The 128,551-nt window shown below is 35.7% G+C and overlaps 14 protein-coding genes and 2 long non-coding RNA genes across 28 annotated transcripts; 10 read left to right on the plus strand and 6 right to left on the minus strand.

The window, feature by feature from the left end:
* Window positions 1-5,016: 5,016 nt before the first annotated feature.
* LOC140806068 (LEAF RUST 10 DISEASE-RESISTANCE LOCUS RECEPTOR-LIKE PROTEIN KINASE-like 2.4) lies at window positions 5,017-15,086 on the minus strand. Of its 3 annotated transcripts, none has more exons than XR_012112438.1 (6): window positions 14,218-15,086; window positions 13,400-14,079; window positions 13,193-13,279; window positions 13,012-13,050; window positions 11,695-12,929; window positions 5,017-5,124 (listed from the first exon to the last, which is right to left on the minus strand). XR_012112438.1 is itself a non-coding variant. In XM_073162522.1 (5 exons), the coding sequence occupies exons 1-5, from the start codon at window positions 14,925-14,927 to the stop codon at window positions 11,779-11,781; spliced, it is 2,667 nt and encodes an 888-aa protein (XP_073018623.1). In that variant the 5' UTR covers window positions 14,928-15,086; the 3' UTR covers window positions 11,550-11,778. The 3 variants fall into 3 exon arrangements, 1 of the variants encoding a protein (XP_073018623.1); XR_012112439.1 differs by having other exon boundaries at window positions 5,112-5,128; window positions 11,698-12,929; XM_073162522.1 differs by lacking the exon at window positions 5,017-5,124 and having other exon boundaries at window positions 11,550-12,929.
* Window positions 5,062-8,375, minus strand: LOC140804443 (LEAF RUST 10 DISEASE-RESISTANCE LOCUS RECEPTOR-LIKE PROTEIN KINASE-like 2.4). The gene is given in 7 exon segments (XM_073160473.1): window positions 5,062-5,529; window positions 5,531-6,354; window positions 6,436-6,474; window positions 6,616-6,702; window positions 6,823-7,465; window positions 7,468-7,504; window positions 7,666-8,375. Coding segments are annotated over 7 exon segments (2,673 nt in total). The 3' UTR covers window positions 5,062-5,196.
* Window positions 15,087-32,337: 17,251 nt separating the features above from the next.
* LOC140806069 (LEAF RUST 10 DISEASE-RESISTANCE LOCUS RECEPTOR-LIKE PROTEIN KINASE-like 1.2) lies at window positions 32,338-35,177 on the minus strand. Of its 3 annotated transcripts, none has more exons than XM_073162525.1 (4): window positions 34,149-35,177; window positions 33,886-33,920; window positions 33,469-33,804; window positions 32,338-33,389 (listed from the first exon to the last, which is right to left on the minus strand). In XM_073162525.1, the coding sequence occupies exons 1-4, from the start codon at window positions 34,955-34,957 to the stop codon at window positions 32,506-32,508; spliced, it is 2,064 nt and encodes a 687-aa protein (XP_073018626.1). In that variant the 5' UTR covers window positions 34,958-35,177; the 3' UTR covers window positions 32,338-32,505. The 3 variants fall into 3 exon arrangements, with proteins under 3 accessions (XP_073018626.1, XP_073018625.1, XP_073018624.1); XM_073162524.1 differs by having other exon boundaries at window positions 34,143-35,177; XM_073162523.1 differs by having other exon boundaries at window positions 33,886-33,918; window positions 34,135-35,176.
* Window positions 35,178-35,640: 463 nt separating this feature from the next.
* On the minus strand, window positions 35,641-38,282 carry LOC140806071 (putative glutamine amidotransferase GAT1_2.1). The gene is made up of 5 exons (XM_073162530.1): window positions 38,064-38,282; window positions 37,021-37,751; window positions 36,713-36,919; window positions 36,344-36,575; window positions 35,641-36,047 (listed from the first exon to the last, which is right to left on the minus strand). Exons 1-5 carry the CDS (start codon window positions 38,149-38,151, stop codon window positions 35,869-35,871), a joined length of 1,437 nt encoding a protein of 478 aa, XP_073018631.1. The 5' UTR covers window positions 38,152-38,282; the 3' UTR covers window positions 35,641-35,868.
* A 5,118-nt stretch (window positions 38,283-43,400) lies between these two features.
* LOC140804992 (non-specific lipid-transfer protein 2-like) lies at window positions 43,401-43,974 on the plus strand. Its single transcript, XM_073161170.1, has one exon. The coding sequence runs from the start codon at window positions 43,457-43,459 to the stop codon at window positions 43,745-43,747; it is 291 nt and encodes a 96-aa protein (XP_073017271.1). The 5' UTR covers window positions 43,401-43,456; the 3' UTR covers window positions 43,748-43,974.
* Window positions 43,975-44,264: 290 nt separating this feature from the next.
* Window positions 44,265-49,956, plus strand: LOC140806072 (lipid phosphate phosphatase 2-like). The gene is made up of 9 exons (XM_073162531.1): window positions 44,265-44,599; window positions 45,683-45,760; window positions 47,604-47,825; window positions 47,929-48,016; window positions 48,131-48,240; window positions 48,344-48,434; window positions 48,557-48,745; window positions 49,144-49,203; window positions 49,626-49,956. The coding sequence occupies exons 1-9, from the start codon at window positions 44,534-44,536 to the stop codon at window positions 49,763-49,765; spliced, it is 1,044 nt and encodes a 347-aa protein (XP_073018632.1). The 5' UTR covers window positions 44,265-44,533; the 3' UTR covers window positions 49,766-49,956.
* A 2,548-nt stretch (window positions 49,957-52,504) lies between these two features.
* On the plus strand, window positions 52,505-52,900 carry LOC140805626 (uncharacterized). The gene has a single exon (XM_073161885.1). It carries the CDS (start codon window positions 52,505-52,507, stop codon window positions 52,898-52,900), a length of 396 nt encoding a protein of 131 aa, XP_073017986.1.
* Window positions 52,901-54,255: 1,355 nt separating this feature from the next.
* Window positions 54,256-57,573, plus strand: LOC140804641 (zinc finger CCCH domain-containing protein 14-like). 2 transcript variants are annotated; one of them, XM_073160716.1, is made up of 3 exons: window positions 54,256-55,050; window positions 55,390-55,627; window positions 57,457-57,573. In XM_073160716.1, the coding sequence occupies exons 1-3, from the start codon at window positions 54,394-54,396 to the stop codon at window positions 57,468-57,470; spliced, it is 909 nt and encodes a 302-aa protein (XP_073016817.1). In that variant the 5' UTR covers window positions 54,256-54,393; the 3' UTR covers window positions 57,471-57,573. The 2 variants fall into 2 exon arrangements, with proteins under 2 accessions (XP_073016817.1, XP_073016816.1); XM_073160715.1 differs by lacking the exon at window positions 57,457-57,573 and having other exon boundaries at window positions 54,257-55,050; window positions 55,390-55,931.
* A 2,310-nt stretch (window positions 57,574-59,883) lies between these two features.
* On the plus strand, window positions 59,884-67,279 carry LOC140806073 (uncharacterized). Of its 2 annotated transcripts, none has more exons than XR_012112441.1 (2): window positions 59,884-60,081; window positions 66,664-67,279. It is a non-coding gene; the product is annotated as an uncharacterized lncRNA (long non-coding RNA). The 2 variants fall into 2 exon arrangements; XR_012112440.1 differs by lacking the exon at window positions 59,884-60,081 and adding an exon at window positions 65,281-65,964.
* Window positions 67,280-71,013: 3,734 nt separating this feature from the next.
* Window positions 71,014-74,805, minus strand: LOC140806074 (2-hydroxyacyl-CoA lyase-like). Of its 2 annotated transcripts, XM_073162533.1 has the most exons (3): window positions 73,343-74,805; window positions 71,709-72,042; window positions 71,014-71,105 (listed from the first exon to the last, which is right to left on the minus strand). In XM_073162533.1, the coding sequence occupies exons 1-2, from the start codon at window positions 74,753-74,755 to the stop codon at window positions 71,728-71,730; spliced, it is 1,728 nt and encodes a 575-aa protein (XP_073018634.1). In that variant the 5' UTR covers window positions 74,756-74,805; the 3' UTR covers window positions 71,014-71,105; window positions 71,709-71,727. The 2 variants fall into 2 exon arrangements, with proteins under 2 accessions (XP_073018634.1, XP_073018633.1); XM_073162532.1 differs by lacking the exon at window positions 71,014-71,105 and having other exon boundaries at window positions 71,368-72,042.
* Window positions 74,806-77,205: 2,400 nt separating this feature from the next.
* LOC140806075 (uncharacterized) lies at window positions 77,206-80,696 on the plus strand. 5 transcript variants are annotated; one of them, XM_073162535.1, is made up of 7 exons: window positions 77,206-77,327; window positions 77,823-78,013; window positions 78,252-78,302; window positions 79,445-79,686; window positions 80,008-80,130; window positions 80,215-80,277; window positions 80,369-80,693. In XM_073162535.1, exons 2-7 carry the CDS (start codon window positions 77,839-77,841, stop codon window positions 80,438-80,440), a joined length of 726 nt encoding a protein of 241 aa, XP_073018636.1. In that variant the 5' UTR covers window positions 77,206-77,327; window positions 77,823-77,838; the 3' UTR covers window positions 80,441-80,693. The 5 variants fall into 5 exon arrangements, with proteins under 5 accessions (XP_073018636.1, XP_073018638.1, XP_073018637.1 ...); XM_073162537.1 differs by lacking the exon at window positions 77,206-77,327 and adding an exon at window positions 77,334-77,687 and having other exon boundaries at window positions 80,369-80,694; XM_073162536.1 differs by lacking the exon at window positions 77,206-77,327 and adding an exon at window positions 77,334-77,737.
* Window positions 80,697-85,260: 4,564 nt separating this feature from the next.
* On the plus strand, window positions 85,261-85,815 carry LOC140805628 (uncharacterized). The gene has a single exon (XM_073161886.1). It carries the CDS (start codon window positions 85,261-85,263, stop codon window positions 85,813-85,815), a length of 555 nt encoding a protein of 184 aa, XP_073017987.1.
* Window positions 85,816-87,920: 2,105 nt separating this feature from the next.
* Window positions 87,921-89,441, plus strand: LOC140806078 (uncharacterized). The gene is made up of 2 exons (XR_012112442.1): window positions 87,921-88,284; window positions 88,536-89,441. It is a non-coding gene; the product is annotated as an uncharacterized lncRNA (long non-coding RNA).
* LOC140806077 (ribonuclease MRP protein subunit POP4-like) lies at window positions 89,073-96,748 on the minus strand. The gene is given in 11 exon segments (XM_073162540.1): window positions 89,073-89,982; window positions 90,212-90,308; window positions 90,921-91,022; window positions 91,259-91,317; window positions 91,411-91,479; window positions 92,132-92,213; window positions 92,216-92,375; window positions 92,503-92,579; window positions 92,659-92,709; window positions 93,209-93,414; window positions 96,728-96,748. Coding segments are annotated over 10 exon segments (900 nt in total). The 5' UTR covers window positions 93,405-93,414; window positions 96,728-96,748; the 3' UTR covers window positions 89,073-89,975.
* Window positions 93,608-94,545, plus strand: LOC140805245 (ribonuclease MRP protein subunit POP4-like). The gene is made up of 3 exons (XM_073161491.1): window positions 93,608-93,937; window positions 94,032-94,108; window positions 94,238-94,545. The coding sequence occupies exons 1-3, from the start codon at window positions 93,892-93,894 to the stop codon at window positions 94,502-94,504; spliced, it is 390 nt and encodes a 129-aa protein (XP_073017592.1). The 5' UTR covers window positions 93,608-93,891; the 3' UTR covers window positions 94,505-94,545.
* Window positions 96,749-112,514: 15,766 nt separating the features above from the next.
* On the plus strand, window positions 112,515-116,658 carry LOC140804852 (uncharacterized). 2 transcript variants are annotated; one of them, XM_073161003.1, is made up of 3 exons: window positions 112,515-112,649; window positions 115,812-115,887; window positions 116,035-116,658. In XM_073161003.1, the coding sequence occupies exons 1-3, from the start codon at window positions 112,599-112,601 to the stop codon at window positions 116,562-116,564; spliced, it is 657 nt and encodes a 218-aa protein (XP_073017104.1). In that variant the 5' UTR covers window positions 112,515-112,598; the 3' UTR covers window positions 116,565-116,658. The 2 variants fall into 2 exon arrangements, with proteins under 2 accessions (XP_073017104.1, XP_073017105.1); XM_073161004.1 differs by lacking the exon at window positions 112,515-112,649 and adding an exon at window positions 115,374-115,656.
* The last annotated feature ends 11,893 nt before the right edge of the window (window positions 116,659-128,551 follow it).

Here is a 128,551-nt window from a genome sequence, read left to right on the forward strand (position 1 = left end):
AAGTAAAAAAAAAAATAGTGACGTTGTTAGTTCCTAGCATCTAGTTCATTTGTTATCTCTTTCTTCTGAATCCTGATTGCTTCCGATGCGAAAAAAAAAATGATGTTTTCTTTGCGTGCAAATGTTTTTGCATTCTCACGTTTGCATTATAAATAAGTTGCTCTTGATGATAGTTAGAGATGACAAGTGTGTGGGATTTAACACAATTGCTATATTTTTTCTTTGGTGAGCTTTGAGCCTATGAGCAATCATGATATCATGCTCCAATTTATTTGATTGTGTGTTGTCATTGCATTGTTAATTTTTCTAGAACTTGCATTGTTATACATGTCTTTGTCAACACTTTGTGGTGGATTAGGTGCATAGACAAAATGATAAGGGTATTAGGTTTGAACCATTTTCTTTCGCATCATCTGAGCCGTTCTTTGAGCCTACCCTGATTCATAGACCCCTAGTGAACCAAGTTTGAGCCTCAGCCTTTTTCTTTGAATAAAAATAACCACATTACAAGCCGTGATAAATCTTTTTTGTTGGTTATCTCCCGTTTTGAACCTTGAATTTGAGAATAATATAAACTTTTCACAAATATCATCACTCAATCCAAAATAGTGTGAATTGTTGGAATTTAGTCAATCTCGAGTCCTTATAGTCACTGTCTAAAAACAAAAAAAACAAAAAAAAAGGGGGGGGGGGAGAGCAAGAAGAGAAGTAGACGAAGTGAGAAAGAAAAAAAAGGAGCCAAAAAAAAAATGCTCTTGATTGTTATAATGAGATATAAGAGTTTTTGGATACATTTTATTTTTGTGAGAAAAGTTTGTTATGGTTTCTCCAATTTCATAGCTCATTGTTTCCTTTTATCCTACCTTACCTCCTAGCCACGTTACAACCCATTTATAGCCCTTTTTGTTTGTGTATTTTAATTCATTCTTTTAGTGGAAGGATGTGATATATTTGCAAGCATATGGTAAAAATTTTCAATGCATTTGACATGAGAGTTTGTTGATATATATCCTAGACACCAATAAGCGGAATGAGCGAATCTTGTGAGGAGTTGTTAAATCTCATGCATTTTAATTTCTACACATTCTGATTGCAGTGATTGTTCGTGATGTTATTTTGTGAGATGCTCTGAAATTAAAATGTATTGTTGCATGAAAAATGTTTTGGATAAGTAGCGGAAGCGGAAGGAGGACGAAAAATTGAGATAATGAGTTGATCTATTTTATGCTTGAGGACAATCATCGTTTAGGTGTGGGAGATTTTGATAGGCTCGTAATAATTAATATTTTATTTTCATATTTCCCGTTATTTTAACCTCCGATATGTTTAATTGACACATTTTTGTGTAATTTTATTGTAGGAGGAACTTTTACGGTCTTGGAGCAAATTTGAGTAAAAAAGGTGATGTTTATCACATTTGAAGTTTCCAAGATAGAGTTTGAAATAGAATGAGGTCTAAGAACAAGGCGTGGTCACGCCTTGTGATGATATTTCAGCTGCCAAAAATTACAAGGAGAAAAATCTAGATAAAATATTATCTATTATATTATATTTTAAGAATTAATTAGGATTACTTAAGAGTTAGTGGACTTTTAGCTTAAGATTTTAGATCCAACCATTTTATCTCCATTCTTACGTAAAGAAAAAAGAGGCGGCCGATTTTTGATACAAGAAAAAAGAATTCTCCAATCCAATCACCACAACTCATGAAGAGAGAAGAAGAAAAAGGCTCAAGAATTTCTCACCTCCTCTCCACACTTTTAGGCTAAGTTTTATTTTTGATTCAAGGGATATTTTTACTATTTCGATTTATCACTGTGAGGCTTTTTGTGCTTTAATTTAATATTCGTGTTTGTTCAAGTATTTGTTGATTTATGATTTATTTATATGAAAGTTGTATGTTGATTAATCTGACAATTTAATTCGATATATAATTTTCTACTGCTATCCATGAATTCAGTGATCTGTAATTGTCATGAACGATTGGTACATGAGTAGCGATAGATTAAGTGTGTTGTGCTATCATAGCATATTTAATCTAAATAAATCAACGAAACTATATTTATCAATTGCAGCTATCTCACTTGTTAGATTTCAGGATTAACCATTTTCAAGAAACTAAAATGATATCTTTAATTAATATGGAACGCTATCGTGCCCAGTTGATTATTGGTAAGTTTTGACTGGATGCTGGGTTTGGTCAATTAATTTAGGAAAACACAAGAATTTTAGCGGCTATCCCTATTATTCTAAGGTTAATTGTTTGGAATAACATGAATAAATGATTGATTAACCGATGAACAGTGAGATAATTAAATAGTATAATCCCCTTGAATCAGTATTTTTCTCGTATTAATTTCTTCAATTTATTCTCGTCGATTAATTTTCAATTCTAGATTCATTATTCTTTCTTGCTTGGTAATTTCAGTTTAGATTATTTTATTTAGTAATTATCAAAACAAATCCCCTCATTTTTATTTTTATTATCAACAGAAATATATCTACTGTTCCCTGTGGATTCGACCCTACTCACCATTACACTCGTTTTTATTTAAAAGGGTAGAAATTAATTTGGTGGTCAAGGACAGCACACCAAGATGCTCTGTAAGTCAACTGTTGGCTGGAAAATTTATTGACTCAAGTGTAATAAACAATCTTTATTTTAATATAATTAATTTTTTAATGATTTTGTTATACTTTATCTGTATACCCATGCAAACAGCATAGATGAAGTCCTTGATTATGCTTTAACACAAATGAATCGTAATTCGATGTTGAAACTCATTAGTAAACAATGCATATTCTAAATTCGTTCTTAGTCGATTCAGCCGCCTAAAACAGGGATAAAGGTCGCTTGAGCTCGAGACTAGCATCTGTGTTGTTGTGTACTGCGTTTTTTGGTAAGAGCATAGAGATGTCCAAACATGCAGATGGGTAGTCATATGATGATTATACCGAACAACCCTCCCTCAGACTTTCCAAGTGGTTATCATTCATCGAGAGGATAAGTCCGTGATTATGATTGTACACCATTAGTCCTTACGACCCGGGACAACACTGAGGCTCTATATGCTAGGGCTGTGCTTTGACTCGTTTACCGGCTCCAGGAGAGTCATCAGGTGGCGATGTTGGGTACAGTCGCGACACATATAGGAGCCAGTGCATTGTAGTCGGGAATTCACCGCTCACCTACGGGTGTGGATATCCTATGTGATCTGATGTAATAATAGTGCATGAAATATCTGGCCAGATTATGATATGTACGTTGGAGAATGAGTTCTCCAATAGTACACGCAATGCCACTATTATTTGTATCACATAGTTATCGAATTAATATGCAACCCTCGATGAACCCATGGTTGCAGATTCGATCGGGATATATGAGATGAAGGGACCGTACTGTACGTTAATCATAATCGACTAGTTCTTGCAGGCACTATCAGTGATATCTAGGAGATCATGGGACGATGCTACTAGACGCTATTACCATGATCTGATGGGTGCAATCAGAAATGAGTTCTGACATTCTTGATCAAGGTGTTGATGAAAAAAATGGGACTAACTATGGTAAGCCCGAACAAGAATAAATGTTATTCTGAATCACAAAGAGTTGCGAACTCACGGCTAGCTGTACCCCACAAACAAATAAGATTAGGTCTCTTGTGAGATGGAGTCACGAATCTTTATCTGTGAGATGGGTCAACCCAACCGATATTCACAATAAAAGTAATACTCTTAGTATAAAAGGTAATATTTTTTTATGGATAACCCAAATAAGATATATGTCTCACAAAATACGACATGTGAGACCGTCTCACAAAAGTTTTTGTCTATATTATATAATATTATTGATTTTATTGATTAAATCTAGTATTAGCAATAACTTACAATTTTAAATGATAAATAGTATTATGTTTAGTTTTATATCTTAAGACTGGCGGTGTGTGTATATATATATATATAATTCACATGAATAAGGGGTTGATGATACATAAAATGGGATATATATAATTCAAATAAATGATAATTTTTTTTAAGATACATAATAAGTTCACATTTATGTCATATTGGGTGAACCGCATTTTATAGGGGTATAAAAAATTGTTTGATTGATAATGTACAGTTTCTTAGATATTTTATATGGGATTCTTCTGAAAACAGTGTTTATATGTGGGAAAACTAAAATAAAAGTCAATGGGTGTGTTCCTTATTTATTGTAGAAAAATTATTCGCGGGATGCTTGAAAAGAAAAAGGGTAAAGTCGATCCTGGGTGTGGGGGCAGTGCCCCACACCCAATCAAGGGTCAAGATTCAATCATGGGGGGTGGAATTTTTTTAAAAAATAAAATAAAATGGGCCAGAAATTTTCTGGCCCTTGGATCTGCCCGTGCAGGCACTGCATCGAATTTTCCAAGAAGGAGGAAGCAACCGGTGGTGCTGCAAGGAAAACTGGCTTTTCCTTCCCAAAAATGGACAATCTCACTTTTCCCATGAATATTCAAACATTCTTAGTCAGTCACTGTCAGTGGACAGTGGGAGCGTTTGTTTAGCTACTTGCTTGATCTTACTCTCAACTCAAAGGTTTTGTTTTTTGTTTTTGTTTTACAAAGTTTCCACTCAAAGTTTTCGTGTGTGTGTATATATATATATATGTATGTATATAATTGTATATTTATTTAATAAATATATTATACTATAAAGTTATATTTACTATTCACACATTATAGATACAATGAATTTTTCTCCAAATAAAGATACATAAATTATCCCGTGAAAAAAATTGACAAAAACTTGTGTGAGACGGTCTCATCGGTCGTATTTGTGGGACAGATATCTTATTTGGATCATCCATGAAAAAATATTATTTTTTATGGTAAGAGTTTTTTTATTTTTTATTGTGAATATGGGTAAGATTGTGAGACGATCTCACAAATTAAAATTCGTGAGACAGTCGCACATGATATTCACTCAAGATATTTAAACAATTAAGAAAATTCAATATTTTATTTTAACGACTCCATGAAATTTATTGAGCTATAAACAATAAAACATAAAGTAAAATTATAAAATATGAAAATTGTCTTGATTTCAACCTGGAGATTTGGATAGACTTCTAAAACACCACTCTCTTGCTCAGATACAATGAATATGAAATTCCCAGTTTTTTGCTAAGAATATCAATTGGCACAGGCAACACTAGCTAATTGTAATGCTCTCCTCAATAGAACTTTCTATCTCTGCATTTCCAGACACAGATGGGGATAATTCTTGCCCTAGTGACGCCGGAGTAAATAGATATGGCTTCGGTGGAATCTGTATGGAGTCAAGACTACCTTCTAACATTTCCACAACCTTAGACATCGATGGCCTGTCTGACGGGATGGTTTGAATGCACCAAAATCCCACCAAAAACATTTTCCTTGTGGCTTCTTCTTTTTCACTTGCATCTGCTTCCACGTTTTCAGTTTCATGTAATATTACTTGCTCATAGATTTTATCTGGAAAATAATTTTCGCTGGATTGGCATTGATCCAAGGCCGACAATGTTTCTTGCTCCAGCCATTTCAAGAATCATCATCCCATAGCTGTAGACGTCCGACTTGTGAGAAACTCCTCCAAAATTCCTGGAGAATACTTCAGGAGCAATGTATCCGATAGTCCCTCTTGTCCCAGCCATAGATAAAATACTCTGCTTCTTTTTGCATAGTTTAGCAAGCCCAAAATCAGAGATTTTGGGACAAAAATCTTCATCCAATAGAATATTTTGAGGCTTGATGTCGAAATGAACAATCCTCGTGTTGCAACCTTTGTGAAGGTATTCTAAACCTCGAGCAATACCAACTGCGATCTTAGACAAAGTTTCCCAATCCAGGCTGCAATTCGTACTGAGTGATTCATTGGTGCTGATGAATTTGTCTAATGATTTGTTGGGCATAAATTCATAGACTAAAGCTCTTCTGTTCTTTTCGTAGCAAAATCCCAACAGATTCACAATATTCACATGGGAAGTTCTGCTGATGCTCGCAACTTCATTAATGAAATCTTCTCCATTGCTTTTTGTCTCTGTCAAAAGCTTGACAGCAACAAATTGCCCATTAGGTAGCGTCCCTTTGTACACGCTTCCATATCCTCCATGCCCGAGCTCCTCACTAAATGATTTTGTTATTTTCTTGATTTGAGAATATTTATATTTTTTTGGAGCCAGATATTCATGTTTGAATAGAAAATTTTCAACATTTGGATTAGTTTCTTGGTTCAAAACAAGTTGTGATCTTTTGAAACGACGTTTTCTTCTGATGTAACTTATGACAAAGGCAGCAACAACTGCAACAACTGCAACAGTTACGGCCATTCCTAAAAATAAAAAAGACAGGATATCAATATATTAAAGAGATTTAGAACCGATTAATTTACTAAAGGCAGCACAAGATTTACCAATTAGAACCTTCTTCACCCTAGATAGCCCGGATTCACCTAGTAGAAACCTTCACATTAGACAATCAACATTTTGGTTTCGAGAATTTGTCACTACTTAACGTAAGGATGTATTTTTGGCTTATCAAGAGATGAAAAATGGACTGAAATGGGCAGATGGAAGCGATAAGCTGAACATACCATATCCAGGGTCGGTATGATAAAATTGATCTCCATCATTAGTATTATGAAATGGAGAAGGTCCGGGACTAAGTGCCGGAGCCGAACCTAGTATAAAGAAAACGAATCACGTTAAGCCAGTAAAAAATGAATGTAAATTTGTACTATTGTGGTGAAATCAATTCACTACTACATAAAAACTATGTGTAGGATGAAACTTGCAAATACCTTTTGTAGGAGCTACCGCCAGCACATTATTTGCAATGTCACAGCTAAGCAATGCTGAATCCAGGTGATACCCGCAAACACCGCCTGATCGAACACAACCCTGGCAGCTGGCAATGGTATTTAACCATTGGATTGAAAATCCTTTGGCAAGAGCATCCTTCAAATCATTAGGTAAAGCCGAATGATTGGACAAAGCCTTTGCAGCAGACGGATTTACTGGAACAGAAATACTATTGCTGCATGTGAGATTGGATCCTATCTCGGATGCCTCTTCTCCCACGAAGTAATTTAGAGTTTTGATGCCATCTGTATAGCAGGTAAACTGGTTGTTATCAACTGGCACACTGATGCAATCGTAGTACAGGGTGACTTTCTTGTAAATATAGTTTTGAGGAAAGCTGAAAAGGTTTGGATCTAAAGTTGTGTTGTAGAGAACACTCGGACATGTATTGTCCCATAAGTCCTGTCTTGCTACTTGTAGAGTTTGTGACGAGTGATCGATTCCCAGGACTCGATAAGCTCTTGAAGCAATGGTGAGAAGTGGGACATTGCTCTCGCAGTTGGTTAGCTGGAAACCTGGAAAGCCGCAATTTCTGGGACGATTCGCTCCCCAGAAGGGATAGCTGATGTTGGTGATGCTGCCGCGCACTGAAATGGCTGGCTGCACGTCTCATTTTGCATGCTGCAGGTGTATGGAATGATTGATAAAATCAAATAAGTTTGCAAGTCTCCATGGTCAACAAAATCGTAACAGGTTGCTAATAAAATTATGTATCGAGAGATTCTTGATTTAGCTTTAGTTATCCCAGCGGAACACGGTCAATACTCAATAAATCGTGGTACCTTAGTTCGGAGGGACAGAAAGTGATGACATAATCCCCGGCGGTGCAAGTGAATACTGCATTGGCATCATCGGTCGGGAAGATGAAAGCCATGGGACACGTATTTTTGAACAACTGCAAATAATTTGTCAGCCCGCACACCGATGAACCTTGTGTACCGGTCGCCTTGCACTTGTTCTGGCACGCATCGCCACTTTTAGTTCTCAGGTCCGCTGGGCACAGCCGGTTTATGTCCTCTGTGCAGCCTGTGGATTGGCAGTGTTGTCCTGATCTGCCTATGGCATCTATAATCATGGGTAAGTTGAAGCCATTGACGAGACTGATGTCGTAAAAGTCCATGGAATTGAGAGAATCGATGGAGAGCTCCGCTAAAGTTGCAGTGGAGTCACCGAAATTGGTGCCGTTGCACTCTATTTGTCCGGAACCGCAGTCGCCAGTACTGCAGGAGCCTTTGCCATTGGCATCGAAAACGCACCCTGTTCTGCCCCAGAGCCGACCCACCCACCCGTTCGGAACTTGCAACACTCTGTTGCCACCCTTGGGGAGCTCGAATCCTGTTGAATTAAGTGATGGATTGCCCGAAATCACAGGCCAAATGGTTTGAGTACAGTTGTTCACGACCGTAAATGTCGCACCATTAACAAGGGCCAGTGCTAGAATCCACGATGTGCAAGTAAACGTGTGGAGCAGAACAATGGCGGAAGAAGACATGGCGGCATCGACTGCACCAGAAGAACTTGGTGGATGAAGAGACCCGGAATCATGAATCAGTCAACTAAGGAAACAAAATGGTCCTAATCAAGTTTATCTTTCCAGGAACTTGCTCTTAGACCCCAACGTTCTAGGTTAGAGGCCTCTGGGACCCAAGAAATATCATGTTCAATAATTTTGTTGACTTTGTAGTCTGGTGCACTAAATTGAATGCGAATAAAAAAAAAAAATCATATAGAATAATTTTATTGAAAAAAAATCTATGTATCAAAGTCCAATGGAAAATACTTCAATTATATTCATAAATAAATATGTCAAAAAATGAGAAATCGAATATTTTTTGTGCTTTGAGAAGATTGATTTGAAATTCATCAATGGATTTTTATTATAGTTTTATATTATAATAAAACAGTATATCAAATCTGAAATACATATCTTACTTATTTACAAAATAGTAATACAAACTAGAATGAATTTTAAATAACATAGTTATTTACATGAAGTTAAAATATTTCGTAATTAACATGAAATACTGTATAAACACGTAAAGTGTGAATTTGAAGTTTATGATATTATTTTTTTTTAACAAGAACAATACATTTGAAATTCATCAATTCAAACACAGCATTAGGTTGCAGTTGAATGAAATGATTTGAAGCTATTGATTTCATATCTATTAATTTTAGATTCATTTGATTGTTTGGATTAATTTATGTTGGTGAATTACATTCATCACTTACTCATTCATATACATAGATAAAAATGATTATTATAATTGATTTGAAATACGCTAAGATATTTCGCAACTTAAATTCTCTCGTCCAAACTCAACTTTAATATTTTATGTCCATTCACAAAAACAAGAATTAAAATGGTTACTGATGTATCTCATTGAATAAAACTAAGATGATTATGTTAAAGAGTGTAATCTGCCAAAAAACTTTTTTCCCCTCAAAAACTAATGTATAAATCTCATGGGTAGGGATGTAAACGATCCAAACCAAGCCGAACAGTATCAGGCTTGAGCTTGGCTCGTTTAAGATTAATTCAAACTCGAGCTCGAGCTCGAGCTTGATTCGAGCTTTTATCATCTGGCTTGAGTTTGGCTCGTTTAAGATTGATAGAGCTCGAGCTCAAACTCGAGCTTTATTCGAGCTTTTATCATCAGGCTAGAATTCGACTTGTCTTGAAATTACTAAACTTGTGAAAAGCTCGAGTTCGACTCGTTAAAAACTCGTTTATCATGTTAATCAAGCCGAGATCGAGCTTGGTTTATTAATAGCTCGTTTATCATATTTAACAAGCGTCACTTGAGCTCGGCTCGTTTTCGAGCTCGTAAAACATACAATTGAGCTCGAATTTGAGCTTGATTCGAGCTTGTTAAAATTAAATATATCTATGAACTAATTTTATATTAGACATACAAGTTTAACTTTTATTAGTACTAATAATTTTATTTGTCAATTCAACAAATGAGTCAAGCTCGAGCTTACGAGCCACCTAAACGAGCCGAGTTCGAGCTTGCGAACCTATTAACAAACATGTTTGCGAGCTCTCGAGCCGAATATGCTTAGGCTTAAGCTTGGTTTGATTAAGTTGTCGAGCTCAAAATCGAGCTTGAGCTTGGTTTGATATGATTAACAAACGAACTCAAACAAGCTTTTTATCGAGCCGAGCTCCGAATAGCTCGCGAACGGTTTGGTTTGTTTACATCCCTACTCATGGGCTTGCAAAATTAAAGCAAATTTAAGGCAAAAGTATATTTATTCCCATAACTACCTAGTTTATCCACAATTAATTTATGAGGTATTTTAAAATTATCTATGATTCATACAAACAACCAAATAGATTTATACCATTGAAGCAACTCCAGTTACATCCTGGTGCACCGTGCATCCACTTCTCTATCTCCTCTGTAGCACCCAACACAAACCATCATTTCAATATACTCATTTTTCTTGTGAGATTATCTTACGAGTCTATATTCATGAGACGAGTCGACTCGATCCATAAATATCATGAAAAATAGTACATTTGTCATTTTTTTTCATGATTTGGATCGTGTTGGAGATCTATCTCATAAAATTGATATGTGATATGCTCTCATGATAATTTTGTGTAGTTAAATTATGGTCTACCGAAGTTCAAATCTTCCATTTACATTGATTCATACGGCACCGTGTATTGCTAATTCTCGTGTTTTGACCGAAACAATCACTTCATCCAATTTAATTCACACGGCTTCTTGTGCCTCTCCTTGGTTGCCTCGTCGGTTGATCGAAACTTCTTCTATATATTCTCGAAGCCAACCAACCAGTTGGAATCTTGTCTTGAGTCGTGCTTCACTAATGCTTTGCTTGATATAACCAACCAGCACGATTCCATACATAGAGACAAAAATGGTGTATCGATCTGTTTTTGGATCTTCCAATTTTGCCCTTGTGTGATATCAATATTATAATTTTGTTTTTATTTTATTTTTTATTTCAACGAACACTTTTATTTTTATTTTTGTTTAATTAAAATAATTCAAATAGTACTTTAGTCCCTCGATAATTTGTCAAATTTCATTTTAGTCTCTCGATAATTTTAAAAAAATTGTACACACGCACCGCATGTGCAAAATAGCTAGTGTATTATTAACATTCGTCTTTAGATAATTATTGAGAGTAACTCAGCTCACTAACCCTTCTATAAATTAAGTTCTACTTTGTCTTGTGCGTAGAAGATTAGACTTTACCTATAAACATATTTCGATCTATGACAACTTATGAGAAAATGTTTTATTTCAATTTCTGATATTGTCGATATAATTTAATTTTTTAAGCGATTTTTTTATGCAGATCCTTGAAATATAATATATATTTATGGGTTTTGCTCAAATCTGTTCAAGCACAAAAAAATATATTATTTTTTATGGTAAGAGTTTTTTTATTTTTTATTGTGAATATGAGTAGGATTGTGAGACGATCTCACAGATTAAGATTCGTGAGACAGTCGCACATGAGATTCACTCAAGATATTTAAACAATTAAGAAAATTCAATATTTTATTTTAACGACTCCATGAAATTTATTGAGCTATAAATAATAAAACATAAAGTAAAATTATAAATATGAAAATTGTCTTGATTTCGACCTAGAGATTTGGACAGACTTCTAAAACACCACTCTTTCTTCTTCTTTTTTTTAATAAAGTAATTCTATGAAAATAGTTACAAATACAAGTACACTCGACATCTTCAGGAGATACACATAAAATCGAAACACTGCAATCTATCTACGTCAAACTAGAAAACAAATTAGAAGAAGGTAAACACCACTCTCTTACTATACAATGAATATGTTCTACATGAAATTCCCAGTCTTTTGCTTAGAATATCAATTGGCACAGGCAACACTAGCTAATTGTAATGCTCTCCCTCAAGAGAACTTTCTATCTCTGCATTTCCAGACGCAGATGGGGATAATTCTTGCCCTAGTGACGCCGGAGTAAATAGATATGGCTTCGGTGGAATCGGTATGGAATCAAGACTACCTTCTAACATTTCCACAACCTTAGACATCGATGGCCTGTCTGACGGGATGGTTTGAATGCACCAAAATCCCACCAAAAACATCTTCCTTGTGGCTTCTTCTTTTTCACTTGCATCTGCTTCCACGTTTTCAGTTTCATGTAATATTACTTGCTCATAGATTTTATCTGGAAAATAATTTTCGCTGGATTGCATTGATCCAAGGCCGACAATGTTTCTTGCTCCAGCCATTTCAAGAATCATCATCCCATAGCTGTAGACGTCCGACTTGTGAGAAACTCCTCCAAAATTCCTGGAGAATACTTCAGGAGCAATGTATCCGATAGTCCCTCTTGTCCCAGCCATAGATAAAATACTCTGCTTCTTTTTGCATAGTTTAGCAAGCCCAAAATCAGAGATTTTGGGACAAAAATCTTCATCCAATAGAATATTTTGAGGCTTGATGTCGAAATGAACAATCCTCGTGTTGCAACCTTTGTGAAGGTATTCTAAACCTCGAGCAATACCAACCGCGATCTTAGACAAAGTTTCCCAATCCAGGCTGCAATTCTTATTGAGTGATTCATTGGTGCTGATGAATTTGTCTAATGATTTGTTGGGCATAAATTCATAGACCAAAGCTCTTCTGTTCTTTTCGTAGCAAAATCCCAACAGATTCACAATATTCACATGGGAAGTTCTGCTGATGCTCGCAACTTCATTAATGAAATCTTCTCCATTGCTCTTTGTCTCTGTCAAAAGCTTGACAGCAACAAATTGCCCATCAGGTAGCGTCCCTTTGTACACGCTTCCATATCCTCCTTGCCCGAGCTCCTCACTAAATGATTTTGTTATTTTCTTGATTTGAGAATATTTATATTTTTTTGGAGCCCGATATTCATGATTGAGTAGAAAACTTTCAACATTTGAATTAGCTTCTTGGTTCAAAACAAGTTGTAATCTTTTGAAGCGACGTTTTCTTCTGATGCAAACTATGATAAAGGCTGCAACAACTGCAACAGTCACAGTTATGGCCATTCCTAAAAATAAAAAAAGACAGGATATCAATATATTAAAGAGATTTAAAACCGATTAATGGACTGAAGGCAGCACAAGATTTACCAATTAGAACCTTCTTCCCTATAGATAGCCCGGATTCACCTAGTAGAAACCTTCACATTAGACAATCAACTTCTTGGTTTCGAGAATTTGTCACTACTTAGCGTAATGATATATTTTTTTCCTTATCAAGAGATGAAAAATGGACTGAAATGGGCAGATGGAAGCTATAAGCTGAACATACCATATCCAGGGTCGGTATGATAAAATTGATCTCCATCATTAGTATTATGAAATGGAGAAGGTCCGGGACCAAGTGCCGGAGCCAAACCTAGTATAAAGAAAACAAATCACGTTAAGCCAGTCAAAAGTGAATGTAAATTTGTACTATTATGGTGAAATCTATTCACTACTACATAAAAACTATGTGTAGGATGAAACTTGCGAATACCTTTTGTAGGAGCCACCATCAGCGCATTCTGTGCAATGTCACAGCTAAGCAATGCTGAATCCGGGTCATACCCGCAAACACCGCCTGATCGAACACAACCCTGGCAGCTGGCAATGGTATTTAACCATTGGATTGAAAATCCTTTGGCAAGAGCACCCTTCAAATCATTAGGAAAAACCGAACGATTGGACAAAGCCTCTGCAGCAGACGGATTTACTGGAACAGAAATACTATTGCTGCATGTGAGAGTGGATACTATCTCGGATGCCTCTCCTACCACGAAGTAATTTAGAGTTTGGATGCCATCTGTATAGCAGGTAAACTGTTTGTTATCAACTGGCACACTGTTGCAATGGTAGTACAGGGTGACGTTCTTGTAAATATAGTTTTGAGGAAAGCCAAAAAGGTTTGGATCTAAAGTTGTGTTGTAGAGAACACTCGGACATGTATTGTCCCATAAGTCCTGTCTTGCTACTTGTAGAGTTTGTGACGAGTGATTGATTCCCAGGACTCGATAAGCTCTTGAAGCAATGGTGAGAAGTGGGACATCGCTCTCGCAGTTGGTTAACTGGAAACCTGGAAAGCCGCAATTTCTGGGACGATTCGCTCCCCAGAAGGGATAGCTGATGTTGGTGATGCTGCCGCACTGAAATGGCCGGCTGCACGTCTCATTTTGCAGGCTGCAGTGTTTGAAATGATTGATAAAATCAAATAAGTTTGCAAGTCTCCATGGTCAACAAAATCGTAACAGGTTGCTACCAAAATCAAATAAATGGATGCTATTGCCAGTTGGCCAATTGTTGGTTAAATCGTGGTACCTTAGTTCGGAATCGGAGGGACAGAAAGTGATGACATAATCCCCGGCGGTGCAAGCGACTACCGCAACATCGGTCGGGGAGATGAGAGCCATGGGACACGCATTCTTGAACAACTGCAAATAATTTGTCAGCCCGCACACCGATGAACGTTGTGTACCGGTCGCCTTGCACTTGTTCTGGCACGCATCGCCACTTTTAGTTCTCAGGTCCGCTGGGCACAGCCGGTTCATGTCCTCTGTGCAGCCTGTGGATTGGCAGTGTTGTCCTGATCTGCCTCTGGCATCTATCATCATGGGTAAGTTGAAGCCATTGATGAGGCTGATATCGTAAAAGTCCATGGAATTGAAAGAACCGATGGAGAACTCCGCTAAAGTTGCAGTGGAGTCACCGAAAGTGGCGCCTTTGCACTCTATTTGTCCGGAACCGCAGTCGCCAGTACTGCAGGAGCCTTTGCCATTGGCATCGAAAATGCACCCTGTTCTGCCCCAGAACCGACCCCCCCACCCTTTCGGAACTTGCAACACTCGGTTGCCACCCTTGGGGAGCTCGAATCCAGTTGAATTAAGTGATGGGGTGCCCGAAATCGCAGGCCAAATGGTTTGAGTACACTTGTTCACGACCGTAAATGTCGCACCATCAACAAGGACCAGTGCTAGAATCCACGATGTGCAAGTAAACGTGTGGAGCAGAACAATGGTGGAAGAAGACATGGCGGCATCGACTGCACCAGAAGAACTCGGTGGATGAAGAGACCGGAATCATGAATCAGTCAACTAAGGAAACAAAATGGTCCTAATCAAGTTTTTCTTTTTTCCAGGAACTTACTCTTAGGCCCCCAACATTCTCGATTAGAGGCCTCTGGGACCTATGGAAATATCATGTTCGATAATTTTATTGATTTTGTGGTCGGGTGCACTAAACTGAATGCGAATAAAAAAAAATCGTATAGAATACTTTATTGATAAAAAATCTATGTATCAAAATCCAGTGAAAAATACATCAATTATATTCATTAATAAATATGTCAAAAAATGAAAAATCGAATATTTTTTGTGCTTTGAGAAGATTGATTTGAAATTCATATATGGATTTTTATTATAGTTTTTTTTTTTACAATAAAACAATATATCAAATCTGAAATATATTTCTTGCTTATTTACAAAATAGTAATACGAACTAGAATGAATTTCAAATAACATATTTATTACATGAAGTTAAAATATTTCATAATTAACATGAAATACTATATAAACACGTAAAATATGAATTTAAAGTTTATGATATTAATTTTTTTAACAACAAAAATACATTTGAAATGCATCAATCCAAACGCAATATTAAGTTGCTGGTGGATGAAATGATTTGAAGTTATGGATTTCATATCTATTAATTTTAGATTCATTTGATTGTTTGGATTAATTCATGTTGGTGAATTACATTCATCACTTACTCATCCATGTACATAGATAAAAATGATGATTATAATTGATTTGAAATACGCTAAGATATTTCGCAACTTAAATTCTCTCGTCCAAACGCAACTTTAATATTTTATGTCCATTCACAAAAACAAGAATTAAAATGGTTACTGATGTATCTCATTGAATAAAACTAAGATTATTATGTTAAAGAGTGTAACTTTTGACCCCCAAAAACTAATGTATAAATCTCATGGGCTTGCAAAATTAAAGCAAATTTAAGGCAAAAGCATATTTATTCCCATGAGTACCTAGTTTATCCACAATTAATTTATGAGGTATTTTAAAATTATCTATGATTCATACAAACAACCAAATAGATTTATACGTACCATTGAAGCAACTCCAGTTGCATCCTGGTGCACCGTGCATCCACTTCTCTTTCTCTTCTGTAGCACCCAACACAAACCATCATTTCAATATACTCATTTCTCTCGTGATATTATCTCACGGGTCTATATTCATGAAACGAGTCGACCGATCCATAAATATCATGAAAAATAATACATATGTCATTTAAAAAAAACAAGAATTTTTTTTCATGATTTGGATCGTGTTGGACATCTGTCTCATAAAATTGACATGTGATATGCTCTCAGGATGATTTTTGTGTAGTTCAATTATGGTCTACCGAAGTTCAACTCTTCCATTTACATTGATCCATACGGCACCGTGCATTGCTAATTCTCGTGTTTTGATCGAAACAATCACTTCATCCAATTTAATTCACACGGCTTCTTGTGCCTCTCCTTGGTTCCATGCCTCGTCTGTTGATCGAAACTTCTTCTTATATAAAAGATATTATATTATTAGATGCTAAAAATTTAAACTCTCGATTAATCGATTAAATCATTCACTTTATACGAGAGATTCTGATTTCTCCTTGTTTAAAAATATAGAATAGATATAACAAAACCTCGGAATTCTTGCACAAAGATTACTGAATTTTAAAATATTGCACAAAAGATATAGTGAACCTCATATGTATTATAAAATATTCGTCTTTAGATACGTGGTTCTTGAAACTTTTGTACTAACACAAATTTGGTGCCTCGATCACAACCACATTGTATGCAGGGATGGAGCCACCCCGAAGGTTGAGATGAGATCAGTCCAGTCTCAATTTTTTTTTTGTTAGTATGTATAGTGTATAGGTAATTTTAGTTCATCAAAATATTTGGTTCAGCCTATAAAATAATTATCGAGAGTAACTCAGCTCACTAACCCTTTCCACAAATTAAGTTCTACTTTGTCTTGTGCATAGAAGATCAAACTTTACCTATAAACATGTTCCGATCTATGACAACTTATGAGAAAATGTTTTATTTCAATTTCTGATATTGTCGATATAATTTAATTTTTAAAGCGATTTTTTTATCTTTGAAATATAATATATATTTATGGGTTTTGCTCAAATATGTTCAAGCACAAGAAAATGAGAAGTCAATTCAGTATTTCTTCGTCACTGCAATTAGCTTTTATTATTTTGTTGATTAATTATTTTGGCTCGTTTTTACAGTCAGTTATTTTTTTGTCGATTTCTTGAAAAATATAATGTTACGTATTTATAGAATATCGATATTCAACTTATAATATAGATTTGATTAAATATATTGTTGCTTTTATTTATAAAAAAAAATTCATCCATAAATGATAATTTTTTCACTTTTTATTTTTTTCACATTGTCCACTCGAACTACCTTTCGAACATTCGAATTATTATAAGATCGTGTTGTAATAATTTCTGGTATTTTAGTGAAAGAATAAAACAAAGAGATTTCCTTGTAAAAATACAAAAACTATCAGGTATCATATAGTGCCCTTGCAACCCTATATTTTCGCTGTTAGTCCAAGCTCGAGTATATATTCAATTCAAAGACAAATTATTTCAAACTGAAAATATTATCTATGTTAATTAATTATTAATTCATAAAAATCAATAAAAATAACAAGTTGTAACTAAATAAAAAATATCCGAAAAAAATTTGTAAAAATCTTGCAGAATGAACGTCTACGTGAGTCCATAGAATTTTGTTTTTAAATACGTGCGTTTCTATTGAATTCAATAAAAATCTATCAAATTTATAAAAATATGTCATATGAAAAAGTCATTTAATTTCTAATTTGAATACATATTACTTAGTAAAACTAATTCATTTATATCTTCTTACAAGGATTTACATACCTTGTTTTGTTATCAGGTTGAGATATGCCTCGTACATTCGTGTTTGAGTTACAAATTAACTGAGACCAAGTATGACATGTCGATGAGTTAATATAATATATTTATTGAGTTATTAATCATTACATATGTAAATTATTTAATTTGTAAAATAATATGTTTTTTTGAAGAAAAAAAAATAGACCCGTGGATCATATTTATATTTACGAATCATAAAAATTATTATATTTGTCTTATAAAAATTTTCGTTTTTGTAAAATTACCAAATCGTTTGTGTAAATCATCAAGAAAAAGTGTAGATTAAGATTAGTGTGAGTTTTAACTTTGAATCAAACAATTTAACACAATTTTCCGATCCGGCGAGCTTATATCCCCCCGCTGCACCCGCCTTCTCCCGCTGCTTCCTCCACCGCGGCCGAGCAGCATTGGAAGAGTCTTTCTCCGCGGATGTGGATCACCGCGCTCGCAGCTGGGCTCCTCTTCGGGCTCCCCGCAACCGCACCCTGGGTCGCTAACAGCTTAAACTTCTGCAGAGTCGACATCCCGTTTCACAGATTTCCTCCTCTAGCTCCGAGTAGAATCAAACTGTGATATCCTTGTCCTACATCTGAAAAAATTAAAAAATTAAAATAGGTTTGTAATGGCTTACAATGGACTTCTATAGCAACTTGGGTTAATCATTTTCGTAAAACGAGGACGGACACGAAGTAGTTGCTATAAGGGCTCATTATGCAGTCACGCAGCCACGGGCCGAGACTCGGGGCGTGACACAATTACAAACAACCCCACGATTAACAAAACAAAAAATGAAACAGAAATTTAATTTGACATATTCAAGGGATAAAGCTGAAGGGACAGTAAAAGCAAGATCTGGGTATATTGTGAAGAAGACTCAGCGATGGTATAATCCATGCAGAAAATTGAAATAATTATGAACTCTTTTTGTACTCAATTGTAGGATTCTGAGAAAAAGTTCTTAAACTTGAAATATTTTTTTATATCGAACCCACGTAATCTAATAATATTAAAATTAAAAAAAGACAAAAACTTCTGTGAGCCGGTCTCACTGGTCGTATTTGTGAGACGGATCTCTTATTTGGTTATCCATGAAAAAGTATCACTTTTTATGCTAAGAATATTACTTTTTATTGTAAATATGGGTAGGGTTGACCCGTCTCACAGATTAAGATCCGTGATACGGTCTCTCATGAGACTTACTCTTAAAAAAAACAATCTTTATATATCTAATTATCCAAATTATCGAAAATTAAAAAACAAGTAATGGATTAACCTCTACTTCATCTTCATCATAAATATTCATAATTCACACCTATGATTGTAAAATTTAAATTTCAAATATGTTATATGGTGCTGCTTTTATTGCGAGTGGATCAGCGTGGGGGTGAACAAAATGAAAGTAATCGATTTAATATATTTTTTTTAATGGTAAGACTTTTATAAAATCGATAGGTTCTATATCTTTTTACCAATTTTTCCGTGAAAATAGCATTAATTTTTACCTATTCTTCCTTTATATAATTGGTATGGGTAAAAAGTCGCATTTGACTCCAATTTCATTTTTTTCTTTACAAATGGGATATTGCATGTAGTGTTTCTGTTGGAATTATGATGTTGTTTGATGATGATACCCCAATATGTCCCGGGCAGTTGATCCCGGGAATGCTAGGGTCATGGGTCAGGCCCATGAGCGATGCCCGGGTCAGGACAGCCCATCTCTCGAGTGGTTGATTCAGGACATAGCACCAGAGTTCTGGTATGACTTCTCTTCTGACATCTCGAAGCGAGGGAGGCATTTAATGATGTTGAAATACACGCGGCCGACCTATTAACATTAATGAGTGACTGGACAGATGGGATATGACCAATACATGATTTGACACGTCAGAACAATAGGGTGTAATCAGCCGCCCTAGTATATTTAATGCGCACGTCCCAAAAAACGAGGTCATCATTATTTCCTCTACTATAAATACCAGGTTTTGCATTTATTCCTTCATTCAGATATTAATGAACATTTAACACTCATTTATTGCACACCAATATCACAGCCATCACTTGGCTACATTGGTTTCTTGCTTGAGTACCCTGCTGACTTAAGCATCGGAGTGGCCACGCCGGGGACCCCCTCCGGCGCCCATTCACGTGGTTGTTTTTCTTATTGGCAGATCTTTCAAAGGTCAACGAAGAATCTTCTTCCCAGTCCGCCGTCTTAGCTCATATTTCTTCCTGTATTCTTGATAGCTTACCTGGTAGAGTTACCGACCCGACTCCACTGTTCGACCCGGGTGGCATCATTGGCGCCGTCTGTGGGAAATCTGAGTCCTAAGACGTGGATATGGCTCCTACTAGGAGAGCAAACCAAGACGCCTCTCGAGCCCCAGAGGAAAACAATACACGTCTCTCTGGCGCAGGTGGTCCCCCCCCTAATGATCCTCAACCCACCATTCATTTGACTCCCGAAGAATTGAAGAAAATCATAACCGATGCTGTCAACATGGCTAACGCCAAAAAGGCTGCTTCTCACCAGGCCAGTCAGCATGAACAGCAGCGTAAGCAAGCACAAGAGGAAGAGAGAAGGGAAGAAGAAAGGGAAAGCGCAGGTTCTAAATCCCCCACTATCGCTGGAGAATTGGAAGAATTAAGAAAAAAAGTGAAAGCATTGGAAGGGCAGGCTGTCTCCAAGGGCGGTATTTTCGTAATCAAAGGCTGCCCATTCTCTGACATCATCGTCCGGGAACCACTTCCCGGGCATTTCAAGTCGGCAAAAATCAAAGATTATGATGGAAGCTCTGACCCTGAGGAACACCTGGCGCGTTTCGAAAATATGGCCATGTTGCACTGCTATGAGGACCCAATCAAATGTAAAGTATTTCTTACCACTCTGGTCGATTCTGCACAGAGATGGTTTGAAGGGTTGGCGCCACAAAGCATCTGTTGCTTTGAAGATTTTCAAAAAGTGTTCTTGCATCAATTTAGCAGCAGTAAAAAGTACAAAAAGACCGCCTTCAGTTTATTCGAAGTAAAGCAAAGGCAAGATGAAACCCTGAGGGCTTATCTCAAAAGATTCAATCGGGTGGCCCTTGATGTGCCGACCTGTGCACCGGAGACAAAAATCCACCGCATTTATGCAAGGGTTATGGGAAGGGGATTTCTTCCGATCCTTAACCAAAAAACTGCCTGAAAATTTTGAGGATCTCCTGTCACGAGCGGAGAAATACATCAATATGGAAGAAGCGCAAAACCAGAAAAGAGAGGCCTTGAAAAGAGCAAGAGGAGATCGGACTTACAAAACTGAAGAAAGAGCTCCTAAGAAAAGTGGTGGGGGTCATTTTCCCCATGTGCCTTTAAAGATGGCTCGGGACAGAGAGATTCAAGAGTGCAGGTCAAATGAAGTCCTTCCTCCCCGTTCAGAGGTCAGAATCTCCAAGCCAGAACAAAAAAGGTACTGTACCCTTCATAAAAATTGTGCTCACGACACTAATCAGTGCCGAGTCCTAGGAAGAAATGCTAATAGACGTCCCGTGTCCGCGCCTCACCCACCACGAGAACGATCTAAACAACCACCCTGGTTGTCCAGACGTTCATCGCTGAATATTCCCCAAAGAACGATGAGCACTTCAAGTGGAAGACGAGGAGGAGAAACGAGTACCCGGGAAGAGAGAATCAAGCCAGTGGGAGGAGAGGATCCTTCTCCGAGTCGAGGAGTAATCAAAATGATTTCAGGGGGAGCTACTGATGGCGACTCTAATCGGGCAAGGAAGGCAAGGGGTAGGAGGGAGTGTCTAGAAGTTGATAATAAAAGAAGAAACGAGCCGATTATAAGCTTTGGACCAGAAGATCTCCAAGGAGTGAGTTTACCTCACAATGATGCGCTGGTCATTCAGGCCCGCATCGCCAATTATGACGTGTTAAGAATTTTCGTGGATAATGGGAGCTCTGTCAATGTTATTTTCAAAGATGCCCTCATCCAAATGGATCTGCATGAATACCAGCTGGAAACTGTGGAAACCGCCCTGTTCGGGTTCGCTGGGCACGCCGTGTATCCAGAAGGGGAAATTGCTCTACCCCTGACTCTGGGCACTGGAGACTTGAGAAAAACTGTCATAACTACTTTCACAGTGGTGGACGCCCCATCTTCATATAATGTCATCATAGGGAGACCAGCCATGAATGAAATGAGAGCAGTGGCCTCGACGTACCACCAAAAGATCAAATTCCCAGTGAAAGGACAGGTCGGAGAAGTCAAGGGCGACCAGCCCTCTTCTCGAAGATGTTATGGAGAAACAGTCCGAATTGATCAGAAGAAGGCAAGAAGGGAAGGGAAGGGGAAAGAACACCAGGAAGAAGCCCGGGAAGGGGAAGTACACTTTGTGACGGAAGAAGAGCAAGAATCGGTGGAGATCGAGTCGGGAAAGACTATCCGGATAGCTCGGGACATCTGCGCCACCACCCGGGTAAAACTCTTGCAATGTTTAAAAACTAATGCCGATATCTTTGCTTGGTCTCAGCAGGAACTGACCGGGATCTCGCCCCAAGTGGCCGAGCATAGACTAAATATCCTCCCAGGGTCCCGGCCAATTAAGCAAAAAAAGCGACATTTCGGCCCGGAGAAAGATAAAATAATTGAAAAACAGGTCGAAGCATTGCTGAGGGCTGGACAAATTAGGGAAGTCCATTTCCCTTCTTGGCTATCGAATGTAGTTCTCGTCCCAAAGTCTGCTGGGAAATGGAGAATGTGTGTAGATTTCAGAGATCTGAATAAAGCTTGCCCGAAGGATTGTTACCCACTCCCTCGGATTGATCAGCTAGTCGATTCCACTTCTGGGTGTGAAATCTTGAGTTTTTTGGATGCATATCAGGGATATCATCAGATCCCTTTAGCTACAGAAGATCAAGACAAAGCTAGTTTCGTCACGTCTGGGGGAACTTTCTGCTATGTTGTAATGCCTTTTGGACTAAAAAATGCAGGGGCTACATATCAACGACTGATGAATCTTGTCTTTCAAAAACAGATAGGCCGAAATATTGAAGTATATGTGGATGACATTTTGATTAAAACCCGAGAAGTCACCCATTTCATCGATGATCTGATCGAAACCTTCGCCACTTTGAAGCAGTATAGGATAAAACTTAACCCGGCCAAATGTGTGTTTGGGGTTAAGAGTGGCAAATTCTTGGGGTTCATGGTCACGGATCGAGGAATCGAAGTCAACCCAGAAAAAATCAGGGCCATCATGGATATGCCCTCTCCTCAGTCGGTTCGAGATGTGCAAAAACTGACAGGGAAAATTGCAGCCTTATCACGCTTCATTTCCCGATCTGCACACCGTAGCTATCCTTTCTTTCAAGTTCTGAGGAAAGCACAGAAATTCGGCTGGGATGATAACTGCGAGCAGGCCTTTCAAAATTTGAAAAAACACTTGGCTGAATTGCCTGTCTTAGCAAAACCCGAGCCCGGAGAAAAATTGTGGGTCTATCTCTCAGCCACCGAAATTGCTGTTAGTTCCGTGCTCGTCAAGGAAGAAGGGACCGATCAGAAGCCTGTCTACTATGTCAGTCACGCCCTTCGCGGAGCCGAAATGAGATACAGTGAATTAGAAAAGATTGCTCTAGCTTTGGTAATGACTGCTCGAAAGTTGAGACCGTATTTCCTATCACATCCCATTGTGGTCCTCACTAATTCTCCTCTCGGCAGAATTATGACTCATGCAGAGGTCTCGGGGAGGATGATCAAATGGACTGTAGAACTCGGGGAATACGATATTGAGTATAAACCCCGGGCTGCAATAAAAGCACAAGCGCTATCAGATTTCTTAACAGAAATGATCCAGCCCGAGGAAGAAAAAGTGTGGAGGGTATTTGTTGATGGCGCTTCAAACATAGCAGGATGCGGAGTGGGGGTCGTCTTGATCTCCCCACTCGAAGAAAGGATTAAATTGGCTTTAAGGATTGACTTTAGGGTCACGAATAATGAAGCAGAATACGAAGCTGTCTTGGCAGGGTTGCGTGCTGCCCGAGAGATTGGGGCATCCCGAATCATCATTTATTCCGACTCCCAGCTGATTACTCAACAAATTAAGGGAGCTTACGAAGTTAAGAATGAAAAGATGCTCAAGTACTTGAATCTTATCACTTCTCAAGCGTCATCCTTCACAGACTGGAGTATCGAACAGATTCCCCGGGAAGAAAACACCGAAGCCGACACATTGGCTAAATTGGCGGCTTCCTTGACAGAAGTAAGCACCCGGGAGATTCTCTATTGTTCGAAGCTCGTATCTTCGCTTGAAGAAGAAACACCCCCGCTGAGAGAAGACTCTTGGGTGACTCCTCTCATAGAATATATAAAGGAGGGAAAACTTCCAGAAGACCGGACCCAAGCTGTAAAGATCAGGAAGCAGGTACCCCGATTTGCCCTTTTAAATGATGTTTTATATAGGCGATCCTTTCAGGGCCCCTTACTCAAGTGCCTATCGGGGGAAGAGACAGAGTATGTCCTTCGGGAAATACATGAGGGATGTTGTGGGGAACATCTCGGGGGAACGGCTCTATCGCGGAAGGTTATTTTAGCAGGATTTTGGTGGCCCCAAGTAAACCAAGATGCTGCCCGGCTCGTCCAGAAATGCCAAGGTTGTCAACATCACTCTAATTTCCACCACCGCCCAACTGCTAACATGCAACCGATCTCCGCATCATGCCCTTTTGACCAATGGGGATTGGACATCGTGGGTCCCTTTCCGCCAGTTCGCGCCCAGAAGAAGTTCCTCCTGGTAGCCGTGGATTATTTTTCTAAATGGGTAGAAGCCGAGCCGTTGGCAAGAATCACCGAGGATGAAATCATGAAATTCTTATGGAAAAACATTGTCTGCCGATATGGCATCCCCAGGAAATTGATTTCAGACAATGGCAGACAATTCCAAGGAAAAAAGATTACCTCTTGGTGTCAGGAAATGAAGATTATGCAATCTTTTACCTCAGTAGCCTACCCTCAAGCCAATGGCCAGACAGAGGTAACCAACAGGATCATCGTGCAAGCTTTGAAAGCCCGGTTGCAGGGGAAAGGAAAAGATTGGGTAGAAGAATTACCCAGCGTCTTATGGGCTTATCGGACTACTCCTCGGACATCTACTCGGGAAACCCCATATGGTCTGGTTTATGGATCTGAAGCAGTCTTGCCAGTAGAAATCGGGCAATCTTCCACTCGAGTGGAATCCTATTCGAGCAACAATGACTTATCTCGAGCCCTGGAGCTCGACCTTGTGGAAGAAAAAAGAGATCGGGCGGTCATCCGGATGGAAGCTTATCGCAACAGGATCATAAAATCCTATAACAAGCACGTCCGAAGAAGTGATTTTCACGTGGGAAATCTGGTTATGAAAAAAGTTAAACCGGTGGGTGATGTGGGGAAGCTAGAAGCCAAATGGGAAGGGCCTTTCAAAGTAATCAGAAAAGTCAGTTCTGGTACGGCCTATTATCTCGAAGATCCTCAAGGACGTGTTCTTAAAAGACCATGGAATGCTTTTCATTTAAAGAAGTATTATGCTTAAGAAACATTTGTATCTATTATTTCTACACTGAATGAAGGAAATTACTCGAAAGAATTCTTTTAAGTCCAGGGACCCGTACCCTGGCCCGGTGGACCCGTACCCCGGATAATCTTTTAAGTCCAGGGACCCGTACCCTGGCCCGGTGGACCCGTACCCCGGATAATCTTTTAAGTCCAGGGACCCGTACCCTGGCCCGGTGGACCCGTACCCCGGATAATCTTTTAAGTCCAGGGACCCGTACCCTGGCCCGGTGGACCCGTACCCCGGATAATCTTTTAAGTCCAGGGACTCGTACCCTGGCCCGGTGGACCCGTACCCCGGATAATCTTTTAAGTCCAGGGACCCGTACCCTGGCCCGGTGGACCCGTACCCCGGATAATCTTTTAAGTCCAGGGACCCGTACCCTGGCCCGGTGGACCCGTACCCCGGATAATCTTTTAAGTCCAGGGACCCGTACCCTGGCCCGGTGGACCCGTACCCCGGATAATCTTTTAAGTCCAGGGACCCGTACCCTGGCCCGGTGGACCCGTACCCCGGATAATCTTTTAAGTCCAGGGACCCGTACCCTGGCCCGGTGGACCCGTACCCCGGATAATCTTTTAAGTCCAGGGACCCGTACCCTGGCCCGGTGGACCCGTACCTCGGATAATCTTTTAAGTCCAGGGACCCGTACCCTGGCCCGGTGGACCCGTACCCCGGATAATCTTTTAAGCCCAGGGACCCGTACCCTGGCCGGATGGACCCGTACCCCGGATTATCTTTTAGGACTTATACCCAACCCGGGTAAACCGTATCCCATTTAGCAATCGAAATTACGAAATTTTTCTAAAGGGAGCAAAATCGAAAAAAAGAAACATGCATACATAGATCAGAGGAAAGGGGTTACAAAAAAAAAAAAAAAAAAAAAAGAGAGTTGTTTATTCCGCAGGAGGGTCCCGCTTATCCATATCTTCCTTGTCATCGTCTGGGAGAGATGCAACAGCCTTCTCCAAATCTGGGAAATCTTCCATATCCGCTGGAACCAGGCCAGCTTCCTCGAATTGCTCCAAACACTTGTTAAAGCCTTGTTCAAAGTACGGGAAAGCTTTTCTGGCCAGCATTCGTTTAAAATCCGAAGACTTCAGGAAGTGTGACATCTGCTCTGTCTGGGTCTTCCTCAAAAGAGCCACTGCCGCCTGAAAGTCCTCAGCCCGGACCCGGTGGTATTCTGCATCTTCTCTGGCAGCCAGCATCCCTTCTCTAGCCTCAGCAGCCATCGCCTCGAAATCCTCGGCACGAGCCCGGGAGGATTCTGCTTCTGCCCTGGCCGACTGCGCCTCCGCCCGAACAACAGATAAGTTTGCCTGAAGCAGATCCATCTGCTGTTGCCAAATGGCCTTCTCCCGGGCCAGGACATTCTCATGAATTTCCCTGATCCGGCTTACTTCCTCTTGGAGCTGACCATGCGCTCCCTGAGCGGCCTTGGTTTGGGCATTAGCTCTCTTGGCTATCTTCGCCACTCGTTCATGCCCATGAAGTAACATTTGTAAACCCTGGTAATGAAAAGGTCAGGAAAATTTGCAGGAGAAAGGAAGAAGCAAGGGAGAGGGAACCCAAAAAAAATGAACTTACCGAGAAGGTCCGGGCCGCTCCTTCGCTTAGGAGCATATTAGGGTGCATTCCCTGAAGATGTGCCACCTCGTCAGGTCGGAGGAAGCTCCCGATCACTCCTAGTAGATCTGAACTGATGGTATCCCCAAAAATATTGGGTAGAACCAGAGGCCTCGTCGCCGAAGTGCCTGTAGAAGGATCAGCCAAAGCAGGGGAAGGGGTCATCCCCTCGGGCTCATCTTCCACCACTACCGTCTCCACCCGTGGCTCCGTGGTGGCTCTCCTCTTGCGACGGTTCAGGGAAGTTGAGTCTTCCTCCCCTCCCGAAGAGATAGGCCCCACCCTGGGAGAACTGGCCCCTGCTTGGGCATTACTCTCTGCTTCCCGGGCCAAATCTGCCTCGCTGGCTCTGTGTTCTTCTGTTTCTTGAGCTTCAGCTGCCTCCCTAGCACGGCGTGCTTCCAATTCACCAGCTTCGGCCGCCTCCCTGGCCCGGCGCTCCTCCTGTTCCTGGGCTTCCTTCGCCCTTTTCTCCGCTCTAATCCTCTTTTGCTCCGCTTTCCTCTGAGCAGCAGCCTCTAGAAAGCTTGCTTTGATCATGTCTTCTTCGGCTACATCAAGAACACAGTGGGTCAGCAAGGTAAAGTCGCAAAAAAAAAAAAAAAAAAAAAAAAAAAGCCAAGAAAAGCGATTTACCCGCCTGCGACCCGGGTTGATCAAACTCGTCGATGATCTGATCTACAGGGTCTTCAGGCCGGGACCCGATCCCGTAATAGGCCAGATTGTTCGACCCAATCAGCACTGAAGATAAGAAGGATTGCTTTCCTAAAGCATCCCAGGCATCGGTAAAAGGAGGAAGAAGTTTGAAATCTCGGGGAAGCTCAGGTTGTTTAGGCATGGAAGGAAGAAACCCCAAAGCACAGGTGGGGAGAGTCGGAAATTTCAGAAAGAAAAATTTTGTTTTCCATCCCTTCAAAGAAGAAGGGATGTCGGTTAAAAACCGATAGTGCATCCGGGCCATAAAAGAAAAAACCCCGTCATTAAATCGACAGGAATAAAAATAGTGAAAGACGGAGGAGTTAATGGGAATAAGTTTCATGCGGAACAAAACAAAAGTAGCTGCCATAATACGAAAAGCATTGGGATGAAGATGATTAAGAGGAAGGTTAAAAAATCGAGCAACTCCTTCAAAGAAATGATGAACCGGGAAACGGAGACCGCTCCTAAGCTGCTCAAGGAAGAAAGCGTGGTATCCGAGGGGAGGAGTATCAGGATGGTCAGTAGGTCCGGGAATCCTAATGTCATAAGTAGAAGGAATAGCCCCCAGGGACCGAATGTCTCCTAAACTACCCGGACGGAGAGTGGAAGACACCGTAGAAAACCAGAAGGGCCCTGTTATTTTACCCTTCCCTCTACTCGGGGAGCCCAGGGGTCGGGAAGAAGACGCTTTAGCAGTCTTCTTGGACAAGGATCGAGAGGGGATAGTAGGAATACCCCTCGGAATCTGAACAGACTGGTCAGAAGGGGTGGGAGAATTGTCCTCCGATAGGCCCCTAGCATTTTTGCCCGAGGTAGAAGAAGTGGAATTGGACATGATGGAAAAGAAGCAAATAAGACACAGAAAAGAGAGACTTACTGAGAGGAATTGAGGGTGATGGTTGATAGTCGGAGAGATCGCCGGAGAAATCTACAGAGAAGACCGAGGAAGAAAACAAGCAAGGCTTCGCCGAAGAATAAATTTGCAAGTGATTTTTAGAAAAAGCGATGGATCGCTATATATAAGGGTAAGATGGAATTTATGCCGTTGATCTGGCATAGATTGGACGGGCTAGATTAGCCTTGGAAGTTGAGCGGCATCATTCGGCGGGAAAATTGAAAAGACAGTTGCTCAAATCGAGGCGCCATGGTAGCTGAGAATACGTACGGGCTCTGACAACACGTCCTCAGAATTCTATCATTATGACTGCGCAATGATTGACTGAAAAAGCGAAGAGAGGGATTGGGATAATGCCATATCTCGGCCTTATTCAGATCCCGGAAGAACTAAAGTTATCGAAGGAATACCCACTATACTCAGATTGGGACATACCGATTTATCATATGACTATTCTTTTATATCCATGCGTGAAAAAGGTAAAGAGGTAATACGCCCCGATAGAATCCTTTTATCACAATCAAGAAAGAAAACATGCCAAGTCCCGGCCTCTTACGAGGTAACTCGGAGCAGAGGATCCCATCACCCGGCTAAAAGGCCCGGACAGCATGGGACCCGACGTTCGGATATGTTTAGGCCTACCTTTTTCGGTTTTCGGATTGATGATTAGTTTAGCTGGCGTTAAAACATTTGCAAGGAATTAAAAGAAGACGCAGGAATTAATTGTCTAAATTTTCATTAAGGGAATGGTCGGCGTCTTATTACAGAAATTTCAGTGGCCACTCGACCTTTCCACTCATCCATCCAGTCAGTAACTTCTTGAATGCCAAGATTGACAAAGGAATCAGTGCTCGAGACCTTATTTAGATGCCGCCATTCCTTCCACAACATGGCATGCAGCAGGTTTTGGTCAGTCAGCAACTCTTCAATGCGGGATACCCCTAGTTCCCGCCTGTATTTCCTCGTCACCATCCTTTGAGAACGAGTGAGGACTGTGCCGTTCAAATAAAGAAGGCCGATGAATTGAAGCTTATGCCAGGTACATACGACTTTGGCCAGAATGTACTCATCGACATTCTTTTTGAAAAGCTCTACATAGGGACGTAACTCCGCTGGGATTTGACTTTGCACACCAACAGAAGAGATGGCACTGCTGCAAGTGCTGGAGTCGCTGGAGCTCGACATTGTTCTGATTGGTATGGGTGCATCTTATCCACCAATTTATTTATAGGAAAGGGAGGAAAAGACGTTTGGGATGAGGGAATGTGAAGAGCCTAAGGTTAATTAAAGCATGCCGTCGTTTATTGGGAAGGAGAATGTATCATAGCCATTAAGACCAGTGCACGTGGGCGATTATTAAGGGCCTCGAAAATTACGTGGGGTAGACCAAAAGGCGGATGCAGTTATCAAAACGACCCCGAATATGAAAGGTTTCCCGAGATAATATTCAATGATAATGCATGCATCATTCTGACTACCCGGATATCACAAACCTTGGAGCTTCGTTTCCTCTCTAAGAGATTGTCAGGGCCCAACGTAATGTTTCAAAGCAAAGCCGGTGATCAACCATTACCGTGGGGATACTTTTGTTTGGTTTGTTCAGCAGATATTCAGTAATAAAGACTCATGCCAGATCTTAAAAATACAAAGCAAGGATGAAACAGAAGAATAACTTTATTCACTTGCTAGCATTTCTACTAATTACAGCGGAGTATTCTTCTTCTACAAAGAGTATTCACATGGTTTTCCATTTCCTTAGCTCATTTGGGGAAGACTTGAGGAAGCCCTCGGTGCTTGTAATGCCCGAGAGGATTTTCATCTCCTTAAGCAACATCAGCTGGTAGATGTAATCACCCTCGAAGATGTTCACCTCTTCAGTCACGTTCAGACATTCCCGATACTTCTCCATCTTTACCACCAGTCTAGAAGCATTAGCTTCTCCGGTCTCGTGGAGAAGTTGTAATTTCTGAAGTTTCTCCCAGTAACGAACAATCTTATGGAACACTTCATCTTCTATCTCGGTTTTCTTCTTCTCAACTAATCGCCACGAGACTTCTTCCATATCTGAATTCGACGGATTACTGGAGCTCGCCATTTGACTCTTGTGACCAACTATTTAATGGTAACTTGGAAAAAATAAAAAAGATGTTGCTATATTTATAATAGCAAGGGGCTAATCACAACCGTCGAATCCTTGGATACATAGACGGTCAGGACGGACATTGGGAATTGCACCAGAATGTTGAAAAGACGTACACGCCTATCGAAATATTGCGATAAATCATCCTCGAAAACATAAAAACGTGGGAGGTATGATTGATTGATGTACATCGCGAGTCTTCACCATACACCGACGTCTGTGTAGCTATGCTCAGTCCAGAAGGTGTATCAAAATGGCTTTCCTGACCGGGCACAAGGGACTAATCGGGACAGCGAGTAGACTCTAGCCCGACTATTTAAGGAAGGAGTGATGATACCCCAATATGTCCCGGGCAGTTGATCCCGGGAATGCTAGGGTCATGGGTCAGGCCCATGAGCGATGCCCGGGTCAGGACAGCCCATCTCTCGAGTGGTTGATTCAGGACATAGCACCAGAGTTCTGGTATGACTTCTCTTCTGACATCTCGAAGCGAGGGAGGCATTTAATGATGTTGAAATACACGCGGCCGACCTATTAACATTAATGAGTGACTGGACAGATGGGATATGACCAATACATGATTTGACACGTCAGAACAATAGGGTGTAATCAGCCGCCCTAGTATATTTAATGCGCACGTCCCAAAAAACGAGGTCATCATTATTTCCTCTACTATAAATACCAGGTTTTGCATTTATTCCTTCATTCAGATATTAATGAACATTTAACACTCATTTATTGCACACCAATATCACAGCCATCACTTGGCTACATTGGTTTCTTGCTTGAGTACCCTGCTGACTTAAGCATCGGAGTGGCCACGCCGGGGACCCCCTCCGGCGCCCATTCACGTGGTTGTTTTTCTTATTGGCAGATCTTTCAAAGGTCAACGAAGAATCTTCTTCCCAGTCCGCCGTCTTAGCTCATATTTCTTCCTGTATTCTTGATAGCTTACCTGGTAGAGTTACCGACCCGACTCCACTGTTCGACCCGGGTGGCATCATTTGACTTGATGTATATCGTACCACTTTTTTTTCTCGTTTAGCTTATGAAGTTTATTTTGTGTATAATATTTTTGCAATATAAGGTATACCTTTTTAAATTAAAACAAAATTGGTCAATTGTTCAAATTATATGATTTTTTGTCCATTTTATGTATTTAAATAAAAATAATAAGCAAAATATTAATTTACTTGATGATATAGAGTTGTACTAGGACGACTTGATAATAATATTATTTTATTTTTCACATAACACAAAATTGTATATTTGATTTATATTTATAATTAGTTTCAACCTAACAATGAATCGTAATTAATGATAATTAATGAACAAATAGTGAGTCTCATTTGAGATCGTCTCATGGATCTTAATATGTGAGACATGTCAACCCTACCCATATTCACAATAAAAAGTAATACTCTTAGCATAAAAAATAATATTTTTTCATGAATGACCCAAACAAGAGATCCGTCTCACAAATACCAAGTTTTTGTCATGAACAAATTAAGTAATCTAGCAGTTAATGTATCAGAAGCATTTAAATGTTCGAGCATACGACAATATAGTTCCTAATCAAGTATCGCAATATGTATTTGATAATACAAACACCAAGCAGATGAAACAATTGCTCACACACTAGAATCAGGTGTGCTACTGTTCCATTTGTTTAGGAAAAATTAATCTGGTGACACGGGGTGGTCGATGCCATCCTTGAGAAGCACTGTTTCATCATCGACCAATATGTCCACAATTTCGACCCTATCGACGTTCAACTCCTCATTCTGAATCCTTCTCAAAGATTCGAGCACGTCTCCCATCGAGGGCCTCATATCCCTCTCTTGTTGCAAGCACCGAAAAGCCAATTCTGAGACCACTGTGACCATCCTCCTCACCTTACTATTTGTATCGAATCCAAGACTTGTGTCCACCAACTCGTTCAAGTTACGGTTTTGAATCTTGTTGATAGCCATGTTGGCCAAGTTGATATCCTGCCGGTGTCTGTTGGTATCCACGGCTTGTAAAGAAGATATAAGCTCGATCAGCATGACTCCAAAGCTATAGACATCGCTTTTTTCATTAAGTTGGTAGCATTGGTAGTACTCAGGGTCGACATAGCCAGGTGTTCCTTGTGGGGCGGTGGACACGTGAGTTACATCAGCAGGGAACAATCTTGACAACCCGAAATCAGCAACTTTTACATTGAAATCGTTATCTAGAAGGACGTTGTTGGTTTTCACATCTCGATGAATGATGTCTGATCTGTGGAGATAAGCGAGTGCATCTGCAGTTTCAATAGCAATTTTCAACCGAATCTGCCAAGAAAGTAGCCCTGATTTGGAACGATTCCCATGCAGATGATCGGCCACTGTTCCATTCGGTATATATTCATAGACCAATAATAGGTCCCGACTTCGCTTCGACGTGCATCCATACAGCACCACAAGGTTTTGGTGCCGCAACTTAGTTAAAATCTCAACTTCGTTCATGAATTGATCGACACGCTTCACATTGTTCTCGTATAAACGTTTGACTGCAACAGCACGACCATCTGGTAGCTTCCCTGTTTAACAAAAAATGAGCTCTTATGTGAGATAAAGATAGGATAATTTCCATTTCACAAAAGGGATGTGTGTTTATACCATAATATACGGTACCGAAACCTCCATCTCCAAGTTCCCTGGAGGGATCAAAATTATCCGTGGCTTCTTCAAGTTCCGCATAGCTGAAGAGATACGCACCAAAGTACGTGCTGCCCCCTCGGAGTTCGGATTTTGATGTTGGATATGAAGGGATGCTTTTGATGAAACTTGTTGAACTTGGAGTTGAGAGACCCTTGCTTGACGGGGGAGTGCTGATTTCTTTGCTAATATTTTGGGCAGATTTGGCTGTGATACGGTTTTTTCTCTTCTGTTTATAGTGGAAAATTAACCATCCAACGATTATACCAGCAAGTGCTGCACCACCTAGAGGTGGACCTGGACAGCAATACAATATGATTCAAGACAAGTGCATGCCGTGACAGAAACGGAATTTGTTTTATTGAATGATAATCTTACCAATTTTCAATCCTGCGTCACTATTTCCTGAAACTGCAATTCCAAATTTTTTAGTTAATATGGTATGTGAGAGCATTCAAACCAGAAGAAATTGGTGATGATATAAACAAAAGAAACATAAAGAAATTAAGAATTGAACAATTATTGCTACCAAGGAAAATTGTTGTATCCACTTATTGATGAAGTTGTTTAGAGTTGTCTCCATATGGAACATGATCTTCCATAAAAATAAAAACAGAGTCCCCGTACCTTTTCCATTTCCATTTCCATTTCCAGAGCTATTGCAAGAAAGAGAATAAGTTCCATTACTGCAATAGCAAGCGAAAGATTCTGAGCCTTGATTAGACCCACACACTCCACCCGATTCCTCACAACGCTGGCAGTTGCTATTATTCGCCGACCACTGTATCCAAAACCCGCTTGACAGAGCATCTATTATAGCAACTATGGGAGAATATGCAGCTAAAGTGCTGGCCGCAATTTGGTTAACGGGAACGAAAATATTACTAGAACAACCTATAAAGCTTCTTAAAAAAACAGCTTGTTCAGTTGTCCAGACCATATTCCAGGGGTACGGCCCGCAGGAAAAGTTATTATACACCGGGATTTGCTCCTGAGGTTGAGGAGGAGGCGGAGGCTGAGACCCGATCATGGTGCATCCGTAGTTCAGAGTGATGTTCTGATCATTATAATTCGAAGAAAAACCGAAAAGATCCAAATTTAAGGTGGTGTTGCGGAGGGGGTCTGGGCAAATGCTGTTTCTTAAATCTTCTCTCGCTACTTGGAGGTTATAAGTATTGTTATCTATATTCAATACCCTATAGGATATTAAATTGATGGTGATCAGGGGAACGCCTGTCTGGCAGTCGAGTTCGAAGCCTGGATATCCGCAAGACACCGGCCGATCTTGTCCATAGAAGGGATATTTTATATCTTCGAGATTGGCGCATCGAAATGGCTGGCTGCACGTTTCATACGCATCGGGTTGACAGATACGGACCTGGATTTGTGACAGTACGAGAATTACAAGGATCCAGCAGAAGGATTCTTGGCTGAGTTTTGGGTTCATCATTTTCGCTGGTTTTTTGGTCGAAGGGAAGGGATCATGGCGAGAGTTTCACATCAGACAAAATTCGATAAAAAGATAGTTGGGTTGAATGCGTTGTTTGGTATAATAATGAAGTTGTCTTTAACGCTGTGTTTCGGAGACTGGGAATTGACAAACACTGCCATTTTGCTGTAGTTTTTCTACGGAATAGAAACTTCTGTTGAGTTAAAAAAAAAGGAGTGGCTGACTCATTCAAAGGAAAAAGCATTGTATATTATTTTAAAATTTGACTGAAATTTCATAAATCATAAAAGCTAGCAAGAGCAGAATTCTTGGTTTGGTCAAAATCCACCACCTCGCAATCGTTCTTGTTATTTCTATATGCCATTTAGAGACTCGATTTTTTTCTTTTCAGACTGGAAAGAAAAAGCCATTTCTACAATTAATTGGAAGTCAATGGCATTAATAGTGTTCATACTGTAAGATCACTTATAAACTTGGAATTCGTTGATATTTAACAACATACATATTATTTGGAAAGATGAATCGCCTGAGAATTATGTGATTTTTAACACAGTTTCTGAAGTTTGCTCTCCCCAAGGATATTGGAATTCACGACAACAGAGCAACTATATAATTTATCAGAGATTAATCAAAGTTGTTAGGTAGAAAGCCAACCACAAGACCAAAAGGAACTAACTTCCAAATTCAAAAAGGAGTGGGTACGTTATGATGTGGGAACTATGCAGTTGCATGGACGTCGAGCACCTAAAGGACCACCGTCCCCGTGTGCAAAAGGCAGGGAACAAAGCAACAAGCCAACAAACACGTATCAGTCTACCAGATCAAATGGAAGTTCAATTAACCCGCCACAAAACACGGCGTTGGTTGCGGGGTTCAACACAGACCTAGCTCGGGTTGCTGTTGAAGCATGATTACACGCATGACCAGAGTCCCATGGATGGTTCATGTATGAGCAAAATTTGGCAACAAAGCACTTCTGTAAGATGACTCACTAATAAAATGCTCAACTCGAGCTTGCTTTCAAAAGCTAATCCTCCATATGAGCTCGCACTTGAACACAAAATCTTTTGAAGCTTGAGTTTAGCCCAACCTAACAGTAGGAACATACTTCCATGAGTTTGTGGCTCAAACAGTCCCACTCCACCAATTGCTTCAACAATTTAATGTACTTGAACTCGTTGACTTTGATTTGATATTGATTTTGAGATAGGATCGTTCGGCGATGTACACATCCATGTATGATGAACTCAAATATCGAAATTTTTCCAAAACAATTAATAAGCCATTGGCACTCGGTGATTCTTACCACAATTCTTATGGATTGACAACACAAACCAAAAAAATTAAAGATTTCATACAGATAGATCAAGTTGTTAGATGACTAACAAAGGCCATGCTGTTTGATCTCCAAAGCCTCTGAACAAATCTTCCCCATCATACGATAGAAAGACAAGAGATCAAATAGCTGCTCCATAGACATTTTCCCCATCAAATTTCTTGCCAAATTCTCCTTTTCTTCTCTCAAATTCAGTCTCTCCAAGTAGAAAGATCCATTCCTTATTGTTGCACCAATCTGCTTTAATCTTGCCTCTTGTTGCAGACTCAAAGCCGTATTCACCTGCAAATAAAAAATTTCGCAGAAAAAGGTTAATCGTGTCAAAAATATGTTACAGAAACTACAAAGAAATATCACTCCAAGCTGTTTACGATGAGATTAGTCATGTAAATATGTATATAATAACAGGAATGTGATACCTCTAGAAACTCTGTTCCGGCCTTAAGGTCTGATTCTTTTATAAATTTCGTGCCATGGCCACATTTACTCATGTTTCTTGCAACTGAAAAGCTTTTAACTATAATCTTTCTGTTATTCTCCATTTCTCCATTAAGCTTCAACGACTTTGGGAAGCTTGTCGAACTAATGAGTCTTTTCTGATAGGCAACGGCTGCTCTTACAAATTCCTGAAACAATTCAAAGCATATTTTCATTACTTTGAAGACACACAAATGGACTATACATAAAACAGAGTTATATACATGTTGAATTTGCATCAAATAGTCACCTTATAGGCAAAAGGGCACCCGGGATAATCAAATTCATCGGAATCCAGCCTCCTCATCCTCTCTGGATGAAACTGAATCCCCATTATGAACTTTCCCTCTCCAGGATTATAAGCATCCTGATCGTAAAACCCTTCGATCAAACCGTCTGGTGCAAATGCCATCGGCACAAATCTTGAAGCCAATTTCTTGACCCCTTGATGATGATAACTATTAACCAAAACCCCCCTTTCTCCATCCTCAAAAGAATCACTAAACCATTGATCCAAAGGTGTATTCTCTACAATCGTAACCGGATGCCGATGCCCATCATAATTAGTATAATCCATGTGCACTATCCTCTGCTTTTCTGGAATATTTTTTGTCAATTCTTTTCCAATATCTCGATAAAGGGTACCCTCACAAGCCACATTTAGGATTTGGGAACCTCTGCATATTCCCAAATAAGGAATGTTTCTTTCTAAGCAAAGTTTTGCCAGTCTTAGTTCAATAGAGTCCTTCTCTTTGTCTATGGCAGTGTCACTGGCATGCAACCTGCGAATTTCTTCTAATTCCTCTGCTGACAAATTCGAAGTTTCGGATTCGTACTGGGACGGATCAATGTCTTCCCCTTCGCAAAGAAGAACTCCATGAATCGGCTCGAAGCTCTCTAGCAACATATGAATTCCGGGTACCCGTGGAACTATAACCGGCACCGCACCATAATTTACAATCAGATCGAGATGATATTCACCTGCAATTCATTTGAAAAATTATTCGAAACACCCTATAAATCATGAACTTTTCTGAAATTGGCAGATTAATCCTTTCTCAATCATATACATCAATTTGACAAATTTTCAACAAAAAAATCAAATAAACCTCACAAGAAAGCTACTTCCCAGATCAGAAACTCATACACACAGCACTTGCTTTGAAATTCATGTTCTTTTTTAACCCTTTTGCATGAAATCTCGAAGTTGATGAATTTAATTAAATACTATAACACATTACCAGAACAAAAGAAACAGAACCAAAAAACACGACGATATAAAATGTTTCGTACCTACGAAATCCACAAACTTGTTCTTGCGAACGCAACGCCTGGAAACAATAAGAACACGAGGCAAGACTACGGAGAGATCAGCGGCCATTCAAAATCCCACAAATTCTAATTAACAGTTGCAAAATTTCAGAAAGAAATTTCTTCTTTTTCTGAAAGATTTCTTGTTTTTCTGAAAGATTTCTTGTATACGAGACTGGATTTTCTACGTTGTAAACTGGATGATGCAGGTCTAGGCGCCGCGTACGATTATATATAATCTCGGAAATAAAATAAGAATTTTCTTTTATTAAAATAATATAGTTTTTAACTAGGGTTGGCAAGTACATAAAATACAAATATAATAATGTTGCCCACGTGTTTATTTCGATTCATGCATGATTCCACGTCGGATAGACTGTCAGACTTGAGGTATCTGCTGACCTGGCAGGTTTAAGTTTTTAGAAGAATTTATCTAAAAAGGTTATATTTGGGAAAAATCTTATTAATTACAATCTGGTGGAGGTCTTATCCAGTTATGGCTTTGCTTGCATGAATTTGGACAGTTTCTCTATTTTGATTGGTTTTATTTAGTTGGCAAAATTGAATTTTTATTGGGTTTTTATAATATATACAAATATAAATTTTGTTTTGGTCTTTAGATTTCTAAAACCACATTGGCCATATAATTTTGAGTGAGTCTCATGTGAGACCGTCTCATGGGTCATAATCTGTGAGACGGGTCAACCCTACCCATATTAATAATAAAAAGTAATACTCTTAGCATAAAAAGTAATACTTTTTCATGGGTGACCCAAATAAGAGACCCGTCTCACAAATACGACATGTGAGACCGTCTCACACAAATTTTTGCCTATAATTTTTGAATCGAGCATAATCAAAACCTATCATAAAGAAAATTCTGATTCTCAAATTTAAAACTTGATTTTATGCAAAAATTAACCAGTAATTACATCAAAGATAATTCAATTGGAATTATGGCAAATTTAAAGATCAGGCCAACAATATCCCCCAGAAAAATTCAAATTAATTATTGAAGTAACTATAGTATACAAAGGAAATTAAAATAACATTAATAAATTAAAAAATAAAAAACTTACAAGCTTTTATATTAGGCAAAAACTTGTGTAAGACGGTCTCACATATCGTATTTTGTGAGACAAATCTTTTATTTGGGTCGTCCATGAAAAATTATCACTTTTTATGCTAGGAGTATTACTTTTTATTGTGAATATCGATAGGGTTGACCCGTCTCATAGATAAAGATTCGTTAGTATTATACATCTAAATGAACTCAAGACCGTAACCAGTTGGGTGAAGTGACATAACATTTCTTTTTAAGAGAGAAATGATTTCAACTCACAGAGAAAGAAAAGCGAAAAATCTCTCGGATTTGAATATATTTTAAGATATGATATCTATATTGTGTACTATACTAGAAATAAATTGCCTAATTTAGCTTAGATGATTTTTCTACCTTACATGTTTGAGTGATATTTTTTGGTAATCAAGTTTTATTTCGATTTATAAATAAGGCAATTTCATTTGTGGCCCATATTGAAATATAAGACATTTTTATTTTGTGGCTCATTTTGAATTATTGGTATCCTAAAAAAATCAGCAAAAACACCTGTTGGATTCTACTTGGTTACAATTTTATGTTTATATAATTTAATTTAATATAGACCTCGTAATATAGATATTATTGCACCATTGAGACTGGAACCCAATTACCCAACATCAGTCGACAATTTCTATCATCCATAGAAGTCGTGTTCAATCAAAGACAAAATTCAACTTGAGTTTATTCCAAATTTGTTGACAAGTTTGGGATTGTTAGAATCGGAAACTGTTTAATTTGGACCACTTATTTCAATATTTGATTTTTTTTTTTTGTTTCATTTCTTTTTCTGAAATAGGTATTTTTTTTACGCTTAATGATAAATATGTTTTTTTTATTATGGTGGTGTGCTGCTAAAGGTAAACTCTTAAAGATGATGAAAAATCAGAAACATTATTCTGCTTATAAAAATCAGAATCAATATTCATCTTAAAGAAAAACAGAACACAAATCTAAATAAAAATATTAGTAGACCGAACTAAAAATTAAGCAATATAGAACCAGTAGAAATAGTCAGACGGGTAGGTCTCTAGTGAGACGGATCTGACGAATCTTTATCTGTGAGACGGGTCAACCCTACTGATATTCACAATAAAAAGTAATACTCTTAGCATAAAAAGTAATATTTTTTTATGGATGACCCAAATAAGAGATCCGTTTCACAAAATACGACCCGTGAGACCGTGTCACACAAGTTTTTGCCTAGCCAGAAAGATAGTCTTGTATGATAATCTGTTAGACTATATTCTAGTGACATCCGTTTTAGTTTGTATTATCTATCAGATGATGTTCCTATTTGTTGGGTGCAATAATTGTCCCTGCTTGGTAGAGCGATCGACCCGTGGTGCTTGAGTTGTTGTGCGGTTTAAAAGATTTGAGTTGCACCATTACCACTAGTTATAGCTATTGGTAAAGCGGTAAGCACTCGGTCCTACACTATTTATTGTAGTCGATCTGAACAATAATGCATCTTATATAAATCCATTAAATGAACAGTCCATATAACTTATTGATCACTCCATTTTGAATACAAAAACAAATAACAAGATTATTCTTGGATGCAAGTACTCATAACGGAAAAAATAGTCATTATCATTCGAACGTTGATAATGGTTTATAAAAAGCTTCATAATCACGTTCACATATACTGACTTTTTGTAAAATTGCGAAATCACTAACACCTTCTGGCTTATCATATTGAAAGTCTACAAAACCAGTACACGTTTTAAAGTTCTATCAGATTCAGAAGATCATCGGTGCTATTATTTCTTTCATTCTATTCACCCACTGAAAAACGTGAAGTATTTGTAATATGTAGAAAGTGTCTTTCCCATAATTAATATTCAGTAATTGTTGAGATTTAATACTAAGAGTTTCAGTAGGCAATGACAAGTTTTACTGAAGTGGGCTTACACAAATGTGTACTGATCAAAGTCTTTTAGAGATGCCTTATGGAAATAAAAGTAAAAAGACGTAGAAGAGTTTTATCATTCGAACTCCCAGAAACATATATTGTGTTATTTTACCTTTTACAGATTTAAGTTTCATCAAGTGATGTAGACTGTTCCGCACTTTTAAAATAAATCATCAATATAAAAGGTTTGAAGCATGTATTTTACATCAATCAAATTATTAATAGTGGGTACTTGTTAGTCGCCAACATCTATTAAACATTTTTTTGGAACAATTTATTATAAGTTATAACTAACTATGACTAATGTTAGAGAAAAGGTGAACAAAATGAAAATGTGATTGTCTCACATTGGAAGCTTAGAGAAAGTTACTCCTCCTTATAAGTTTTAATGTGAACTAAGGGTTTGGGCCCCAAGGGGTACCAAAGTTTTTAGAAGATGGGAGACGCTACTAGGCTAGGTCTCGGTGAATTAAACGTGCGCCCACCCGGCCCGGCGCGGGGAGGTGTGTTGTGGTGTTTGACCAATATTAATCTTTCTGGACCAAAATTATTTGAAGGAATAAATTTTGTTGGTGTCCGAACAGAAGCTGGTGCGCCCTTGTGCGTGTTCATGCGCGGATGCGCGCATTCCTGTGCACGCGAACAGAAGGCAACGCGCGGCCGCGCATGATGTCGTGCAGCTGCGCGCGCCACACTGTGATTATCAGTGTGCGCAGACAGAATAGGGCGCACGGTCGCGTCATTTCTTGCACGGGTGCGCGTGCCTTGCTGTGCGGAAGAAGAACAAGGCGTCCTTTCACCGAAACAAAACAACTACTCATCAAAGGTTGCACATTTGTACGAAAAATTGTGTTCATTCAAGATAATCTTTGATGCTCTATATATATCTCTTACCTGCATTCATCTACATACTTTGGTTGCATCAAATTCCTTCTCCATCTTGCTGCAGATTTTCGTTCATACACACTTGAAAGATCTTGCATTTCTTTGTTGTCGAAATCTAGAGTTTGTTGTGCTACTACTCTAGATAGGAGTCGTCGTATCTTAGGGACGATTGCCATTAACATTAATTCATCTTATATGAACGTTCCAAATTCGAACCTACATCTAGAGTTTCAGACTCAGTTGTAACAATCGTTTTCTTCGGGCTAAAAATATACCACTTATAACTTAGTATTTGATAAGTTTTAAAATATGTTAAGATTTTTAAATAATTTCAAATATTACATAGATCAACATTGACGAAAAACACGTAAGTCAATTTTTCTTCAAAGTAAATGATCCAACAAACTTAGCCCTCATATAATCGTTGATTTTTTATTCACCGATCTCGTTTAGGAAAGCACGATGCAAACTTCCATCGAGTCGTAATTTTTTTGGGTGTGATTTCATGTTGTGCCTTCCACTCATCGGATTCTGAAAGGAATGCGATTATAAGGTTAGGGTTGGTGCATCATTTAATTCGGGAGAGAATTTGACATGACAACTTCTTCCGTTCTCAACGCCAGAGTAACAGCAAAAACAATGTGAAAATTGAGTGATACAGAGGAAAGTAATTATAGATGACAAAAATTTGTGTGAGATGGTCTCACAAGTCGTATTTTGTGAGACGTATCTCTTATTTAGGTCATTCATAAAAAAATATTGTTTTTTATACTAAGAATACTACTTTTTATTGTGAATAGCGGTAGGGTTGATCACATATCTCACATATAAAGATTAGTCACGAAAGACCTACTCGTTATAAATTATCTTATGTTTTCAGTATTTTTTTATTTTATTTTTAAGTTAAATGGAATTTAAATTAAAAAGTAATAATTTTGGTGATAATGCAGAATCACACATTTTCACGTAATAAAGGAGTAAAATTGTCTTTATTATGGCCTCGAACAGTGTAATGTTATCTACGAATCCAAATTCCTTGCATGCCTGCTACATTTTTGTTTGATACAAATTCGGGGATAATTAAGATGGGATGTGTAGACACTTGGGACCATGTTACAACGTATTTTGACATTTGTAATTGTAATATTTTTTAGATTCTAATTTTTAAATTGTGGCGATCTGATTCTATTGCAAATTAATATTAGAAAAAACATACAAAGGTACTGAAAAGCTAGCAGTGTTTATAAAACGTTTAAATATGATTAATAAAAATTATAATAAATTAAAACATTTTTTGCAAGCTTAATTTCATTCTAAACTGATTTAATCTAAGTGTGATTTACAAAGGCAGTGATTTTCGCAGATACGTGGGGGACCCTTTTCTTGCCTTCCGGACTCCTATAAATTCCAAGCACTATTCTTCACTCAAAACACAAATTCTCCTTCCACATAGCATAGTCTTTAATTTGTCCAAATATGAAGAAGGGTTTCACTGGTGTCGCATTCTGGTGCTTGGTAGTGGCGGCGGTCCTGCTGTCGGAGGCACATGAGACAGCGGCGGTGACATGCAACCCCATGGAGTTGAGCCCTTGCATGTCGGCAATAACGGGGTCAAGCGCTCCGTCGTCTGCGTGCTGCGCCAAGCTGAAGGAGCAGCAGCCATGTTTTTGCCAGTACATGAAGAACCCGATGCTCAGACCGTATGTTGACTCGCCCAATGCCAAGAAAATAGCAGAAACCTGCGGCGTCGCCACCCCCACATGCTAGAAATCTGCGAGACAATATCGATCGGCTCAAGAAATAAAATATCAGAATTCCCTTCTGTTCATCGTGCATGTTTAATTTATTTCGATCGTCATAGTATTTTCCGTTCGAATTTCTTGTATTTCGAGTTTTCGATATCTCGAAACTCGTGAGTGATGAAAAGAAAAAAAGAAAATAATTGTTGTGTTTTTAACGTAATTTTATGCATCGATGGAAGGATAATTTTGCCATCCCTCTGTTCGCATCTGTATTTTTTTGTGTTTTTGCTCAAGGAAAAATACTACTTAGAAGTTAGAACATGGATATGTTTCTGAAAATTTCTCTCTTCACGATAACCAAAAAACATTCTTAATTAACAAACCACCGATTCTTCAAGAAAAGAAATTGAAAGATTTAAAATTTTCATGGTTATAATTATAAAAAAATAAAGTATTTTGTAAATAAAGTATTTTGTGGGTGATAATTGATATTAATTCATCAGCATTTTCAGCACCGCGTGTCTCAAGTCCCTTTCCCAGACTCGACACCTCAGAAAACACTCGCTCTCACACTTCATTTGGCCTCTCTCCGTTTCACCGCGAGTTAACTCAAACAGCCCTCGAGTTGATCGATAATCTTGCCACTGAAACCCTCTTTGTTATTTTACGTAAATTTTTTACAAGGATAAGCCTCGCTGTACACCATGTGGACCCATTTGAATTGGTGCTTGAGGATTTATTTATTTCTTTGTCGATCGGTTGTGTTCTATACGGAGTTTTCTTGTTTGGCTGTAATTTCTTCATCCCGACCATGGATTGGCGTGATTTTAGATCCTTTTTCCGTTTTAGGAATGCCAGAGGTTTTTGTTGGTCCAAGGTTCGTGGGTTCCTTTGATTTCTGTTTGTGCTCCTCCACCGGTATCTTTTGTGCTTCGTGGTTATGTCTTTCTTGAATTTGCTTGCAATGTGTTGCGGCGCATCGTTTTACTTTTGTAATTTATGTGTAATAATTTGGTATTTGCGCGTTGTCTTGGAATTTTTCTGGGATTCTGAGAATGACTGAGAATATACTTGGCATAATTTGTAATCTGTGATAACTTTTAGGTTTGTTAAAATTACCCTCTTCTGTGTGGCAGGAGTTTTCTCACTTTGAAAAATGTGATTTTTCTTTGATTATGCTCCCCTTGTGTATTAATTTTGTATTTAAAGGAAGAATTATTTTGTTCTTGGAGAAGCGGGTATTTGGGTACGAAGGCTTTAATAATCAAGTTAGATACTAAAGTCTATGGCTGCTCCAGCTCAAGGACTTAGATCAATTGTTTGTTCCTTTAATATATCAAACAATTGTTGATTGCTGCCTGATTATTCGTTGAATCTCTGAGTGTCGCAAGTTTAAGAAGAATAATCGAAATGTTTATCAAGGTTATCAACGTTGTTTTTCTTTATTCTTGATGTTTCCAACAATGAATGAATGATCTTGAAATGATGTGGACAGAGAGCCATTCCACCAAACCAGCAAAAAGGAAAGATTTTCTCTATGTTTTTGGAGTAGACGTAGCTTGGAGGTTGCATTTTGAACAGCTCTTATAGCCAAACGACCTTTAGAATAAACTTTGCTGATAGATTTTGTTGTTGTATGAAACAAATTTTTCGAAATTACGAGTGTTTTATTGTTACATAAGCTGTCGTACGGTAACTTGGGCCAGGTATTCATTCTTGTTGGTGCGTCTTAAAGTTTCCTTCATGTTTTGAGTAGTGCATTAAAAGTTACCTTTTTATGCTTTTGAATTGCTATAAGGCAGAGGAATGGCAAGGTTTTCCTTTGAGGTTAACTAAGCTATTTTCTTTTCTTTAAATTACTTCATTTTTGTCCTATCGTTTAATTTAGTTGGATTCGTCTTCCCCAAAGCTTTTAAAAAATCTCTCATGGAATTAATTTTTTCTTTATTTTTGGATTCAGTCGCTGGAAACTTCAGCTGGTGCCGGCGATTGGTTTTCTCCCATCCGCTTTCCGTTGTTAGGATCCAAAAACTCCAAGGTACGAGAGTGACAGAAGTATTGTATAAACTCATTGTTTGTTACTTTCGTATATGAGGGTGATTTTCACACATGATTACTCTGCGCATATTAGTTTGATACTGCTTGATAATGATCATAAAACGGCACGGTAGGATTTACCTGCTTACCGTAACGTTTTAGATTTCGGGGTTGATTTATAAATTACGCATAGAAGGTTAAGTAAGTAAAATAATCAATGACCTGTAAGAGAATTCTGTAGTGGGACGATCACAATTTTTATTTAAAATTATGCTCACTTCACGGGGATGTATGTGATGTACTGCTTTCTAATGCTTTGTTGGCTTAGATATCTCCATTCAGGTGTTGTTTAGCTAATGCTACTTGTTTATTTTTTTGCTTAGTGGCCCTCAACTTGAATTGGAGAAATCGTTCCATTTTTTTAATCTAACTATCTATTTATCCAGATTATGGACTAGTAAAGGACATTGCATTTGCACCTGCTCAATTGCCACAAATAATAATAAAATCAAAAAGCATCTGCAAATGTTTGGATAGCTAACATCTTCTGTCAAAATTCTATTGACTTGTCTATATCTATATAGAAGTTGAGTTTTTGCATCAAATAGTAAGTTCTCGCCAAAATGACAATTCTTAAAAAATAAAATAGTTATCAGAAATTTCGAATAGAAGTACTGTGAAAAAATTTAATTCTATGCCTTTTTTTTATATTTTTTATTAAGACTTCTCGATTTTCTTTAAAAAATTCAAATTTGAATTTAAAAATATTTGAAAATATAAACTTCATTTATTGCATGATACCAGTTCTTTTATCACTTTAAATTTGAATTAATTCCTTTTTATATCAATTCAAACGTAATTTATGAATTTATTCAAATTGAAACTAATATCCACTGAAAAAATAAATTGATTTTAAATTTTTGCATAATTATTTCAATTCATTTAATTTGGATTATGATTTTGTGTTATTTTGATATATTTAGTTGTTAATATAAATTGTATAAATGATTCAGTCGGTTCCTATTTCTTTTTTAAAATTCAAATTTGAATATAATGTCCTTTGGAAATATAAACTACATTTAAATGTTCGCATTATCATTTTATTTAATTTTGATTACGGGTTTGATTTTTGTGTTAATTTTATAAATTAAGTAATCACTACTCTCTAAAATATTAAAAAAATATAAATATGTTACATAATATTAAATTTTATTGGCTTGAATCAACAAGCGTTGTCGTGAATTTTTAGTATATTGAATGTCCGTAAATTGATATTATTATTATCATCATTTTTATGTATATTAATCAAAATTTTATATAAATAATTTTTTATCATGTTATAAAAATTAATTAAAATTTTTTAATCAAAATTTATTAATCTAATAAATGAAAAAAAATTATTTTTTGAAAAATATTTATTTATTATTTAAAATTTTGATAGAAAAATTAATATGTAATTTTTTAGATATCCTTTATGATTTTTTATTAAATACAGTCTCACTCAATTAATATATCAAATGCAATGGTAAATAAGTCAATTTTACGACAAAAGATTGTTATCCTCATCTGAGTATTATCTCAAATAGATAACTTGTATAATATTTTTTGTAATAATATTTAAATTTTAAATAAATTCATTACATAATATCAATAGTTTTAATTAATTATTCAAATACTCATATTTCACTAATTTTAATAATTAATTGCATAAAATGACACTACGTGCTTCACACAGGTGAGATACTAGTTATTATAATTTAATTCAGATCCATAGTTTTTTCATAAATATAAAGTCACCTATTTGCATCCCTCTTTCCTTGAATGCACATATTTGTACTTTGCAGGGTGAAATGAGGGAGGCTCAGCTTGGCGCCCACACTGTCAGGTCTCATGGAGTCATCTTAGCAAGGACACACATGTATGACTGGTTAATGCTTATACTGCTTGGTGTCATTTTGGCCGTTCTGAATATTATCAACCCATACAACCGTTTTGTTGGAAAAGATATGATGTCTGATCTCAAGTATCCCCTGATGAGCAAGACTGTTCCCGAATGGTCTGTGCCGGTATGCAATAAATATTTCTTGATTAGACATTCCCATTAAATTGCTTCTTGACATGAGCAATATCGTAAGTGCCATTATAATGATTTTCGTAAATATTTTCTAGATATATGCAGTTCTGTTACCTATTCTTGTTTTTCTTCTCTTTTATATTCGTCGGAGAGACGTGTATGATCTTCATCATGCTGTACTAGGTATGCGAATCTGCTGTCTCATATCTTGTCTATATTATTATCAGTGTTAATGAGCCAATTAACTTGGAGAATTGATGATCCCAGTACCAAATTTTAGTTTTTTTTTTGGTACAGGGATTCTATTTTCCGTTCTGATAACGGCAGTAATTACTGATGCTATAAAAGATGCAGTTGGTCGCCCCCGGCCCGACTTTTTTTGGCGATGTTTCCCTGATGGAAAGGATGTAGGTGGTGTTAAAACTTGATTCTTACAAGCGTGTCGAAGGTGTTTTAATTTGATCAATGTTCATTTTTTATAGGCTTGATCAGGATTTTGTACATTTTTAGGTTTATGATCAGTGGGGAAATGTTATTTGCCATGGTGATAAAGGAGTCATTAGGGAAGGGCACAAGAGCTTTCCAAGTGGGCATACTTCGTGTAAGCCATAAAAATTGATTGGCGGCATGTTGTCATTTTTTAAGACAAGAAAATTTTACCTTTTACGACTATTCTGATTTTGGAACTTGATTGATGATGCCATCTTTGAATCGTACATGCAGGGTCTTTTGCCGGGCTGGGCTTTTTATCCCTGTATTTATCTGGGAAGATAAAGGTGTTTGATCGTCAAGGGCACATTGCAAAACTCTGCTTAGTTGTGCTACCTCTACTTGCTGCATCTCTTGTTGGCGTTTCTATGGTAGATGATTATTGGCATCATTGGCAGGATGTGTTTGCTGGAGGTTTACTAGGTTTGTTTGTCCAATTTTTACGCATTAAGCAACTGAAAAAGTGAATGATATTCTACATTAAATTTTAGCTCATTGAGTCTAATGGTGATATGGGACCATCTTTTCAAAAGTTAAAGCTTATGGGAGATGGTCCAAACGATAGTTTAATACGCCCCAGCACCTGTTGGTTCTAAGAATATATGCTGAAAATTAACGTCGACGACTTACACGTGCAAGTTGGTCGAACATGCAACAAAAGCTACCTAAACCCAACTTAATAAATATACGAGAACTACCTTCTACGGATCATGAGAATGTGATATTTTCGCTTTGAAACTACTTTTCCAGAAGCTTTAGCTCATGGAAGGTGGTTCTAGCAATTGTTTTATATTTTAACATTGGAATGCTTTTATTTGCAGGTTTTGTAGTGGCCACACTTTGCTATTTGCAGTTCTTCCCACCACCATATCACGTCGATGGTAACTTCTTATTCTTCTTCATCTTCATCGGAGTGCTTCTTCTTCATCTTGAGGACTCCGATTCTACGAAACCATCATCCCATATAAGTCATTCATAAATTGCTAGAATGTTCATAGATATATCAATAATGTGATGCAGTCATCTTGTCTTAGATATGCCATCAAGAAGCAAATCGATCTAAATTCTTAACCACGTTTTGGAAAGTACACGGTTGACTGAAGAGCAGCATTTGGATTGAATTATTATACGATTTAAAAGACATGAGTTGAACACTTGTAATAAATATATTTGTCAAAAATGGTTAATTCTTCGATGTGCGCCCTTCCAAGTAGGCTAAATCATCCCAGTTATCAAATTCCTAAATCGACTCCCATGTTCTGTATATTTTCGATTCACATGCTTGTAATTTGATGAATTGTAGGTTGGAGAACTTATGCATATCTCCAAGTGATGGAAGATTTGCGTACGAACATGCAGACCGCGGAGACTGAGATTGAAATCCTGCCAAGTGAAGGTGCTTCTTGCGTATTAACCGAAGATCTTGAATCCGGAGGGAGATAATTAGCTTTTGACCATAATTTTTTCGACTACTTTCGATGAAAACAAATAGGAATACATGTAAATATGCTTCTTATCAGTCTTATTTTAGATTAAAATTTGATATCTTAAAATTTGATAGCCATCAGAAACGTACTACGCTAAAGAGTTTCGTGTAGCCTTGTAATCATTAGATCATGTGGGTTTTTCATATTGTCATGATCGGTTATTTAGATCATGTGATAAAATATATTGGACAACGTAAAAAAATATATATGATTTCTTGTCACAGAGTAATATAGAATAAACCTATGCATGACATTAGTTTAATATTAAGAATAAGTTTCTTGTGAGACGGTCTTATGAATCTTTATTTTTGAGACGAGTTAACGCTATCAATATTCACAATAAAAAGTAATAATCTTAACATAAAAAGTATTCATTGATGATTTTAATAAGAGATCTGTCGTACAAAATATTATCTGTGATATCGTCTTACACAAATTTTTGCTTTATATTAAAAAATTAAAAGTGTAGACCAAAATGATTTTTTCAATATACGACGCACTACCCTTCTAGAAGTCAATGTCTTGGGCCTTTCGATATCATTAAATAATTTACAGGTCCCTGGAACGAGAAGTTTTCACATTATCCGAAAATGAAATTGCAAAATAAATAAATAATTCAAGACCAACACATTTCCCCAATATTGTGAGCTGGAAATTTTGATCAGAAAATTAAAATATAAGAGTTTGACCAGTCAATTCTAGTTTGAACTTGTTAATTCAAGGATTCAGGGCTCGGATGTAATCCACCTGCCACTAGAAAATATATATAATAATTTTACGCTACAAGTAATTTCTTGGAGTCTCGACAAAAAAAACTACCATTGGTATAGAGTTTTCGTGATTTAACAACTTTTATTTGAGAATCATAGAAGTTTTGTGAAATTTTTGAAAAATGATTTGAAGTGATTCTATTTTGAGATAAATTTGAAATTCATAGTAACAACTCTAAAACTAACTGTTTCAGATTTGAAATTTATTGTAAACTCAAAACATATTGAGTATGTTTCTTGTGAGATGGTCTCACGAATTTTTATCTGTGAGACAAGTCAATCCTACCGATATTCACAATAAAAAGTAATACTGTTAGCATAAAAAGTAGAGTAGGTCTCATGTGAGACCGTCTCACGGATACTAATATGTGAGACAGGTCAACCCTACCCATATTCACAATAAAAAGTAATATTTTTTCATGGATGATCCAAATAAGAGCTTCGTCTCACAAATTCGACCCATGAGACCGTCTCACACAAGTTTTTTCCTAAAAAGTAATATTTTTTTATGGATGACCCAAATAAGATATCCGTCTCACAAAATACGACCCATAAAACCGTCTCACACAAGTTTTTGTCATATCTCATTATTATTTTTATTATAGACTTGAAATCCTTCAAATGCAACTCTCGAATTCAAGATGCAGATCTGGCATGCATGATTTTTTTATAAAAAGTCTAAAATTTTCTTTCTTAATCTTTAAATATTTTATTTTAATTATTATTTTTGTTATTTTAAGTGTATATTCCTCATACTTGGGTCCACTATATAACCCCTTATTTATATGCATCTTCTAGAAACACTTTATTTTTTTAATGTTAAATTTGTTCCTTATTCAAACATTAAATGACAAATGACGTCAGACTATAGAAAATAGGGAAAAGTGGAATGCCCCGTGATTGTCTTGTGAGAAAACGTATTCGACTAGACAGACTATTATGTGTTTTTTTTATATGTCCATTATTGTCTTTAAATATTTATAATAATACATCTTATTCCAAGTACTCCCATTTTTATTTCAAATTGAGTGCCTACGAATAATATGTAAATATATTATGCACTAAAGAATAAAATTTTCAACACTTCATATAATCTTTTTTATTTGAGAAAGATATTTGTTAAAATCCCGTTTCAAACTTAAAATCTCGTTTCAAACTTCAAGATGTATTATAAATCATCGATATGTTCAAGACAATTGAAGGCATTTGTTTCTCTTTTTCCACTTCGCGAGTTTGACTCGAATTAAAATGACGAGCTCGTTCAAATAAAATATTATGAGTCATGGAATAGAAATAAAAAAAGGGAAATACAATAGTCATACGTTCTAGTTTCGTTCAAATTTAATTTAATAATTTTAAGAATAGGTATCTTGTGAGACGGTCTTACGAATCTTTATTTGTGAAACAGATCAACTATATCGATATTTACAATAAAAAGTAATACTCTTAGCATAAAAAGTAATACTATTCATGGATAACCTAAATAAGAGATATGTCTTAAAAGACCGTCTAACACAAGTTTTTTCCTAATTTTAAATATAATTCAAATAATATCAAAATCATCTCGAAAAGCTAGCGAAATGCTTTTAAGTCAGTCGTTAACACGCCTAAACACACAACAATTTAATAATTGAAGCTTTAATTTATTTAATTTTACCATACTCTACTTAGGAAGTTCTAATTTGGTCACCATTTTTGTGCCATTTCGTGGAAATCAAGACAGCAAATTACGCAATTAATTATTATTTACTCATAAAATTCAATTTCCGGCTTTATTGACCAGTTGACTATGGCTCCATTATTCTCCAACCTCCATATAAACCTTGAAAACTTTTCCACAAAAATCTCATCATCTCCAAAAGAAAATAACCCACAACACACACACGAAAAACACACACTTTTCATTCAAACTCATCGAAGGAGGAATGGAAATAATCCCATTCACGAAAAGCATCGGCAGGCAATGGAGAAGAAGAGGATACAGTCGCTTATCCCCGACGAGAAGAAACCTGAAAAAAGCAAGATTTGGTGGGAATCCGAAGCGTTCATGGAAGGTGAGAATCGCGCGTAAACTGCGCCTGGTTCGAGTCGTTTCGCCGTTGAAACTGTGGTACAGGCTCAAGAATGCATACATGAGCATGATGATGAGGCTGGCCGACAGCTCGCATACAGCCAACAGCGGGAACTTGTTCGGCGAGAAGAGAGTCCCTAAAGCTCGTGATCTTAAGACGACTTATTCGAAAAGCGAGTTCGAAAACAGATTGATCCTTGAGATATATAAATCCATGGTGGCTTCTCTTGAGTTGGGCTACAACAAGTAGTTTGACATGTAATTTGAAGGGTTTTTTCATTATAGTCCGGTTTCTTGATTCGTCACAGAGATCTCTTGCTCGATAGAGGCCGAAAATTGGCCACCATAATCGAAGATCATCGTGATTTTTTTTTCATCTGTATTAGTTTGTCAAAACTTGTATCTTCCCTTCTAAATGTGAAATTTATGTATATATATATCATGTTAAAGTCTTGCATATCATTCTTTTTCGAAAAATAATTTTAAAAATAAGACGAGAGCTGGAGAAACCATACCTTTCATTAATATTATTTTGAGTTCAAACCAGTCCATGCAAACTACTGGGCCAGATTACAGCCCAATAATAGGCATGAAATTGGCCTATTCGTAGCACAACAAATTCAATCAAATCGAGGTCTGGTCCAACAAATACAATATATTACATTTAATTTGATTGGATTGGATAATTTTGTTTTATCATACTCCATTTTGCATTATTACATTTACTTCATTAATTACCGATCCATAAAAGTTTATCCAAAATAGAAAAGCTTGGATAATTTTTTTTTTTAAAAAAAGATAATTCATAAATAGGTTCCTCCAAACTTATAGAGTTGGTTAGAGCAGTGTTTAAGAAGCAACAATGGTGGTGATATGATTGAGGAAGGGTTTGCTTAGGCTGGTTGAGAAAACATTTTTCTATCCACCTTACAATCATTATGTTTAGCTATATACCACTTTGTACACCGTGTCTTCAAATTAATTAGCATTCAACTTTATCAATCATCTCACAAATTCGAAAAATAATTTTATTGTAAAGATATGTAAACCTGTTCTCACAAGATATATATAATTAACGTTAATCTAATATGATTTTGTTGAATGATATTAGTTGGATTGAAAGAAGATAATCATTAACATAGAGTTTATGTTATATTTATAGGATAATGATGTCAGGATAAATTGTTTATAATATTTTGTTATTTATTATATAATGTCTAATATGCTAATTTTTATATTTAACTTTTTCTTTATTATTCATAACAATTCATTGAATATCGTAGATTAATCAAAATAATTCAAATTTAAGCAAATGAAATTATAGGTTGTATTAGGATATTTGAGTAGAAATATGAATATCTAATCATCTTCTGTGTATGAAGATGATGATGAATTGAATACCTGATAAAGATAATATAATAAATAAAGATGAAGACGAAGAATATGAAATCATACAAACACTCGGCCATTATTATCTCTAGTTATAAATTAAAACAAAAGAAAATTTCTAAATCAAAACAACCCATGATTAACAAATTTCAACGGCTGTGATTGTTCTGAAATTATGCACCAAGATGGACCAAACACATCTTCCAAAAGGCTTTATATTCTCCCGCCTTTTCAACAAACTCGGCCGTTTCCTCTCCCTCACAAATTTGCGGTTTGGGCAAATTCTCGAGCATGTAGCTGATTTTGGCCAAAATCTGCGTAATTGGAGGTTTTTTGCTGGAAATTTATACTGAAATGCAGAAGGAGAATACCCTGTACGATGATTTCGCAAACTCCGCCGCCGGGAAATCCTCCGCCGCGTTCTCATCGGTTACGGCGCCGATGCATTTCTCTCGGAGCAATCCGTTTCTATCTCCTAGATCGGCGACGTGCCTGAACCTCAATAACTCCTACTCGACGCTATTTCGGAACTACGGTTCCGAGTCTCTCTCCGACGCGGCCTCCTTTGACGGCGCCCTAGACTCTGCCGATCGTCAGGCGCGCAGTTCCAGCGGTATTCTGGAGTTCCAGCAGCTCTACAACCGCTACATACTTTGTATCGGCCAGCTCCAGGATTCGATCGAGGATGTAGACGTACTTCGCCGCGAGAATGACTCTCTCCGCGTCTGCAATGCCGATCTAGGCCGGCGTCTCTTCCTACTCACCTCTCGCGATCGCCTACTCTCTGAGTTCAACTGCCTCAACATCTCCTCTCCCGTTTCCACTTTGCCTGCAGCTAGCATAGCCTCTTCTCGACCTCATATTGAACACAATCGCAACGAGCAGAGGAGTACCGAAAGAGTGTCTCTTCCGAAGAGCATTGCGGTGCGCTCCAGTGGATATCTGAAGATGAATCGCCCTGGTCAAGAGACGTCTCGCCTGAAATCAGTGGGCCATTCCAGTCCTGAATCGGTGAATCTACTCTGCCTCCAATTTGCTTTCGGTTCATTCCACGTGGACTGATTTTTTATTTCATTCGGTTCAATCATCGCCAAATTTGAAAAACTTAAAAGTTAAAACACCTTCGCACACAAAGGGTGGTAACAATTCAATGCTCTATACGCAAATAATTACGTGTTGAGTTATTAAAAATCTTCCTTATTATTTGAGTGAAAATGAATTATTATGCTTTTAGTTTCGATTTTGTTGATACTTGATATTCAATCTCAATTAGTTAGAACTTGGCATGCGATGTGTGCATGTTATCGAAACTGTGGTTTTGGGATTTTGATCACGTGTAATTGGGAGCAGCAACGAGTGTATGTACCGGGGTCCAAAAAAGAAGAGGAAGCGCTAGAATTCGAGGTTTACAACCAAGGGATGTTCAAAACAGAGCTGTGCAACAAATGGCAGGAGACCGGGGCATGTCCCTACAGGGAGAACTGCCAATTCGCTCATGGAATCAAGGAATTACGTCCGGTGATCAGGCATCCACGTTACAAAACTGAGGTCTGCCGCATGGTGCTTACTGGAGACATCTGCCCGTATGGTCACCGCTGCCACTTCCGCCACGCTCTCACCGAGCAGGAGCGGCTCATGGCAGCAGCATCGCCACAATAATTGATGACAGTTCAACGATGAATTCCGGGTTTGTTGTTATGGCAGTTTTCTTGATAATTTTGACACGAAGATTCGAAAGTGCTTAGTTATGGATATTACACACACAATAATAATGAAAGGATATATTGGATATACTGATACCGCTGAGATGTATTGATGTACAACTGTTGCTAACACTCCATATAAATATTTGATACAAGGAAAGTTCAAATTTTGTAGGTCAATATTGGTTGTGTTACTTCATGCATTTCATAGAGACTATTTTGTTCGTTGTATAGCTTGAATTCTTGTGCACATTTTAGAGGAAACATAGTTATTAAAAGCGTGCGCTGGCTGCGTCTAGTCGACAGTCCCAGCCGGGTGCACCCTTTGCGCCTTAGTTATTACCCAAGCACAACACGTGAAACAAGCGCATTTAAAGCGTGCGCCTCAGCTTAGACACGGGGCTCCGAGAGGCGCATAAACGTGCACTTTAAAGAAGTGAATTGATATTTTATAGGTAAATAAAAATTAACTTGAACCCAACCAATTTTGAATCCCAATAAACAAAGTCCAGCTATTTAATGATGTAAAAACCCTATTTTCACTCATTTATGCAAGATTTTTTTTTACAGAAAGTTCAGAAGCTTTCTATTCAAATTTTTACTGTAATATTCTTCCTATGATGATATAAATGAGGAGGATGATGAGAAATCTGATTATTTAGATGATACCGTAATTTTTTATGAAAACTTTTAATCAAATTTCTTCTACACTCATGACTCATCATTGTTTTGGATGATGATGGTGACGGTATGGTTGAGGAAGATGAAAAGGAATTTGAAGTTTTTTTTTAATATACTATAAATTTATGACTTACTAATAAATTTTAAATGATTAAAGTTTTTTTCTTAGTTATGGTTTACATTACATTATTTATTAATGAATTTTTATTTATAATATTTGTTATCTTTTATTGAAAAATATTTAATTTATGTGATATTATAGCATAAATCACTTTATATATATTGAATTGTAAAATTTATGTCCAATACGTTTTATTTCGATAAAACGTTTATTTTGTCTTGCGTCTCAGGCTCCAGGGTACTCTAACGCTTTAGTGGGCTTTGTGTCCTATATAACTGTGGAGGAAACAAGAATGCTATGTGAGTTCAATATTGGGGATATCAAACTTGTACTTTCCTCGTACAAATGCTAAACTCACGATGTTCAAAAAGTTCACACCCTTTGGGTCTCATATGAGTTGAAAGTGGTTCTTCCCTTTTCCAATTGTTGGCAACCACCGGTTGGTGAATGTTACTGGCCAACTTGATTCGGGTGCAACTAGGAAAGCAACGGGGGTACCCATGATCAATTCAGAGGGTTTTGGCACCTGTTTGGAAAAAAAGATTCAAATGTTTGCTCTTCACTACTTAAAACTGTTCGACACAATTTTCTAATTGACGTCATTCTAACCGAGTGATATAAGATTTCATAAAAAAATGAAGGTGTGGATTTTATTGGTGTTTTTGTTCTTAGAAACGTCAATTGTTTCGAGTTAGAATTTGACTAGTGGAAGATAATATGTCAAGTATCCTTGGCCTATGTAGCAAAAGTGAGGCCCATGACCATTATTAATCTTTTTTCAAATCTCAATTATGGAGATATCTAGTCATATTTGATGGAAAATCTATCAATCCAAAATATAAAGGAAAGCTTATAGTAACAAATATTAACTTCTTGATTCACGTACAGAATTTCAGGAATTCTAAATATAAGTCGAGAGACGATAGAAAAACTTTCAAGAATTTCTGGATGTACTTTAGGAGCATGTGAAACAAATATCTACAATGGCTACGAGTCCATAAAAATTCATATATTTAAAACCAAATTGGCGGACAAAACAAAACACGCAACAGTGAGTGTATTTTGCCCAAACTCAACCAAGCGATGAGAGCCAACCAAACAAGATTTGTAGGTCCACTTCTCAAAATTGTGCCGAACAAGGAGACTAGAATTCGTTCTAGTTATTGTGTTTCCAAAAAATATCCAAAAAGTTTCTAAATATATATCGAGAAGTTGAGATTTTAGCAAATCATAGTGGATAATCCGACATATATCAAGAAGCTGGTAACCTAAAAATCGGATATAACCTAGTTTGTATTGATAAAATATAGCTGATCATCGTAGCAAGGAAGGGTAAGAATGGCTTTGGCAAGTTGCTCTTGTGATCGAAATACAAAAAATCTAAAAAATGTGATGTTCTTCTTCAGTTAGGAAACAAAATTGACTTTCACAAGAATTTTATATATGGATGATATGAACAATTGGTGAGTTATAAAAGGGTGAGTAACGGAAATTGACTCGACCAACGGTGGTCGATATGAACAGTTTAGAATACTATGAAAATTTCTTAACATATACAGAAACAACTTTTTCATTTAGGAAAGAAATCAATAAATTGATAATAGAGTGTAGGAATATTTATGCCTCGGCTGGATTTCAAACAAGATATAACGCAACGATTTTTTTTTACGTATGAACGGAAAAAATTAATATTTCTAAAGGTTAATTGATACATAATTCATTGAGATTTAATCTCATAGAGATGAGATCAAATTATTAGTTCACCCACATCAGTCAGAAAAACAGTTTTCTCGTATTAGGGCAAATTAGTGGTTGTTATCCACTGTATTACCCTAGGGCAGAAAAAAATTCGAAATATAGTCTCATCACTCGACTCCAAATTCTCCGATGCTAAAAAACATGTCTTATCTCAAATTTTTAGAAATACATTATTGGACTGTTGTTTTTATGGAACATAGCAATTTTTGTCCAGTATATTTGTCTCCTTGTGATATAGCTTCTCGTTGTCAAATTTTTAATCTTCATATGCAATTTTGGTCTATTTTCCGAGATGAAATTGAAGTTAATGAGACACTCACTCGTACAGTGTCACATCAGTACTTCCAATAAAAATAAACTAAAAATTAAAAGATATATATCTAAATTTAAAATTTGAGAATATAATGAATACCAGAATTGTAAATAAGCAAATATACATGACGAAAAACATTGTTTTGATGGGAGCTATATATTTGTTTATACCTATTGGCTATTGAAACGAATGATATATACGACCCTTCTTCTTTAAATGAGGGTGAGATAGCTAGATGTCAACAATCCCCCACCCCATATATAGAAAGAATGTCTGAATAGATTGTATGGTATACAAGAACAATCTTGATTATTGGAAGATGATACATGAATGGAACTAGCTAGTGGGAAAAAAAAAGGTGACGACAAGTAGAAAATATTAGACCCCACCTCACATGAAATCATGTGCCAAAAAAAATGAGTAATTTAAATGTAAGGTAACGTGTCCCGACATCAATTATATGGGAAGAAAATTAAACCCTAACGTCCTTGCACTATTAAACATGACAGAACAAGACTTGTCGTACCATCATCGTGTGGTGTGTTTCGGATAATGCACCCAAAGAAAGACCAAATTGATGAGATGATAAGCCATTTGTGATGAGGGATTCTTACCGTAGGACCACCTCTTGAATCTGATCCATTGATCAAATATCTTTAATTCGTTTTTTTTTCCTATTATTTGTTTGGTAAAAACTTATGTGAGACGGTCTCACATGTCGTATTTATGATACGAATCTCTTATTTGGGTCATCTATGAAAAAAATATTATTTTTATGCTAAAAATATTACTTTTTTATTGTGAATTTGGGTATGACCTGTCTCACATATTATTATTTCGTGAGACGGTCTCACATGAGACTCACTCTATTTGTTTTTGTTTTTTGTTAACGAAAATTATCTCTAATAGACTAGTCATGTGTGATTATTAACAAAAACTTGTGTGAGACGGTCTCACAGGTCATATTTTGTGAGATAGATATTTTATTTGGATCATCCATTAAAAATATTACTTTTTATGTTAAGAATATTACTTTTTATTGTGAGTATCGGTAGGGTTGACCCGTCTACAGATAAAGATTCGTGAGATCATCTCACAATAAACTTACTCACTATTATTATTATTTTTATATATTGAAAAACATATGAGTAGAAAAAGTATGAATAAATTAAATTAAAATCCCTCTGTACATGATTGACTTAAAACTCAGCCCCTACATTATATATTTTGTGATTTGTTACCTGACCACAAGCCACGTATAATTTTAACATATTGCAAAACTAAAATTTTTTTTACCCTTTTATTATTAAACTACATTTATTAAATTAAAATTATCTCCAAAAAAATCCACCTTCTTCTCCCTCAACCAAATCCATTATCCATTCGCCCCTCCCCCAAACAAATTCATCGGCCGATTGCATTCCATTTGGGCTCAAAAAGAACAATTGAAGGTCAAGTTCGACAGTGTAAGTCGATTGTCATCTTCGATTTTCAGTAATTTCGAAAACCACCATTTAAAAATCCAATAAATTAACGATTTTGCTTAAGAAAAATTTCAAATCTGAAGGTTATATTTCCAATTTATGCTTTAAGTTTGACTACGTTGTTCACGTACCATCCTTTTATGCGTTTGATTATTTGTTTTATGTGTTTTGATTATTGGCAAAAGCTTGTGTGAGACGGTCTCACGAGTCGTATTTGTGAGACAAATCTCTTATTTGGGTCATTCATGAAAAAATATTATTTTTTATGCTAAAATTATTATTTTTTAATGTGAATATGAGTAGGGTTGATCCGTCTTACAGATTAGAATCCGTGAGACGGTCTCACATGATACCCACTCTTGATTATTTGGCATGCCTTTTTTCTAATTTTGTATAATTGTTTAAGACTTTCCTTTTCTCAAGTTTTTGTATTTTCTTGGTTGTGATAATTGATTTTGTATGTGAAGAGGGTACGTTATTTGATCTAGTGCGTCTAATATATATTCAGTGGAGTCTCAGCATGTAGATGTAGTAAAGGTTGGATCTTTTTGGATTTTTATGTTTTTTTTTTAATGAAGAAGGCATCTTGATTTAGTATCTCTGTTTTTTTTTTTTTTATCAATTATTGTGTTCTTTTAATAAGCAATGACATTTGTTATGTTTTTTAGGGGTGTCAAAATGCGACACGACCCGTCAACCCGATATGACCCAACACGAAAAAAATCAGGTTCGGATTGGGTGGATTCGGGTTAGTGACATGTTAGGCGGGTTTCGGGTTGGGTCGCGGGTTGACCCGCGAACTTTTTTTTTGAAAATATTACCTATATTTTTATATATGATATGTTTGAACAAAATTTATTGTATATTTATATGATAAATTTTCATCATTTAATATTTATTTTGCATATTTTTATTTTTTTAACAATTTTTTATTTGATTTAATAAATATACTTTTAATTTTCTACGATTAAACTTTCAAATTTAAATAGAAAATTTTGTTATTATGTGTTTAAATTAAAATATTATTATTTTTTATTTTTTTGAATTTTTTTCATTAATTTTTTTAAAAAAAATTATTAAAATTCGGGTTAGTCGGGTTAGACGGGTTGAGTCGGGTTATACGTGTTCGTGTTCGGGTTGGGGGTTTTCGGGTTGCTTCGGGTTCGGGTTATAAAAAATAAAAAAAATTCGCGGGTTGACCGAAACCCGATCCAACCCACCCGATTGACACCCCTGTGTTTTTTTGAGTGGATTTTGTTGGTATAGTTCGTCGAATAAAAATATGATACCTAAATTAATACAAAATATACCTAATTCGGGACCATAAATGCCTATTTTTGATACTACAATATTCAAATTTGATTATTTGGGGATGTAAAAAAATATAGTTTGAAATTAATATTGATTGATTTTTTATGATTTACTTTGTGACTAAATTGATATAAAAGTGCCTAATTTCAAACCACATATACCTTCTTTGACCATATAATACATAAATTCGATTATTTGATGATGTAAAAAAAATATGGTTTGAAGTTAATATTTAGTGGCTTTTGATGGTACAATTCGTGAAGCATAAATATTATAAAAGTACCTAAATCGAGACTACATATACCTGTTTTTTAACCTTAAAATACTCATATTCGATTATTTTGGGATGCCAAAAAATATAGTTTGAAGTCAATATTGAGTTGCTTTTAATGATGCAATTCGTGAAGTAAAAATACGATACTTAAATTGGTACAAAATGTACTTAATTCGATACCGCATATATGTGTTTTTAACCGTACAGTACTAAAATTCGATTATTTGAGGATGTCAAAAAATATAATTTGAAATTAGTATTGAGTGGCTTTTGATGGTGCAATTTGTGAAGTAAAAATATGATACCCAAACTGGTATAAAAAATACATAATTCGATACCAAATATTCTTGTTTTTGACACTACAATATTCAAATTCTAGACCGCATGTATTTATTCATATTCATTAAAGTAATAAAGAGACGTCTAATTTGATATTATACTTATTATTATTCATCTATAATACTTATTGGTATCATTCGCTATTCTTCTCAATATATTTCGACTATACTAATGAGTATAATACTCATTAGTTTTCATTCACAATACTTATACATATATAAATATATATATATATACATATACATATATATATATATATATATATATATATATATATATATATATTAAAGTAATAAGAGAGTATCTAATTTGATATCATTTTTATTAGTAATCATGCATAATACTTATTGGTAATCATTCGTTATTCATTTCAATAATTTTCGAGTATATTTATGAGTATTCATTTATAATATTCATTAGTTTTCATTCACATTACTTATTGATATTCATTAAAATAAAAGGTGGATGTCTAATTTGATATCATATTTATTAGATTAATCTATAATACTTATCGATAATCATTTGTTATTCTTTTCAACAATTTTCGATATACTTATGAGTTCTCATTTATAATACTATTTAGTTTTCATTCACAATATTATTCACATTCATTAAAGTAATAAGGGAATGTCTAATTTGATATCATACTTATTATTATTCATCCATATTATTTATTGGTAATCATATTTGTTATTCTTATCAATAAGTTTTGGTTATACTTATGAGTTTTCATTTATAATATTCATTAGTTTTCATTCACAATACTTGTTGATATTGTCCCTTAAAAACTTAAATTCGATTAATCTGGGGTTGTCAGAAAATATATTTTGAAGGTAATAACTTTTGTTAGTGTCATTCGTAAAGTAGAAAAATGATATCAAAATTGATGCAAAATTTACGTGATTTGATTACACATATACTTGATTGTGTCCTTTAAAAACTCAAATTCGATTATATAGGGATGCCAAAAAAATTATAGTTCGAAGTTAATAGCTTTTGTTGATGTCATTATCAAATGTCACTCAATATTATCCGTTGATTCGAATTAGGAACTATTAGCATTAATTTATGTATCATATTTTTACTTTACAGATGTCATTATCAAATATCACTCAGTATTAAATTCAAACTATATATTTTGACATCCCCAAATAATAGGATATGAATATTTATAAAGTAAAAAATTAGCTATTTGTATATTCGAATTATGTATTCTTTGTACCAATTTAGGTATCATATTTTTACTTCACAAATGACACCATAAAAAACAACTCATTAGCTTCAAACTATATTTTCTGACATCGTCAAATAATCAAATTTGTGTATTTAAATGCTAAAATCAAGTATTTTTGAATTCGAATGAGGTACTGTATGTATTAAATTGTGTCACATTTTTATTTCAAGAATATCATCATCAAAGGCCACTCAATATCGACTTCAAACAATATATTTTGACATCCTCAAATAATTGAATAAGAGTATTTAAGAGGTAGAATCAAGTATTTGTAAACTCGAATTAACTATTCTTTGTACCAATTTAGTTATCACATTTTCACTTCATAAATGACACAATCAAAAGCCACTCAATATTAACTTCAAACTATATTTTTGACATCCCAAATTAATCATATTTTATTCTTGATGTAAAATCAAATATTTGTGGAATTGAATTAGGTAATATTTGTTCCAATTTAGGTATCACATTTTTACTTCACGAATCTCATCATCAAAAGCTACTCAATATTAACTTCAATATATATTTTTTAACATCCTCAAATAATCTGATTTGAGTCTTTAAAGGGTAAAATCAAGTATCTGTGTACTCGAATTATGTATTATTTGTATTAATTTATGTACCACATTTTTATTTCTCAACATAAACACTTAATCCAAGAATCAATAGAATTACTTAAAATGCACACTTCAAGCTTGTTGCCTCATTTAAACAAACTGCTTCATCGAAAGTAAACCAACATTATAATACAAATCAATAGAATACACGAGCAATCGGCTAAATTTTCGTTTAATGACAATTAAACTTCCACTATAAATTCTAACTCATATTTTAAATATAATTAATTAACAAATATACACAATCAAACTTAAAATATAATAGTTTCCTGATAACTCATTGAAGGATGAATCAAGATGAACAAGATTTGAAAGATTGCCAATGAGACCGTGATTTATCCAGAAAATCGATTTTCTTGAAGAGCCAAGTTTCTCAAATTCAAAAGATGGGAACATGAACAAAAATATCATTTGCGGCTACTATCTCAAGACTTGCAACGAGAGAAGTCATCAAAAAATTGCGAAGAACTTAAATCAACTGAAAAAAAAAAAACATAAAAGTCAATATCCAGATTTGCTTTATCACAACTATAACAAATATTCATCAAAAACTTGAAAGACACGACACTTGAACAATATTGTTAAGCTTGAAACATAAATTCAAAATAATCACACACGTAAAAGACATGATTAGTGAAAAATATACTCAAACTAGAAGTATATATATAAAATAAAAATTTCATATTTCAACAATTTCATGTCCGTCTAACTATATTTGATTTTTATGTTGTTGCTTTCGAAATGAAGGCAACTATATATTTTACACTACTGAGTTTGACCTTGAATTGTATTTTTTGATGCCAAAAATAATACGATGTATGAGTCGATAGACGGGTTTGGGGAAAAGGTCGATAGAATTGCTTTAACGGGGCATACGATTTTTTGAGAGTATGTAAATAATAAAAATAAAATGGTAAAAATGTAAAGTTAACTCGATAGGTGATTTTTCTCAAATTTCCCAGAAAGTATGGACGGTGGGGCCTTCTGATGAATTTCACCTTTGTCTGTCCCTACTTCAAATTGTGCATGTCTAACTATTTCTAGGTATCTATCTCAGTCATCCGGGTCAAAAAAGTCGAGCCAAATTTAGTGCTGCTTCCAAAGAATTTTCCTTCCTTGGTTTTTTTCCTTTTTCTGCAAAATATTTATTGCAGTTACATCTATCAATTTTTCTTTCGAAATCAACTATCCTAGTCATTTGACATACATGCAATACAAATATTTTCATTTTGAAATCATCCACAAATCAAAATTCTCCCTTACAAAAGCTAAATTTAATCTGGACTGCGTACGAAAATCAAAAATTTTAATCGACAAAGGATCTTTTTTCCCCTCCATGGTAATAAACTTCCACAAGTTTTTATTATTTTTCTGGAACAAATTTTCAGAGGAAAACAAGGGTTAAATGGTCTAAGAAAACAAACCATGGATATCAAAAACTTGTGGATCATGTCGAGTAATATCAAAATCCATCGCCCCAACTATCTCATTAAATTTGAAAACATTCTTCAAATTAATGAGTGATAATTAAATAGAGACATATATATTTGGCCACAAAATCACGAAGCATGTTAGTAGCTAGTAGAGTGACCTTTCCATTTAGATATGAAACGTTAAATTTCTAATTGATTTGAGCCGTTCCATTCTTGAGACCTAAGTCATGCCATGCAATAATCCGCAACTCAACTGAAATCGATTAGGGTAGATGGATTTTACGTTTAAACTCCGAGTTACTTTGTTTCGACATACCGATATATAAAAATGTATATTTTCAAGTCTCTCAGAGAATGGCCTACACAACTACAAGTGGTTAATTTCATGTCTTCAAAGAAAAAATAAATCAGCAAGAATATAATGAAGCAAAAGCCTCAACCACTTTCCATCTATCATTGAGCAGAATTTATTGACTACATATCCATCTCATCCAATCATGCTCTTTGATTTCCAGCCGTATAGGATAAGACAACGAACAAATAATATTTAATCCTAAGACCCGAAATCAGGGAATATGTAGTCAAATTGCGTTCTATGATAAGCTTCCAGCTGCGCAGAAAAAGTGATGCTTTCCGGCAAAAAAATATATTAGAAAGGTTCTTATTCTCAATTCTACAGCCCCAAATTTATTTTAATTCTTTCTTGCATGCATATATATGTAAATTATTCATATTATATTATAATATTTATGGATCGTACCCACAAATCTGATGCTCTTAAAGGCTGGATCTTTCTCAGTTAATTTCTTGGTTGACAAAGTCTGTTTATGCTGAATTTAATAATGCTAATAAAAGCCAAATGCAGGGGTTTAATTCTTTACTCAATTAAAAGAAGTAAGCATTTTCTCTATAAATACTTGTTTCTGGGGTTTCCTCCAAATCATACACACATACCATATATGGTTACCATTCAATTCTGCTCTCTATAAAATTTAATTCTTTCCTCATTTCAACATCATCCACTGCGCTTATTCCGGCCTAAGATTTCTTGTTAATTTTCTTTTAGGGGTGATTTTTATATGGAGAATTAGTGCTGATTTGTGTATGTTGAAGTGGTGGCGGTGAGAGTGTTGCTGACAGAAGATAGAGAGCACCGATGACGAATTTGCGAGGCAGCTGCATCTTTTTCCTTTGTGCTCTCTAGTCTTCTGTCATCACCCTCGATGCCCCTTTTATGTTTCCAAATAAAACTTATAATTACCACTGTTTTTGCACAATAATATATTAATATCATACATACTCAAACTCTCTTCATTTCCTGTGTTCTTTAGCCTTCAAAAGCACCTGTGATTTCAGGTTCTGGGCTAAGTGTGGAAGCGAGTACACTTCGAAGAAATGAGGATACGCCTGCGGATTTCTGCCTTAAAACAAGGTTATGTGGCGAAGTAAGCTCGATGAACTGAAGTAATTCTGATTAATATAGGTAATATTTCCATCTCACTGTTAATTCCTATATATGTTTGATATACAAATTCCTTGAGTACTTATAAGTGAGCGCCATTTGATTCTGTCATTTAACTCTTCAATACTGGAATTCTTGTGACAATCATTTTTTTTATTTTAAAATTTTGAATGAATTTAAATAGTAACTTCAAAATCATGTTCTGGATTATTTGGCTTGAGATAACATGCAGTTGGTAAGGAAAGCAAATTCTAGTATCTTAATGTTTTTTTTGTAAAAAAAAAGGATTTTTGCTTATAATTTTTTTAAAAAATATTTATCTGTATATTTTGTAAAAATATGGTATTGCAATATGGTGATGATTTAATTTGGATTCACTCTTTACTAAGAGATGTGTTTAATCTGTTTTAAGTTGTTTAGGGTAAACAACATCTTTTATCAGTTGAAACATACAAAAGCCATCCAACCTCCTATCTTAAATTAAAGGTATATTACAACCCTTGTTTTTTTTTTTTTTTTAAATGAGGCAGATTTGGCTCATTTGTACGAGATTTCACATCGAGTTTTAAAATCATAGGATTTTACAAATCAATATTTTCATATAAAGGGTTAACTAGTGTTTTTTCATTGTTGTTTAATATTGTTTGCCCTAATTTCAATAAATGAATAATCTTTTACTCTTATTGGATCCTGTTTGGAGATGTTTATGTTATATTTCCATTTTCTTATAGTATATTTTAGGATAAATATTACATTTGAAGAAGCTGCTTATACACATATAACTTGGTATGATACTATGATTTATCGACTCTCAGCTTCGGAGCCTACTTTTCTGTTGTTTAATTATGTACGAATATTAATATTAATGTAGAAACATGAATATTTACAATCAATATTTTACCTTATATTTTATTTTGTGTCATGTTCCATGCTTATAGATCACTGACAAATCTTACACAAATAACATACTTAAAAATTATGGTGATTTATCTAAATACATACCAAGCAATGGTATTATATATAGATGTTGTAGAGGCATCCACTCTATATATTTTCCACAATGTGTATCAGCTCCAGCTACCAAATATGCTAAATTAGTGGGATTTTTTTTACTTCGTATCAGCTACATTTTATAAATCAGTTATTATGACTTCTTACAAAGATAATTAACAGAAAAATATAGAATTATGTGATCTACCTGGGTCAGATGAACTCAATCTGGGATGGAGTACTTGTCTTCTCAGATATTCTTTGTCTTGCTTCCGTTGCCTACAGAATTCAACTAGCTAGTATGGATGGATTTACTTTCGAAATTAATGTTAAATTCAATATAATTTGTATTTAAACCATTTACACTCACAGTGAATGCTATCTAATTTTCAAATTTCAAATTCCACTGTTCTCATGGTCCTAAAAATCTCTGAGACCGACACAAATGATATGCCAACTAAAAAAACATTAAATCTTAGGACGCTGAATTTGCTCCACGGAGCGTATTTAATCTGGTCTAGATAAGATTTATTTGATGCTAAACCTTAAATATAAAATGCATATAGTCTCTTTTGAGGTAATGCTATAAGAGTAACACGAATCATATTCACATAATCTGTTAAAATTGAAACTTGCACCTAATTCAACCCCAAAAACTAGTTTGAGAGGGAAGGATTGTCAAAGTCCATATATACACCCAGATATTTTATCCAACATGCTGACTATCTCAAATGACCACCACTCCAAACTGTCACAATCATTAGCATTCAAAAATCAAATAATCTGAAAACTAAGCACATTTAAAATTATAATTGTTGTGAAAAAAGAGATTTTACAATTTTGGAACAAACATTTCCATCCCATACATCTACAAAGTGAGAGGTATGAAGTCGGGTGCTAATTGGTTCATTTCTAGCATTTTTGAAGTTTTCTTTGTTTTTCTTTTCTTTTTTTGGAAAAATTACCATATCCTTGAAGATGGCACTAAATAATTTTATGCTATAAGATCTTGTTCTTATAATCAAATAGTTTTAAGTATTATTTTGGGAAAATAGCCAAAGTAATCCAATAAGTTTGTCTGTTTTGTGGTTTAGCATTAGTTATTGCAAATATCATTTTTGGTGCTGACATAGTGCTGGAAAATACTGATGTGCATATCTTTATCCATTTGGCACAAATTTGTTTTGCAATCTGCAATTATTGAATTGTTTACACTTTTAAATAATGTCATATAAAATTTGGTTCTATACATATCAATAATAATAATAATAATAATATATAAAAATATATATGATCGTGACTGTGATGTGCATCAGCTTCCTATAAAAATCTTTCCTTTGACCAAATAAACAAGCTACCAGCAGCCTCTAGGTCCTAACTCAGTAGGGATTCGGCTTAAACTCTTGTCTGGGATTCGCTGAAAGAAGCTATAAAATGTGGGTCAAATCTATATGAATCAGCTGTATCCATTATCTCTTTCTTTTATTATTTTGATTCTTGTGCTGTATTTTTCCCTTGGGCCAAATATCTTTTCTTTCATTTTTTCTTAAATACTGGTGTTGGTGTTGTTCTATATCATGTTTCTTTTTTTACCTATTGACAATGTGATAATGATAAATAACTCAGTTAGGGTTTAGAACTATTTGAATTAGTGGATGAACTGTAGCTAATACAAAACAAAAACAACACACACAAAAAGAAATCAACAATTGCTAATGATATTTAAAACAAATATAATAATAAGAGCATATAATATATCAACAATTTTTTTTTTTTGTAAGAATGTCATATTAGATAAATAATCCATTAAAGATAGATATATCAAAACGGATCAAGCCGACCCGTTATTTGAGTGAAATGAGAAATTGCAAACTCGACTCGTTTATTTGACGAGCTGGGCAAACCTGTCACAACCTACCATTTGAGTGGGTCATGATGTTTTTAACCCAACTCATATATTAGGTGAGGTGAGACGAACTGACCTAGTAGACCTTATTCATTTTGATAGCTTTAATTGTGAGACAAGAGAGTAAGTTTAGAATTTTAGGATTTTGAATTCTTATTTAAAACTTGGGATTTTGAAATGTTTAATTCTAATTTAAGATTTGAGATTTAAGAAGACTCCCAGAAAACTTCAGGCACAAAACTTTGTTTTATTTTTTGAAAGATTTTCTATATTGTGTCAACATCGGTTGTCATTGTAAAGACATCTGCAATGGGTGGGTATTGAGGTCTATGCTGCCATAAACCCCGACTTCGACATGAAAAGGAAATGGATAAAATAATCAAGAAAATTTTATTCACTCTTGGAATATTATATAAATAAATTAGTTTTAAATTTTGCAGTTTGCGTCATCTTTTAACTTTTGCGTAAAAAGAAAAAAAAGACGTGATCTACGCGATTACTTGCGGAATATGTGAAATTTTAGGCCACTTCACCTTTGACTTCTCGCATCTCTGAAATGTAATTCCTCTATAGAATTGAGATGCTTATTTGTAACACCACATAAACCAACAAATCGCATATACAATCATACATAGATAATCACGTGTTTCTGTCAGAAATCGTGAAAATAATTGATTTTTACATACGTCAAATAAATTATCAATACCACAAAATTTCTATGAATGGAACACCCTAAAATCCCAATCATGAGTCAAATAATTTAATTTTTATCAACTTCTCATTCTAAATTTATGTCATTTTATTTTTCAATCATTAGACCAAAAATTCCAAAATTTATAAATTAAACTTTTACAATTATGACTTTCAACAAAAAATTCAAATTTAACTATTTAGGCACTTTAATTCCCAAAATTCTGATATTCGATTAAAATGCATAAAATCAATAATTTCTATTTTAATTTGTTGAATTTTTTTTAGTTTTAAATAGACTAATTTTCATAAACTCTCAAATTTATTTGAAGAGTTGATTTATTTTTAGTGTATTTTTCTTAATAAAGGATCGATCCACTTGTTCAACATCTTCAAGAACAAGTTGGATTGTGTCTAATATACTTTCAAGCAACACGAGCCACCCTGTAAGCCCCAAATTAGCCCGAACTCTTGCTGCGCAGTCAAGTTCAAGTTCGAAATAACTGTTCCCAAAAGTGCTTCCACCCTACTTTAAGCTTCAATTTTCAGATGAAGAAATGAGAAATCTTTTCAGACAAGTCAGATGGGATGATCGATATAATGAAAAAACAGATGAGATAACTACTCCCTTCTGATGATAACACAGAAATACAAAAACAAAGGCCAAGTCTTCTCCTTTCGTGTTGAGTCTTCTCCTTAAGTTAGATTTGTATGCACATGGCTCCGCAGATTGTTGAATTATCAATGAGGCTAGGTAAGCAAAGAAAATAACATTGTAAGAAATAAAATCTGTCGAGACATAAAACTTCCAGCATATAATATTGACAGTCTGAGATTCAGAAATCAACTGGCTATGTTTAAAAAGTCAATCTAAAATGTTGTCTGACTTATCATGTCCAATATTTTAGAGATTTATTTATCTTTGAAGGCGCCAAAATATATTGTAAACATGGACAGTTTAACCACAGTTCATATTCAAGAATGGACACACTAAACAAAACATAACGGCGCAAGAAATCAATCGTTCTTTCTGTTCATTCCCTAAATGATTAGAAAACATCGCTTGCGACCAAATCAAAGTCAACATTAATTCCAAACAATAGAGCATACTCCTTGAAACCTCCACCAGACATATTTTGAATCTGAGATTAATATCAACACCAAGATAAAATGGCGAGCTTAAACATATAAAGCCAATTGAGTTGGTGTAGAATCTCATATACATATCTCGCCATCTACAGTATTATCAATATAAAATCGGAAACCACCCTTCCAAGTTCTTTTAAATTTCTTGGGAGGCTAGAAAACAAACTGACAGGAATTGCAAACGTGTACTTGAACTTGTGACATTACCCATGCCTGGCTAGGCCGATCAGTTTCTATGTTGCATTCTCCCACTCTCAGCACCAGCATACGGATCAATTGTAACATTTATGACAGTAGGTTTCCTAGCAGAAAAGGATTTGTCGAGTGCTGATTTTAGTTCATCAGGTGTACCTACAAGATAGCCTTTTCCTCCAAAGGCTTCAAGGAGAATGTGATATGCTGCACCAGGAACAAAAGAGGTGGGGGCCGGATCATCCTTGTGTGGTCCTGTGATTTCTTCTGGGTTTCTTCGGTCACCTCCATAAACTCCACCATTGTTGAAAACTATGACCACCACAGGCAACTGATAACGAAACAATGTCTGAACATGTAAATAGAAGCACACACCACATAAGTTACTTTTTATGCTTAAGATGCATGAAATGGATATCATAAAATGGTATAATAAATAAGAAAAACAAAGGGAGACTGCTATCAGGTTTTTGTGTAGAACATAAGACCTGAAACCTGGGGGAGATCGAATCTGTAGAATCTGCTAAACAAAAATAGCAGATCTAATTTTGTTCAAACTTCATTGAGCTAACATGGTTAAAAAAACAAATAGATTCCAACATATGTGCAACTGGAATGTTTTATGCTGCTGATCATTACTGAACTGAAAATTCCAAGTTTAAACACATAACATCAACTCTGACAAACCGATGAGAGAAGCAAAAGTGAGCCAACAATCAAGACATATGTTGATTTATAACTTTTCAAGGTTATGTCTCATCAAGCTTCATTAATGAACTTCATTTTTTCTTGATATTTGAGTTAGTTTTCTATATCTTGTTTCAGCAATATACTTCCTGCATTCAGGTTTTCTTCCTACACCCTTTATAATGAAAATATGACTTAGAAACAATAAAGGAAGACGCCTCAGATGCATTTCACAATGACCAAAAAATTTAAGATGTTCAACAAAGCCTTCTAAAACTGGGTCTTAATGCCAAACGGGGACACTTTTATCCCATTGAACAATAATTGATGCCCATGTCATAAAGGGGCATATCCATGGAAACGTTTTGAGATAGTATACACTGAAATTTTTTTGTTTGAAGTGAGAGACTCCCACCCTCCAGTCCACCCCCAATGTCAACAGAACATGTGGTTACACAATAGGTTGCAGAAACCATGGAGGACCAAAGAGAATTTTCCCATTGATCATTAGACTCAAACATAAAGCAACAACGGAGAATTAAACATGAGCAGCATAAGATAGTCACATCCTAATTAAGTATGAGAAGAAATGTTCACACAACTAAGCTACACACTCGCACTAGTCTTTTTAACCTTTGAGCAAGAACTTTTTAGATTGGTGAGCAAAATTATTATATACATGCCATGTAAGTTCACATTTGGCTTTTTAATTTACAGCATTTCACAATAACAAAATCTTATTAGCTCAACATGCCATGAAACTTAAATAAAATCCCCTCCCTGTTACTCATCAAAAATCAGAATGCAGGTCAAATAAACTCGGTAAAGCATTGCCACAGAAAAATACTTAGAAATGAACTAATGAAGTGTCATCAGATATGTAAGTTCTTCTGTTGCTGATCAATAGAATCCAAAGAAACGTTGCAACAAATTATCAAATAAGTTGAATGAAAATAAATTACCTCAACTTCCATGGCACTGAATCCAAATCCAGAGTCCCCCTCCACAGCCACCACTAGCCGATCAGGCTCTGCCACTGCAGCAGCAATGCAATATCCAAGTCCGACCCCCATTGTCCCCCAAGTCCCAGCATCCAACCTAGTTCTTGGCTCTGTTTGCACAAGAACCGCTCGCCCGACATCCATTGTGTTGGCTCCTTCAGACACCAATATCGGTGTGGGACTGCCCATGCCCGAAATCGCATCCCGAATTATCCTCATCGGTGTCATAAAATTAAACGGCACGACGTCTTTCACCAACTGAGCCTCCATTTTCGCCACATTGTCCTTAGCCTTGCGCTTAATGTCCTCAACCCAAGGATGATTCTTTCCCAGAACAAAGGGATCATCCTTAATCTCCTTATGAATCATCTCCACCACATCTTTTGCATCCCCCATAATACCCAAAGATGGATTCCTCAATTCAATCTCCTCTTTACAAACATCAACAAGTACAAACTTCACATCCTTAGACCACCTCGGCGGCTCTCCAAAGTGCAGCAGCCAGTTAAGCCTCGCGCCAACAACCAATGCGACATCACATTTCCCAATAGCAAGAGACCTTGCAGCAGTAGCCGCCAGCTCATGCGTATCCGGCAGCAACCCCTTCCCCATGGGAGTCGGCAAAAATGGAATTCCAGTACTTTCCACTAATTTAGTCAGCTCATTTTCAGCTTTAGCATAAGCTGCCCCCTTTCCAAACACGATCAAGGGTCGCTCAGCTTTCCTCAACAACTCCACTGCCTTCTGAATTTTGGAGTGATTGACCTTTGGCTTCAAGATCAAATCTTTGTCCCTTGAATTCAGAGCTTCTGTAATCAACCTTTCCGCCTCGGATTCCTCAACCGTATGACGGAGAACATCGGACGGGATATCCAAATAAGTCCCACCGGGCCGACCCGCTACAGCCCAATCAATCACACTGAAAACAGAAGATGGAATTTTACTTATATCAGTTGCCTTGGCGGAGAATTTGGAAAATAATTTCACAGCAGCTACTTGATCTAGCTCCTGGAAGTCTCCTCTTCCGATACAATTCTGTTCAGAGGAGCCGGAGATCATAACCATCGGCCAGGAGTTTATCTGGGCATTTGATAATCCAGCCAGGCCATGAACACAACCAGGGCCAGAAACTGTAAGAAGTACACCTGGACGTCCACTGAGGTATCCGTAGGCAGAGGCGGCGTATCCCGCCGACTGCTCGTTATGGAAGGCGATGAATCGAACACCCAGAGCTACGGCACGATTAGCAAGTGTGGTAACCGGTATACCCACCACACCAAACATCTTATCAACACCGGCACGTGCCAAACACATGGCCGCAAGAGTATTTCCATCCACCATAGTTGATGGGATTTCATGATCAGCGTCGGCCATTTCAAAGGCCGTAGTTTTTCACCCAAAATTAATGTCACAACAGAACAATTGAGGTAAAGGAGGAAGGCAACAAAACCAAAAAGGAACGAGTTTGATCAAAGGAAAAGAGGAACGAAATTGGTAATTTATAAACAGCTTGCGAGTGACACGATGCAGCAGATGGTGTTTAGCGTTAGCCCCAGATGCAATAAAGCGAACAGAGATTCATATTTCTTAGTACGTGTGAAGCAAAAGGACGATTTGGGTTCTGGCTGGGTGCCAGTACGAGCATATTTGCTCGCCTTCTCATTTTCAGAAAATAGAAATTACATCTATCATGAAATTATTGTAAAAACTTGTGTGAAATGGTCTCACATATCGTATTTGTGAGACGGATTCTAAAAATATTATTTTTTATTATGAATATAGATAGAGTTGACTCGTCTCTTCTCATTAATTATTAAGCTATACTAAAAAAAGTTTTGTAACCAAAAAATAAAGTACATAAAAATGCAGAAGCTTTTTAGAACAAAAGGCGTCGAAACCTAGACCCCCTGGTTACAACATCATCGTAACTTTAAGGTTTGAATTATTTTGGAGAAATCAGATGGAAAATAAAAGGTAAGGGGGAAATTTTCCAATGCACCAAAATAAAGGGTTTAAAGAAATTAATATTTAACAAATTTAAGAGGTCAAGTTATTGCTTGTAAAAACGCACGACTTTTTTGTGCCAACAAATCGCACGGAATAAATCTTGGTTTTTTATTAAATAGGAAACATATTAAAGTTTGACACATAACGTTAAATCTATTTTTTTTACATGAAATTCAGATATGTAAGTTTTCAGAGTAACATATAATTTGTAAAATACGTTGGGCAAGCAAAGCATATTGGATAAGTATTATATGACAAGCTCATTCGAGAAAGTGTTAGGTAGATAAATCAAACTCTTTTTAATTTATGTCAATCACTCATCTATGCTATTAACTTGGATGCTCATTTGAGTACGCCATTATATTTATATTATCTATACTATTGTATATATAAAAAAGTGGTCATCGTATTAACTAAATTAGATGATACCAAAATATTTAATTTCATAATTATTTTTTTATTTTACTAAAAACCTCCTCAAATCAGTTCATATTTTACATAGAAAAAATCTAAAAAAAAACTTTCATTTTAAATCGTACAACTTTTCTAAATTGAAAATAATTTAGTGTTAATTGTTTAGTATTATTTGATTAAATTAAAAATAATGATAACACATGGAGTATGTCTCTTGTGAGACGGTCTCACGAATATTTATCTGTGAGACGGGTCAACTTTACCGATATTCACAATAAAAAGTAATGTTTTTAGCATAAAAAATAATATCTTTTCATGGATGACCCAAATAAGAGAGCTGTCTCACAAAATATGATCTGTATGACCATCTCACACAAGTTTTTGCCTAACATATGCAATGCATGTGCATATTTTATTAATTTATAATTAAAGTGGAGGGATGAGTTTAACTAATTTAGATGTCATTGTATATTTTTTACAAAATAAAATGCCCCTCTTTCAAATTATAAAATATTTCATTTTATATGATAAAAATATCATAAAAATTAATTTTAGTAAATTTTATTTTTCAATAACTAACGCATCGTAATAAATTTTTTATGTTTGTTTATATTTTTTGAATGTTTAAACAATATTACCTATAGCATAATTTTTGTTTAAGATCATGTTTTTAACAAATTTCAAACCCATGACTTTTAGATTATTAGACTTCAAACTGATTCGTACAAATCAATAATTTCGTACAAAATTGTAACACAAAAAATTATGACAAAAATTTGTGTGAGACGGTCTCACAGGTCGTTTTTATGAGACAAATCTCTTATTTGAGTCATCCATGAAAAAATATTACTTTTTATGTTAGGAGTATTACTTTTTATTGTGAATATGGGTAGGGTTGACCCGTCTCACAAATTAAGATCCGTGAGACGGTCTCACATGAGACTCACTCAAAAATTATTATTAGAAAATGATCATCAATCTCAGCTATTTTTATTGAACGAATGCTTTAATATGATAAAAAATTATTAGAATATTTAATTTATTTAATAATTTTAATTTAATCTTCACAAGTTAAATATTTTATTTAATAAGATAAGAAAATTATTGTATTTTTCATATCATATTTCCAAGCAATTGGGTATTCAATCGAAAAATAGTGAATATTTCCCACACTAAATTGATAAATATAAGTATTAATAATTTATATTTTCAAAAATAAAAAATAAAAGAAATTATAAAAGCAAATTAAATAGTGTATATTGTAAAAGAAAGAAAATAATAGTATTAAATATAAAAAACTGGACTATATTTAATATAATTGAGTAGAATGAAAAATTAAATTAAGTTGAAACAGAAAATAAATAAATAAATAAATAAATTGTGTTAATTTAAATTAGTACCAATGAAAAACTTCCACGTTTCAGTCACCTTGTCTGCTTGATACCCTTGAAACCCTTTCTTCTTCACCTCCGACGACATCACAGTCAGCCGTTATTCCTCTCTTCGCACCACCATTTGCACCAATGTAGAGATTTCATTCAAACATTTTAGGGTTCAATTTTTTATTCAAAATTTTACAACATATTCACGAATCAGCTCACTTTTATTGTTCATCTCAAGCATAACGTGCATTTTTCTGAAATTAGTGATATTTTTTACATTCATATAGCTTGCAATTGGGTAAAATTGTGTTTGTAGTTCTGTAACTGCGTGCCACTCACTTTGTAGATTGCTACCATAGGGATTTGGGTTTTTCCCTCCATTGTAATGCGGCATTGTCTGATTTATTGCTTCGTGAACAAGAGAGAAAATGTTGGAAATCGGTGACAAGATAGGGATCGGGTGTGCCGTAGTATTTGCAGTGTTGCAAGATTCTATTCATTCGGTGATAATTCTGTGTTAAAGATCTGAAATTTTAGCTAAAGATTGAAATTTGCACGGTTCCAGTTACTGATTGATGTGTTGCTGAATTAGTGATCTTTAAAATTAGGGCTTATGGTTCATCTCTTATCTTTTGCAGTTGAGGCAGGAATACAATGATTAAAAGGCGATTTTACAGGTTCGAACATGGTGATAGGGATGTCCCTTCCGACTCTTCTTCCTCAGACTCTGAAGTGGAGGCAGAGGCCACTGACGGAACAGAAGACGAGGATGAAGAAGACAATGAGGTTGGAGAAGTTGGAGAGAAGGAGAACGTGTCATCTTCTTTGGGTATATGTGGCCTGGTTGTCAAATTTTTATGGGCATTGTTTGTTTTTTTCAGTCTTTAGACGCAAGATTGTGAAGGCATGCTACTGAGATTTATAACAAGCTTACTGTAGTGGATCTTTTTCCCGAAAAAAACCCATCAGCATTTACTAGTACTTGAGCTCCAGATGTTGTAAGATGTTTCTTGACAATTTTTAAAATTATACAATTGAATTTATTTATTTTTTTAAACTCCTTCCAGGATATGAAAGTGAGGACAGTTCGGTGAATGAAGTTAATCTCGACTCGTCAGGTTGGATACGTTTTTATTTTTTATTTTTTTCTCCAGTTTTATTGTTTTGGTCTGGATCAATTTCCTTAACCTGTTCTATTTCAGAAGGAACTTTATTTAGGTTTAAGAGGTGTTTGGTAAAGTTTTTATATTTCAGTCTGGTTGTGCTTGTGGATTTTTCATTTTCTTGTCTCACATGTATGGCTTTCCATGATACTCAGGTCATTGGCTTTGAAATTCCTTGTTTAATTGTTCGGTTCTTCAAAAATTGTATGTGTAGAACTACTGCATGAAGGCTGTCGCCATTTATACTACCATGCTTAGGGCTAGTTTAGATACAGAAATACTTAGCTTAAGAAGTAGTTGTTTTATATATATATAAAATAAAAAACAAAATAAAACTGAAGCTGTTAGTATATGGATAAAGTAGTGAAATGTGCTTTTATTTATTTTTAAAAGAGAAACTGAAGTGTAGAATTTTCGTCCTCTTATCTTCCATCATTTTTTAGTGCTTTTATTATACAATCTTCTAGCAAAAAAAAAAAATTTGAAATGTAATTTTGCTTCAAAATTTTTTGTGGTGACAGACTCATTCCCTGGCCACACTACAAAAAAACGGGTGGAGTAACGACGGTCAAAGACAAACCGTCGCTTATATAGCGACGGTATTTGACAAATTATAGCGACAGTTTCTGCATATCCGTTGCTTTATTAAAATTAGCGATAACGGTTTCTGCATAACCATTTCTGCTTGTTCACCTTCATCCTATATCACTGGCAAACAACTTGTGGTCGATAGTTTGTTAATCCTGTTTTATGTAACTGCAAATCTTTGTTAATCATGAATTTATGTGAAGGAAAACATATGATCATGACCATCTGGAGCTGATTAGGTAGCATAGAAACGTGAAGTTGATTCTAAGTTTAACTGGGATCATAAAAACTGAATAAGAGTTTAAGTGTTCAGCCTGATTCTTAGTTTATGATGACAATAAATTCTTCATTTTGGTATTCTCCTTAAATTAGTTTCCATCTCTCCATTGCAGATTCTTTCTAAACACATTTTACCTCTCGTAGAAATTTTATGAATTTGGCTTATTATGACAAAACCTCAAAACACTTAATATCATTCGTGAATATTTATTGGATCATTGTCTTTGCAGGTTTACCTACAAGCGACGATGGCATGTCCACTGAAAATGACGAACAGAATATAGTTGGAAGTCTTTCAAGACATGAGGGCGGTACTAAGCTCGTTAATGACCGGGATAAACTTGAAAAGAAAGATACTGAATTTGATATGGCAGATTGTGTCGTGAAATGTAAATCAGTGTTCAAGTGCAGATTGTGCCCTAGGATAGTATGCTTGTCAGAGGAGACTCTAAATGCCCATCTCAACTCCAAGGCAAGCATATATTCAACTCTGTGAAGCTCAGTTCAAACTCCTATAGATAAATGAATGTCTTAATGTTTGCGTCGAATCTTTCAAGTTAAATAACTTTGTTGAGTTGAGAAAATGTTATCTGTTGTGTGCTGGAACTTCTTCATATCTTCAGAGGATTACATTTTCCGAATAACACTCTTGTTGCTTTCCTAGATGGCCTTCATCGGCACTACTTGAATCTCTTCATTTATTCGAAGCATAATGCAGCACTTTCTTGTTGACGTACTTGTGTTGCTTTACACATACTGTTAGTGCTGATAACATGCTTCATGTCCACAACAGAGACATGCTCGTTCTATTAAATTACAAAGAGAAGGAAGGCTTAAGCTTATGCTTAACGGTGATGGGAAAATTGAGGGAGAGACTGAGCTTGAGAAACACGATACAAATACAGTTTCTGGACAGGTATCTTACATTTTCCTCCATTTCTGGGTGATCTTCAATTTTCCGTCACCTTATTGAACTAGTTGGAGTTAATGACCGTAACAGGTGTCAGCCAAGCCTAAAAAGAAAGGGAAAGGAAGATTCAAGCCAAAGAAGAGAATCAGACAGGTAAAACAAACACTACAACTTTCTTGATTCAATTGTGTTTAGTTTTGGATTAATAAGTACCAGTGTACGACTTTATTTCTACAAATTACAGGAGGAAAAAGGTTCCCGGAGAACAAAGCGGCTGGATGAATCTCGAGGAAAGAGACGGAAGAACGATAGTTGAACTTAATCATGTCATCAAGTTTTGCTGCGAAAATTTTGAATAGTTAGAAACAAAAGCGATACTATACAATTATGGCCCCTGGAAACAAAAGTGATACTTCACAGCCCTTCATGCAATGTTACATCCTAAAGTTGGACTTTTTTTTTTAATTATTATTACCTTGATCCAGTTTTTACTGAGCACACTATGTTAGACATATATTTATATCTTGGTCACAAGATATTGGCTCTCCAGCAATACTACTTGGTAGTTGATAATAAGCAAAAACTTGTGTGAGATGGTCTCACACGTCTTATTTTGTGAGACAAATATCTTATTTGGGTCATCCATGAAAAAGAATTACTTTTTAAAGTAAGAGTATTATTTTTTATTGTGAATATCGTAGGGTCGACTCGTCTCATAGATGAAAATTCGTGAGACCGTCTCACAAAATATCTACACTTGATAATAAGGTTGATTTGGACAACTCTATATTTATCGTGCATTCCAAACCTTCTGAAACACAATAAGATCTCATAATTTTCTTAGGATGCTTTCCATATTTGGTGTTTCATTGTAACTAAACATAATTTGCATTAAAGAATTGCATATCCTTGCTTAATTGAACGATTGACTCAAGTTCTCTACATAATCAGAATCATAATTCATTTTGTTATTCATGTATATCGATTATCATTTATATATTTAATACATGTCATTAGTCATCCCATCTGACGATCTAAACTCGTATTACATTATATATGACATGTTAGGAGTAACAAATGGAAAATTAAAGGAAAATCATGGGAAGAAACACTCAAATTTACATGAAAATAAGGAGTGACTTAAGTCGAGCGCTAAAAAAAATAACGATTCTAGCTACATGGAAATATTCCTTATTTCTTTTTCTTTTTATTTTTCATATGCGTACGTTTTATCGTATTTAATTAAAATATTAATTTTACATTAATAACTTTTATCGGTCAACTATATATGAGATTATAATGCTAACCCTATGAAAAATATATATATATATATATATATATATATATATATATATATATATATATATATATATATATATATATATATAATCCCCTCTTTTGGTCCACTCTTTTGGTCAAATGCTCAATAAAAAAATGAATGAGAAGAGGCGTAATTAAAATTCTTAAATATATTTAGATAATCAAATAAAGCAATTATCAATTGTACCTTACGGTGCTGCTACGATGATTGTATTCAATATTAGTGATTTGTGAACATGGTACAGGCTACAGCTTCTGTTAATTATTGGTTGCACAATTTAAAATTTAAGACTATACAATTAATGTAACCTTTCAATCTCTAATTTATTTAGGTTTGGAAAACAGGAGATCACATGATTATGTCGATCCTTAGGGATTGAGAAATCTGACCAATTCAATATACTTTTATTATATTCACCGGTAAACTATTAAATTCAGAAAGTCACGATTTTAAGGATAACTAGCATTTAGTCGTCTCTGAAAACCAAAAAAAGACACGCAAAAAATTAATTATATTTTAATTATAACCTTGTATTTTTAAAAATAAGCATAAAACTCCAACAATACAGAAAATATGTCCTATATTTAAAAATATAAAGTTTGAAAAGACTTTTAAATTTAGGGTTTTATGTTTCTACGATATCTCATTAGAGAATGGATGGAATTTATCCCGATTTAATTCATATTCATTAACATAACCTTTTCACTTCCCATCTAATCATTGTTCTCCATAAAATGATGACTTGGTTTAATAAATTCTTTTGAAAGAGCTCGGGCTGTGTAAAAAGGCTAAGATAATGGATAAAAGATCTTGTTCGTGCCCACATCAAAACCATTGTCCGAGCATTTCAAGACATGCATCGACTGGACCCACAAATATGGATTACCATGCCTAGAAATCATTAGTATATCAATCAATGCACATAGGGCCGATATGACAAGAGTAGAAGCAATATGTGTTGTCAGTCATAACAGTGTCAAAGAATATGACGTGGGCAGCTGTCTGATCATGAGGAGTGGCCGAGCACTGAAACAAAGTCATCCATACTTTTTCTCCTATAAATACTCAAGTTTTCTCGATCATAAGGGAGTTTCACTCAATATTGCCACAAACACCCACTATATGTTCTCTATAAAACACTTTCCTTTGCACGGATATTCGATTGACTTGAGTATCAGAGTGGCTATACCAGAAACCCTTCCAACTCCCCACTAACTTTCTTTGCTCTTCAAGTGTACAAGTTACGCTCGTGAGCCTTTTTTCCCAATCACAATCATTCGCAAGGAAGGAAAATAACTCGACCGGTCAAATTGTCCACCCAGCTCATCCAATTTAGCCTTGCATCATCATTGATTTAGTATGTAGAAAGTCATATATATAGACATAGATACGATTTCGACTCGAAAATCAGTTCGGATGGTTGATTCAAGAAGCGAGACCACAGATTCAGAGGTCCCCGAAATAAATCTGCCCCTCAGCAAAATTTTGCTAGTGGATAGTAACGGTTGTCCAAAAAGTCGTAGCAAAGAAATTTCCTCCCAATAGCAGCCACAATCACCTAGCGGAAGGATTTGACGATGAATATAATCCTCAGCACAAGACAAAAAAGGAAGAAAACTCTCATAAAGGTCCCAAAGCCCTTACTATGGTTGAGGAATTGGAAAATTTAAGAAAAAAAGTGAAGAAGTTGTAAGGACAAACCGGGTCTTCTTGAGTTCCTCGGGTCTAGCCAAAAAGATGTTCATTCTCCATAAAAATAGTGTATGAACCCTTGCATGTCCACTACAAGTCAGCCAAAATCAGAGAGTACAACAGGAACATTGATCCAGAGAAATATTTAACCCGGTTCAAAAACATGTCCATTATGTATTGTTATGATAACAAAATCAAGTGTAAAGCTTTCTTGACTACGTTGGTAGACTCAGCCTAATGGTGATTTGACAAACTCGAGCCAAAGAGTGTCCACTTTTTCGATGATTTTTCAAGAGCATTTTCTCGCATCACTTTAGTAGCATCAAGAGTTATAAGAAGATTGATTTTAGCATGTTCGAGGTGAAGCAGACTGGGGGCAAGTCATTGAGGGTGTATATCTTCTTTACTTGGCTCTCAAATGTGGTCCTAGTTCGGAAATCCAATAGAAAATGAAGAGTGTATGTGGACTTCAGGACTTGAATAAATCTTGCCCCAAAGATTTCTACCCCTTACCCAGGATCGATCAATTAGTGGACATCACCTCGGGATATGAGTTGCTTTGTTTCATGGATGCCTATCATGAGTACCGCAAAATCCCCTTTGCGCGAGAATTTCAAGACATAGCCAGCTTCATCACCTCGAGCGGTACATTCTATCATATGATTATGTCATTTGATTTGAAAAATGTAGGGCCACTTATCAGAGGTTGATGGATAGGGCATTTGAGAAACAATGACTTAAATCTTATCTTTGATACTTTGTAATAGGTGAAAAGATGTCCATACTTTTGGCATAAAATCTGCAATTGCAATGAATCTTGTTATTTTCCCCCTTCTCAATTAGTGTGTCAAAATTAAATTACTTGACATTTTCATGTTAACTAAACCTTATCTTCAAGATCATTCAATACATCGCATGACGATAAAAAAACGTGTAAATCACTTTACAATTTGGATAATGTTTTCAGGATAAGACCGAATAAATCATCGTTATGTCATATAAACGTCCAAGCCTCTCATTCAACTGCTTTCAATAATTTTTTTGTTTAAAACCGAAATAACCGACTGAATCGAAAAATTCGGTTTAAATAGTTTGGTTTTATCGATTTTTCGACCGGTTACGATTTCAAAATTAAAGAAATTCGATTTTTCGGTTCGGTTTACGGTTTTGATCCCTAGAAAACCGAAATAACCGAACCGACCAGATTATATTTAACTATATGACTTTTTGTATAATAGGCTAATGAGTGAAACTTAGTCATTTGACAAGTCCAATATTGACAATTGTAATTTCAAATTATTGTTAAAGCTCATATTGTTAAATGTATTGAGATTTGAGATGCAAAATCTACGTCCATTTTGGAGTTGAAAATTAGAATTTAATGAATGTTTATTCTTTTATTGAAGAGCTACAATTTGAAATTGTATTTCAAATTGTTGTTGAAGTTTAGATTGTTAAGTCATAAGTGTATTGTAATCTTATATGTTCTATTCATCTACTATCATTATTTCTTTATACGTGTTGCATCCATCAAGCATTAAGTGAATTATAATTTTATTTCTTAACAAAATATTATCAAATCGTATATAACCGACCATATAATCGAACCGTATTATAAAAAACCGGACCGAACCACAATAAAATTGTTTGGTTTTGGACCATATATATTCAAACTAAAAACGAAAAACCGAATCGTTATAGAGAAATATCGGACCGAACCGACCGACCGACGCTCACCCTTAAATATGAGAGATAAAGACTCGATGTATGGTTTGAGACTTTGAGTTTAAAAATATTTGAAATAAAAAATAATGATCTCTCAATTTATTTAGAATAAAGTTGAAATTAAAGGAAGTTTGGTAGGCTCCATCCCTTAATCTGGGACGCGGACTCAAAACAACTGGCTTCAACACGTTCCATTTCTCTATTCAGACACACTACCACAACTGCCAACTGGCTTACCATGCTTTTCCACTCAATTTTCTATATCATTCCCAAACATTCTGACTTTTTCCCCCCACAGCCCTCTTCATAAATAATCCCGCAAACTCCAGCTCTCAACCTGAATCAAAGCCAATTCGGATCCTCCTCACTTCTTCTCTGAAAAAGATTGACGAAACGCTATGGGGAATTACATATCTTGCACGCTAGCTGGACAGGGGGGCGAGAATCCCGGCAAGGATTCTATAACAGTTATCTTCCCCGGCTGCGACATCCGGCGTTTCTACGAGCCCGCTAAAGCTGCGGAGTTCATGTTTGACATGCCCAACTTTTTCCTCGTGAACGCGAAATCTCTGCAGGTCGGAGAGAGACTAACAGCGCTAAACGCGGACGACGACCTGGAAATGAGAAATGTGTACGTGTTCTTCCCCATGAAGCGGCTGAACTCGGACGTTAAGACGGCGGATATGGGGGCGCTTCTCTTTACGGCGAGCAAAGAGAACAAAAAGGTTCCCTTCGGAAGCGTGAGAGTGTCTCCGGAGTGCGACCAGGATCTGAAGATGGTGGAGGGTAACGAGAAATGCTCGGTGCCGAAGCTGAATTTGGAGGATATGGAAGAGTACTCGAGGCCGGAGTTCAGGCAAAGAATGTCGATGTGTAGGTCGAAGAAGCCGATGCTGGAGACTATTGTGGAAGAACATTTTTCTCTGAGATTTGTGATGATGATGGACAATTAATTAATGGTCAATTTTTTATTTTTTCAACTCTTACTCTTTCAAGTTTTGGGAAGGAGAGGAGACTTGGTGATTTTGTTTGTGCTTCATTTATTTTTTGATGCCAAATTTTATCTAAAACATAATTTAAACTAGCAATCGAGGCACAACTATGTGTGTGGGCGTTGTACATGAATATTAAGTATAACATGAGTTATATAAGTATGTTAAGTAGTAATATTGTGCAAAGATTGAAGAAAGTTTAAAGTAATAAGTGAATCTTGCCGCATAATTGAAACGACATAACTATTGATAACATGAAATTGTACACAAAATTGAAATAGTTTTCATGACATGTTATCTGACATAACTATTGATGACATGAAATTGTACACAAAATTGAAATAGTTTTCATGACATGTTATCTGTCCGAACACAAAAAGCCTTAAATAGAATGAGTGCGAGAGAAAGTTATTTAGAGTTATTAGTTTTTGTGTTTTTCTTATAGTTGACGATGCACACGTGTTACATGTGTAATTTAACAAATAAATAATAATTTTATCTTCAAACATAACTTTCTTTTCATTTTAATGTATATCTGCACATGCGTTGTATATGTAACGTAACAAATAAATAATATTTATACCTTCACACATATTTTTCCTTTCATTCTAACTTACATTTATCTAAATTTCATATAGATTCCACAATACAATAAATACATGTAAGATAATAACCATATTCGATGATGGCGAAGTGCTAACAACATGAATCGGAATTGCTCGTCGTCGAAGAAGCTGAAAATATCATGACTCAATCTATCCCCTGATTTCTTGTTGCTTGCATTAGGCTAATAGTACAACCTCCTATTAAAACCGTGACGAAATGAGAGAGATTGTGAAAACTAAAAAATAGAAACAAATTAAGCAAACCAAAACCAGACCATTAAAAAAAACATTTATAAACTTAAGTTTAACATACTTGAACAAGCTCTTCAAGGAATAGAAACACAATAGTTACATATGTGGAGGCTCTAAATGATGAAGACCAGAGAGTATGGAAAATTGGTTGAAGGTCGTTACATCTCCAACGATCAATCTTGTCGCATATGCAAAATCTTAAATTTTTTCCAAATTTGCTTCTTAGATGAACATGATTCAAAAATATCTTAGATTGTTTGAAAGAGATGAAGACTGTAATGACAATTTATTCAATTTATTAATCGAGTTACAACTCTATTAATCGGAAGGAAACCCATCAATTTCATATGATTCAATCAAAATCTTAAACATTGAAATATAATAGATTTTCTGCGAAGAGAAACATGATATTATATAAAAAAAAATTAAACAAATCGAGAGGATGAAAATATTCAATAAAATAACTAATTATAAGAACAAACAATAACTGATTGATTATGAAACAAATGCAAGTGCATTAATTAAATTTAATTTATCATGACACATATTGCTAGAAAAAAACGCACATTTATGAGAATGCAATGACTTTTTGGCGGAAGTGTTGATATTTTAAATGATGCAATATTTTATATATAATGCTCAACAACATATGAAAGATAAATTATAATTTTCAGATTTAAAAAAATAATATTTTTCCAGCATATTTTGAATCTTGAATAATGATGTCACCGTGAGGGCAAAGCCTCAAATCCAAATGACAATTAGACAATAAAAAAAGTGATTTGGAAATGTTCTTCATTTATAATCTTAAGATAGTTTGCATAACATTTAATTTTACACCTTTCACATACATGCTTAACGTCTATCCAACCAAGATTCGAATTGTTAAATAGACTCTTAAAACTAAAACTTAATCCATTAATCCTACTCAATATTTGAAGATAAGAGAAGAAAAAATATGATGAAAATAAGATAATTAATATCAGGTCTACGCATTTTAAAACTCGTGATATTTGAATTATTGAATTAGATTGTGAAATATCAACATTCGAAATATTCATACAATCATATAAAGATATTCATATAAACAACTAATGAAAAATTGAGAGCAAACATATGGAAACTGATTATAGTGTCCTAAAATTTTAATGTGTTATACTCATGTAGAAGAGAAGAACGTGCACACTCGGACTATCGAAGACTAGGAACATGGAGGAAATGAGGAGAAAAAAGAGGAGCAATGTGAATGAAATAATATAAAAATCTGAAACATGGACCCAATTTTTTCGACTCAAAGTCTGATAACTTTGTTGAAATTCCTACACAAACATCAAAATCACGAAGGACCAAGTGTAGAGATGAATTAGTGAATGGTCTTCAGTATCATCTTCTTCTTCCATAACTAACCAAAGATCTAGTAACTCAAGGACCAGTGCAGAGATGAATTTTTGTAGAACTTGGTTTGCCAGGTAACGGGTCAACAAAATCCTCAACACGCGTGAGTTCCCTTCAGACTCTTGTGAGACCATCAGGATTACGAATGCCATCCCCCAAAATTGGGTACTTCGACGGGGTTAGCTCTCAGTCTCTCTCTCTCTCTCGTTTCTTTTTTATTGTAAATCCTCAACAAGGGATTGTTCTGGTTCTTATGAACAAAAAAGTAGATCATTAATTTAAAACAGGGTTGTTAAATATATTAGTTGATGCTTTCTTGAGATGATTTGCAAAAAGTGCATCTGAGATATTTGCAAAAAACTAGAATTTATTTCTAAAGTTACTATTTCTGCCCAGTGCTGGGAGTCCATTTTATTCTACCTTTTTAAGGTGAAATCATCAGTTTGCACTCCTAAGAAAACAATGCAATCCCCATCTAGCTTGCATACTGTGATTCCTAAGAGTGGATCTGCTGTCTGCAGTTCAAATATAGGCTCAAACATCAAGCTGAAAAGTGACAAGACTTCAACAGCTAGAACAGTTAATGCTGCGGCACATATTAAGCCTAATTTTCCACAAGCCATGATTCCAACATCCTTCCATACTTATGTTGTGACGGATGAATAAGATTCTCCCAGCTGGTCTCTTGAGGGTGATGGTTATAAAACAAGAGTTATTTCCTCAGAAGCACAGAAATAAGTGGTTGATGTTGATGTAGCTGGCTTGAATAATGAAACTGGCTTGGATGTGGATAAAAATATGGGTTTAGGGGGTGTCAAAATCCCTCTTGTTGAAGGGATCGATCCTTCAGGTTGTATTGGTTGGAAAGTGGATGAAGGTGGAAGGGTCGAGCAGAATCACCTTGAGAATAATACCCATCAAACTTGCAATACTGGCGACAAGGAAAATCATCATGCTAAAGATCCAGGGGAGATGTTAAAAGGGCTCAGTGTAGATCTAAATCCCTATATACCCAGTTCAATGGCTGAAATTTTAAAGGAAATATCAAATTGTGCTCCACTCTCGCCTAAAACTGCCACCGAGTCTGCAGTTCCCAGATCCCCATTTGCTCCCAAGAATTGTTTCTGTGATAATGAATTACTTGATGCATCTAAGGAATCTGCTAGCTTGGTTGCAGATAAACCAGCTTTTCTATCGCCTGTGGACGAACACAACAGCTAATAGAAGTCAGCTGGATTCTTTCTTTAGGGGTATGTTATGTATTGATGATACTTGCAAAAATCAATTACATAAATTTATTGTTTGATGTTATTTCAAAATATCAACTTTTTATGATTGCATATTATGTTTTGTTATGCATATGTAAACAAATTATCCTCGTCCGGAAAATCATGATTCGAAGTGTCATCTACATGCATGAAAAACCATTTTATCGAAAGATCTCGACTTCTCTTCAATCCCATAAAGAATACAAGAAACAAAATGAGTTGAATCTTATGAACCATATGAATTGCATTTGAAAGTTGCTCCACTTTTTCCTGTCCATGTTTCTGTAAATATGTCAGATTAGGCAGTTGAAACAAGCTGTCTGTTGAATTGCCATGCTCTTTTTCATGAAGGTATGGCTGCTGGAAGAATGAAATCATGTGCAGAGCGTGGTTAGCCGTAAAAAAAGTGTTATTTCATAATACTGGTGCCTTGTGTAAAATTTTTTATAATTGACACGTTTGTTTCATCCAAGTGGTTTATCAAATCGCTGCAGGAATATTATATTCTCCAAAAGTTTAAATTGTCAAACTCTACTTGTATCCCCTGTAGCTGTCGCAGCTAGGTTGTCTGTTCCCATCGAACTTTAGAACAAAAGAACCTTCATTTGCAAGGATTTTAAACTCGTGAACTACTTATGCACCATGTCAGCTTTACCAATCCGTTCAAAACCTTAAATCATTGCCAACAATGATTTGTATTTGTAACATTGTCTCGTTTCCGACTAATTGAAAAACCTTAAATGCTCAACCTGTGACGACGAAAGTGGGGAAGATGACGAGTTGGATAAACTACATCAGAACTGGAACATTACGACTACAGAATACAAACATCATGACCAAGGAATTAATCTTCTCGATGCAAGTCTATCACCAAGTAGGGTAATCTTCCAGCAATCAGCTTGTAGCACGAATACAGATAGCTTTTTCGGCACAACTGCAAAGAATAAGCACAAGATCAAAACATTTTTGAATGTGTGCTTTGTGCAAACTCGTGAATCAAAACATGTTCCACAATATGCAAAGAACATCCCGAAGAGCAGGGCACAGCAAGCCACTCGCATAACATATCTAAAGAATTAAATGTCTCATGTATGCTTCAGTTTAGCATGAGGGCAAGCGGCTTCAAGTATCTGAACTAAAAGTCAGGCGACAAGAAAATACATCATGGATAATTGGAAATATCTGAAGAAGTGTTGTCGACCTAGATATGATCTAGGGGACACTTTCCCAGTATCATCCTGGACTCTTAGTTTCACTTCATTCGAGACAAAGATGAGACAAAAGTATCTTTTGCCAGCATTTGAACTCTTATTTTGACAATCAATTGAGAGCGGAGCAAGATGGAAAGTACAAACACAAAACTTGTGCTTGAAGAAACAAGCATCAAGATCAACTTCTTATCATAGAAATTACGGATGAACTAAACCAGTACATAAGTACACACACATGCAAAAAACATGTAGCAGCTCATTCTTTAGCAAAGCAAGACATCATATAATAGGAAAATGAACTAAAACAAAAGAATCTCAGAGATATAGGGCACCACCTCTGAATTTGTTGTCCTGGGTAATAATTCCAAATGTCTGCTCAGTTTCTCGGATCATGATGCCATATGTTCCAATGTTGGCAACTATTTTACACCTAACAACTAAAAAAATTAAACATAAATAAATACCAGATGACAAGAATAGAATGATGCAATAAACCTAATTGCTACATTAGAACTGTAGTTGGTCTACTGTCAATATCCCAAAAATACTGCAATGTCTTGCTGAATTAACAACGTCGAAGAGAAGATTATTATATCAAGCAAAGTTCCCAAAACACTGTGGGGTCTCTTAGCACATACTGAAAGCTACTTGGGCAGAAAGTTATCTTTCTAACCTAAAATGGTAGCACCATGAAGATCTGCATTGAGAAAGTACTGAGCCAACTGATCTTTCCTGTCAGGGAATACAATCACTACAAAAATCAATATCGTATATGAGATGATATAATAACAAATAATAAATGAAAAAAATGAGATTGCCACTTACCCGACATTATTCAAAAGTCGCGATGTGTAAGATTTCCACTTTTCATGCATAGACTTGAAGATTTCGAAGCTGAAACCAAGTCAAATTATATGAGAATTGCTAACAGAATCAATGAAATCTTAGTAACCAACCTCACAAATTTACATGATTACTCGATGAGTTATCATTAGTTATACTAATTAGATTATGACATTACATGGCTAGGAGGTCCATGACGTAAATTTTAATTCAGATTATGCGCATGCCAGAGAGAAAGCCTACAGTGTTTTGTCGAAAGACACTAAAGACTTGGACCTCAAAATTTTCGCTCAATTAACTACTCCAGATAAGCCAAATATGTCTTTCTTTTAATCGTGCCTCCATATATTTATATCCCCTGTTGCATAGTTCCATGAGAATGAAAAGCAAATAATGGGCATTTTGTCCTAAGAATTAGAAGCACTGATAGTTAAGGAACGTCGAAACAAAATTATACCAAGTCCTGTGAAACCATATATAAACTTAAGTAAAAATTATAACCATACAATTTCCCTATTGAAAGAACTTTCTTGTCTTATTTGATTTTTTATACTGCTACAAGAAAAGATATCAAGAAAATCTAAACATAAATCTATCTTGCAATCAAAAAGCTAATATCCTTGACTAAGTATAGGAAAAAATGTGAAACAAAACAGGGAAATTTGAGTACCAATAAAAGATACAAAAGGACCAATGGACTCACTTATGGAATTCTTCAGGCATGTCAAACGTTCCCTTCTTTTTATGCTGCTTCAAAGACATGTGCTTTTTGGAGCGCTTTGAACACGGGAATGGTTTGAGAAGCCACACTTTTCGACATAATTATCAAGGAGTATTGTATTCTCAATTCTCATACTTTTGGATCCCTGAATGTACTTCTGAGCCGAATCTCCATGTTGAAATAGATCATGCAAGATATGATCCACGGTGGCTTTTTTATCAGAAATCTGCATATACAAGAAAGTTAAAAAGTAGTGTAAAATATAATGAATTCCTGACTCATGAGTATCGGCATAAAACTCTAAAAAAATCAAAATTCACAGAGACATGCTATAGTGAAGACTGAAGAGTCACCTGACTACAAGATGGTAGCAGTTTTTCATTCACAGAGTGAGAAAGTTCAAAGTATGCTGGCTCATTTACTTCCACCGCTGCAAATTAGGACATATACAACTTGTATTACAACATTGCCAAACTTATTTTCTCCATGCATATAGAAACATGAATCACCGATTACAAGTGTACCTTGTTTGGAAGTATGACCAGAAAAGCAAATATGGCCTGCAAGCATTAAGAAGCAGCTCAATGAGGAATAACAAACTCATACATAAATGAGTTTCACACAAATATATTTGAAGTTCGTTTGCATTAAGTATTATGTGCCACATACATGATCCTATTATCACTTCTTAACATTACCCCCACCCCTAACAAGTCAAAACCCATCCACAATATGTGCGGCAAGGGCAAGGAGCCAACTTACAAATTTTATGAAACAAACTACAGTGATTCATTCATTTCACCAAGTTTATGCAATCTACTTTTGTCTTTTGACATAAACATCCTCAATTCAATCTTAAGTACCTTAATCAGTTGCACATGACATTATTATAAGGTCATCAAACAGACCCTAGAATGTGCTAAATCTTAAAAGTATTTTATCTCTGGACTTTGAACGGTTCAACAAATAAATTAAATATAGGAATTATGCAGTCTTACCAATCAACCATTATTCGTTAAAAACAAAAACAAAAGCAAAAAAGGTAAAAACAAAATAAACCTTTTCTAGACGAGGTCTTTAATGAAGGTTTTATAACCACATTATCTGCAGGTGGACGCTCAACGTCAGACGTAACTGGATTCATATCTTCCATTGGTCTTTTTTGGGTCTTCTGTTGATGTGTATGAAATTCTTCCTTTGCTTGTGCAAACCTTCGCTCCAGGGCTTCCAATGTTCGTTTCCTTTGATCCTCCATTGTTGTCCCACTAACAAAATTTTATTAAGTAAACACACCACTTCGGCGGAATAGACCCGGATAGTTAACATCAAATGAAATTCAATCAAATAAAGAAAAAAAATAGAAATGTAAAAGCAGCAGTCAAACAGTTAATATACCCTTCTAACATTCTAGGTCTGTTTGATGACCTTATAATAATGTCATGTGCAACTGATTAAGGTACCTAAGATGGATGTGATGATGTCTATGTCAAAAGACAAAAGTAGAATGCATAAGCTTGGTGAAATGACTGAATCTCTATAGTTTGTTTCATAAAATTTGTAAGTTGGCTCCTTACCCTACCGCACGAATTGTGGATGTGTTTTGACTTGTTGGGGGTAATGTTAAGAAGTGATAATATCATCATGTATGTGACACGTAATACTTCATGCAAATGAACTTCAAATATATTTGTGTGAAACTCATTTAAGTATGAGTTTGTTATTTCTCATTGAGCTGCTTCTTAATGCTTGCAGGCAATATTTGTTTATCTGGTCATACTTCAAAACAAGGTACGCTTGTATATGGTGATTCTTGTTTCTATATGCATGTGGAAAATAAGTTTGGTAATGTTGTAATACAAGTTGTATATGCCCTAATTTGCAGATGTGGAAGTAAATGAGTCAACATACTTTGAACTTTCTCACTATGTGAATGAAAAACTGCTACCATCTTGTAGCCAGGTGACTCTTCAGTCTTCACTATAGCCTGTCTCTGTGAATTTTGATTTTTGTAGAAATTTTATGCCAATACTCATGAGACAGGAATTCATTTTATTTACACTATTTTTTAACTTGCTCTTGTATATGTAGATTTCTGATAAAAAGGCCACAATGGATTATATCTTGCATGATCTATTTCAACATGGAGATTCGGCTCAGAAGTACATTCAGGGATCCAAAAGTATGAGAATTGAGAATACAATACTCCTTGATAATTATGTCGAAAAGTGTGGCTTCTCCAACCATTCCCATGTTCAGGCCCTTCAGAAATGCTCAAAGCGCTCCAAAAAACACATGTCCTTGAAGCAGCATAAAAAGAAGGGAACATCTGACATGCCTGAAGAATTTCATAAGTGAGTCCATTAGTCATTTTGTATCTTTTCTTGGTAATCAAATTTCCCTGTTTTATTACACATTTTTTCCTACACTTAGTCAAGGATATTAGCTTTTTGATTGCAAAATAGATTTATGTCTTGATTTTCTTGATGTCTTTTCTTGTAGCTGTATAATAAATCAAATAAGGCAAGAAAGTTCTTTCAATAGGGAAATTGTATGGTTATAATTTTTACTTAAGTTTATATATGTTTTTACAGGACTTGGTATAATTTTGTTTCGACGTTTCTCAACTATCAGTGATTCTAATTCTTAGGACAAAATGGCCATCATTTGCTTTTCATTCTCATGGAAATATGCAACTGGGATATAAATATGTGGAGGCACGATTAAAGAAAAGACATATTTGGCTTATTTGGAATAGTTAATTGAGCGAAAATTTTGAGGCCTAAGTCTTTAGTGTCTTTTGACAAAATGTTGTAGGCTTCTTTCTGGTATGCGCATAATCTAAATTAAAATTTAGATCCTGGACCTCCTGGCCATGTAATGTCATTATAATCTAAATAGTATAACTAATGATAACTCATCGAGTAATCATATCAATTTGTGAGGTTGGTTACTAAGATTTCATTGATTCTGTTAGCAATTCTCATATAGTTTGACTTGGTTTCACGACTTCTGAATAATGTTGGGTTAGTGGCAATCTCATTTTTTTCATTTATTATTTGTTATTATATCATCTCATATACGATATTGATTTTTGTGTGATTGTATTCCGTGATAGGAAAGATCAGTTGACTTGGCTCAGTACTTTCTCAATGCAGATCTTCATGGTACTACCATTTTAGGTTAGAAAAAAAACTTTCTGCCCAAGTAGCTTTCAGTATGTGCTAAGAGACCCCACAGTGTTTTGGAACTTTGCTTGATCCGATGATCTTCTGTTCGACGATGTTAATTTGCAAGACGTTGCAGTGTTATTGGGATACTGTCAGTAGACCAACTATAGTTCTAATGTAGTAATGAGGTTCATTGCATCAATCTACCCCTGTCATGTGATATTTACTTTATGTTTAATTTTTTAGTTGTTAGGTGTAAAATAGTTGGCAACATTGGAACATATGGCATCATGATCCGAGAAACTGAACAGACATTTGGAAATATTAGTCAGGACATTTGGCATCATGTGCCCTATATCTCTGAGATTCTTTTTGGCTTTGGTTCATTTTCCTATTATCAACACAGGTTTTTGGTAAATGCATCCTTTAATTTCATGCAGTTTGTCGTCTTGCTTGCTGAAGAGTGAGCTGCTACATAACTCTGACATGAGTTGACACATGTCATTGTAATTGCGCTCGGACATGTTGTATTCATGTTTCATCTTCAGTAACCGAGCGAGCACAGGCAACACAGAATGACCGTGTGGATTTTCATCCCAAATTTCGTGTGGATTTTCATCCCAAATTTCTTTCTCGGCTGATTTAATGCATTCATACAATGATTTATGATAACTGTTTGAACTTTCAGGAACTTCGGGAACAGTATTTATTGTAAGATTTTCTTCACCAAAATTCTCATTCTCATTTTCAGGGTTCTTTTCAAAGTTAATATTTTCTTCAATAATATTAAAAAAAATCTGGAAATGTAGATTGAGCAATTCGTGGTGCAACACGATACGAAGATGATGAAGAAGCTTCCATATTAGTAAGATTAGGATATAACGGATGAATGTATTCCTCTCCATAAAAAAACCAATTGTAGTAATTCGGTACAAATCCATAACGACCAAGATGTATCTTAACGGTATTTGCATCTAAATATATTTTGTTCTGACTATTTTTTCGATTGCAAGGACAACGTGTATTTCCATTTAATAAACACTCAAAAAGACTAAGTGCAAATGTTACAAACGACTCTACACCAACACAATATTCATTCGTTAGAAATTCATATCCCACCGACAATACATTCAAATTCTATAGTTATCCATTTTATCCTACAAAAGAATAAATAAGATGTATTTTATTTAAACGCTATCATTTACTCAGTTAATTAAAAAAATTGATATATGAACTCTTTACTTCTCATTCAACAACATAAATAAACAAATTTAATATTGACAATTTATATATATTAAAGTATATAATATTTTAGTAACAAATTTAAACATATAATATAAATATTATTTAATTTCTAAATAACATACAATAAAAATAAATTAAACTATGTATAAATCTACAACGAACTTACAATATGATCGTAGAAAACGTCGGAACATATAATATATATTATTTAATTTCAAAATAACATACAATAAAAACAAATTAAATTGTGTATATATCTACAACGAACTTACAAAATGATCGTAGAAAACGTCGGACCACTGTGCACGTGAAAAAAAATCAGCTGGAAAACGACCTGCATTACCTGCATTACAAGCTAACAAAATTAATAATCTTAACCAACACTAAGAAATTTAAAAGACTTGAAGTTAAATAAATTATCTCAACCCGAAACTAAAATAATTAAGAGAGAATTTTATCGCAGAAGAGAAGCGGTGCGGAGGATAATGGACGAGTATGGCAATATTAAAGAAAACGGAATACGTCGCTATTAGCGACGGTTTATCGAAACACCGTCGCTAGGAGCAACTGTTTTCTTAATCCGTCGCTATTAGCGACAGGTTTCTAATCGTCGCCGTTCCAGATCTGCGACGGGTTTTTAAACCGTTGCTAAAAGATCGGCGACGGAATATTAAATTAGAAACGGTTTATAAACGTTGTCGCTAATAGCGACAGTGTTTTCTTAATCCGTCGCTATTAGCGACAGTTTTGTAATCGTCGCCGCTCAAGATTTTAAACCGTTGCTAAATAGATCGTCGACGGAATATTAAATTAGCAACGGTTTTAGCAACGGTATTCCCAAAACAAGGTTTTAGCGACGGTATTCCCAATTTGGCGACGGTGTGTGTCCGTCGCTATGTAAAAATTTGCCACCGTTTGTTTAACCCTGTAAACCGTCGCTAATTTAGTGTAAACCGTATAGTTAAAAAGGTCATCAGATATGACATCGTCTAATTTATCATCATTGTGAGACGGCCTAATTTATACGTATGACCAATTAACCATTCATTTTTGTTGCTGTTGTAGTTGGGTAAATAATTTTGATACTCTGTGATCTTTCGTATTGCCTTTTTGGACTTTGACTGGAAAATGAGATATGAAAGAATGTTTGTAACGACTCGTGTTAAATATATGTTATTTGGCGATAATTAAGATTAATTATTTTAAATAGAAGAATTTAAAATAATTAAGTCAAATAATTAACTTTTGCGTTTAAAATATATATTAGAAAATATAGATTTATAGATGATATTAAAATATGCAGGTCGAAGAAGCCGATGCTAGAGACTAGTACTGTGGAAGATCAATTTTTTTTTTTGAGATTTATGATGATGATGGACAATTAATTAATGGTTAATTTTTTTTATTTATTTTTCAACTCTTACTCTTTCAAGTTTTGGGGAAGGAGAGGAGACTTGGTGATTTTATTTGTGCTTCATTTATTTTTTGATGCCAACTTTTATCTAAAACATAATTTAAATAACAAAAACAAGGGCAATAAAATTTAAACAATATTATATTTACGAAATTTATGTAAAATCTAAGCATGATTAAATTTAATCAAAAGTTGTATGTATATATGCATATAAAGTAATCAAAAGTTCCATGCAATCAACTACAAATTAATTTCAAAAAAAAAAGAAACTACAAATTTGATTATTCAACTAATCTGCTACTAATGTGTAGAACTCTGTTATTTCGGTTTGACATTTTTTTAGAGTCGCACCAATCAAATAAATCGAGTATCATTGAAGAAAATGCCGTAAAGTTATTTATTTATGTTGTAATTCTATGTAAACCAAGGAGTCAAGATATTTGCTTTGTCCGGCTAGGATTTTAATGGATTTCAAATCCACTTTAATTCGGATATCATCATTTCAAAAGATTTCTTAAATGTAAATCCTTCTATCCAAATGTAAGTAAATTTCAAAACTATACTATATCAAATTTGAGATGGTCTCACGAATCTTTATATGTGAAATGGGTCAACCCTACCGATATTCACGATAAAAATTAATACTCTTAGCATAAAAAGTAATATTTTTTTTAAATAAACACAAAATATGTGTGATTCGAAACACAGTCCTTAAATCGTTTTTCAACTAAATATCATCTTCCAAATTAAATTCAACACATCCTTATTTGTCCCGCTTTACTATTGTCCTGGGTACTAAAAGACAACTACTAATTTTAGTGACTCTATCTATATTGTTTATCGAAGTTACTTTACTATTGGGCTCACGGGCATGCGGCATGCCTATTTTTTGCTTATCTATTGTCTTACAAAATCCATATAAATTCCCATTTAATGAAAATGATTTTTGAATCCTCTTTTAGCCACATATGGTTAAAAAAGCAAAAAATATTTCTAAGATGGTCTATTTTTGATCTACTAGTTGGTCAAAATACGATGTTAGTGTAATAACTTATGCTGCTTCAAGGACATGTGCTTTTTGGAGCGCTTTGAGCATTTCTGAAGGGCCTGAACACGGAATGGTTTGAGAAGCCACGCTTTTCGACATAATTATCAAGGAGTATTGTATCCTCAATTCTCATACTTTTGGATCCCTGAATGTACTTCTGAGCCGAATCTCCATGTTGAAATAGATCATGCAAGATATGATCCACGGTGGCTTTTTTATCAGAAATCTGCATATACAAGAAAGTTAAAAAGTAGTGTAAAATATAATGAATTCCTGACTCATGAGTATCGGCATAAAACTCTAAAAAAATCAAAATTCACAGAGACATGCTATAGTGAAGACTGAAGAGTCACCTGACTACAAGATGGTAGCAGTTTTTCATTCACAGAGTGAGAAAGATCAAAGTATGCTGGCTCATTTACTTCCAAACTTATTTTCCACATGCATATAAAAACAAGAATCACCATATACAAGCGTACCTTGTTTTGAAGTATGACCAGATAAACAAATATTGCCTGCAAGCATTAAGAAGTATTCTCAAATTGGTTCAAACATTGGAGTTTGAAAAAAAACGATGCAACAACATGAACGACAACTTAACATTAAAAAAATATTGGATGTGTTTGGTTATTTCTGTACTATTTTAAGAAGGCATTTTTTAAAAAAATATATATCTTAGGAGATAGGCTTGATCTACTCTCGACAACTTAAGAAAATTCATGCTCGATATCCAGGTAGTTCCAGGAGATCATCTTAATGGCTAGGGATCACTATATTGTCATCTCATTCTCCCAAATCTATCGGAATATTTCAGGACCTACCTTGTACTTCATTTACCCAGACTTGTTGGGAGATCATTCAGGAGCTCGGCCCATACTTTGATAATCTTTTCAATTGGAAAAGTGTGGGCCGACATCTCAGCGAGGTCTTGGCCGACCTCCCAGCACATATCATCACAACGATTAGGAATGTCTTGGCCGACCTCTCAAGACGAACTCCCATAAAAGGCTGGACTTGCTTAATATACATCCTCCCACTCAGATATATCAATATGTAATTCGCAGAATTAAAGTACGTAGACATTTAATCTAATCTTATATGAAATTTTGAGAATCCATGGTCCAACAAGGGAAGGATTCCAATGGATTTAGAATCCTACAAAGACTAGATTTGTAGTCCTCCAAGAATTAACTATATATACTCACATCATGATCATTTTCCTATAAATACCAGGTTTCGATAATTGTAAGACATATATATTTATTCATTCTGAACACGCATAGTACTCTCTCTATTTTCATAATATCTGACTTGAGCATCGTAAGAGCTACGTCGGAACAATCTTCCGGTTCTCTTCTAACATTCTTGTTTGTACTTTCAGATCTGAAGGTTGAGCTTCCACAACGTGATCCAACCTCCCAACTGACCTTGCAATTTTCATTGTATGTTCAATTATATTGTTTATTGAGATATTTTATATTGTAGGTGTCGTATCATGTCAATTACATATTGGATAATTTTTAAATATAATTGTATGTATCGCAATGTGACATTTTTAGCCATGTATTAAGCATTGAATCAATTATTAAATGTATTAGAAATTATATTTGTTTAATTTAAAAATAACATAAGACAAATAATAGTGTTTTTAATTTCCTTATGGATTGAGTGAGGGTGCGATTTCCCACCTGAAATTTTATTTTGTATGTGATAATACGTTTGAGGAAAATTATGAAATAATTCCTGTAATTTGATATAATTAGGTACTCTAATTATTCGAATTTAGTCAAGCATTTTTTTTCTCGTTATAATTACTTAACTTAATGTCAAATATATCAGTAATATCTGGGGAGGAAAAAAAGCTTGAACTAAAAAAAACTAAAGTGAACTAATCCAAGGACAAAAAATATAGTTATGCCAACTTACAATACCAATTTCACCAATATCACTTTATATAAACTAAAACACTTGAGTCTGGCAAGGTAAAAAAAAAAAGAAGAAAAAAGTCTGCTATTTAAAATTTTGTTACCCATCAACCTATCGGATGCTTCCCCATTCATCGGGCCTAAGTACTTCTGTTCAATTTGATATAATTATACTGATCTTTTTGAATTTCACCCGATCAAATAATATAATTTTTTTTTGTTTTCACCATGTTTCGAGGTGCATATATAATCCTTTATTTTCTTGACAAAACCTATAATCGCACAGAATTTCAAGGTCTTCTTGTTCATATCTGAAATGAATATTTTATTTTTAACTAATCTTTGTAATTCTTTGGAGTGTCAAAGAATTTGGTTTTGCTACTTTAACTTATATTATTTTGTGTAAACAATTTATATTATTTTCTAGTGAATTTTATTTTAGCTATGAGACATCACACAAGTAGTACAAGTACTTGTGCATAATTTAAACTGGTGTTTAGTCATTAAGGTAACGTTTGGTTGGGGTGATTGGGTAGGATAGATAATTTTATCCTACTCTATCCGGCGTTTGGTTGGGGTGATTACATGTGTGTTAGATAATCAATTTTCGCTGCATATTGTGCTCTCATGTTGACAACACCAGAGTACAACACTAACTTCTGATACACACAATATATTAATACCTGTACATTTATGATCAGCAGCCCTTTCAATATCAAGCCTAAAAAAATTAAGCTCTAAAAATGAATATCTATACACACATGACAGCCAGTAAGCAACCCTTTCACCACCTTCAACACATTGTCCACAGCAACCGGGCTCGACAGAGGAACACACATCGCAAACAGTGCTAGAATTCCCAAAGCCACGCTTGGCTTAGTTTTCAACAAATATGACTGCAAACCTCGCATTGTTTCATAAACGTTTTCGTGGGGAAGTGCAAACAGTTTCTTCTCCCATTCTTTTGAATCTGATGAAGATGGTGTCACCAACCTTTCTTTGCTAGCGATCTCCAAGGCCTTCATTTTCTTGATCCGCATGCGGAGAACGATCATATCTTCGTCGACAGGTGATTTCCCCGCATTGTTATCCTCGCTTTCGCCTTGCTTTGCATTGACAAATCTTTTTAGATGATTTCTTTCTGTTCTTTGGTTGGAGGGATACAAGAAAAGAGGTTGTTTCTGGGGTAATATTTTTAGGGAAGATGATAAAAAAGTAGACTCCATTTTGATGAGATATTTTCACTTTGAATTCTATGGAATTAATCAAGAGACTCTAAGTTTTTTTTCATGAAAAAGAAAATTAAAGGTGTGGACTAATTTAAAAAGAGGGTTGTGCTTTTAATTTATATAGAATAATTTTGCATATTAAATACGTAGAGTTAAAGCATGTATGTATTTGAGTTTCATTCTCGGACGGAATCTGATGGATGTCTTAAAACATAATGGGTCTCAAAAGAGAAAGAATCAAGTATTAGAGCATGATCATCAATTTATTTTAATCAATAAATTTTTAATAAAAAATTATTGAACTTGATTTTTAAAAAATTTCTTTGTTTTTTTTAATAAAAATTATTACATCTAAAGTGAATTTTATACTTGGATTCATATTTTTTTTTTAAATATTCGAGCTATTAATTTTTTTTTTTAATTACGTAGAGAAAGGGTTGAACAGAAAGTATGGGCCTTTTAGTGAAGTTGCTTTGAAGCAACTTTTGCATACGTAACAAGAGAGGGATGGATCAAGCCCTAATCAGCAGCAAGGAATATGCGTGAAGCATTTAGATTATGAATATATCTTTTGTGATACGGTTTCACGAATTTTTATCTCTGAGATGAGTCAACTCTATCGATAGTCACAATAAAAAGTAGACAAAAACTTGTGTGAGACGGTCTAACATGTCATATTTTGTGAGACGGATCTTTTATTTGGGTTATTCATGAAAAAGTATTACTTTTTATACTAAGAGTATTACTTATTGTGAATATCGGTAGAGTTGATCCGTCTCACAGATAAAGATTCGTGAGACCATATCACAATAGACCTATATTAAAAAGTAATACTCTTAGCATAAAAAGTTATATTTTTTCATGGATGATCCAAATAAGAGATCTGTCTCACAAAATACGACCTGTGCGATCGTCTCACCCAAGTTTTTGTCTTAGATTATTATTGGCTTGCAAAAATAATTGTTCACAAATTATTTATTTTTCGTCATAATAATGAAGTTTAGCCAAATAGCATATTGAATATATAATAAACCTGAAATTAGCAACAAAGGTAATTTTACTTAAAATTGGTCTCAGAATAAAATGTAATTCCTCTTTTTTTAAAATAAATAAAAGCGCACTTTTTTTAGAATAATAAAATTTTACTTCGACATATATTACACATGGTTTTTTCTTTATATATAGCACGCTTTCAAAAATGCAAAATAAAATTTATGCCTTATTTTTATTTAATGGCTCCCATTTTGGCCTTTTTCCCATATCACATAGCGAGAGTTGGGAGAATGATAATTGATTCGTTTCATTAATTATTATTGTTATTAGTTGTTGTTTAAAGGACCCCAAATCCATTAATGCAACTAAAGAAAAAACCAAATTGATCACAATTAGGCATATTTGTGTGGCCATAACTTCACATAATAATTAAAGGAATATACTTAACACCAAGGTTCTAAAACAGTGTGAAGCGCTCTCAAGCGTGGATGTCGAGCTCCAAGCTTTTCAAGCTTAAGCGAGATTAGCACAAGCTTAAGCGTGAAAAAACGTTTTTTTTTATTTTTAGTGTGACTGTATTATCTCAAACTAATAAAAAGATAAAATAATACAAAAATATGATAAAGTTAAGTCTGATGCATTAATTCTCATATTCATAAAAACATAAAAATCTCAAAATTATAATATTTATTTGTTTTTGCAACTAGACCACATTAAAAGTGCTAAATATTTGTCAAATTATTATCAGACATGCTTAATCATAATTAAAATTTAAAATAAGCATATAAATTATAAACTTAATTTATTATTTTAAAATAAAAAGCCATACCTGCAAAATAAAATAAAAAGTTAAAATAAATATATGCGATTAATTATGCTTAAACACACTTATTTAAACGCCTTAATTACATTTAATTCGATGAAACTATAGTTTAAACGCTTTTTAGTCGAGTTTCGCGCTTAAGCGAACTTATTAGAACATTGGCTAACACTTGAAATAATGAATGGGCTTAACAGATTCCCCACCTAATGTATAACAGAATAACTTTTTTGGGACAAAACGAGGTGAGTGGAGTCTCTTGTACATTTTTTGACATAAGTTTAATTGAAAAATAATTTTATTATTGTTTATTATTTTTTTCGAAAATTTTGTGAAATTGCACCAATTCGAAAACTTAAGGTTGCGTCTGAACCAGGCTTCTTTTGAACCAAATACTGCCTGCTGTACACAATTTTTCTCGTGCGTTCCCGCCATCTCGTGGGTCCAGGGCAGGAAAAACATTCTCATCGATAAATGCATGCTATGTTTGCGTTGGACGGGGTTAAGCCTTTTCACTTCCTCCATCTGATCCGCCATCTAGGGAAGTTGGAAACTTTAGCCAATTTGTCAATTTTTAGTGTCACATGGGTTTATGTTTTTTGAATACTGGATTCTCCCCCAACTTTTAACTTTTGTTGCATAAAAGTGAAGACTTTCGTCAACCCAATGAAGATATGGACATTTTAACTTGTTCTTAGTCCACATGAGAACACTTAAGTTCCTAGCTCATTTGAATCGTGTGTAGTTCATTGTTTTTATCTTTTTTGTTCTATAATCTGTTGATCATGTAGGTCTCATATTCTTGTTGTTTCATGCTTCTTTGAAAAGTGCTTGTATGATGACAAATATATATGCTTTCTAAAATAAGATACGTAGTGAATTAAGATGATATAATGTCGGTAATGAGAAAGAAACAAGGGCATACGGAGTCAGACTGGAGTAGGAAAAGGAAGAAGAAGCAAGAAGGAAGCAAGAAGGAAGCATTTTAGGAATTATTGCTCAATTTAATTGAGCTGGTATCTTGTGTCCTGTTACTTTCATTTTATCTTTTTCCCAGCCAAACTAATGATCCAATGTTATTCTTGAGTACTCGTGAATTCATTAAGGAGTACACCGCTTCCCATTCTCAATCTTCAGGCTTGAAAGTGGTAATCATTTTTTATTAATCTTACAGTTTTTAATCTTTTTTTTATTATTTGGGAAGAATGTTTGAAGTTGTTGTGGTAAGTGGTAACTGATAATTGTTTCAGGCCACAAAAGCTGCATCAGATGCTTGGAAATTGATGGCTCCTGAAGAAAAAGCAAAATACACTAGCCGTGCTTGTGAATTTTGGGATAAGTTCTTGAACGCGACACCTGCCCGTGTTTCCAAGCCTAGAAGACAAGTATTTGCATCTTTTAGTTTTTCCGGCATTTGTATATGCAGAAATTTATCGTAGTCTGGCCCTAGAATCCTCTATGTGATAGAATTTATGATCTGTATCATGCTGACCAAACTTGTCACTAGGTGTTCTCCTTGTTGATTATTAAATGTGTTGCAGTGGCTCACTTCTGGACAAAAGGCTGCGGTAAATGGAATGCGGTTTGGTAGTATCCTTAATCTCAGATGCCGAACTTTGCGCCGCAGTCTGTCTCTGGTTATTGGAGCGGTTCAACACTGTCCGACGCAGCTTAGAGATTTGTGGTGAGCGCATTCCATTAAGTCCTCGGGATGTTGAGCTTGTGATGGGGTTGGCATCCAGTGGGAAAGATGTGGTTAACTCTGGGTCGGATGACTTAATTGCTGAATTACGCAAGAAATACACTGCCACAAATCGTGGAATTTCTGTTCGACTCTTAGAGGAACGTTTGGCAGTCACAGAAGCTGGTGAGGATTTTAAAAGATCATTTATGTTGGAATTTTGGTGCTTAATGAATGAAAATTAAGCAAATAAATCAATGTGTTTGATTTGGAAAAATTCGAAACGAAGAACGAAACTTAATGAACGAATATTAAGTTCGGTGGTTCTGAATTAAACTCGAAAAAAGTTCATCAAATGTTGAAAGAACTTAAAACGAGTAGTCGGAACATGTAAGGGACAAAAATAGGAAAAAAAAAAAAAATTCGGCATGAACAGTAGCCGGCGCGCACCTGCGCGCGGGTCTGCGCGCATGTGCGCGCGCTTGCCAGTGTCTGGCGCGCACATGCGCGCGGAGCAGCGCGCATGTGCGCGCACCTGCCGAGTGCTCTCGGCCGGCGCTGCCGAGAGCTCTCGGCAGGCGCTGCGGAGCGCGCTCGACAGGGGCTGCCGAGCGCTGCGGAGCGCTGCGTGCGAGCGGGCGTGCGCCCTTGCGCGCACAGACGCGTCCCTTCGGGTTTTTTCGAAATTTTTCTGACATTTTTTCATTCCTTTGGCATTGTTTGATGCTTGTGATCAGTCACAAGTGCCAAGGGACACCCCTATGATTGAAAGATCATGTCTCTTACATGGAAAACATTAAATGCATGATTATTTGAAAATCAAAAACACTTTTTATCATAACATCATAAGCATATTGATCTTCTTCTTCCTTCTTCTACAAGAGAGAGTTTCTTCATTTCCTTGTGATAGAACTTGAATATTTGAGTGCTCATTATTCAAGTGTTGTAGTTGTATCTTGGGAAAAGATTACCACAAACTCTAGCACATTGTGAGGGCAAATTCTTCTTAAGGAAAAAAATGTTCAACACTTGCCTCTACAAAGCCATATTCTTTTGATTTCTTCTTGCTTATCCTCTCATTTTTGAATACCCCATACAACAATTTTAAAAAGAATTTCGGATTTTTGATCATTTGCAAGAAGAACTTCAATGACATCTTCATCTACAACTCCACATCCAACCATTGCACAAAGAGAGAAACCGGAGAAGTTTTCTGGTGCGGATTTCAAAAGATGGCAACAAAATATGATTTTCTATCTCACAACCTTGAGTTTGTCAAGGTTCTTGAAGGAGGATCCTCCCACCATTGCTGAAAACGAGATTCATGCGGAAGGGATGAGTTTAAGCGAATCTTTCCCAGTTGCTGCTATGATCGAGAAACTCCCTCCGTTGTGGAAGGATTTCAAGAACTATTTGAAGCATAAAAGAAAGGAGATGAGATTGGAGAATCTCATTGTGAGATTGAGGATAGAAGAGGACAACAAGAACACCGAGGCCATGTCAAGTAAGATGGCACCAAGGGTGAACATTGTTGAAGCGAGTTTCAAGGGGAAGAAAAGAAAGTTTGAGAAGCAACCACAACAAGGTCAACAACCACCAAACAAGAAGAAGTTCAAAGGCACTTGTTATAACTGCGGAAAACCGAATCACATGGCGAAGGATTGTAGGAAGCCAAAGAAGGGAAATCCTCAAGCCAACGTAGTTCAAGAAAGATCGGTACCATTTGATTTTTCTGAACTTAATCTATCTACAGTTATTTTGAAAACAAATTTGGTGGAAAATCCCAACGAGTGGTGGGTTGATACGGGAGCAACTCGACACATATGCTCCGACAAAGGGATGTTCTCTACATACACTCCATCGACCGGAAGAAAACTATACATGGGGAACTCCGCTACATCTGAGGTGGTGGGCACCGGAAATGTGATACTGAAGTTGACATCGGGTTTTCAAGTAACCCTTGTTGATGTACTTCATGTACCGGACATAAGAAAGAACCTCGTGTCGGGGTCTTTGTTGGTCAAACACGGGTTTAGACTAGTATTTGAGTCTAACAAGTTTGTATTGACTAAAAATGATCATTTTATTGGAAAAGGATATCTCGATGAGAACCTTTTCAAGTTGAATGTAATGGTTATACGCCAAAAATGTGTTCAAAGTAATAAAGGAAAAAGTTCTGTTTACTTGCTTGAGTGTTCTTATTTATGGCATGTTCGTTTAGGACACGTAAATTTTAATACATTGCAACGTTTAATGAAACTTGAATTATTGCCTAAACACAACGTCGATCCAACACACAAATGCGAGATATGTGTTGAAGCAAAAATGACCAAAGCGCCTTACCACTCGATTGAAAGATGTACAACTCCTCTAGAACTAATACACACCGATCTTGGTGATTTAAAGTTTGTACAAACTAGAGGAGGAAAAAGATACTACGTGACATTCATTGATGATAATACAAGTTACTGTTACGTATATCTTTTGAGGTCAAAAGATGAAGCTCTTGAAGCATTCAAATGTTATAAGACCGAAGTTGAGAATCAACTAGGCAAACAAATAAAGAGAGTTCGAAGCGATAGAGGGGGCGAATACGGAGCACAGTTTGATGAATTCTGCACATCTGTGGGTATAATTCATTAAACGACTGCACCTTATTCACCACAATCGAATGGCATTGCCGAAAGAAAGAATCGAACTCTAAAAGATATGATGAATGCTATGTTGATAAGTTCAGGACTACCCAAAACTTGTGGGGGGAAGCAATACTATCGGCTAATTACATCCTGAACAAGATACCCCACAAGAAAAATGACAAGTCACCGTATGAATTGTGGAAAGGTCACAAACCTTCCTACAAATACCTCAAAGTGTGGGGGTGTCTAGCTAAGGTTGAAATACCAAAGCCTAAACAAGAGCGGATTGGACCAAAGACGGTCGACTGCATATTCATTGGATATGCACATAATAGTAGTGCCTATAGGTTTATAGTGCATAAATCTGAAAATGCAGAAATGAATACGGGCATGACAATTGAGTCAAGAAATGCAGTATTTTTTGAAAATATATTTCCTTGTAAAGAGAGGAAAGAAAATGGTTCTAGCAAGCAAAAACTTGAGATGGAGCATGAAGGTCAAGTACCTACATATGAGCCAACTCTAAATGAAAATGCTACACCATTGGAGACTCTTCAAAAGAGCAAGAGCCAAGAAGAAGCAAAAGGGCTAGAATCTCAAAGTCCTTTGGTCCAGACTTCCACACTTTTATGTTGGAGAATGAACCAAAGAACATACAAGATGCTCTGGCTAGCCCTGACGCTCTTTATTGAAAAGAAGCCATCAACTCAGAAATGGATTCCATTTTGCAAAACCATACTTGGGAACTAGTGGATCTTCCACCAGGTACCAAGCCATTGGGATGCAAATGGATATTGAAAAAGAAAATGAGAGTTGATGGAAGTATTGAAAAATACAAAGCCAGGCTTGTGGCCAAAGGCTATAGACAAAGAGAAGGTCATGATTTCTTCGACACGTATTCACCAGTTTCAAGAATAACATCCATTCGTGTACTCATTACTATTGCAGCTTTGCATAACCTTGAGTTACATCAAATGGATGTCAAAACGGCATTCTTAAATGGTGAACTTGAAGAAGAAATATATATGGATCAACCTGAAGGCTTTGTTGTTAAAGGACAAGAAAGAAAGGTCTGTCGCTTAATTAAGTCTCTATACGGACTTAAACAAGCGCCCAAGCAATGGCACGAAAAATTTGACAAAGTGGTATTGTCAAATGGATTTAAGATTAATGAGTGTGACAAATGTGTTTACATTAAAGGCACTCGAGAATCTTATGTGATGGTATGTCTATATGTGGATGACATGCTAATAATGGGGAATAACCAAGAGTTGATTAAGGGTACAAAGAAAATGTTGACAAAACATTTTGATATGAAAGATATGGGTATTGCTGATGTAATTCTAGGGATTAAAATCTTTAGAACTCCAGAAGTAATAGTCCTATCTCAGTCTCATTATGTAGAAACAGTGTTAAAGAATTTTAACGCTTATGACTCTACCCCGGTAAAAACGCCTTTAGACGTGAATGTCCATTTGGCGAAGAATCGTGGAGAACCAGTTTCCCAATTGGAATACTCCAAAGTTATTGGAAGCCTTATGTACATCACTAATTGTACTAGACCTGACATCGCTTGTGCGGTTAACAAGTTAAGTCGGTTTACAAGTAATCCTAGTGATGCACATTGGAAGGCGTTGACAAGGGTGCTTAGATATTTAAAGCACACCTCAGAATATGGACTACATTTCACAAGGTATCCAGCAGTACTTGAAGGATACTGTGATGCAAATTGGATTTCTGGCACCAATGACTCCAAATCCACTAGTGGTTATGTATTTAGCATTGGTGGAGGAGCAGTCTCTTGGAGATCAACGAAACAAACTTGCATTGCGAGGTCTACTATGGAATCGGAGTTCATAGCGCTAGATAAAGCTGCAGAAGAAGCTGAATGGCTTCGCAACTTTCTAGAGGACATTCCAAGTTGGACAAGTCCAGGGCCAGCAATCATGATACATTGCGACAGTCAGTCTGCAATTGCAAGGGCACAAAACAGTATGTACAATGGCAAGTCTCGACACATACGTCGAAGACACAATACTGTGCGACAGTTGATCTCTAATGGAGTTATATCTGTTGATTATATTAAATCAAAGGTTAACTTAGCGGATCCGCTTACAAAAGCATTAAATAGAGATCAAATGTACTGTTTGTCAAGAGTAATGGGTTTAAAACCTACCAAATAAAGTTTTCATAGTGGCAACCCAACCTTGTAGATTGGAGATCCCAAGATCTTGGTTCAATGGGATAACTAAATTATGAAAACTTGAGGAATCACTCCTCATTCCTAAGACGATGAGTGAAGTTGCCTACAAAGGTAGTGAGGTTAAGTATTGTACTTTTAATGATTCCGTTGCTTGCAAAAGCAGGGTAAGTAGGATACCCTTTTACAAGGAGATCACCTATGTACGTGTGAGGACGGGCCGCCTCGATAAAACACGTATGAAGCCAAGATGTGTTCCATGGCCAAAATGGACACAACCGATAACACAAATGGAAATGGAAGAAAGGTTATCATGTGGGTACAGTTGTCTGATTTTACATGAACCGCCAAGAAGTTCAAGACATCACGTTCATTTCGTGGCCTAGTAAATCCGATTGTATTCCACTAGGGCAGGTTCAAAGCCAAAAGCTACCTCTCCTGATGTGATAATTTTTCGTATATACTCTCTCTTATGCATCACGAGCATTCATGCATTAATTTCATTCGTGTGGGGGATTGTTGGAATTTTGGTGCTTAATGAATGAAAATTAAGCAAATAAATCAATGTGTTTGATTTGGAAAAATTCGAAACGAAGAACGAAACTGAATGAACGAATATTAAGTTCGGTGGTTCTGAATTAAACTCGAAAAAAGTTCATCAAATGTTGAAAGAACTTAAAACGAGTAGTCGGAACATGTAAGGGACAAAAATCGGAAAAAAAATAAAATAGGCATGAACAGTAGCCGGCGCGCACCTGCGCGCGGGTCTGCGCGCATGTGCGCACGCATGGCAGTGTCATGCGCGCACATGCGCGCGGGCCTGCGCGCATGTGCGCGCACTTGCCAGTGGCAGGCGCGCGCATGCGCGTGCGCCTGCGCGCATGTGCGCGAGCCTGACAGTGTCTGGCGCGCGGAGCAGCGCGCATGTGCGCGCACCTGCCGAGGGCTCTCGGCCGGCGCTGCCGAGAGCTCTCGGCAGGCGCTGCCGAGCGCTGCTCGGCAGCGTGCGAGCGGGCGTGCGCCCCTGCGCGCACAGACGCGTCCCTTCGGGTTTTTTCGAAATTTTTCTGACATTTTTTCATTCTTTTGGCATTGTTTGATGCTTGTGATCAGTTACAAGTGCCAAGGGACACCCCTATGATTGAAAGGTCATGTCTCTTACATGGAAAACATTAAATGCATGATTATTTGAAAATCAAAAACACTTTTTATCATAACATCATAAGCATATTGATCTTCTTCTTCCTTCTTCTACAAGAGAGAGTTTCTTCATTTCCTTGTGATAGAACTTGAATATTTGAGTGCTCATTATTCAAGTGTTGTAGTTGTATCTTGGGAGAAGATTGCCACAAACTCTAGCACATTGTAAAGGCAAATTCTTCTTAAGGAAAAAGTGTTCAACACTTGTTTCTACAAAGCCATTTTCATTGTTTTCTTCTTGTTTCTCCCTCGTATTTGAATACCCAAACAACAATTTCTTCTTTATGTATTAGGCACTCTTCTGTGCCCCACCGCAAGGCTGGATGTTAGCCCATCTGTTCTGCACTTTTTGACAAATATGGATGTCATCCATCAATGTAACTGGGGTAAATTTTACTCCGCTAGTCTGAGAGGTAGCACATTATCGTCAAGGGAAGCAGCGTGCTGTTGGTGGTTGTCTTTTATTTCTTCTGGTGAGACCTAACACATTTTTTGCAAAGTCATTTCCCTAGTAATCTAGCATTAAACAGTAGTAAGTACTATAATAATATATTAATATTAATCATAACTTATTATGTGCTTGTATGATCTTTTACTTGTTTACAGCTCTTTTACTATGAGATTGTTGCTGTTGGGGAGCCATCAGAACTGTCCCCTGCAATCTTTCCATGCTTAACCTCCTGGGGTGATCAAGAAATTAGCGAGAGAGAAGAATGGACGAGAGCTTGGTGGTTATGGCTTCGGAGAGATATATTGTTTTTAATGATTGCACTTGGCATTTCAGAGGATAGCAAACTTCATCCAATTCTTGCAGGTTGTTTTCAAGTAAAGAGGTATTGGAACATGAATTATTGGGTTTAGGAACCAAGTGACAACGTTCCATTGGCTATAATGTCACAAGAAGTTTATCATTTCCCTCTACTTGAACAGGATGAATATCAGGTAAATTATGCCAGAATTTCATTGCTTTCCCCGCTATTACGTAGGATTCTTAGTTGATTATTCACCAGGATTCTCACGCCCTGGGACGGGGTTGGTCGATAACGGCATTGTTCTCAAATTTACATTCGAAAACAATAAGCCTCAGAAGTACAAAATTCAGAAATCAGTATTTTTATTCATAAATACTAAATATCTCAATGTCTGATACAAACTCAAATGAAGTTTTACAGCGGAAATGTAAAACCAGACATCAAACTGCTTCTACAAATGCAGCGAAAAAACATAATCTAGAACTGAAAATATACAGTCTTCTCCACCAGCCCCAGAACTGGTTCTGCTCTTCTTCTTCTAACATCTCTTCCTCGTTCTTATCTGAGATGGGTTTGGTGGGTGAGTGATATGGTTGTCACTCAGTAAGAGGGACATAAATAACTCCCAGTTTTCGAAATCATTTTCGACAGAAACAGTAAAGCGAATAATATACGGAAATTCTTATTTTCATAACAGAAATCAGTATTCAATAATCAGAAATTTAACAAGTAAGCACTGAGCACGTTCGTGAATTTCATGACTAAACTGATATCAGTCCCCTATATGTTCTCTCCTCTAAAAGGTGAGGTCAGTAATCAGTAATCAGTAATGTTCAGAACATATATTCCTACCATTAGTTCACTAGGTTTCAGTACTTCAAAAATCAGAGATCAAATAAAAATACTTTGATTCAAACAGGAATTATCAAACGATTTTCAAGACATTTATACATAAGCCCACTTACAGTAATTTGTTTAAAGAATTTCGGTTGCTGAAGTCTGGAATCTGCTTGTCTCGCTACTGGTTTTTACAGCTCGAAAATACACTCTCTTAGCTCAATTTTCAAGTGATAACTCAAGATTTGTGTAACAACAATTTCAGAAACTTGAAGGTGTTATTTATAGGCCAAATTCTGACTGTTAGCCTCCCTATTAATGATCATAATATGTCATTAACAGCCTTTATTCCATGTTAATGCTTCAGTTACAAGTTTAAGCAGAATCAGTAACTGTTTGCTGGAATCTCGCTTTTCTGCTGCTGGATTTTATCTGTTGTCTGTTGCTGGATTCTAATCTGCTAGAAAAGTACCAGCTTCTGAAATATTATCTTCTGCTGGAAATTTTGCATTGCTATTGAAATGCTGGAAATTCGGGTTCTCACATCCCTCCCTCCTTGTGTAAAGTTTCGTACTCGAAACTTGGCTATACATGATCCTCAAAGAGGTAAAGGTATTGTTCTCGCATCTTTTCTTCCAACTCCCAAGTAGCTTCTCTTTCGATGTGATTGGACCATTGTACTTTGACATATAGAATATTTCGTCGCCTCAGTACTTGGCCTTTGTTATCGACAATTCGAATCGGAATTTCTTCATATTTCAGCTCTTCATTTAGGTTGTTCTCAACCAACAGTGGTCCAACTTCAAGAATATGATCAGGATCGGAAATATATCTTCTTAACTGTGAAACGTGCACTACAACAATAAATGGCTATTGTGACACTTTTTTGTAGACACTTTTAATTAAATGTTGTTACAAATACTTAATAATGACACTTGTAAAAAATTAATAATGTGTAAAATAAAAAAAAATATTAGATTAGTTATCATGACATTTTTAATTGATGTCATCTTTTATATGGAGGGAAACAATTATTTTTCCCATATCGTAAAAAATAATTAAAAAACTAAAAATTGTCATTATAAATAATTGTGAGAATATTTGGGTTGGATAAATATTGGAGTAGGGAAAATAATTGTCTCCTTCCATATAAAAAATGACATCAATTAAAAATGTCAGGATAACTAATCTTATATGTTTTTTATTCTCACATTTATTTTATCTTTTTTTCCCTCCTCCTCTATTTATCCAACCTAAATATTCTCACATTTGTTATTGTTACTATAAATAACATACACGACATTTTTAGTTGTCATTATAAATTATTTCAACTGACATATAAATTTGTCAGAATAGAGAACATTTGTTGGAGGTGTCACTAAAACTTAAATGTCACTAAATATTGAATATGATGACATTTATGAATGTCATCATAATCATTTATTCTCGTAACGGTAGAAAACATTATGTATCCTTGTCACATGAAAATGCTACTTAGTGCAACGAATCGAAGGTCTAATCACACTTATCTTATCCTCCCCCTTTTAATGTCCAGTTGAATCGCCTTTTTCTATTAAAAAATTTATGAATATATACATTTTATTTTTAAATATATTAAATTATACATCCTTCTCCGACTTCCTTTAACTTCTCGCCATCATTTTCACATTAATCAACTAGTTAAATTAATTTATAGATTAATAAATTAATGGATATTTCATTAAATAGAAGAATTTTATTCTTATATTCCTTAAATTTATAAAATATTACAAAGAAATCGAGTATTTTAAACTTAATAATATGTTATATGTACAAGACATGCATAATACCTACACATGTTATATTATACATAGATAATGCGTGTGTCTGACTGTTACTTAAAGTACTTTTATGCGTATACATTCCATTTATTATTAATATACATAATGTGTATACGAAAAAAAATCATTAAACTATAAATTTAATATATATCAGCCTTTTAAATGATTTAAAATTTAAAATTAGTAATTATTCAAATATATTTTTACAATGATTTTTTTTTTTTTTTTTTTTGCATTATAGTTTTAGACCACGCCAAGTGTGTTTAGTTGCCAGTTCCTCTTATGTGTGTGTGCCAAGAATACATATAATCTCTAATTATACTTGAGTTTGTTATATGATATATATACAAAGATTCATTCACAGAGATATTCTCTGCAATATTCTTCTGCTTTAACCCCTTCTCAGTTAAAGCAGAGACAGCATAAAGAAGGCAAGAAAATTCACTTACATGCCATTTCTCAATTTACACAAAGTAACCAGTCACACACTGGAAAATGTCTCATGATCAAGAAAGAAACATCGAATTTGTATGGATAAAGGTCAAAATACGATATGATATATCTTCATTTCATCTGTTTATTTTGTTGATTTTGTTGATTTTGTTGTTCTGATAATTTTGCGTCAACTTACACTGTTTTCTTCAAGAAGTGGTGAAATTCTACGATCATTGAGTTTTTCAAACATTACTTTACAGACAAATGTTTTGAAGGTCCATATCCACTGTCAAGGCTGCATGCAGCAAGTGAAAAAACTACTTCGCAAAGTAGAAGGTACAATGAATCCCCAGGATTTAGATTTCTTACTTTTTTTTTATTTCTATCATCTGTTCCATCTGTTTTTGTAAAATTATCTTTCTTGGTCCCAGAACATATTTTCAATCTCACTTGGGGTTGCCTACTTGGCATTTGATCATGTAGGTGTGTACGAAGTGATAATAGATGCTGAAGAACACAAGGTAACAGTTTTAGGAAATGTAGATGCTACAACATTGATCAAATCATTGGTCAAATCTGGTAAGCATGCCGAGATTTGGCCACAGAAAAGGAGTAATTGGTTTGAAGAAGATGTGTACTTGAACAAAAGGCAGAGTTTGATAAATAGTCCCAACATCTGCAATCACGGTGAAAAAATGCAAATGGATGACGATTGTCCTAATGGGAACATCAATGGTGTTGGTACCATGGATACCAGTATTGAAAATCTCACAAATTCAAGTGTTCCGGGAGGATTTTCTGGGCCGAAAAATCTGAATGAAGGGTTTCCTCCTTATGGTTATCATTACCCATTGCCCACTACGACAGATGCTGGTATGATGGTGCAGCCATCAATATCCATGCTGTACGATAGCGTACAGAATACTCATCCCATGAGCAGCATGATGGAGAATAACTATGTTCATCAGTCCAGGAAGATGCACACATTCAACTCACTTCAACATGACCAGTAGTGGAACGACAATAATTTCAAATTCCAACCGTTTCATTCCAACTTTGAGACTATATTTGTATAAGTATTTACTATGCACTCATTTAAAGATGGCACACCGGCATTTGCAGTTTAAAACTATCCAATTCCATCAGCAGTCATAAGACCATTGTAGTAATAAGTGACAATACAAGATCATTGTTCAAAGAAGATAAATATGATAACCACCCCCAAGAAAATCTTTCCAGGTAGCAATCTGTTGGGTTTGGCCCAATATTTTCTCTGGCCCATTAGCCACCCTTATTTGCATATGGGCTGTAGGGCTTCAGCCTCTCTTCCTTTCCTTTTAAATAGAGGGCTGCCTAACGTTTCTTGGATTAATCGGTGAGTGAACAGCCGACTTGAGTGAGGAGCGTAAGCGTGAGTTTTCTGAGAGACAACAGTGCGCTTCATTCTTCTTCGGCGTCATACCAGTGTTCCTTGCTTTGTGCATGAAAGCTTTTCTCTTTCTCTTCTTCCTCTCTATTTCTAAAGTGATATACCAGAGTGGGTGAGATTGGAAATTGTCCTTGGTTCTTTGTGCGAGACAGTGTCGTTCCTACTGTGTGTAGAGTAATCGGGGTTTTGATCGGGAAACCTTTGTGGTCTTCGCCGTGGTTCACTGTGTTCTTGGGAGAGGCCGTATCAGTTTGTCTGAGCCTCGTTCAATTGCATATATCATATATACATGCTGCTGTATTTTTGTTGCTAGTTGGTTGCAGGTTCCTACGGAGCAGGAAGGCACGAACTAGACGATCTATACTCAACAGTGGTATCAGAGCCATTGGTTGCTGCCCGCTGCCCGTTGCCCGCCCTGCACCCCGCTGCCCGCCGTGCGCCTTGCTGCCCCCGCACCGTCGTCTTCGGTTCGTTGAATTTGAAACTCTTACTTAGAGTTTCGCTCTGGTATATTGGCTGGAACCTCTTTTACTGCATTTAGTAGCATAACCGCTTGCCGCGGATTTATGTGCTGGGATTTGCTGCTGGTAGAAACCTAGGATTTAAGTGCTTGTTGGTTACTGTTGTGTTTCCATTTTCGTGGCTAAAATATGTTTCCGCTGTGTTTGTTTTGATTTTGTGTGATTTAAATTTTTCTGTGTGAAAATTTGCTATTTTTGAGATTAACTGTTGTGTTTTTGGAAATGGCTATGACTGGATATAATCTCGAACCTTTTAACGGAAAAACAGATTTTTCAATATGGCAACAGAAAATGAAAGGTATTTTGATACAACAAAAGGTTTTCAAAGCGATCGACCTTTCATATTCTGCTACCGAAACTGCTGAGAAAAAGGCTGAAAATGATGAGTTTGCTTATTCGTCTATAATTTTGAACTTGTCTGACTCTGTGTTAAGAAAAGTTGGTAAACTTAATTCTGCTAAGGAACTTTGGGAAAAATTAGAAGAACTTTATACTGAAACTTCGTTGCCCAGTAAATTGTTTTTGCTTGAGAAATTTTTCCGGTTCAAACTTGATTTAAACAAAGACATTGATGAAAATCTTGATGTGTTTACCAAATTAGTGCAAGACATTAAGCAAACCGGAGATAAACATATTGATGATTACACCCCTATTGTTCTTTTAAATGCTATACCTGATTCTTACAATGATGTTAAATCTGCCATCAAGTATGGTAGAGATAACATAAACTTAGAAACTGTTGTGAATGGTTTGAAAAGCAAAGAGATAGATTTAAAAACCAATAAGGGTGGTAATAATTCTGGTGAGGTTATGTTTGTTAGAGGAAGGTCTCAAAACAGATTTCAAAATCAAAAATCTTCAAACCAATCTTCTTTTAAAAATAAAGGTAAGAGTAAATCAAGATCTAAGTCGAGGCCCAAGAATAGAAAATGCTACAATTGTGGTGAAACTGGTCATTACATTAAAGATTGCTCTAGGCCTAAGCAAAATAAAAACCAAAATTTTAAAAATCAGCATGATGATCATGCTAATATGGCTTCTTGTAGTGAAAACATAGGTGATATTTTTATGGTGACTGAGATATGTGATGTGTCTATTGTGAATTCTGTGCATTCAAATTCTGTGTGTGAAAATGAATGGTTAGTTGATTCTGCATGCACTTTCCATATGTCTCCATTCAAAAATCTGTTTTCTAGTTATAAAGAAGTGAAGCATGGGTCTGTTTCAATGGCAAATCAAAAATTGTGTCAAGTTGCTGGTCTTGGTGATGTCTCTTTGAAATTTGATTCTGGTTATGTGTTAACTTTGAAAAATGTGAGGCATGTTCCTGATTTATGTCATAATTTGATTTCCTGTGCTGCATTGGAAGATGATGATTTACAGGGTAGATGGGGAAATGGGGTTATGAAAATCATGAAAGGGTCTTTGGTGATTTTTAAAGCTGCTAAAAAGAAAAACTTGTATGTTTGCTATGCTGAATCTGAATCTTGTGTACAAAATTCTGTGAATGCTGTCTTAAGTGACAAAACTGATTTGTGGCATAAAAGATTAGGTCACATGAGTTCTAAAGGTCTTGAAATTTTGCACAAAGATGGTTATTTTGGTAGTGACAAATTGTCCTGTATGCCATTTTGTGATTCATGTGTTCTTGGTAAACAGTCTAGAGTGAAGTTTTCCAATTCCCCTGTTCCCAAACAATCTGTTACTTCTGAAATACTTGAGTATTTGCATGCTGATGTTTGGGGTCCTGCGAGTGTGCCCACACAAGGTGGAAATCGGTATTTTCTATCTGTCATTGATGATTTTTCAAGAAAAGTTTGGGTGTTTTTAATGAAAAACAAATCTGATGTTTTTGAAAAGTTTAAAAACTGGAAAACTTTGATTGAAAATCAAACAGGTAAGAAAATTAAAATTCTAAGAACTGATAATGGTCTTGAATTTTGTAATCAATTGTTTGATAATTTGTGTGCTGAATCTGGTATTCAAAGACATAGAACAGTCCCTTATACACCTCAGCAAAATGGTGTCGCTGAGCGTATGAATAGAACTTTACTTGAAAGGGTGAGGTGTATGCTTGCAAGTTCTGGTCTTTCAAAAAAGTTCTGGGGTGAAGCTGTTTGTACTGCTGCTTATTTGATAAATAGGTCTCCTTCTGTGCCTTTGAATGGTAAATGTCCAGAATCTGTGTGGTCTGGTACTCAAATTAATTTATCAAACTTGAAAGTTTTTGGTTGTTCTGCTTTTGTGCATCAAAAAAATGACAAACTTGAACCAAGGTCTGTGAAATGTGTTTTTCTTGGCTATCCTGATGGGGTCAAAGGTTATAGATTGTGGTTAAGGGATCAATCTGGTTTTAAAGTGTTAATCAGTAGGGATGTTGTTTTCAATGAGTTTGAATTCCCCTGTTTATCTGCTCCTTTACCTATTCCTGAACCTGCCACACCTCCAAACAAGGTGGAGTATTTACTTGGTCCAAGTCATGATGCTGAAAATGTGCAGAATGTTCCTGTTGTGAATGATTTATCTGAAAATCTTTCTGAAACTGCTTCTGATAGTCAAGTTGATGCTGATGTGCATGAAGAAATTGCTGAAAATGTGCCTGAAACTGATATTAGTGATTTGAATGATTATCAATTGGCTAGGGATAGATCTAGAAGAGATACTAGGCAGCCACAACGCTTTGATGATTTTCATATGACTTCTCATGCATTTAGTGTGTTTGAGTCGATTGATAACCTTGAACCTAAGTCATATGAAGAGGCTTTAAAATCTGAAAATTCTGTGCAATGGTTAAATGCGATGAATGAAGAAATTAACTCTCTGCATGTTAACAACACTTGGATTCTTGTACCTAGACCTGATAATTGTTCTGTTGTGGACTGTAAGTGGTTATTTAAGGTCAAGAATGAATGTGAATCTGTTAGATTTAAAGCTAGGTTAGTGGCTAAGGGCTTTACTCAAAAAGAAGGGATAGACTATACTGAAATATTTGCTCCTGTTGTGAAATTTACTACTGTGAGAATCATGCTTGCCCTTGTTGCTCAGTTTGATTGGGAGTTGAAACAATTAGATGTTAAAACTGCTTTTTTACATGGTGAACTTGATGAAAAAATTTGTATGAGGCAACCTGATGGTTTTGTTGATTCTAAGTATCCTGATCATGTTTGTTTGTTAAAGAAATCTTTGTATGGATTAAAGCAATCTCCTAGACAATGGAACAAAAAGTTTGATGAATGCATGCTCTCTATGAATTTTACTAGAAGTAATTATGATCATTGCTTGTATTTCAAACAAAATGCTAAAGTTCCTGTTTTCTTGCTTATCTATGTGGATGATATGCTATTGATTAGTTCTTGTGTGAAAACTATTGATCATGTCAAAAATTGCTTAAGTGCTAAATTTGATATGAAATTCTTAGGAGATGCTAAACGTATTCTTGGCATGAACATTTATAGGGATAGAAAACGTTCTGTCATTTTGTTGAATCAGGATACTTATGTTAAGAAAGTTTTGAGTAAATTTTCCATGTTAAATGCAAAACCAGTCAATGTGCCTTTAGCCGGTCATTTTGTTCTAAGTAAAGAGCAATCCCCTAAAACTGATTTTGATGTTAAAAGCATGAAGAATGTGCCATATTCAAATGCTATAGGTTCTGTCATGTATTTAATGGTTAGCACGAGGCCTGATATTGCATATTCTGTGAGTTGTTTGAGTCGGTATATGTCTAATCCTGGTGTTCACCATTGGCAAGCTGTCAAATGGCTTTTGAGATACCTGAATGGTTCTGTGAAGTATGGCTTAAAATTTTCAAAATCTGATGTTGGTGTTAAATTGATTGGATATGTGGATTCTAACTATGCAAATGATAGGGACAACAGAAAATCAACAACTTCTTATGTGTTTACATTGTGTGGTGCTTGTATTAGCTGGAAATCTCAATTACAACACATAGTTGCTCTTTCAACCACTGAATCTGAGTATGTTGCTGTCACTGAAGCTTTAAAAGAAGCTATTTGGTTGAAAGGTCTTATTTCTGAAATTGGTTTTCTTGAAGGTGAAGTTGTAGTATTTTCTGATAGTCAGTCTGGTATACAACTGTGTAAGAATCCTGTTTTTCATGATAGAACTAAACATATTGATGTTAGATTCCACTACATTCGTGATGTGGTTGCTAAAGGCATAGTCTATCTTGAAAAAATTCCTTCTCAATTTAATCCTGCTGACATGGGAACTAAGTGTTTATCAACTGAAAAATTTATATCTTGTCTAAAAATTTTAAATTTTGATACTTCTGACTGATGTGTTCGGTTTATGTTCTTTTAGTGTAGCTTACTTAGTGTTTGCTACATATTGTTACTTGTACTAACTTTGTGTTTTCTGCAAGTGGGGCGATGATGATGGCTGTAGGTGACTCTCCTGACCAGTTGAACCGGTGTTGGGCCAAAAGGTGGAGAAATGTTGGGTTTGGCCCAATATTTTCTCTGGCCCATTAGCCACCCTTATTTGCATATGGGCTGTAGGGCTTCAGCCTCTCTTCCTTTCCTTTTAAATAGAGGGCTGCCTAACGTTTCTTGGATTAATCGGTGAGTGAACAGCCGACTTGAGTGAGGAGCGTAAGCGTGAGTTTTCTGAGAGACAACAGTGCGCTTCATTCTTCTTCGGCGTCATACCAGTGTTCCTTGCTTTGTGCATGAAAGCTTTTCTCTTTCTCTTCTTCCTCTCTATTTCTAAAGTGATATACCAGAGTGGGTGAGATTGGAAATTGTCCTTGGTTCTTTGTGCGAGACAGTGTCGTTCCTACTGTGTGTAGAGTAATCGGGGTTTTGATCGGGAAACCTTTGTGGTCTTCGCCGTGGTTCACTGTGTTCTTGGGAGAGGCCGTATCAGTTTGTCTGAGCCTCGTTCAATTGCATATATCATATATACATGCTGCTGTATTTTTGTTGCTAGTTGGTTGCAGGTTCCTACGGAGCAGGAAGGCACGAACTAGACGATCTATACTCAACACAATCAAATAAATTTGCTAAAAATGATTTAAAAAATGAATCTTCATGAATTGCATGCTTCTCATTAAGTATAATTAGAACAAGATCAGAGATTTATGGATAACAGTGGACAGAAACATACACCTTTTTATCTCTTTTGTGCCTTTCTCCTCCTTGATTCTGGTTTCTGCCATTTCTTTCTCGGAACTAGCTTGTTTTTCGGTTCAACTTCAAATCAGGCTTCGGACCACCTTGACGAAGCTCTTCATAACTCTGGTCCAGAAATAATATTCTCAAAGGCTTTCCTATCAAAATGTCCAAATCACTCATCACCTCCCAAACATTAGTATAGCGACCATCAGGATCCTTCTTAAGTTTCTTCAGAGCATTCTGCACAGCAAGTCTTGAAGCTTGCTTTCCAGGGGACAGCTCTTCTGGCTCTTCCTCATCTTTCATAGCATCTGCAAGGGTTAATACTTCGGTTTCTCCTCAAACTCAAATAGTTTATCAATATAGTGTTCGCTTTTCTCACTTGGGAAGGCCTCCGTTGGTTCGTCGTTGTCATCTCCTTCATCCCCAGACTTTCCGCGCCTTTTCTGTTGTCAACAGCTACCATTCACGTTGAACGGTATTTTGAGTTGCCTATTTTGGTGGCGGTTGCCTTTTACATACCAACTAACAAAAAGTACACCTAACTGAAATAAATTTATATATATATATATATTTTGTTATAAATTTATAATATTCCTACATGACTATAAATTTAATTGATGAAAAACAACTTAAATTTGTTGGAGTACTTTAGGTTTGCATTTTTAAAAAAAATATGATCTTATATATGAAAATAATGATCACAAATATGTAATCGACGGTATAATTATGACATTTTAAATTAACATATTTTATGGTACATGTCGAGATTTCTGTTTAACATAAACTGTAAAAACGTTGTGTATATTAGATATCAATGTTGTCTCAAATGTTGTAATACCTAATGATAACATGCAACGAAATAATATATCACACAAATAAATAACATAAACAAAAATAACTTGGAGATAATTATGCAGAAATATAAATATTCGAGTGATAATTCAGGGCAAAATAATCACTAGAAAAAAAATTTGAGTTTACAAAAATCAACATTAGTGATTCTATGAAAAACTATCTTCCTTAACACGTTAAGAAATCAAATTGCATCCTAAAAAAATAATCGGATTTAAAAACATATTCATAGAACGCAAACAGTATGCCGAAAACTCAAGCAACAAAAACATGATCTTCCATCATCATTTTCACAAGTGTTACCTTCAAATGTCTCCAACAATCATGGTAACATGTTGTAGCAACAACGATCTTCAGATAGCAATGCTCTGTGACTTGATTTTTCTCTCTTGATCTCTCGTCGTGCAAAATTCTTTCGGCCAGTAACTTCTCCTCTTCTTATATATTTTTCTTTTCTCTTAGATTTTATCCCAAAAATAATTCTATACAATATGGAAACAAGAGTTTTATTAGAAGTAAACTCTTTTAAACATTAAATATATTATATATATCATGAAATCTTAGCGTAATTATCGAAGATCTAGAGAGACAAAACCCTTAATTAATTATTTCAAATAATCTTATTAATAAGAAAAAGCTAATTATTTTAATGAATAAATAATATCTTGGAACCCAAGAATTCTTTTTCATACATATGTGAAAAAAAGTATATGTTAAAAAAAGTATATGTTAGTGCCCATCAAATTAAAAGTTAGTGTATTTTTTTGGCAAAACTCATAAATGATTTGTAAAGTAAAATTTTTGAAAAGGAAGTAAGAGAAAAGTATAGTCTTTTATCCAAACAATATTACATATATTTTTGTTATCCAATAAATTAACCCTAATCTTGTACCCGCTTGAGAAATTTGGTAGATAAATAATGTGCGTGTTTAACTTTCAAATAACATTTTCGTGTTTGCTATATGTTCAACTACCGTTCTTTTTAAAAATAAAAATAAAAAATTGTTGAGGAAAGGATAATATAATTTCAAATTTTTCTTAGGACAAATTAAAAGCATTAATTAGTATGCCCACGAGTTGTCCTCAATGATGAATAAAACTGTATGAATAAATAAAAAATATGAATGAACTGTTATACAAAATGTATATGCAAAAACAAAAAAGGTACACGAGAACAGTGAACTATTATTGCGAACAAAAAAAATAGCACAATGCTTAAAGTAACGTGCGAAAGAAGCGAAGCAGTACGATAAACAAAACAGCAGGATAGTACAAAAGTTAAATCAAACCGAGGCCTGTATGAAAATACAGTGTCCTTAAAACAGATTCTTCCCCTCCGGTGTGTGCTGCGAGGATAAACGTGGACGTCTGTTTCCCAGGATACAACGGAAAACCAGTAGTACCGTAGCACAAGGCACCACCACGGCGAACCGAAAAAGTACCTGAACTTTATCACAGGACAGAGTAACGACAGAAGAGCAGTAGCCGGTGGAAGCAGCGGGTGCCGAGACAGGAAGAGAAGAGCAGCTTCGAAAATATCAGAATGTAGGGGAGTGTTTTCGGATGTGTTTGAAGGACTTTGTTGCCTCTATATATAGGCACACTCCGGCTCCATACGAACAGCCACGGTTGGCCATCTGAAAGGCCAAAGGTCAGCTCAGCTGGAGCACCAAAAGTCAGTCCAGCTGGAGCACCAAAGGTCATTTCAGTTTGGAATACCAATGGTCAGCTGAAATACCAAAGGTTACATTTTCGAAAATAAATATAGCAAAAGCCAGGTGAACCGTGGTGGAAAATTTTGCCTTGATCGGTCCGACATTCGACGCACCCATGTCGCGCTCGTACGCTTGCACACAAGTCAAGCCTTTTTCCACTGCAAATCGGGCTCATGATTTGCACCCCCCTGCGCCTGTGCGCGCGAGAGAGAGCCTCTTGACCAATCATTGTTACACCTCCATAAAGTATAACACAATATAAACTCACCAATGCTATGTTCATTTTCCAATGTGGGACATTTCCCACTTGCCATCTACTAGGCCTTGTCCAATTTCTCATTCAAAGAACAAGCCCAATAGGCCTATATAAGTCCAACAATCCCCCACATGAATGGAAATTGAAAGATATTCAACGTTTTCGTGATAAAGTTCAACAGTTGAATCTTGCATAGGATAGGTAGATATTACCCTTTGAACCTTCCCTTGTGAAAGCATAATAATTCACTGGTTGACAGTAGACATGATGTCTTTGAACTGTACAGCCGTTTGTGTGAGTTAAGATATACTTCACACAAGACTCTTCCTAATACTATTCAGTTCTCATGATTGTGTTCGTTTTGGCCATGAACACACTCCTGGTTCTGCAAGAGGATCTAGAATTGAGCCCTGCAATTCCTTCGAAGCGGCCCCACCTCTCTCTCACATAGGTGATTCTATATTGCTTCTTATCAGAATCATTAAAAGCCGTAAACTTATCCTCAACATTCACTGTTTCATAATAGGAATGGATTATGGATAACCCCCACAGTGATTCTCCAAATTAATGCGATTAGGTTTTCCCATTGAACCTAGTTCTTGGGATCTCCAGTCAGCGTAGGTTGGGTTTTCCTTCACACCAATTTATTCTATAGGCCTGAGCCCCATTCCCCTTGACATTTTCGCAACTAACTCTCTGTTTAACCCTTTGGTTAGCGGATCCGCTATATTATTCTTTGACTTTACATAGTCAACAGAGATAACTCCAGTTGAGAGTAGTTGTCTAATGGTATTATGTCTACGACGTATATGTCTAGACTTACCATTATACATATTATTTTGTGCCTTACCAATCGCAGATTGGCTGTCACAATGTATGCATATAGCCGGCACTGGTTTTTCCCATCCTGGAACATCTTCTAAAAAGTGACGCAGCCATTCAGCCTCTTCACCACACTTGTCAAGAGCTATAAACTCAGATTCCATCGTGGATCTGGCTATTACAGTTTGTTTAGAAGATTTCCACGCAATTGATGCACCTCCTAAAGTGAACACAAATCCACTTGTAGATTTTGAGTCTTTCATATCAGATATCCAATTTGCATCACTGTATCCTTCGATAACAGCAGGATATCTGGTATAGTGCAGCCCATGATCACGAATGTACCTTAAGTATCTTAGCAATCTGATAATTGCTTTCCAGTGTTCAACTCCTGGATTACTCGTGAATCTACTCAATTTGCTTACTGCATAGGCTATGTCTGGTCTTGTACAACTCATTAAGTACATCAGACTTCCAATGACTCGAGAGTATTCTATTTGAGACATACTCTCCCCTCGATTCTTTGATAGATGCTGACTGGTATCTATCGGGGTTTTAGCCAATGCAAAGTCATCGTTATTGAATTTCTCAAGTATTTTGTCAACATAATGTGACTGACTAAGGACTAGCCCTTCTGATGTTCTATGGATTTTAATTCCAAGGATTACATCGGCTAAGTCCAAATCTTTCATATCAAATCTTGAGTTCAATAACTTCTTGGTGGATTTGATCATCTTATCATTACTACCAATGATAAGTATGTCATATACGTAAATACATAAAATGACATATCCAAATTCAGTGTTCTTTATGTATACACATTTGTCACATTCACTGAATTTAAATCCACTTTCCATCATGGCTTTATCAAATTTTTCGTACCATTGCTTTGGTGCTTGTTTTAAGCCATATAGATACTTCACCAGTTTACAAACCTTATTTTCTTGCTCATTCGCAGAAAATCCCTCAGGTTGTTCCATGTAAATTTCCTCTTCTAAATCTCCATTTAGAAAAGCCGTCTTTACGTCCATTTGATGTACTTCAAGATTCCGCAATGCGGCAATCGCAAGTATCACACGAATAGAGGTTATTCTCGATACAGGAGAATATGTGTCAAAGTAATCAAGCCATTCACGTTGATGGTAACCTTTAATTACCAATCTGGCTTTATACTTATCTATTGTTCCATCTGATTTCATTTTCCTTTTGAAAACCCATTTACAGCCTAGTGGTTTGCTTCCCGGAGAAAGATTTACTAATTCCCACGTATGGTTTTGTAAAATGGATTCCATTTCGGAATTGATAGCCTCTTTCCATAGAGGTCCCTCAGATGAACTAATTGCTTCCTTGAAGCTTTGAGGTTCACTTTCCATCATGAAAGTGATGAAATCCGGACCAAAGGATTTCTCAGTCCTAGCTCTCTTGCTACGTCTAGTTTCAATGTCTTGATCAAGCTCTTGTTCTTCATCAATTGTTTCATATAATCTTTTGGATGAACTTGGTTTTTCCTTAGATTTGTATGGAAACATGTGTTCAAAGAACGAAGCATTTCTTGATTCCATTATCGTGTTCTTGTGAATATCAGGTATTTGAGATTCATGTACAAGAAAACGATATGCACTACTGTTTTGAGCATATCCAATGAAAATACAATCCACAGTTTTTGGTCATATCTTTACTTTCTTTGGAGTGGGTACTGCTACCTTGCCAAGACACCCCCACACTCGCAAATATTGGTAGGAAGGACTTCTACCTTTCCATAACTCGTATGGGCTTTTATCTAGCTTCTTCCGGGGTACCTTATTTAAAAGGTAATTAGCTGTTAGAACAGCTTCCCCCCACAAGTTCTGTGGTAAACCAGAACTTAATAGCGACGCATTCATCATTTCTTTCAAAGTGCGATTCTTTCTCTCTGCAATGCTATTTTGCTGAGGAGAATAAGGTGCAGTTCTTTCGTGTTTGATACCATGTTGAGCACAAAACTCAGCAAATGGTGATTCATATTCACCTCCACGATCACTTCTTAGCACCTTAATTTTCTTGTTAAGTTGATTTTCAACTTCACTCTTATATTGGACAAATTTTTCAATAGCTTCATCCTTGCTTTTGAGGAGATACACATAACAAAATTTTGTGCTATCGTCAACAAAAGTAATGAAGTATTTATTTCCACCACGAGTTTGTACACCTTTTAAATCACATACATCACTGTGAGTTATATCAAGTGGTTCACTATTTCTTTCAATAGTTCGAAAAGATGATCTCGT

This window comes from Primulina eburnea, chromosome 11, assembly GCF_022965805.1.
Source record: "Primulina eburnea isolate SZY01 chromosome 11, ASM2296580v1, whole genome shotgun sequence".
Classification (NCBI taxonomy): Eukaryota; Viridiplantae; Streptophyta; class Magnoliopsida; order Lamiales; family Gesneriaceae; genus Primulina; species Primulina eburnea.

Bases quoted from the DNA above. Each gene is read 5' to 3' on its own strand.
- LOC140804852 (XM_073161003.1), top strand. From the start codon at position 112,599: ATGTCACAAGAAGTTTATCATTTCCCTCTACTTGAACAGGATGAATAT. The intron at 112,650-115,811 runs GTAAATTATGCC...ATTACTTTACAG, and splicing joins TTGAACAGGATGAATATCAG to ACAAATGTTTTGAAGGTCCA. The intron at 115,888-116,034 runs GTACAATGAATC...TTGATCATGTAG, and splicing joins ACTACTTCGCAAAGTAGAAG to GTGTGTACGAAGTGATAATA.
- LOC140805626 (XM_073161885.1), top strand. From the start codon at position 52,505: ATGGAAATAATCCCATTCACGAAAAGCATCGGCAGGCAATGGAGAAGA.
- LOC140805245 (XM_073161491.1), top strand. From the start codon at position 93,892: ATGCTTGCAGGCAATATTTGTTTATCTGGTCATACTTCAAAACAAG. The intron at 93,938-94,031 runs GTACGCTTGTAT...CCTAATTTGCAG, and splicing joins TGGTCATACTTCAAAACAAG to ATGTGGAAGTAAATGAGTCA. The intron at 94,109-94,237 runs GTGACTCTTCAG...TTGTATATGTAG, and splicing joins TGCTACCATCTTGTAGCCAG to ATTTCTGATAAAAAGGCCAC.
- LOC140806071 (XM_073162530.1), bottom strand. From the start codon at position 38,151: ATGGCCGCTGATCTCTCCGTAGTCTTGCCTCGTGTTCTTATTGTTTCC. The intron at 37,752-38,063 runs GTACGAAACATT...AATGAATTGCAG, and splicing joins CAAGTTTGTGGATTTCGTAG to GTGAATATCATCTCGATCTG. The intron at 36,048-36,343 runs GTTAGTCATCTA...TCCTACTGTTAG, and splicing joins GATCAAACAGCATGGCCTTT to GTTGGGCTAAACTCAAGCTT.
- LOC140804992 (XM_073161170.1), top strand. From the start codon at position 43,457: ATGAAGAAGGGTTTCACTGGTGTCGCATTCTGGTGCTTGGTAGTGGCG.
- LOC140806075 (XM_073162535.1), top strand. From the start codon at position 77,839: ATGATTAAAAGGCGATTTTACAGGTTCGAACATGGTGATAGGGATGTC. The intron at 78,303-79,444 runs GTTGGATACGTT...TTGTCTTTGCAG, and splicing joins AGTTAATCTCGACTCGTCAG to GTTTACCTACAAGCGACGAT. The intron at 80,131-80,214 runs GTATCTTACATT...TGACCGTAACAG, and splicing joins CAAATACAGTTTCTGGACAG to GTGTCAGCCAAGCCTAAAAA.
- LOC140806074 (XM_073162533.1), bottom strand. From the start codon at position 74,755: ATGGCCGACGCTGATCATGAAATCCCATCAACTATGGTGGATGGAAAT. The intron at 72,043-73,342 runs GTAATTTATTTT...TTACATGTTCAG, and splicing joins TCAGTGCCATGGAAGTTGAG to ACATTGTTTCGTTATCAGTT.
- LOC140806069 (XM_073162523.1), bottom strand. From the start codon at position 34,957: ATGATGAACCCAAAACTCAGCCAAGAATCCTTCTGCTGGATCCTTGTA. The intron at 33,805-33,885 runs GTAAGATTATCA...ATTGCTGTCCAG, and splicing joins TGACGCAGGATTGAAAATTG to GTCCACCTCTAGGTGGTGCA. The intron at 33,390-33,468 runs GTATAAACACAC...TTTGTTAAACAG, and splicing joins TTTCGGTACCGTATATTATG to GGAAGCTACCAGATGGTCGT.
- LOC140806072 (XM_073162531.1), top strand. From the start codon at position 44,534: ATGGATTGGCGTGATTTTAGATCCTTTTTCCGTTTTAGGAATGCCAGA. The intron at 48,241-48,343 runs GTAGGTGGTGTT...GTACATTTTTAG, and splicing joins GTTTCCCTGATGGAAAGGAT to GTTTATGATCAGTGGGGAAA. The intron at 48,435-48,556 runs GTAAGCCATAAA...TCGTACATGCAG, and splicing joins TCCAAGTGGGCATACTTCGT to GGTCTTTTGCCGGGCTGGGC.
- LOC140805628 (XM_073161886.1), top strand. From the start codon at position 85,261: ATGGGGAATTACATATCTTGCACGCTAGCTGGACAGGGGGGCGAGAAT.
- LOC140804641 (XM_073160715.1), top strand. From the start codon at position 54,394: ATGCAGAAGGAGAATACCCTGTACGATGATTTCGCAAACTCCGCCGCC. The intron at 55,051-55,389 runs GTGAATCTACTC...AATTGGGAGCAG, and splicing joins GCCATTCCAGTCCTGAATCG to CAACGAGTGTATGTACCGGG.
- LOC140806068 (XM_073162522.1), bottom strand. From the start codon at position 14,927: ATGTCTTCTTCCACCATTGTTCTGCTCCACACGTTTACTTGCACATCG. The intron at 13,051-13,192 runs GTATGTTCAGCT...GGTTTCTACTAG, and splicing joins TCATACCGACCCTGGATATG to GTGAATCCGGGCTATCTATA. The intron at 12,930-13,011 runs GTAAATCTTGTG...TTTTATTTTTAG, and splicing joins AGGGAAGAAGGTTCTAATTG to GAATGGCCATAACTGTGACT.